The sequence below is a fragment of the Talpa occidentalis genome, unplaced genomic scaffold, assembly GCF_014898055.3.
Source record: "Talpa occidentalis isolate TD23 unplaced genomic scaffold, MPIMG_talOcc4v2.1 talOcc4.2, whole genome shotgun sequence".
In the NCBI taxonomy this organism is placed as follows: domain Eukaryota; kingdom Metazoa; phylum Chordata; class Mammalia; order Eulipotyphla; family Talpidae; genus Talpa; species Talpa occidentalis.
Genome location: NW_023602073.1, coordinates 91,993,069 through 92,126,107, shown reverse-complemented (window position 1 = coordinate 92,126,107; position 133,039 = coordinate 91,993,069). Strand labels below are relative to the sequence as shown.

Here is a 133,039-nt window from a genome sequence, read left to right as displayed (position 1 = left end):
AAGGCTGGGCTCCTTCCTAATGAGCTATTTAAATTGCCATCTCGATTTTAGTTCCTCCTCCGGGCGCCAGGAGAGGTGCTGATGGACACATGTCCCCCCAACCGGGCCCCAGAAGGAAATGACTAGGAGCCATTTCAAGTTAGCAGACAAGGTCATTCCTCCCAATAAACACTTTTTTTTTTTTATTTGTTTGTTTGTTTGTTTGTTTATACAAGCACTGGGTACAGTCAGAAGCACGGGAGGGTGAGAGAATTCACCAGAGCCAGAGCGGGGAGCAGAGCAGGCAGACTGACGAAGTACACTGCTGAGGGGAGCAGCGGGCGGCAGGAGAGGTCTGCGCGCCATGTGGGACCCTCCTCCAGTGGCCGGGGAGCAGCCGGGGATCGAACCGGCGCCTCAGAGGCCGCTGGCAGCTTCGCAACCCAGCGCTCAACCGCTGCGCCACCGGGGAGGCCCAGTAAACACTTTTTGAGACCATACTCCATGAGCATCCCTAATCTGAGTGCTGGGCACGAGTATATATTCTAGCACAACACAGCAGATAAGTAAAATACGTTATTATATGTCACAGCGTTGAAGTGCTATGGAGAAAATGTAACTCAGGAAGGGCATGGAGAATATTGGCGGTGGGGTGGTTTTAAATCAGGTGGTTGGAGTTGATTTTACAAGCCCTGAAGATGAGCGAGCCAGTCATTCGTGCTGGTATTTGGGGAGAAAGCCCTTGCTGTTTCGCACTGAGATGTTCTTTATTGTATGGTACATTTGTTTTACTACTCACAGGTACCACAGTTCCATTTTTCAGAGAAGTAAACGTTAGCTTAAAGAAGCTAAGCGAATTGCCAAGGCCATATATTAGTAAATGGAGGAGCTGCCTTCCAGCTCAGGAAGCCTGACTCAGAAGTCTAGCTTACCCAGGGTTACACTGCAGTGGGGGGAATACAGCAATGGCAGCGCACATTGCTGCGCTGGTGATGGTATGATTAATTCAACCCCTTGGTGTTAGAATAGAATTCCTGGAAATGATGTCTCATTCATTGTTTTTTTTTTTTTTTTTTTTTTTTTCAAAAGCAAGTTTCATTATTATGTGTCAAATGAATTACTTTGCAAATCATCTTTTCAGCTGTGTGTGTATATTCCTCAGCCACACTCACAGGCAGTTTAATTCTAAGTGACATAATTTGACCATATGTGATGAGACTCTAGTCCCTGCTTAACTTTCTACATTGATTTTAGTTGTATTTTCCTGGTCCTGGGGATGCAATGCATCACTCGTGCAGTAGAACCTGTACCAAATGTCATAGGGCGTGGAGACATTGCTAGTCACAGCACAGCAGTGAAACTGCTGCTAAGAGGCAACAGCCCAAGCCTGCCAGCCTCTGCCTCAGCTGTCAGAATCAGATGGCCTCTTCTGGGCAAAATGCCAAGGGCTTGTGAGGCAGAGAACAAGGGCATGTTGTACTATGTGGAAAACCATCAGTTCCACTGCAGTAATGCAGTGGAAGCAACGTCATCAATAGGAGGGCAGAGCACCATTTCTCTCCTGCGTCTCTCTGCCTTCCCACAGCTGTGTCCACCCCCTTCTTCCCTTTCCCATCACCAGCATCTGCTTCCTACTTTCCCTTCAAGGTCCTTCTCAAATGCTGCTTCTTCCAAGAAGCCTTCCTCACTGCCATAGCTACAAATGAATTTTCATTCTAAAATCTGCCGCCTCTTTTATAGCACTTGTTATTTTCAAGTTTCACTCAAAGATATGCCCTTCCTATTCCTCCATGGGATACCTTGTACCCAGTGGATATATAATGAGTATTTTGTGGTTGTTAATAACTAAATCTATAAGAACATAGCTTCCTTGTCCTTTACTTTTGTCTTTTCATTTCAAAATACCTTTCAAGTTCACGGATTTTAGTGATAGGACTGTTACATGCAGCTATAGCAACAAAGAAAACAGGTTTGCTTTGAAGTAAATTCTATTCACCCCATTCCAAAATTGGACAACTGAGCCTTAAGAGTAATTCCCCAAGCTCACAATACTAGGTACTGGTAGAACCAAGATATAAATGCAGTACTATCTGACTCCAAAGGACAGGCTCTTTGCCACAGCCTCATGCTGCCCCCTGTTCAGTCACTCGTTCATGTATGTATTCATCTGAGCTGTCAGCAACTATTTACATTTACCGGATCAGGTCTGCATCCAGCATTGTGAAAAAGCAATTACTCATTTGGTTATTTTTTAACTGATTTTTAATTCTTTTGTTTTATCTTTTTTGTTTACTTTTATGAAGAAGCAATTATTAAAACACAGTTCTTGCCCTCAAAACTGCTCACAAACTAAAAGGTACATACAGGTAAGGAAATAATCATATGTTACTGTTACAAATCCTATAAAAGAGCTGCATGGAGGCTCTATAGCAACACTTGGTTTTACCTTAGGTGATGGGGAAGTAGGAAACAATATTTGAGAAGATAGAACGTAATTTTAATTTCAAAGGCAATATATAGTTTGCTGTAATAATGAAGAAAAGCATATGGCAAGCAGAGGAAGGAGCATATGCAAAAATAAGGAAGAATGGAAGAAAAAAATGCCTTCCGCAATGGATGAGGCAATTCAGGAGGCTGCAGCATGGGGAGAGCAACATTGAGATCAGGATGAAAAGAGTAGCAGGGCCCAACCACGACAGGTCTATGGATAAGCTTTGTGTGGTCCATGACCCCCTGCAAATGTGTAAGGTAAAGTCATGCCTGTCTATTTATGCAGACTTTTCACGGGAGAATGGATAGCTTTAGTCAAATTCTCAAAAGGGCTAACTGACCAGGACCAGGGGGAGGGGAAGTCAGTTGCCCTCACCAAGGTCTGTGGCCCAGTCCACAAACCACAGGTGCCCTCCAAGGAGCTATAACTTCAGCCAGAATGCAGTGAACACCTGGGAGTGGGCACAAAGCTGACCCTGCCAGATCTCAAAACACACAGTGCTGCTAGTCCTACGCAAGGATGCTGGACCACAACACTCCCAGCAACTGGACCCAGGAACCCCCTTAAGGGCACAATAAGACTGTGCTGGCAGAGGGCAGAGTAATGGCAGCCAGGAGCTCCTACCAAGAAGGCAGCAGAAAGCAGAATCACAAAGAGTTAAAACTCTATACCTCTGTGCAGGCTCCACTGCCCCTCCAGATTTACTTATTGCTATGGGGTAATTGTGCCCCCCTCCCAGATCCTATGTTGAAATCCTAACCCTTAGTACTTCAGAATGTGACTAATTTTTGGAGATAGGAACTTTAAAGAGGTGATTAAAATTAAATGAGGCTATATCATAAAGAAAATAAATAAGATGTGTTGGTGAGGATATGGAGAAAAGGAATCCCTGGTGCATTGTTGGTTGGAATATAAATTGATGCTGTAACTATGGAGATTCCTAAAAAATTCACTAGTGAACTACGATATGATCCAGTAGTTCCATTCTGGGTATTTATGTGAAGAAAACAAAAATACTAACTCAAAAAGATATAGATACCCCCATGTTCATTGCAGCATTATTTACAATGGGCAAGACAAGGAAACAACCCAAGTATCCATCAATGGATGTGGAGTGAGTGAGTGTGTGTGGGTGTGTGTGTGTGTGTGTGTGTGTGTGTGTTATGGCTAAATATTCAGCCATAAAAATGAATGAAATCCTGCCATTTTCAATAACATGGATGGACCTTGAGGGCATTATGCTAGAAAATAAATCAGATAGAAAAAAGAAATATGACTTCACTTATGTGTGGAATCTGAAAAAAAAAAAAAAAACAAACAAAAAAACAAACTCATAGATACAGCAAACAGATTGGTCCCTCCAGAGGCAGAGAGTTGGGGGGAGGATGGGAAAAATGGGTCAAGTGGGTCAGAAGATCTAAATGTAGTTGTAAAATAATTTAAGTCATGGTGATGTAATATATAATATGGTGACTATAGCTAATAATACTACATTGCAGTTTTGAAAGTTACTAAGAGAGTAGATCTTAAAAGTTCTCATCACAAGAAAAAAATTTGAAACTGTGTGGTCATTGTCTTAACAGACTATTCTGATCATATTATGAATTTCAGTATGCAGACATTGAGTTGTTACGCTGTAGACCTAAAGTTAATGTTATAATGTCAATTATACCTCAATTTAAAAAAAAATTCTCAAAAAATATTATGAAAAAGGAACCCTTTTATAATGCTAATGGGAATGAAAACTGGCCCAGCTGCTATGGAAAGCTGTGTGGAGATTCCTCAAAATGGATCTACCATAGACTCCAGTGTTTCTACTCCTAAGAACATACGCAAAGGACACAATAATTTGAAAGGAAACCTGCACTCTTATGTTTATTGCAGCACTATTTACAATAGCCAAGATATGGAAATAACCCAAATGTCCCAAAACAGAGGAGTGGATCAAGATGATGTAGTATATATACACAATGGAATACCACTCAGTGATCAAAAAAAGTCAAACTCATGCCATGTGCAGCAACATGGATGGAGCTGGAAGGGATTATGCTAAATGAAATAAGTCAGGAGAAAAAAGATAAATATCAGATGGCTTCACTAATATGTGGACTACAGAGAAACTGAACAAAGGGTCAGGAAAAAGACAAAACTCACAGATCTGTAGCATCCATTAGGCAGAGGGCACAAGGGACTGTGGTGATGAGTCATTGATGCTGAGGAGGTGAGAGAACTCCGGGTACTACACCTGAGGAGAGAAACCAAATACTGTACAAAAATGAGCAATGATATAAGAAAATAAATTGATTAAAAACTCCTCAAAGGAAACAAAGTTTATTTTTTAAAAAGATGTATTTATTTATGCATACAAGGATTGGGGTATAGGCCAGAGGTGTGGGGAATGTGGGAGGTGAGAAGATTCACCAGAGACAGAGTGGGGAACACAACAGACAGACTGACTGAAATACACTGCTGAGTGGAGCAGCAGGCGAGTCAGGAGAGGTCTGCTGCGCCATGTGGGTAGCTCCCTGGCTGGGGATCAAACTCGTGCTGCAGTGGCTGTAGACAACTTCACAGGTTGCATCTTAACCCCTTGCACCACCAGGGAGGCCCAAAGGAAATGAGGTTTAAATGTGTCATATGGGTGTGCCCTCATCCACCCTAACCTGCGCCTTTACAGGAAAGGGAGCTGAGAACACCGAGGACAGTGAGCACAGAGGGACGGCCACGAAGACACCATCTGTGCGCCAAGGAGAGAGGTGTGGAGCAGACCCTTTCCTTATGGCCTGCAAGGAAACCAGTCTTGCTGACACCTTGATCTCTAGAACCTTAAAAAAATAAATTTCTGTTCTTCAAGTCATCTAGTCTGGGGTATTTTGTTATGGCAGCCCTAGAAAACTACCAGATTTAAAAATGTGGCGCAGCGGTTGATCACTGGGTTGCGAGGCTGCCCGCAGCCTCTACGGCACTGGTTCGATCCCCGGCTGCTCCCCGGCCACCAAAGGAGGGTCTCACATGGTGCGCAGACCTCTTCTGCCGCCCGCTGCTCCCCTCAGCAGTGTGCTTCGGTCCTTCTGCCTGTTCTGCTCCCTGCTCTGGGGAATTCTCTCACCCTTCCGCACTTCTGACTGTACCCAGTGGTTATATCAATTAATCAAAAAATAAATCTTTAAAAAAAAATTTCCCAGGTAATTAAAAAAAAAACACAACTGCAAAATTAAAAGATACAATTTTTTTTCATTTTCCATGTGGTGACCACAGAGCATTAAATCTCAGATGGGCACCCTCCTAAGCATGGAGTCATGTACGCATGTCTCAGGCCCATGCATGACCCAGGACTTGAGGATGTAGGAATGGTGATCTGAAGACAACGTGAGACCACTCAATGGAGAGATGTGGTTGAAATAGTGGTAAGGGTGAGATTGCTCCTGGGAAGCAAAATCTCAGAACACAACCTCCAAGGGCAACTGGGAAGGAGCAACTAAAAAAAGAAGATGGAACCTAATGGAGAATGAATGGACAATAATGTTTAACACCAGAGGTTGTGTGATTAAGAACCAAAAGCATGGAGGGCACGTGATGGGGACTGAGGTCAGTTTTCTGCTGGTAAAGAACAGCAGTTACAGACAACTCATCTAAAGAGGTAGGGATTGGGGCTATAAGGTGGGGCTCTAAGGACCTTTGTGCAGGTTTATGAAGACCTAGGGAAGACTGAATATCCAGACCACATACTGTTGCCAAGGCTGCATAGGCCTGCAGGAAGGTCTTCTAACAAAGGCATCAAATGGCCTCGCTTTGCATAGCAGAGCAGCAGCTGGATATTCGTGTAGGTGCTGAGTCTCCTCACCACCTCCATAAGAGCTGCAACTGCTGTCTCCACCCAGCATCAGCAGCAGTATCTGGTGCATTAGAGATGCAGAGACATGTTTGAATAAATTAATGGGGTACAGAGACAAAGGAAGGTTTGTGGTTGTTTTATCTGTCTCAACTGAAAAAGAGTCAAAAATGTACATAGATTGTTAACCAGAACCCAGGAAAAAGAGAGCAGTTGAAAGTTTGATGAAATAAGATACTAGAGAAAAGAGTAAGAAAATAAATCAAGCTAACTTGATTTATTTAGCCAGGGGCAAAAAAAAGAAAAGCTATCTGAACCATCCTCTGGTAATCTGATCATTTGTCCATTCAATGGTAAGTGCTGTATTTTATGCTGGATCTTACCAGGGATGGGGAACTTGGAGCAAGGGAAGGGTTACTTAAACAAACAAACTCAAGAAATATTCCCTTCCAGCTGCTCAAGATGATACCATGTAGTTAAGAAATTTCTCCTGGTGGGCCTCCCTGGTGGCATAGGCAGTTGAGCGCCTCACTATGAAGCTGTCCGCAGCCTCTGCAGTGCAGGTTTGATTCCGGCCGGCCAGAGAGAATCCCACATGGCAAAGCAGACCTCTCCTGTCTCACCCGCTGCTCCCCTCAGCAGTGTATTTCAGTAAATCCACCTGTTCTGTACCCCACTCTGTCTCCAGTGAATCCTCTCACCCTCCCACGCATCTGGCCTGTACCCCAGTTCTTGTACAAAAGAAAAAAAAAAAAAAAAGAAAGAAATTGCTTCTGGAAAAAGACAAACAACAATGCAACGCAGCAAGGATGCTCCCAAGTGTCTCCATAACAAAGACAGAATTGGAAACAGAATGAACTGGGGACATACCTGGAAGCATTAGGAAAACCTACTATAGAAGGGGAAAGAAGGTAGGGGAAATGAATGGAGAGATAGTTGGGGACTGTGGGGTCTTGGGGTGGCCTGCTGGAAGTAGGCTGACTGGTAATTTTCAAGAGCTGGAAAGCAGGGGCTCAGTATTGGCTCTAGACCAGGGGAAGCTCCATTTATAGCTAGTTGATCAGGACCTAGGTCTTTGGGTCCAGTAGGAAGCAGTAAAATCCAGACTTATCTCAAAGAAGGACATTTCCTAATAGCTATAATGTATCTGCATGAGGAAAACTTGGCAGTATTGCAGAGAGTCCAACAGCAAAGCAAGGGCCAGCTGAAGAAAATGATAAGAAAGAAAACTTGTTTTCAAAAGTTAAAATATATTATAAGCCACAGTTACGCCATTAACTTGACTGTTTTTTCTGCTGAGAACCAAATAATCTCTCAGTCATCCAGACTGAAGGCAAAAATCGCGTGCCCAGACACAGCTGCTCCTCTATCCAAGGAGCAGCAAGGGCAACTCTAAGGAGACATTTTCCTTCTGCTCAATTAGGTATCAGAAAATGAAGATGAGGGGGGGCCTCCCTGGTGGTGCAAGGCATTAAGACACAGCACCATGAGGCTATCCACAGCCACTGCTGCATGAGTTCAATCCCCGGCCAGGGATGTGACCCACATGGTGCAGCAGACCTTTCCTGTCTTGCCCGTTGCTCCCCTCAGCAGTCTATTCAGTAGATCTGCCTGTTCTGCTCCCCATTCTGTCTCTGGTGAATCCCTGCCTCTGTCCCCCAGCTCTTGTATGCATAAAAAATAAATCTTTTAAAAAAAAAAGGGAAAAAGAAAATGAAGATGAGGGTGAATGTTCAGAAATCCTGAGGTTTCTGAGAGGGGCACAGGATGGTCATGAGCGAATAAATGCCTTCTAAGACTTTGATGTATTAGCTCTCTACCTGTTTGCCAAGGTGATTTGAGCATTGTCACCTTTTTTCTTTCTTACTCTGCATAAATTGGATTTTATTGCTTGGCCTTGGTTGTATACTGTTGCTCTTTTCAAATTAGCACAATTACCCCTGAGCATTATAAACTGCTTTCCCTGGCCAACTGTTCCCTTTGATTCTCTGGAGCAAGTACACCCCAAGGGAGGGGTGAGGGGGAGCCAGGTGCATGCGCTGGCACACACAGGACCCCTCCTCATGATATCCCTGCCATTCTTTCCCTTTCAACGCTTGAGCATTTGCTTGGAGTTTTCCTCTTGCTCTTAATCCTGTTGTTCTTTTGGCAGAACTGCACAGACTTCCACCCACAGAACATGGCACCAGGCAGACAAAACATCTAATGTATTTTAGTTCATGTTTGACATTCAATCAGGAAGATGGAGCTGTGAACCACTCTGAAATGTCAACTAGAATGCATTTCACCCTACCACAGGGAGACACAGCGCACCAGGGAGAAACTACAGCCTCAGTGTGATAACTGGTAGCCTAGGGCTCTAGCACTGGAATATTTCTCTTCCACCAAATCAAATCTGTGCTTTTTGGAGTGAATGTCTGGTAGCTTTTTATTTGTTTACTATCACACACTAATGAGGAAGCTTCATTTTATTGGCTGTGGGTTCATCGACTATCTGGCAGCAAATGGGTAAGAGATTTATCCTGGCTCCTTGCTTCTTTTTATTCCATAAATTATATCACAGCCTATATAAGGCATGCAGAAATTGTTCCAAAATGGGAATATAAATTGTCTCCAGCTCTAATATTGAAAGTTACAGCCATGTGAGTGACCCACACATATTTGTGTCTCTGCCTCTTGCCTATGACCTGCATGGTAACCTCTACCGTGAGGACAAGACGAAGTCTTGCAGCCCTGTATGACTTCATCTTCCCATGGAGTCCAGCTTTCTTCTACTTTTCTCTTCCTGGTTCTTTTGCCTTCAGGGGAATTTTGTACTTGCTGTCTTTAAGTGAAAGATTTCATTTTTTGGTTTCAGTTCCTGATTAAGTCAGTGTATCCTCTTATGAGAGAAAACAAACTAACCCAGAAGCAGATCCCCAAATGCACCCTGCCTTTACTGAATTTCTGCAAACTTCTTAGCACCACTGGTCCAGAAGCTGCCCAGATATTCCCCACCCTTCTCATTTCCCTCATCTCCCAGGAGCATAAGACTGTAAGGTCTCTGATGAAATTGCCAGGGGGAGGTTCCCCTACCTCCCAATCACAGTCCTGTCACCCTAGACCACTTTCCCCTCTGGCCTTCCTTGACATCTCACATTTACACACACACACACTTTCAGTTCAGTGCTCTGTTACAATCATCTTATAGTAGAAGCCAATAATTTGTTCCACGCCATGCTTAGTGCCTGCAGATATCACATTTCATCCACAACAATCCTATGAAAGAGCTGCTGTTATTATTACTACTCCCCCTTTTACAGATGAGGAGAAACTAGATTAGCAAGGATAGGAATATGTCTGTGTGTCCTGAAAGCGTTCAATATGCTCCTATGTCACCTCAAATTACTGGGAATACTATTCTCAATATTTTTAGCTCCACCAGAAAGCATGTCACTATTTTGTAGAAACTGACTCAATGTGAAGAATCGTAGAGTAATGAAGTGATAGTAAGACATTAGTAAGGGAATAGTAATGAGAAGTAAGAGGAGTAGGATATTTGTGTTTTCATGTACGTGCATATTTGTATTTGTGTGTAAAATTTCAGGTAAAAGTGTTGAAGTAAATGTAAAAACATTTATATTTTATTATTCTAGAGGCATTGGCACTTTATTGAAAACTGAAAAGAAGAAAATCATTAAAACTTCACTACCATAAAACTACCAGTGATAGCATTCTGCGTCTACTTTCAAACTTGTAAAATATGGTTATCAACATTGGCATCATGTGGTATGATAAATTTGTATACTGATTTTTTTCCACTTAACCCCATTATATTACAGGTACTTTCTATTTTATCATATAATCTTTAAGTATCAATTTTTAAGAGCTGTAGTATTCCATTAAGTAACACAATTTAAATATCTCATTACTAGGCCTCCCTGGTAGCACAAGGGGTTGGGACACAACCACAACCTATGAAGATGTCCATAGCCACTGCAGCACAAGTTCAATCTCTGGCCAGGTAGCTATCCACATGGCGCAGCAGACCTCTCCTGGCTTGCCCGCTGCTCCCCTCAGCAGTGTGTTTCAGTCAATCTGTCTGTTCTGTTCCCCACTCTGTCTCTGGTGAATCCTCTCAACCCCCCACACCTCTGGCCTGTACCCCAGTTCTTATATGCATAAATCAGTAAATATTAAAAAAAATAAATATCTTACTATTTATAGACACTTAGGTAGATTCCAGGCTTTTCTTAATCTAAATTCTACTGCAATGCTATTTGTATTTATCTTATATAATTGTCAATAGCATCAGATTCACACCATTATTCTTTCTCTACCATAATATTCATTTTAGGCAGCAATCCCTCTGCCCACCTGTGACTATGCAGGTGCTTCCTTTCACCAACTCTCTTTCTTCAGGACAGCAGCCTCCTGCCTGCCCATGACCTGTACTTGCCAGGACTTCTCTTTGCTGATCTCCCTCAGTGGAGGCAGCTCTCCTCAAGGCCACCCGCCTAAAACCATGCAGGACTCTTAGCAAACCTATCCCTTTGGGGCAGCTTTTCCTACCCGCTTGTGACTATACAAGTGTCCTTTACTCTTCCGTCCCGAATAAACTTGCTCTTTAAATATAAAAAAAAAAAAATCCATTTTATATTTACATTTTTCAGATGTCTACAATAGCTGGGACCAACAATGTCTACCTTTGTAGGACAGATGTCTGCTGAGTATATATTAGAAGTTTTTGCTTTGTTTTTATTCAAAAATCCTAAATTTCTACTTATTAACAAAAAAAGTTATTGAGCACCTTAAGTTTATAAATAAGAAATCATTCTATTTAGCCTGAAATGAAAAATCTGAGGGTAAAGAGAGGTAATAACTGTCTTGAATACCTGAAGTTCAAGGAGCTGGGGGAAAATTGACCTATGCCATAGGTGGAGGCAGGTTATAGCTGAGTGAGGAAAACTTCCAGCAGGTGGCCTCCAGAAAGCCCCGCCCTTGCTGTGATCTGAAACAGCTGGACAAGCACTTGGCCAGTACCAGGTGAAATTCTAGTCACCCTGCAAGATGGGCCTGGGTGCTTGATCAGACTTCTTCCAGTCCTGAAATTCCATAATTCTAGAAGTTACACAAAATGAGATTTTCCTTTTGTAAAATAGAAAAGAATCAATTACCATAATTTTAAATGATTTAAAATGAAAAGGCAAATTATTTTATAATGGTGTATTTTCATTCAGTAAATGTACATTAGTCATGCATCATCATTGAGGCATCATTCTAGATGCTAAGGATGCAAGAGTGAGCAGAACAAACAAAAATTCATATAATCACCAAGTTCACAAATATCTGATGCAGTTTTCATGCATATTTTTTTTATTGGACCTCATGATTGTGTGAGGTCAGCAGAGTAGGGATTCTTTCCGCTACACATAAGGAAGCTACACACCAGGCAAGTCCCTGGAAGGTTCAATGACTTGCCCAGGAGCATACACTGTGTGGTGGGGGGAGAATCAAAATCAACCGTGTGTGCTCTGGGCCAGGCCCTCCGGGAACCGCAGCTGGCTGCCCTGTGCCCATGCAAGTGGGGAGGAGCCTGCGTTCCCATGGTCCCACCTCAGACTTTGTGATGGACAACATGTCCCGAGGTCCCTAAAAATGACTGCATGTTTAATGTAGCAAAGAGATTCAACCTCAGAAGTAGTGTTCATTAAAAGCCTAATGTATTTTAATTTCTGAGTTATGAGGTTCTCAAAGGCTGACATTGTATCTTATTCATTTTTTAAAACTTCATGCCTGGCACTTCTGGACTTCATCAGTGTTTGTTAATGGGTAACCACAACTCATAAATATTGAAAGCTATTCTAATAGTGTGATTCTGAAGTATGCTGTTCTTGTGAAATTATAGTATCTCAGAAGTGGAAAGTTAAGACATTTCAAAGGATTTCCAAGAAGCTGGAAGGGCAAGATAGGATGTTACAGAAATGCTTGGTAAAGCTTGTGTAGGACTGTTGCCTGGAATCTGACTTAATCTTTATGTTAAAGCATTGGTGCATTTCAGTATGTTCCATTTAATTAAATTCTGGTCTTTAATTTTGCAGTATTTTTTACTAAGTTCTTAATAATAATGACTGGATTGCATTTACTTATAAGTAGAGTCATATCATGAATCAAGCATTCTTTGCAACAGAAAATAAGATCAGTAAATACATCTCTCTGTGGCAGGTTTCTAGCTAGTCTCTGGGTAGGGGGAGATGTTAGTGAAAAGAGAGCACAGGCTCCCTCCTCAAGTCCCCATTAACTGAAGAAGGCCAATTTAGAACTAAAGTAGAAAACACACATGTAAACACATACGCACCAACATGCAAGCACATATATAACAAATATATTTCAAATATTTATAAATATATTATCATTTATATATTACACGTAATATTTGAGAGAGAGCAACTCTTCAGTGGGAATGAAAGAACATTAGGGGACTATAATTTAAAACTCACATCTGGGAGCCTCCCTGGTGGCACAGGTGTTAAAGACACAGTGCTATCAAGCTATGGACAGTCACTGCAGCACGAGTTCAAACCCCAGCCAGAGAGCCCACCCACATGGCACAGCAGACCTCTCCCATCACACCCACTGCTCCCCTAAGCAGTGGATTTCAGTACATCTGCCTATTCTGCTCCACTCTGTCTCTGGTGAATCCTCTTACCCCCAGCACCTGCACCTATGGCCTACACTCCAGTTCTTGGATGCATAAATAAATAAACCTTAAAAAAAAAACCTCATATCTACCAAGGTAGATGAACTCATATTCATTTGTGAAAAAAAACAAAAAATCAATTAATGGAACAAAGTTGTTTGGTGGATCTGTTAAAATTAAATCAAAGTGTACATTCCCTGAGAGGACAAAACCTTAGTTATACAAAGCTTAAGTTAGCTAAGTTGGTCAAGACTAACCTGAGTCAGCTCATTTCATTTTTATGCCTCTGGAAATCATAAGCAAAACTTACAGTTTCCCAGTGATGCTATGAGATAACCACTGATCAATTCCCTATCACTTAAAAATATTCTAATACTTGACTAATTACTGTGAAGATTAAACAGTCACTTCCCTCTTACATTTAAGTTGTTTTATGAGAATATATGTGGCACCTCTTTCCCTGCCTTGGTCTGAGTCCTCTCCGTTTGCAAATTGTCTTTTTAGTACACACGATAAACTTTAACCTTATACTACTTTGGTGATTCATGGGTTTTACTTTGCCTATTTCTGAACTTTTGACAGACACAAGCAATTAAGGAGAGGCACTGTAAGAGTGGTGAGAAAACAGGGTCAGAGTCAAAGAAACCATGTTTGAATCTCTCCTGTCACTAACTTGGTGCCTCACTTCTCAAATCTGCAAAATAGGGATAAGTACTCTTTCCAGGGTGACCGTGAAACATCCAAGATGAAAGAAATTCGAGCTGTTAAGATGTAAACTGCTCAGCATCCAGTTTAGACAACTTAGTTGGATGTTAGGCTGAGTTGCCCCAGTATCATTTTAAACAGGTGGACTAAATGGTATACTAGCTATTCTGCCTTTCATTCTGTTCAAATAATTTGGCCATCAGACTGACCAAAAAGGTATCATGCTAAAAAGAAAAGCATTAATCCTGATTAATTTTTCCCTCACAGTTTGCTGGAGGGGGAAGGATAGAACACGTGTAGTTGGCATGTAATCAATCTGTCTGCGCATGCCTGGTCCTAGCTTACCCCAGAGCAAACAATGCTGCTGTTCTCTTCTGCCCTCCTACCTGGATCTGCCCCTCCAGAATTCTCCTTCCTACATCTCCTCGGGGAGCCAGGCTAAAATTTTCCGTGTCTGACACTGTTCTGCTGTGCACAAGTTCTCATACCCTTGCCCGATTCAGCAGAAATTTGCTGGTAAATTCTTCCTCCTCCACGATCTCTGGACCCACCATTTTGGGAGGTCTGTAATAGGATAAGATCTGCAATTAGAATATGATCAATTAGGGGGCCTCCCTCGTGGCGCAAGGGGTTAAGATGCAACCTATAAAGCTATCGGCAGCTACTGCAGCACAAGTTCAATCCCCAGCCAGGGAGCAACGCACATGGCACAACAGACCTCTCCTGACTTGCCCGCAGCTCCCTTCAGCAGTGTATTTCAGCCAATCTGCCTGGTCTGTTCCCCACTCTGTCTCTGGTGAATCCTCTCACCCCCGACAACTCTGGCCTGTACCCCTGTTCTTGAATGTATAAATAAATCTTAAAAACAAAAAAGAATATGATCAATTAGTTAAATGGCTCTTCATAGGACAGCAGCTGTGGTTCCTGGTTCTGCAAGATCTTACAACTACCATGTGACCACAGTCACTGCCTTGTGGAGAACAGACAAGAATGAGTCTGGACTTTTGAGTTTGGGTCTAGAAGTAAGTAATTATGTTCTCTGGGCATGTCAATGCATTTGCTTATGCTCCTCTTGGGCTAAAGCACCAGTCATCCAATTCTCACAAGTAACAACTGATTTTGTTCCAATTGCAGAGTCACATAAAAAGCGGGATCAGGATGGTTTAATTTAAAGGAGCATCAATGCAAGACGCGAATGAGTTTGCCTCAAACAGGCTTTCCATGAAGCTAGCACACCTGCAAGGGAGACAACACAGCTACTCTCTGTTAGGCCAGGGTGTTTTTTTCTCTGTGCTGAAATCATTTTCTATAACTGGGCTGGTTCCTTCTCACAAGAAATGATGACATCTTGAGGGACTCAAATACTGGGACACAAGCAAGACATAAGTAGAGAAGAAAGTCTCCAGGCAGAAGTATTGCCAATCGAAATAGATAAGAAGTTTTCACTTTTGTTACTTTGGGATGTCTAATAACCTGACTCTTTCCTTTGATGAATGAATAGACTCAGTGACTTGCATTCCCTAGAGCAGTGCTCCCCAAGGTTTCCATGTGAGCAGTCCCTCTCTGCAATCAACTCTTCTTAAATTTTTTTTTTTAATTTTATTTATACAAGAACAAGGGTACAGGCCAGATGAGCAGGAGGGTGAGAGGATTCACCAGAGACAGAGCAGGGAATAGAACAGGCAGACTGACGAAATACACTGCTGAGGGGAGCAGCGGGCGAGACAGGAGAGGTCTGCTGCACCATGTGGGATTCTCACAGGCGGGCCGGGATCAAACCCTTGCTGCAGAGGCTGTGGACAGCTTCACAGTGCGGTGCTCAACTGCTTGCACCACCAGGGAGGCCCTGCAATCTAGTTTTCTGGTGAAGGGGGAGGTGTGCCCCCAGGAAAAAAAGAAGGTGACTTTTTCTAATCTCCTTGTAAAGATGCTAATGACAGATGTCCTGCCAAGCAAAGTAATAAAATTGCTAGTGGGAGGGCCCTTCTCTAAGGAAAGATTTAGCAGGTTGCCTAGAATGTTTCTGGTAAACAAACCTGGGATCTGTGAAATTTTTTTTTGGCAATTCTCCCTGGAATAATCATAAGTTATAGCACACAGAATAAAATGAAGAGATTTCAAGACTACAACAGCCTTTTCTGTATGAGTTACTAATCTTGTGCACATTACTCAGAAACCTCATGCTTTTACCTGAGCCAGAGTAGATCCCTGACTTCAAGAAATGGCCTTTAGCCCTATGTTGACAGGTCTAGACCTGTCCCTGTTTATCCGATGCTTTTGGATTATTTGTCTCCTTGAAATTATTAGTAAACTTGAGCTAGCTTTCTGACTTATGAGTCAGATTTGGCAGTTCCATCTTTGTGATCAATGAGGAGTCTGATAAAGGAAGAAGGAGGGATGTGTTCAGGTTTCAAGTAGAGGCATCAGACAGTGGGGCAAACTTCATACCTTCTTGGTGGGGCTCTGAACTGAAGACAGGTGCCAATTTGGAAATGCCTCTGAGGTCTGCCAAATATGAAGACCTGAGACTTGGTCCTCAAAGAAGAGATAGTCAAGGTATTCGAGGAGTACTAAGAGGGTAAAGGGAAGGAACAAGAAATTAAGTGGAGAGAAATGTCATTTCCATTCTGCAGATTTTTCTCAAATTCAAAGTAAAATGCTTTCATTATTATCATATGTATTGATATTGTAATGATCCTGATTGACTGAGAGGTGGGGGCAATTAGATCAATGAAAAAGCAGCACTTGGAAAAAGAAAAATACTGGATGGTCTCACTCATAGCAGGAATTTATAAGATCCAAATAAGGGATCAGGAAGAAGACTAATTATAATAAAGTAAAAATCAAAATCAGCAGGCAACTATAAACCAGAAACATACTATTGTGGGGGTAGGAGAAGGGAGTAGGATCAAAACAAGGGGGGGGGTGGGAATTTTACGGGGACTATAACCAAGATGAAAATGCATACATTGTACAAAAATGAAAAATGATGTAAAAATATATAAAATAAAAAAGTGGGGAAAAAAGCAGCCCTTGTTTATAAAGACCCTAATAAACAAGGTCACTCATCCTTTGTGACTCAAGTCTAGTCTGTTCCAGAATCTATATGCTTATCTACCCTGCTATACTGACTTTTAAAATATTTTAATCATAAAATTTAAAAGCATTTTGTTCTCTGTCATAAAATGTTTCTTCTCTATCTAAAAAGATACTTGCATGGAAACCTCTGCATGTGGGTTAGAGAGCCTACAAAAGAAAGTGGGCAGAGATCACGCAAAAGATGGTGAACAAAGCAGGCAATGGCAACTTTGATTCAGTCATCTTGCCAAAGACTGAAGAGTTTCTTCTTGTCCCAGTTCTGCCTTCACTGGTTGGGTCTAAGGAGAGCATTCTACTTGTTTCTCTATTCTGTACACAGGCTCTCAAATTATAATTGCCTACTGGATGTCAAACAACCCTCCCAAGATCTTTTTTTATTCATTTCATGAATTCCTTCCACGTATCAAGCCTATACATAGCAAGAAGAAAAACAGAGCATCTCACTCACTCCTAGGTGAGTGAGAATTTAAGAATATGAAACTATAGTAAAAGTGGGACTTTTAGTGGGAAAAGGGGGGACATCCTGACATGAATGCATATATCATACACAGGCTTGTACTTTCACCCACTTTTACTGAGCACCAGTGCTAGACTCTACAATATAAATTAAAACATTCATTATTAACTGACTTTATATTCATGGCTCTGTGCTAGGTACTGGGGATATATAAGTGAAAAAAATAAACTCAACCTCTGCTTCAAAAAACATACAGGCATTTGAGAAGGATGACAATAAGATGTTACTACAAGTGCAAGTATAGATCATAAAAAAATCTAAATTTTATTTCTAGGTTTGACTTTGTCAAATGCTAAGATTCCCTGATTCAGCTCTAATTTTCTCAGGGGATCATTATTAGATCTGACAATTCCTCATTTTTAGAAGCTGGGGAATACACATGTTATGGGGCTTTCAGTAGTTGACTTGTAATTGATTGGCAGGAATTAGTATTGGTGGAGACATTCAATTGTTGCATAGTCAGTGTCATGGTGGGTGGATTGGGGGAATAGTGGAGAGGGATTTTTTCATCAAAGTCCATCTTATGTATTATGTATTATTTTTTCCATCAAAGTCAGGCTTACTGGAGGGGAATAAACCATGCTTTAGAAGTCAAGGGCAAAGATTATGTAATTCAAAGATTACATAAACTGTAAATTGGGCATTTAATAAAAAATGAAAAATGAATTTTTAATTAATTAATTAAAATTAAAATGCCTTTTTCATTAAAGGAAAAAGGCAGAGACTTGTTAATAAGGGCTGTGAAAAAAAAGTAGACATTAATTTAGTATAGATGGTGAGGATGAAAACAACAGGGGCACACACTGAATCTAGACTGTTCCACCACCAAAAAACTTCCTTCATAACATTAGTAACCCACCTTCTCTTAGAGAAGAAGTGATGACTGGTACAAGGGCTGATCTTGTAGCCTTTGAAGATTGTGTTATTTAAATATTATGAAGCTATATCTTCTTAGAGAGAATGAACTATCATTTCTGTGTAAACTTCATCAATTTCTATATTCAGCTTAGAAGTCAAAATGAGTCAAATTAAGTAAGTGCACCCCCTGAGAGATATTTAAATGTTCTTTACCAGAACTGCATTCTCTATTTTTAGTTTTATACAGCTGCAAGTGTCAAGTGGTTTGGAGAGGGAACATCTTATCAAACTAACATCCTTCTGTTTACTCCAAACTCCATTAAATCTTCCCAGAAGAGCACCTTGACTCCAAGCAAAGTGGTCAGTGTTGTAACCCTCAGTATTGCTTATGGTTAGCATGCCGTTTTCATACTTACTGGGTAAAGCCCCATTATCTTTGGGAAGACTTCATGTACTTAATGGATCTTTACTGAAATGTGTCTAAAACTAAGTATGTACCATAATGACACATGTTCTACCCAGTGTGGTTGGGCATATTTTTTTTTTTTTTTTATAGGTTGATCTATTTTTTTTTTAGAGGCATGTATTTTTATTTATTTATTTATTTGTTTGTTTGTACATGTTCTACCCAGTGTGGTTGGGCATATTTAATGAAAGGATCTCTCTCTATGAAATATCCCAATGCCCCAAATCATGTGGAAAGAAAGAAGCTCTTGGCAGAAATTCAGACAAATGACTACATAAGTCTGTTTAAGGAAAAGCTTTAGGAGCTCTGTGTTCAGCAGCCCTGACAGGCTTTCAAAGCTTAGTTAAACTAGTCTAGAGAAGTGCAAGCCATCAGATGTGTTTCTGCAGGAAACAGCAGAGTTTGGAAAGGGCTATCAAAGCAGTGCCCTGTGAGAACAGAGCCACTCAGAGCTGTGTGCCAAGAACACATTCTGAGATGCCTTCTCTGGCAAATGAAGTAAGACTCCTCAAACCCAGCTCGAAAGGGTAATGAATTTTTAAAAATTGCCCAGGCTTCATGCTTATGGAATCAGCTGATTTACTTCCTAAAAGGGTCAACTTTCCTCTATCTCTCACAAAAGTAACTGGTCCATAATATCTGGTTAAGTTATTGTATTCTGTGACCAGCCTGGAAATTCAGAGTCATATATAGGTTGGTATATGTTGGTAAATGGGATGTGTTAACAGACCATAAGACCTTGAAATAAAAGGCAACATGGGCTCACAAATTGTTTTTATGTCATTTTTTTTTTGAGAAGAAAGAGCTGAAGAAATATGTATGCATATGTGTGTATACACAGATTAGAAATTCTTTTCTAATGGACCTTTGAGAAATTTACACCTTCTTACACCTTAATTTGTAGGGTGTAAGAAAAAAAATATGGGTAAGGCAAAGATGCTCAATTAATACTTCCTTTCCAGCTGTTGGACATACAGATAAGGTTTTGGGAAGGCAAAACCTAAAACCATGTAGTTGATCACACTGTCTTTGACTATTTAGGGCTGGAATTTAGTGGGCACTTGGTTTACATGCTTTCCTCTTCCCCGCCATTGAAGTGTATCTACAGTTCTGCCAGTGTTACCCAATGTAATATTCTGTCAAACTCTCCTGGCTGTAACACTGGCACTTTTATATCTTAGCAGAAAAGTACATTTATGAATTCACATTTGTTTTTACTAGGTGGACTATTCACAGCTAGTGTATTATTTTCCTATGGTTCCATGTATCTCTTGAGAACTGAATCTGATGCCTCTAGATCAAAAAGAAAGGGGAAAAATTCAGTCATGGTTTTTGATGTTATAATTCAATGTTCTAGTACCTCTTTTGAGAGAGTTACAAAGATAGCAGGAAGTAGAAATTCACAAGACTGTATCAGGTTACAATAGAGGAATACCATTTAATAGCAATGATTATAAAAGCTGGAAAAGACATTTAAAGCTCTCTATTATGGATGTCTGGCTCTTATCATTGTTCATGATTACCTTGCTTAATCTAAGCCATATTCCTTGAAATACTCAGATAATACAAATTAATGTCTTCTAGCCAATTAGCAATTTTGTGTAACCCAATTAATAGCAAGTGACTCTAAAATCTAAAATTCAAAAGTCCATTGCCTTGTTTCCTGATGCTCAGAAAACAGATTTCCATGAATGAAAGAATGAAAATTGCAAAATAAATTTCACTCTTTTACTTTCATTCTGCTGCCAAGTTTTAAAGACTACCATCAAAATCACAACAAATGAAGGAAATTTGGCACACACTTCTTAATTATTTTTTAAAAATCTCATATTTGTTTACAAAGAGAAAAATGATATCAAATCCTGATGTGTATTTGTATTCTTTTCCTAAGTCTACAACTGTTTATTTATAGAAAACAAGTTTAGTGAGAAACTTCAGGTCAAATGCAAGTGTGGGAAGAGAGAAACATGAACTGGTGGAAACCAACAGAGAATTAGAAGGGAAAAAAGCATAGAAATAAGGAAAACTAGGATGTTGGGCAAATCAAATCAAATAGACATTGTAATCAAAACAAAAACAGAAATTTACTTCCTCAGAAGTTGAAATGAATTACAGAAAATGATAAACAAACAGGGAAAAGAAATACAACATAGTTGTATTAAAGTCTTAAGCAATAAAAGGATCAGAGAGACAGAAGCAAAATGTAAACAGTGTATGACCCCAGCAACAGAGAAATCACTAGCGTTATATACCAGCAGTATAAAGGTCACTTAACTATAACTTGACATGGGAAGATAGAGAATAGATGGAAAGAAAAGTAAGTACAATGATTTACAATATATCTGAGTCAAAGGTTATTAATTAAAGCTGTAAAATAGAGCAATATAAATATGAACATATATATTATGATACAAAAATAAATAAAAAATATGTTGTTGACCAAAATTAAGAAGTGTGGGGATGTGTGTTAGAGAAAGCAGGTGAAAATAACCTTGTTTTAACATTTGCTCATATTAGAGGCAAATAGATATTGTCTCTAAGGAAATAAAGGGGGTAGGGGTCTTACATCTCTACAATTATACAAGGTAACCATGAAACAAACACACTAAGCTTCTTAAATAGCAGGTGAACTGTTCACAATGTAAAATAAAGTGAGGAAAACAAGTCACAGAAATATTTTTTAAAGCTATAAAGACAGCAAATACAAATATTAGAATTAAGGCTATATATCTTTCAGATCAATAAATATAAAGACTTATCTATTAAAAGAAAAAGAGAGCCTCCCTGGTGGTACAAGGGGTTGAGCACAGTGCTGTGAAGCTGTTTGCAGCCTCTGCAGCATGAGTTCAATCCCTGGCCAGGGAGCTACCCACAGGGCACAGCAGACCTCTCCTGACTCACCTGCTGCTCCCCTCAGCAGTGTACTTCAGTCTATCTGCCTGTTCTGTTCCCCACTCTGTCTCTGGTGAATCCTCTCACTTCCCACACCCCTGGCCTGTACTCCAGTTCTTGTAATCATAAATAAATAAATCTTTCTTTTTTTTTTTTAAAGATTTATTTATTTATTTATACAAGCACTGGGTACAGTCAGAAGCGCGGGAGGGTGAGAGAATTCACCAGAGCCAGAGCGGGGAGCAGAGCAGGCAGAAGGACCGAAGTACACTGCTGAGGGGAGCAGCGGGTGGCAGGAGAGGTCTGCGCGCCACGTGGGACCCTCCTCTGGTGGCCGGGGAGCAGCCGGGGATCGAACTGGCGCTGCAGAGGCTGCGGGCAGCCTCGCAACCCAGCGCTCAACCGCTGCGCCACCGGGGAGGCCCTAAATAAATCTTTAAAAAAAACATTAAAAAAGAAAAAAAAGAAAAAGAATTGTAGATAAGATCAAAAAGTAAAACACAACTCCAAGCTGTGTGTAAAACTTACCTAAAACAAAGCAATTTGGAAAGATTAAAAATAAACACGTCGGCACTTATACCATATAAATGTAAGCCAAAAGAAAGCAGTGGTCCCATTTTAATATCAGAAGAGATTGTTAAATGAAACAATAAAAGGATATTTCATAATCCTAAAACTTGCAATTAATGATGACTATGATGGTTATAAATATTTACTTCAGTATAAAATATACCACAAGTCTTCATAATTCAGAAATTACAGCAGATACTAGAAATGTTGACAAAACTATGTTTCTGGCAGGAGACTAATTCATTTCTCAGTCCATAAGAGATCAGTTGAGAAAAAAGTTAGAATATAGAAGACCTAAATGACAAAATTAGTGAGGGAGATAAATTAGTAAATAATAAAATAGTAAACAGAGAATACCTAACATATAGTCTTCCTAGTATAGTGACCAAAACTGACCAAGCCAGGTCACAAAGAAAATCTCAATAAATTCTTTATGATAATGAATTTTCCCATTTAAGACAACAAATACCTTTGCATTTGTCTAAGTCTTGCTTTTCCTTCAGGAGTGTTTTATCATTTTACTTCATATTAGTGTTTGCTTATTGCTTAAGTATTGCTACATTTATTTCATGATATTTCCTGATTAACTTATTTGTCACTATTGTCAATAGTCTCTTTCATTTCATTATATTGTCATACTGAATATATATACACATGTGTGGTAATATACATATCCATGTGTGTATATGTTTGTGTATATATATATATATATATACATGCATAAATAGAGAGAAATTTTTATATATGAACTGGTTTTCTACTCTGTTTCTTTTCTAAACTGTAGAAGACTTTTCAAATGATTTTTGTTGGTGGTGTTGAATACCAGGAAACTGGAGTCAACTACACTTACCCCTACAGTCCTAAGGAAAATGGCTGCAGGAGATCCTAGAAGTCCTTGCAAAGGCTTATAGCAGCTGAAGCTCATTTCTCTTCTTTCCAGGAAGATACATGGTTTCTGCTTTCTTTCCACCTTCCAAAATCTTACAGGCATGCATTTTATTCATGCAAAGTAAATGGCATTTTCCAACCCCTGTGTTACAGGGGGTGGGAGTGGAAACTGGTTGCTCTCCTCCCTCCCACCCTAGGAATACCCGTCATGCATATAAAGTATATAAAATCTTCAGAAGATAGCAATAAGATATAGAAAATAAAAAATAAACAGTTCATAGAAAAAGAATTTTCTTAATTATATGAAAGATGCTCATATTCATTTATAGTAAAGGAAATGTAAATTAAAAGTCCCTATAGAGATCGGTTTTTATGATAGACCAGAAACATCATAACATCGATAAGCAGAATGTGTGAGGAAACAGGAACTCTCTGTATATTACAGTGGAAGACAGCAATTTGATATTATCAATCAAAATTGCAATTGCATATATATATTTTTTTCTTCATTTGACATAGAAATTCAACTTCCAAGGATTTATCCTCCATATGTATTTACATGTGTGAAATTGTAATAGCAAACATATATATATATATACAACCTGAATGGCATGTAGGAGTCTGGTTAAACAAATGATGTTATGGTTATACAATGAGAACAAAAGTGTCTTTAAAGTGAATAAAGAAAAGCTTTGTGAACTGGTTTGGAAATATTTTCTAGATACTACATGAAAAAAAAACCAAGGTGTAGAACTTTATGAAGAGAAATTTAACAAAACCAAAAACATTTGTTTTTAAAAAGAGGAAAAATCACATATATTGCATCAACTTTTACCATCCCCAAATTCTGGTAAATAGGAAACTAACAACATGTTATCTTTGGGAGGGGGAAGCAGGAAATAGGCAGGTGAAGAACAGGGTGGAAAAGAACTATTGGGTTTTATGGTTAAATTATAAAATTGCCTTTATTTAAATGAAGAAGATTGGAGGAGGAAAAGAATTGGGCAGAAGTTCAAGGCACACTATAAAGGCAATATCAAAGGAGTTGAAAACAAGCCCCATAAGGAGAGAGGAGTGAGTGTGTTATTCAGCTGTGAAAAGAGAAAGCAGTCTAATAGGATAGAACTCCTACATACATGATGACGGCTAGTCATTTGCCATCTTCTCTGAAAACAAGAGGCAATTTAGCTGTTGAATGTATGAATATGCACACAAAACATTAATAGACTTGCCCTCTTGGAAACCAAACATGCATTTAAATAGTCTCAGTTCAATTGTTTAAAAACCCTATGCTGGCTGTGGGTCCAGATTTTTTAGAACCAAGTACAAAACCCCTCACAATCTACACCAGCCTACCTTTTAATTAAGGCTTTCTGCTTTCTTCTTTTCACACAGTATACTCTCACCTCTGACCTGATGATAACTTCCTTTTTAAAAAACCTACTCTCTGTTTTCATGCCTCTATGTCTCTGCTGATTCTGGTCTCACTTCCTGGAATATCCTTCTACTTATCTTTCTAGAGAGCTTCTCCTCATTCTTGAAATCCAGCAGGTATGACATTTGTGTAAAAATTTTGGAACTTTTTTAATTTGTTATGAGAGTTAATGAATTATGGCATGATTTGTTGTGCCTCTTATGCCTTCCTATGTCAATGTCCATATCTCTGTATTATTGTTCATGACACTATATGATAATTGGTAGAATAGAAGTCTAATGCCCCACTAAAATTGTCAGATGTCAGATAGTATGTTTGTATCCTTAGAAATCAATACAGTGACTCAGTGCCTGGCCTGAAATTATGATCACTGCATGGAAGGTGGGATAGAAAACACTCCATTAGAAATGAGAAAATCCAAGCACTTTTCTGTACTTATATATGAGGTAATGGAATGTCTACTAGTCTCTGCTGCTATATTGACATCAGGGACAGAATCAAAGGTATCCTTAGGATTTACAGACTAGATCCTGATATATCAGAAAGTGTTCCTTTGCAAAAGATGTACAGTGGGTTTGCCATCGATGCAGCTGCACAAGGGGGGGACTGTGAATGTCCCAAAGGATGCTTTGAAAGTGAAATCCCACCAGTTATGCATCATATTTAAAGCAGATGGTGAATTGGGGGATTGTGTTTTTTGACAACATGTGTATTTAAAACTTGCAAACAGTGTGCTACCAATTTTTACCTTGACCTTACCTGCTTACATATCTCCAATAATAAAATAAACAGAAATAAGACCTTATTTTGAAGACTTGGTTTTGACAGCAAAGAAGAAGAATGGCTTTATCATCCTCCCAGATTCTAAACTATACTATAGGGCTATTGTAATGAAGATAACTTGATGTTGGAATAAAAAAAATTGATGCATTCCATATTGGAAAACAATATGGAAATAGATTTACAATGGATTTCACTTCTTTGAAACAAAGTATCACAACTTCTTATCTAAACAATGTAAAAACATTGATTAGAAGGGATCTACAATATACATACAATATACATACCTATGTTCATTGCAGCACTCTTTACAATAGCCACATTATGGTAAGAAAGTAAGTGCCCATGGACAGATGAGTAGATAAAGATGTGGCATATATACAACGGAATACTACCTACCTGTAAAGAGATATAATCTTGACATTTTTGAAAATATGGATGAAAGTGGAGATTATGTTAAGTGAAATGAGGCAGAATGAAAAAGGCAAATACTGGCTGATTTTGCTCATTAGTGAAATCTATAGAAACAAAACAAAGAAACAAAAAAAACCCCAACAAAACTAAAACAAACCCTACAAATATGACTGCAGAACTGACACTAATAGAAAGGGAGGGGCGGGGAGGAAAAAGCGGGGAGCAGGACAACAGATTACAGCAAAGGTGTATGTGTGCTTTGGTGGCGTGTGTAGTGTGGTGAGGTACAGCTGAGGAGGTGTAAACATTCCTCCAAATCATACACAGTGTAGTAAACCAATGTTACCTCAAAAAAAAAATTTGTGTTGTTACTTGAAGTCACTAATAATTAAACCCTTAGAAAATGAAATTGAGTGTAATGGGCCATGCTGTCACAATCTGAACTGGCACAGCTATACCAAAGGAGCTGTAAATATTTCCCTTTGAAATCACAACAACAGTCCATTAAAGGGTGTTTCTGTAGTAAAGTTCTCCCTTCTGGCTGATGAAATCAGTTGCCATGGTAACAGAGTTAAAGCAGCAAGTGACAGAAAATCGTTTTTTCATCCCCAGCATGATGCCTTCCCCTTTCACAAAATAACACCAATACGCAGACAGGCAAAATAACCAAAAAAAAAAAAAAAAAAAGAAAAGAAGTCCTTATAGTGAACACTATAGAATTCACAGACACAATCTCTTACTCCACAACTTCCCCAGACCACCTTCATCACCTGATCCCACTAAAAACATTTTCTTTAGTTCATTGCACACCTTACTACAAATATCCATTCTCTCTGAACTGATCTGATAGTGACAATAACATTCCATAGTTCTTCACAAATGTGCAAAGGTGGCTGGCCCCAAACACTGCCAAGCAGCCCATTTATTTACTGAGTCCATTTCCAAACAAGTCCAGCTGGACCCTCACCTGGGGAGATAAATAACCTTCTCCAGACTGATCCTTCTTCCCACGTTCCTCATTTCATCTCAAGGTGCACTTGCTTTCCCTAGCCTTCATTCAGTAGTTCTGGCCCCATGAGTTTTCCTTCTCTTTCTCTTCTGTTCTGCATGTCCTTCCAGCCACTGCACTCTTCAGATCCTTCTGTCATATTGTGTGACTTCAACGCTTCCTGTGCGCTCCTCAGCAAACTTTCGACTCCACAACCCTCATGGCATACACATCAGGTACAACCCTCTCTCCAGCATCATATTCTTGCTACTCCCACCTTCCCTCTGACCTTCATCCTCATTACCTCATTCTAATGTAAAGATAAAAAGATATTTTTCCATTTTTCTTTTAAATTTATTTACGTAAGCATACAAGAACTGGGGTACAGGCCAGAGGTGTGAGGGGTGAGAGGATTCACCAGAGACAGAGTGGGGAACAGAACAGGCAGATTGACTGAAATATACTGCTGAGGGGAGCAGCGGGTAAGACAGGAGAGGTCTGCTGTGCCATGTGGGTAGCTCCCTGGCCAGGATTGAACTCTTGCTGCAGAGGCTGCAGATAGCTTCATAGTGTTACATCTTAACGCCTTGCACCACCAGGGAGGCCCCTAAAAAGATGCTTCTCTTTTCTCAGCTTTAAAACACAGACAAATCCTTGTAGGGAAAGACCTGCCCTTGTTGAGGAAACTATCTGAATAAGCTGCTTTTGGGTAAAAGCTCAGCCCGAAAGGCCTGAAAGTAGATGGAACTATTGTATGTGAGATAAGGGAAAGAATTTTTTTTTAAAGATTTATTTATTTATGCATACAAGAACTGGGGTACAGGTTAGAGGTGTGTGGGGGGGTGAGAGGACCTACCAGAGACAGAGTGGGGAACAGAAGAGGCAGATTGACTGAAATACACTGCTGAGGGGAGTAGCGGGCAAGCCAGGAGAAGTCTGCTGCACCATATGCGTAGCTCCCTGGCTGGGGATTGAACTCGTGCTGCAGTGGCTGTGGATAGCTTTATAGGTTGTGTTTTAACCCCTTGCACCACCAGGATGGCCCAAGGGAAGAATTTGTTGCTTCCTGAGAAAATTTTGCATCCTGGAGTCCCGCCCACACTATAATGAAGTCAGCAAAGTCTTTAGTCACTGATGAAAGTGTGTTTGGTTCTGGTTTTCTCTGCTCTGTGGGTGTTTGTGGCAACTGGTGAAAGTGCTGTTCTTATTATACAGATGGACATGGGAGGGCTGGTCTCCTGTAGGCAGACAGGGAACTGGGCAAACAGAAACAAGTGAGCAGGAAGAAATTCCCCAAATCTTCCATTTTGCCCGGGAGAATCTGTAGGTGTTTGGCTCCAGTCCCCCTTCAAGGAAGGACCCGGGCCTGGGCCTCTGGGAGGAACAGCAGCAGAGCCTTCAACTGGGGGCCCTGTAGTAGAGACCCCTTCTCCCAAGGCCAGCCGTCCCTGGAGGGGCCCACATCCAAGGACTTGTGATGGTGCTTTCTGCAGGGCAGGGACCCGGAGGAGGAGCGGGGGAGAGCTGTAAAGCTCTAGATTCTCATTTGTCATGTGCTCTAGTTTTCAATACATGTTTATGTAATAGCTGAAGAACAGGAGGCCCTAACTGATATCTAGTTTACATCTAATTAAATTCATATAGTTTTATAAACAGTCTTTAATCTTTTTTAGCTCAGGGAGGAAGGGAGATTGGGAAGGAAGGAAGGAAGGAAGGAAGGAAGGAAGGAAGAAGGAAAACTAATGGATTCTACTTACACATTGTGACTATAGCCTTATAAAACTATTCCTGGGAAAAATAAAATAAACTATACCTAAATAACAATCAACTGCTTGGTAGTAGAATTATGGGTAACTCTTCCCTCTCTCTTTCAAATGTTGTGCAATATAGTTATATGACTTTACTTTTAAATTTAAATTAGGTTATTAGGAAGGCTGTGTAATAATGTGAAGGAATGTTTGTGATTAAATGTTAAGTTGAAACATTAAAATAAAAGTAGTACTTTGGTATGTCTGCAAAATACGTGTGGACAAGAGGTATAAAGGGTTGTAGTCACAGCTTGATTTTTCGTGGAAGAAGACTCGGAGACAGAATTGGGTCCAAGAGCCTTTTCAGAGATCCTTAGGACCAACACCTGTGAACAGGCAGCGAGGGACGGCCAGGCCCATGGGTCCTTTACAGCTCTCCCCCGCTCCTCTAGGTCCCTGCCCTGCAGAAAGCACCACCACAAGTCCTTGGATGTGGGCCACTCCAGGGAGGGCTGGGCTTGGGAGAGGGGTTCTCTACTGGGGCCCCCCAGCTGAAGGCTCTGCTGCTGTTCCTCCCAGGGGCCCAGGCCCGGGGTCCTTCCTTAAAGGGGGATTTTAGCCAAACACCTACAGATTCTCCTGGGAAAAATGGAAACATTTTGTATGGAACACTAGGTAAAAACATCATCCAAAACATTTTTTTCAATCATTTAATCTTGCTCTATCAAATTTTCTTCCTAGAAAATGGGGGTTTTAAGAGTACTGACCTCATAGCATTATTGCAAGGATTTCAAGAGATAACAGCTGTAAAGCGCAATGCCCAACACAAAGTGCTCAATATTATTGTTCTTTAACTTTTCCTACCTTCTACCATGCTAAGGAGCTAGTCCTCTTCATTCCTTTATTCCTGCAGCCCTTGGAGGATATTATCGAGACCTCAGGGTCCCAAACTCCTCTGCTGCTAAATGCCTCGCTAAGTTAATAAACAAAACACATTCTCATGACTTAGGCTACTCTCAGTTGGGCTTTGTGATTTGAAGCAAAATATATTTCAAAATTTAGGGAAATCATCATAGTTGGGAGGCAAGTCATAATTTTCTAAGTTGGGAGAACTGGGTGAAGAAGGGAACTTAATAAATGTAACCTGATAAGATCACTCCTGACTGTGTCTGCTTCAAATTCATCTATGCTTTAATTTTCTGAATTCCTCCCTGCTCATGATACAGAAAAAATTAATCCCTCCTTTGCCTCTAAGCCATGTGGAGCAGATGTGTGAGAAAGGAAAGATACTAATGAGATTTTCTGGTTTATGGGTGTACGTCAGTGTGACCATTAAAAAACAAGAACAAACACCCTTCACTGAGTACACTGAGACTCCTAGAGCTGTAGGAAGGAGAGCTGCATCCTGACAATTGCTAACAATGCCTGTCATTCTAAAGTAAGCTATTTATCTTCTTTATTGTCCAGCAGGTATGAATGACCCTGGAGAGTGTGGAAGGTTACTTAACCTTCATTCTTTTTTTTTTTTAATTTTATTTTTATATTCCCCATACAATTGCAACCCCCTTATTTTGATGCCAATCCCTCCTTTTCCCGCTGCCCCCCACCCGCATAGTGCGTCTCTGGTTCATAGTTGTTTGTTGATTTTGATTTTTTCTTTCTTATAGTTATTCTTTTTCCTGGTCCCTTATTTAGTTAACCTTCTTCCTTAAGAGAGAGCTGTGTGAATATGACTCACCCAGTAACTGTTGACCTTGGGGGAAGAGATTCAGGAACTAGGGATTAAAATTACTTGCCAGAATTTTCCTTCTAGTAGATGAGTGGAAATGGGAATAGGTGTTAGTGTTTCCCAAATTTTTATTCTTCACCCTAATTAGCCACATGCTGCTGCTTATCAGAGGTAAAATTCAAGCTTTTATATTGTGATATATATATAAAAAGAGACAGCTACAAAAATAAAAATTCCCTGAATTATTATTACAGATGAGTTTTGAGAAGGGTTAAGTTTTGAACTGGAACATTATACAAAATGAGACTGAGTTCTGGGCTGACTTTTAAGAGCAGATTTAATCCATTTCCAAAGGACATGGATGAAATGGTCCAACTCCTGCTGGGGGAAAAGGATGCTATGAACAAACTCCACAAACAGGTTTTATGGACCACACCCCCACTCCAGACCAAACAGATCCAAGACACCAAGAACTACAAATCCCATAATGTCACCATCACAAAAGGGAGGGCTGCTGGGACCTGAGGATGGAGTTAAGCAACCAGGTTTGGTATAAAACCAGACATGTGGGCCTTGGGGTCTCTTGGCTTTTCGCTGGTTCTCAGTGTGCTACTGGAGTTCCAGCTCAGTGGAATTGGTAGGACACATTCACCAATTTATCTCCCTTTCTTTCTCCCTGAGTTATTCCTTTCTTCATTTCCTCTTTTTTTTTTTTTTTTTTTTTGGTAAATAAACCTTTTATTAACCTTTTAGTGCGTGCATGCAGTTGAGTCTTATTATAAGTCCATTGTCCATTTTAAGCGCAAGGGTGAGGACCCCAGTCAGGCAACACATTTCATTCTGGGTTACCCTGTAACAGTCCCAGGTCTTCTGATCAGCCGACACTAACACAAACTTGGAAATGTGAAAAATTTAGCAAGATGATCCCCCAAGCTGGCCAAACATTTTGGTTCCACTTTTACCATAAATTCTTTTTTCGTACAGCTCTTAGCTTTGTGGATGACTGCCTGCGACCCAGTGAAATGACTTTTCAGTGCCATGACTGCCATGGGAGTAGCAAGAGAGCTTCCAGCTCTCTTCTGTTGGAGTTGTGCTTCTTTTCCACTTCTCAGCACTCTTCAGCTCAGATGGCCTGGCTCACTTTCCAGAACAATTTTTTGGCTGCCTACATGATTGTGTGTTCATCTTTGATACATCAACTCTCCAGCAACAAAATTCACATGTGTTCTGTCCATGTAGCTGACTCTGCTCTAAGGATCTGTCTGCTGCTTGATCTCAGCACAGTACATGATCCCAGAGTAACAGGGTAGATCTCAGGGAAGGGGGAAATTCCAGTTTCCCTGCCCCACCCTAAGGAATGGTGTTGCTGATCAACAGGAGAAGCTGGAGAAAAGACTGGAGAAGGAAGGAGGGAAAGCCAGGAAACCTGGAGGAGGCACGTGGAGAAAAGAGACATGTGAAGAAGCTGCAGTTGCTGCTCATTCTTGGACTTGTACCAAGGATTTAGGGGCCTCTATGGTAGTGCAGGGGTTAAAGACACAGCACTATCACCAGCCACTGCAGCACAAGTTCGATCCCTGGCAGGCCAGGGAGCCGCCCACATGGCACAGCAGACCTCTCCTGACTCACCCACTGCTCCCTTCAGCAGTGTATTTCAGTATATCTGCCTGTTCTGCTCCCTACTTTCTCTGGTGAATCTTCTCACCACCGCCTTCTGCCCCCGCACCTCTGGTCTACACCCCAGTTCTTGTATGCATAAATAAATCTTTACAAAAAAAGGAAGGACTTGGGGTACATGGCATCCATGTCAAACACCTGAAATGGGTGAGAGACCCTAGGAGAGGATAACAATGGCAGCTTTTTAACTTGATTTTGTTCTTTTCCTTCCAGACTTGTCTGGTGCCTTTTATCCCTTTCCTGTGGCTCCCCATCAGACAGTGCCTTCAACTGTGGCAAGTTTTTAGGCCTCATCAGTCCTACTTTGGCCCAACCCTATTTGGCTAGGCATTTGCCCATGACAGGATGGGTAACTTTGGGTGCTTGATTTGGAAACCATATTCTTTCTCTTCTCTTTATTTCACACTAATTGTATTTAAGTTCTTTTCTATTGAAGGTCTTATGCACTAGAGTATGTATTGTCTTGATGATGCGGATAGCAGAACTTGCTTAGAGCAGGGCAGATTTGAGGGTCCCGGGTGCCCTTCACTCTCCCCTGTAACACCAGATCAGGGGGAGGAGCATGGAGGTAGACTGTCAGCCTGATGCTATAAACTCTACTGAGCACTACTGTGAGCCAACTATTACCTCTTCTGCTCCTGTCTCCCCCAAGCCTTCTGCACACTAGAAATGCAGTCACAAGTTAAGCAAGACACCCTTATCCTCAGCATGCCTAAAAGAGCAGAGCTGATAAATAGCCCTATACAAACACCTCCACGCAAATCCTGAACTGATGACTCAGATGCATAAAAGAAGCCAGAGAACCTGGTGTAGAACGGACCAGTTTTATTCTGGTATGAGAAAAATTAGTAGTTAGCAGGGAGAAAAAGTGATTACTCCTATTTCATATATTCTGTAAATTAGTGGCAGAAGCAAAACTATAGAACAGTTTCCCTGAGATTACGAACTATTCTTAGACTTCTCCCTTTAGTCTAAATGGGGAGGACAATGTTGGAGAGGGTTTTCCAAAATGCAGGCTGAGCGCCACTTTCGCCAGTCACCAGAAGGGCTCATTAAAAACACAATTTCTTCAACACCATCCCAGAGTGAAATGGGTGGAGGCAGGTGAATGCTGAAGTGTGTATTTTAACCAGATCCCCACATTTGAGACCCACAAATGTAGGAATATGGGCTTTCACCAACATTATCTTTATTTCTCTACTGTGCCTGGAGCCCTGAAACTTGTGTTTAACAGTCTCCCAGGCCCCTCCCATGGAGATGCAGCTTGGGAAGGTCTGAGCAGGGCCTGGGAATCTCTCACAATGTCCCAAATGATGTGATAGGCAAGGTTTGGGGATTCTGATAGGCGATAATTGCTACAAGCACAAAGAAATTAGATACTGTAATAATCAAGCTGACATTTATTGAGTGTTTACCACCAAACACTCTGCTAAATGTTTTCCTATGTTAGCTCACCTCAAAACAATCTTATGAGATAGGTGCTATTGTGATCCCTGGTTTATGGGGGAGGAAAATGAGACCTAGCAAAAGTAACTGGCCTTCCTGGTATCTAAAAAGAGCACACACTAGATAGAAAAGATTTATTGATACTTTCAGGGAGGGAGTTTTTCCCAAGTACAGACAATTTGTAATATAATCCAGAGATGTTTATTCCCATTCTGGTTTTATTTTCTTCTGTTTTGTTCTGAGTGCTTTCAGTTCTGAGAACACTCTTCCTCAGCCCCTTCACATCACCTTTGATATTGATATGCGGGTGGGAGGAAACCTCTAGAAAGTTGCTTTTGACTGGGAGCTGTTTTATATGTCCTAGACATGGAAAATTTGGCTCTCTAGGTAGGACGATCCATTTCAAGAGGCAGCCTGATCTGAATCAAGGAGGGGAGGAGATGAGCTATGTGCAAAGGGCCAGAAGAACCTGGGAACAGAGAGCTGCTCTCTGGGCAGACAGGGGCTGGGGGAAGAGCTGCAAGTTTGTACCTCTTTACCAATGTCTCCCTGTCTCCTCCATGCCCCAGCCTATGGAAACCACTTCTCTTATACTCTATTGTATGAGTTTGACTTTTAATTTAGATCCCACGCAGTATTACTCTTGCTCTGTCTGACCACAAGATCTACCCGTGTTGTTGCAAATGGCAGGATTCCTTCTTTCTCATAACTAATTTTTCATTGTGTGTGTATATACACATATATGTATTTGTACATATATATACACACCCACAGTATGAATGTGTCATGTCTTCTTTACACATTCATTTGTTGACAGACACTAAAGTTGTTTCCATATCTTGGCTATTATGAATAACACTGCAATGAACATGGAGTGCAGATATCTCTTTCATATTGTTTTCACTTCCTTTGAATATATATTCTGAAGTGGAATTGATGCATCATACATCTACTTCACAATGTTGAGGAAACTACTTGCTGTTTTCCACCAGGGCTGCAACAATTTTCCTTCCCACCAATACACTAGGGTTCCCTTTTCTCCATGTGAGAGGAGAATTTAAAGAGTCTTCAAATAACTGTGATTAGCTTTCTTTGATGCAATATTAACTCAAAAGTGGTAGTTTCTTAAAGGTAAGCTAGCTGCATTGTAGAATCTGAAATGCTATCAATGAAATTTTTGTGCTCTCTAACATTAAAATCTACTATTCCATCTTGCACTTTGAATGGATCTTTTACTTATGCGTATTTTTACAAGATCACATATTGGTAAATTCAAGCAATAAGTTGAACAGATCTTCCAAAATGTTGATATCAACACATGATACATTATTTTTAAAGTCCCTCTTAGCTATATCTCCAACAATCTCATTGAAAATATCTTTAAGTATTGGGATGTTCTCAAAAGCATAATGGAAGATGCACGTTTTCTAAAATTCTAATCTCTTGAAAGTTGAAACTTTCTCATAAGCAAAAATCACAAAATTAGTGAATTAGCAAAAACATCAGTACTAGCAGTGACAGGTGCTTTGCTAATTTTCCAGACAATGTCTGCCAAATACACCAGTCTGACTAACTATAATTTGTATGTCCAAATAAAAATCATCCTCTATGAATAACACAGCTCAGTTAGCAAGTCAAAGTGCTTTGCTTGCCACAACGGTCTACCTTCAGACCACCACAGTAGTGCTTTATGTGTTCATCTCACCTTGCAACAAACAATATTTTACTGCTTTGGGCCTTCAGTAAAATGCTAACATATTTGTCCCAAGCTGAAAATGTAAGATTCAAAAATGTTATTCAACACATTGGGTATTTCAGAGCCACTGTGATTTATTGTGGGGCATTCTCATGAAAGCACCTCTTCTTTGTGCTTGATTAGTGCTGACAGCAGGTGAATGGAAGCTAAAGAGCAAGTAAGACACATCTGTAGAGTTATATGCCTGTCAGGCTAAAGTTCAATTCCGCAGAGGAGATGCTGACTAGGTCTTCATGTTTGCAGCTAAATTTTTAGTTCAGAGTTGCTATAACATCAGAAAGTGGTACCATTGTGACTCCTGTTACTTCCTTTTTATCCAACAGACCTTTGGCAATGTCTGACCATAAAATTGTTAAAAGCTTTGCCTCTGAGTTGTTTGTTCTCCTCCTGTCACATAACTTATCCTATGACATGCTTCTCGGAGCTTTCATTTCTAGTTCAAAAGATGTAACGCACCCTACGCACCACCAAGATACCAACAACACATTTATCAGGGGGAGTTGCCATGTTTCTAAAACACAAATAATGTTAGAAACTGATGTTATTGTAGTAAAATTAAAAAATATAACCAAAAAAAAAACCATAACAAATCACTGTTGGCATTAAAAGAGCTCATCAAGTCCACATTTAAACAATCAATTCTTTCTTATTTAAATTCTGAGCTACTGGGCCTCCCCAGTGGCGCAGCAGGTTGACCGCAGCAGGTTGAGCGCAGCAGGTTGAGTGCAGCGCTGTGAAGCTGTCCGCAGCCTCTGCTGTGCCGGTTCGATTTCCGGCCAGCCAGGGAGATTCCCACATGGCGCAGCAGACCTCTCCTGTCTCACCCGCTGCTCCCCTCAGCAGTGTATTTCGGTTCTTCTGCATGTTCTGCTCCCTGCTCTGTCTTTGGTGAGTTCTCTCACCCTCCCACACCTCTGCCTTGTACCCTGGTGCTTGTATAAATAAATAAATCTTTAAAAAAAAATGCTCAGCTACTGGTCTCAAGAGCAGCAACTCTAAATTGACAATTTTGAGTGATAACTAATTTAATCTATAGTCTCTGAAAACTTTCTGTTGCCTAAGACCCAATCTGGGAAATTATTAACATTTTTAAAGTGAGGGGAATTTAATTTTGGTCATTTGTTTCATTACTGTTTTGCACAGTCTCTTTGGACAGTCAGAGGATTCCCTGTTATGTCAGTTTGCATGTTTTCTTTTCTTAAAGCAATTTTAAACATAGATGGTACAACTATGGTACAACATAGATGGTACAACTATGTGGGTTGAGAAAGCGAGTATGCTAAACTCTCCATTTAAAGCCAATAATCCTTTTTAAATATAAGAAAATAGAAATTACTTTTTTACAATAAGCATGCTCTAAAATGGTAAGCTTTAGATAAAAAGCTTAACTATAAAGTTTGCAATAAAATTAAACATTTTTTGTAAAATAATATCTATAAATCTCATTTGTACAAAACAATGTATGTGTACATCTAAAAATAGAAAAAAAAATGTTAGAATGGTGACAGCCACATTAATGGTGAGCTTCTCTGATAGTAGGATTTTAGCCATTTTTGCTTTTTTCTTGATATTTCAGGCTATTGTACAATTTTTTACCATGTATCATTTAGAACATTTTAAAAGCTATATTCATTGTTTGTTGCAGGGAGTGAGTCCTGTTCTCAAAACTCAGCATATCACTGTGCAAACACCTTGGATGCTGCTTGTGCTGTGTTGTGGAAATGATGAGTGGGACTTGCTGGGTGATCAGTCAGTCTTTTGGGAGAGGGAAATTATTCATGCTAATCAGAGCCCGCAAGGTATATATACTTCAATACCAAAACATGAATTTGACTTTGTAAGAGGATAATAGCTGTCAAAGTCCACCAGCATATCAACTCATCCTCTTCCAAATCAGAGTCAATTTGAGAAAAGAAATGACACAGATATAGAAGGCCAGGACTGAAAAGAAACTTGAGATCTTCTGGCCCCACCCTGTCATGTGACAGAAGAGAAAACTGAGCTTCCAGAGGAGGAAGTACAGGAAGTCCTCACTGAACATCTGAGACAGGTTCTTGGAAACTGCCTCTTGAAGCAAAATGACATGTAATAAAACCAGTTACCGGAATCACGTCATTTCTTTCAGTGTCAACTGAAATTTCTTTTTTCTCATCAATATTATAAGAAAATGGTGCTGTTTGAGGACTTTTTTTTGTGTGTGTGTGTGTTTCAGATTTGAGAAATTTCAGTAGGTGTGGAGAGAACAAGTGCATTTTGTAAACCTGACACTAGTTCTCTCTAGAGACCTGATTTATCAACTTTGGTGACATCATCAAACTTCCTGCAAGCTCTGTCACAGCTTTCAAATGTGTGGTTATCCTGGGCTATACATTTTACCCTGAAAACTTCCTGCTTCCTCTAGAGATGACACCATGTCCTCACAGACATATGATTCCTAAGTCTTAAAAGCAGAGTGAGCAGCAGGGGAGCTGTTAATGCTTATTAGTATCAATTACAGACTGAATCTTCGAGGTTCCAGAGCTCAGTCTCTGCTAAACCCATCATTTCTATTCTTTTAATGTATTTGCTGTAGGATCATCAGACATAGGGATGGTGACCTGGGTCAGTAAGGAATGGATTGGGGGGAAATAAGGGAGACATTAAAAAGCATATCCATTATCCTAAAAAATATGACTTTGACTTACAAGATGTAAAACCAGATTGTACTGAATATGGCTGCTTAGCCAATTCAAAATACTTTTGAAAATAGTTGGGGTATGGGATATATATTAGGGTTTTTCAGAGACACAGAACCAGTAGGAACTATATGGATAGGTAGGGATATCTCTTATATTTAAAAAAAAATTTAGAAAGATTTATTTTTTATTTATTTATGCATACAAGAGCTGGGGTATAAGCCAGAGATGCAGGGGTGAGAGGATTCATCAGAGACAGAGTGGGGAGCAGAACAGAAAAATTAACTGAAATATACCGCTGAGGGGAGCAGTGGGCAAAACAAGAGAGGTCTGTTGTGCCATGTGGGTTTTCTCCCTGGCGGGGATCAAACTCGTGCTTCAGTAGCTTCTGATAGCTTCATAGTGCTGTGTCTTAACCCCTTGCACCACCAGGGAGGCCCTATATATCTTATCTTATCCTATCTGCTCTATCTAGCTATAGATGTCCATCTGTGGAGAAAGAGGGAGAGATTTATTGTCAAGCACACTACTGTGTATCCGTTACCAATACCAGGGAAAGGATTCCAAACCCTTCTGTCCATTGCATCTTAATATTGGTGTCACCGAGGAAAACAATGCAGTCAAGCCCTGGACAGAAGAAAGCTTTACTCACACAGACAGCAATCAAGATCAGCTCCAATAGTGTGGCTTGGTCCCTATGACCAGCAGTTTCTCCTCCATACCCCATTCCACCCCAAACACAGGCTGGGCAGTTGGCCTATGAGTTCCCTTCTCCAGCTGCAGAAGAGCCCAACTCTTTCCCCAGGGAGAGTGAAATATGTGTTTAAGCAGAAGGAAGGTGCACTCGTTAAGTCTGAAACAGGAAAGGCATTCCCAACAAGGCATAGCTAGGCACAGAGTGTGGGGGCCCTTTTATCTCTGATAAAGAAACAAGGGCCCCAGGCTGATTCTTATTTGGCCAAATTGGAGTCAAGAGACTATGCACATGTTACTGCCTTTGTCAATATTTATTTCAAGCAACTGAATCATGGTTATGGAAGATGGAAAGTTCACAATCAATGCGGCACCCCACAGACTGGAAACTCAGGCTGGGGTCTGTGGTGCGTGCTGAGGCAGAATCCCTTCTTCAGGAAGCCTCAGTTTTTATTCTCAGGGCCTTCAGCTGATTGGATGTGTCCCTCCCCCCATATTATGGTGATTATTTTAACTAATTTGCATTATTTAAAGTCTACTGTTTAATCACATTTTAAAAATACCTTCATGGAAACATCTAGATTAATCTCAAACAACTGGGCACACAGCAAGCAGAGTAGACATATAAGATTAATCACAACTAGGTAGAAAGATTTTTTTTTTTAAAAATGCATTGATTACCTGTCCTATATCCTAAATCATTTGTTCCTTGGAAGTGTATCACTGATCATAAACTATCCTTTCATTACACCATTCCCTACTAGAAAATGTCCAAAGGGTCTCCACTGCCCCTTGTTAGATGTAAACTCTTTCCCCGACACACGAAACACCCCCATGACCAGGCCACAGCCTCACTAGCCCTCCCTCAGGCTCACTAAGGCAGTCAAACTGCACACTGAGACTTTCCAGGCTTTGGTGTTTGCTCCCAACCTGCTCCTGTCTCTAATCACCAACATCCTACCTACTGCCTGACATAGAGCAGCTCAGATTCCAAATCTACTTGAAAACCTTGACTGCTATTCAGAATCTAAGGTATCTTCCTGTACTTCTCAAATTCTTTTATTTTTACCTTTTCACAGAGATGTAAACACCTCAGGAGCAAGGACTTTCTCCACATTTGCACTGGATTGGGCATGCATATAGTCAATTTCAGAGCTAGAGAAATGGGGAAGTAGAACAATCATTCTCAAGGTCACCAAGTAGCATAAGATGTGAAAAAGCAAAGTCCTACTCTAATTATCTTCCCCGTCCCTCCTGCACTTTATCATCAGCACACCCCCCACCACCACCACCACCACAACCCCTGCGCCCTGACTGGCCTTGGATGATGAGTTTTAGTGGTGCAAGATCAACTTATCATTCCTGGCTTGGGACTCTGTAGGGTAAAGAAAATGTCAGGCTTTTCTGCCCTTCCGCCATCAGGATAGATGATGGATCCTTGTCCTGAATGCATGCCTGATGGCGGGCACCTGGAATAGGGTGTGGGCATAGGTAGATGGGATTCAGCTGAGCTAAGACTGTGCTTTTAAGGGCGGCGTCACGGGGGGACGCCAGCAGCCCCAGCCAGCAGCAGCAGAACCTGAAGGAGAAGCCGAAGCAGAAGCAGAGAACGCCAGAGAGCCCAGATAGAGTGAAGACTTGCTGGGGGCTGGGAGGCCTGCCAGCCTCCCAGCCCCCCAGCCAGCACCCCTGCCTGCCATATGCCTGGTGAACCCCAAATAAAAGACCTGCAAAACCACTGAGGACTCTGACTCCTCCTTTACCTGGTCTGCATGGGATCAGAAAAACTGCACTGTGCCCGTTCCTGCCCCTTACAATTGGCGTATGTCGGCAAGATCCATGCAGACGGGTATTGGAGCCCTCCGAAGACCTGGAGGGACTAAGGAGAACAGACTTTGCCTGTGACGACGCTGGAGGCACCATGGCGGTATAGAAGATGGATACGTCCACGAGCTACAGGATGAGACCTGGCGTGAAGGAGACGCCCGAAAGGACCAGCCAACGACACCGGAAAGGACCAGCCAACGACACCGGATAGGACCAGCCAACGACACCGGAAAGGACCAGCCAATGACCCCTGAGGCAGCAGGCCATTGCTGAAGCAGGGAGAGGCCAATGGACTGATAGACTGATTAACTGATGATTTTGGACTGACAATCCCGCCAGAAGGCGGAGGACCTTAGCAGGTTATGTTTATTTTTTGAGAATCTGGGGGTGGCCAGTGGGCCTAGATGGCCAAAAGCAGCCTGTGTATGCCCAGTGGCCAGGTGGAGGAGAAAAGCCAACTAAGGTGGCAAAAGCTGGTGCTGATGCTAAGTTGAGAAGCCCTAAAGCGGCTGTTAAGCAGCCTGGGTATGCTGAAGCCCTGTGAGTCTCGTAAAATCACCTATGGGTGATGCCCTGCTCATTCTTGAGTGAGGGTGAGGAGCTGAGGAGCCCGTCCTTGGGGGACGGGTGGGGAATGTGGCTTGGGGTGGAGCCCAAGCCAAATGCAAAGTTTGGATCCCCAACCCATGTGCTTGTGCAGTGGGTTGGCTTGAGAGCAGGGGTCTGTGAGTCGCATGGGTGGCCATGAAGGCCGAGTGTTGGAGCGACTGCAGACAGAAACCCTGAGGGTTGGCGATTACCCCCAACAGAATAAAATTGCCAGTCCCAGAGCTAGTGCATCCTGGGGGTGGATGCTGTGTGTGCCTTGTAGCAGAGACTACAGCCAGAGAAGGCCAGGAAGCCTGACGGCTCCTGGTGTGTTATAGCAGATGCCGTGTGTGATTTCCCCTCCCTCGTATGAGCAGTGCCTTCGGCAGCAGATTTGGTGGCTCATCTGCTGGAACCAATAATTGTCTTTTGCACTAGGTTGGTGCCCTGCCTGGACTTATTTGTGTTCTGTTGTATTTTGTTATATTGTATTTTGTTATATTTGATGTATTTGCTTTTGTGGGCCATGGCTGCATTGTTTGTTTGCTTAGAAAATTGTATATATATGTATAGACTGTATGGCAGAAAACCCTGAGGGGGTGGACTGTAGGGTAAAGAAAATGTCAGGCTTTTCTGCCCTTCCGCCATCAGGATAGATGATGGATCCTTGTCCTGAATGCATGCCTGATGGCGGGCACCTGGAATAGGGTGTGGGCATAGGTAGATGGGATTCAGCTGAGCTAAGACTGTGCTTTTAAGGGCGGCGTCACGGGGGGACGCCAGCAGCCCCAGCCAGCAGCAGCAGAACCTGAAGGAGAAGCCGAAGCAGAGAACGCCAGAGAGCCCAGATAGAGTGAAGACTTGCTGGGGGCTGGGAGGCCTGCCAGCCTCCCAGCCCCCCAGCCAGCACCCCTGCCTGCCATATGCCTGGTGAACCCCAAATAAAAGACCTGCAAAACCACTGAGGACTCTGACTCCTCCTTTACCTGGTCTGCATGGGATCAGAAAAACTGCACTGTGCCCGTTCCTGCCCCTTACAGACTCACACAGTGCTTCTCCCCAGAGGCCCTGCTGGCATGCCAGACCTAGGAGGACTGGACTTCCTCTCCTCCTCCCACCCTCTCACAGCTGAGGTGAAGAGAGGACTGTGGACTCACTTGAGGCTACAGGCTGGGATGGGGAATGGAACAGGGCTGAAGAGCTCAAAGGTGCAGGTCTGAGTCCTGAATGTCATACAGGCCGAGGGCCTTGGTGGCTCAGGTGCCTCCCCTGGCTTCTATCTCTCCATGTGCAAATGATTACCACAATCAGTTCATGGGTTTTCATGAGGCATAAATGAGATGCAGCTTGTGAAAATACTTTGCCACATTTAATTAAGATCTTCATATAAACAGCTGTTAAGTGTAAGAAATTCCAACACAGTGTTCTGATATTTCTTATGGCAATAGCTCTGAAGCTATTTTTGAAATAAAACATTCTCTGAACAGAATGGTTAGGTTTCCTATTTGCTTCCCCTGATTGAGAGCCTACATGACCTTCATTCCAGTTTTCAAATCCTACATCTGACTTTTGGATCAGCCTAGATCAACTCCTGCTCTGGCTCAGCTGTCACTCTCTTTTAGAAATGACAAGGTAGGAGAAAATGTCAGCAAATGGCATGGAGATAAGGCGAGAGAGCTTGTTTCCAAATCAGTCACTGAGAGCACTTGTAGGTAGCAAATGAGTCAGGTGACATGAGAGCAGATGGCCCTTTCTTGGAGTGGCTCTCGCTGAGAGGTGGCACTGTGCTCCCTGTAGGTGAGAGCTGAGAGCTGGCCTGCATCCCGTGCTGGACGCTACCACCAGCTAGTCCGATTAAGAGGGACATGCCTCACCACTCACCCCCCTTTCCCGTCCTGCCTCCTTTCTCATTACTTGTGTTTCAGCAGATGGGACACGGCGCCTCCGTGGGCTGGCCTAGCTGCCTTTCCACAGCCATACCAGTCTCTTCGCCCTCTAGAGCCTTAATGCTCTTTACGGTCCATGCATGTTCGGGAGAAGACCACATCAGTTTGCTAAGCTGGTTTTTATCCAAACATCCTGTTATGATTCCTTAAGGCTGCTGAGGGATCTGCCTTTATCTCTTAACACCCTTTATGTATTTTTAATGTGACACTTACTGTAGTGCACCATAATTATTGGTCTACTTATTTGCATACTTCTTTAAACTAAGAATATCCTGATTTTTAAAAAAAATCCTTATAGTGAGAGGTAGAAGTATCAGCCCAAAGCAAGCTCAGGATCAGAAATTCTGAGTTACCAAAGGATGCAAGTTGGTGGGTGACAGTAAAGAGGTATATGACCAACTCTTCCCAATACTTTCATGGTACTTGGGTACTTGTAGATATTGAAGGTAGGAAAACCTTGCTATTTGTTTCCGTCTTGGCTACATGTGGGTAAAGACTCTTAAACTAGGCAAAATGCCAGGCATGAAAACAGCTGACTAACCCATGGTCTGTGAATTAGAAATAATTGATATTTTCCTCTCTGATTTTGTCTCCCTACTTTGCTATACTATTGTGTAGAAAGCATGGGCTCTGCCATAACACACAGAACATAAAGAAAATAGAATATCTACTTCCCTTTGCCTTTAAGATTGCATAGGATTTTCTTATGCAATAAAAAAAATTAACTTTCCCTGAAAATGTTTCTCTAGAATGTGCCTTCTTCTAGGTCTTCCCAAATAGCTCAGAAGAAGAATTTCAAAACTTTTCTTTTAAAGAACAACTCGAGTCTAGCACCTCTCAGGAAATGCCAGACTCAATTTTTCTTGGCTTAATTTCATTTCAAGAACAGTACATTTTCTTCCTCCTCTCAAGCTCTGCTCCTTAGTCCTAGGAATAAAAGCAGTTATTATAAATCAGGCCGTTATTAAATAATAAAGGTAAGAACCAAAGAAATGAAATTGAAAACAAAAATGCATTACAGAGGATGGACAAAAACAGACATTTATTCTTTATTATTTTTTTAACTTTAAGATTTATTTATTTATGCATACAAGAGCTGGGGTACAGGGTAGAGATGCGGGGGATGAGAGGGCCCACCAGAGACAGAGTGGGAAACAGAACAGGCAGACTGACAAAATACACTGCTGAGGGGAGCAGCGGGCAAGAGAGGAGAGGTCTGCTGAGCCATGTGGGTCCCTCTCTGGACAGCCAGGGATCGAACTCTTGCTGCAGAGGCTGTGGATTGCTTCATAGTGCGGTGCTTAACCCCTTGCACCACCAGGGAGGCCCAGACATATATTCTTCAAAAACATGAATATAATAATTAGAATTTTGAAAAGATTGATGAGAGAGGGAATAACTAGTAAATAGGAATGAAAATGAAAAAATAGGGGCTCACCAGTGGCACAGCAGGTTGAGGGCAGTGCTGTGAAGCTATCCACAGCCTCTGCAATGTGGGCTCCATCCCGGCCGGCCAGGAAGATTCCCACATGGTGAGCAGACCTCTCCTGCCATGCCCGCGCCTCCCCTCAGCAGTGTATTTCAGTCAGTCTGCCTGTTCTGTTTCCCACTCTGTCTCTGGTGGACCCTCTCACCCCTGACATCTCTAACCTGTACCCCAGCTCTTGTATGAATAAATAAATCTTTAATAAAAAAGGAAAATGAAAAAATATAAATATTGAAACAAAGCCAAAAATGAAAAAATACTTTGAACAATTTTCCAGTAAGTTAGAAGTAAAATGAAACAAACCATTTTCTATATAAATAGATTAGCAGAACTGTTTCGAAGGGAAAGAAAAATCAGAGATCCCTGCCTATGATCTCAATGTTTGTGTCCCTCTAAAATTTATACATTGAAATCCTACACCTTAATCTGTGTTTTCTGTTTTCTTCCATTTTTTTTTAGTAGGTGGGGCCTTTCGGAATGCTTCAGCCATGAAATTGGTATCCTCATGAGTGGGATTTGTACACCTGCGAAAGAGGTACCAGTGATTTCTATGGCCCCTTCACTATGTGAGGACATAGAAGACACAGGCTATGAACCAGGAAGAGGAATTTCATAAGAATGCAACCATACTGTTGCCTTGAACTTAAACTTTCCATTGTCCTGAATGGGGTGCAATACATCTCTGTTGTTTATAAGCTACCTAATATTTGGAACTTTGTTATAGGAACCCAAATGTCTACGACCTCCCCAGACTTGAAAATATTAAAGATAAATATTCAGAATACAAAAATGTGCCCATGGGATCAGGGGAAAGGTGATAAAATAGTTTTACAAATGGGATCTACCAACTGGTGATGGAACAGATTTCTGTCATGTAGGAATTATAACTAATTAGGGTAATTTAACCTTCACATGTTTTCTCTATATTCCACATGTGACACCATCTGGTATTTGTCTTTCTCCTTCTCACTTATTTTGCTTAGCATAATCCCCTCCAGCACCATCCTTGTTACCACAAATGGCAAAAGTTTATTGTTTATGATAACTGAGTACTATTCCATTGTGAGTATATACATATTATCTACTCATCTCTGTTTACTTAGGTTGTTTCCTTCGTTTGGCTATTGTAAATAGTTATGCAATGAACATGGGAGTGCATGTTTCCCTTTGAATTAGTGTTTTTACATTCTTTGGATAGATACCTAGGAGTGGAATTGCTGGGGCTGTCTGTATGGCAGATCCGTTTTTGATCTTTTGAGAAACCTCCATATTGCTTACCATAGGGGCTGCACAGTCTACATTCCCAACAGTATGTAAAAGGGTTCCTTTTTCTCCATTCCCTCCCAAACACTTGTGTCTAGTCTTTTCAAAATGGCCCATTCTTACATGTGTGGGTGGCATTTCATTGTGGTTTGACTTGCATTTCCCTGATGATAAGTGATGATGAACATTTTTTCATGTGTGTGTTGGCAATCTGTGTGTCTTCTTTGGAGAAGTGTCTTATTTCGGTCTTCTGTCCATTTTTTTTTATTGGGCTATTTGCTTTCGTTTTGTCAAATTGTACAAGTGTCTTTGAAATCAGTCCAGAGGTACACCATAAAAAGTGTTTCAATTTTTTTCTTTGTATCTCTTTCTTCTTCCACCTGGATACTTTTTGTATCATCATCTTCAAGTGGTCATGGATTTAATGTAACGTTTGGTTTATTCTACTTCATAGCTTTCTCCAGATTTTTTTTTTTTTAAACCTTTATTATCTTTTTATATCCTGCATCTCTTTTTATATCCTGCATCCTGCATTTATATCCATTATTTTCTTAGGGCTTCAATTCTGACCTTCATTTGTTAGTTTTATTTTTCAGGACATTCATTTGTTTTTCTTGGGTTTTCTAGTATATCTTTGATTAGTTTTTCTGTGTTTTCTGTTTTCTTCCATTTTTGAATTTATTATACAATTTTAAAATTTTTACATGTACAGATATTCCATGTCTTTGTGATTGGGGTCTGGAGAATAGTTCTCTGTGGTCTAGTATCCCCCAAGGGCTCAAGTTGGTGTTTGTTGTGATTTTTGTGTCCCCATAATTTGCTTTCTAAAAATTAAGTATGCTGAGCTTCTGCCTTCCCAGCCAATGGCGCTGTATGGCAGGGACAGCTAATCTATAGCTGGATCTTCAATGAATGGGGGGATGTCCTCCTGTCTGTTGGGGATCTGGCATTGTGGGTTCACTCTCAGGTCCTTTTCCAGAATTTTTCAAGGCCCCATTGAGGTCTGCTGGATATTTCTTGGGGAGGGTCTGCCCCTGAGCTCATTCAGGGAGTTTACTGGGGCCAGCACTGATGTTGACAGCTTCAGGGTTTCCACTTATAAAACCTCTGTTCAATATAGTATGAAGCTCATCAGTGACCGATCTATTGAAATCTGTACTGCTATCAATAGGCCTGTCTCTCAGACCTGTGTCCCTCTGGTTTGCTGTTCCAAGAGCTGAAACAAGTGGGAGACAGTCTCTGTGTTTGTTCACTGGCTGCCATAGCTAGAGGATGGAGGCTAGAAGTGGTGGGGTACTCCCAGCTGGAGGTGAGGCTTTTGCAGCTGGTAGCTGGAGGTTAGGAGGAGCCAAGTTTAGCTCCTGAAGCTGATGGCTGGTGGCTGGCAGTTGGGCTCTCACAGCTGGCAACAGGGAGTGGGGGGGAAGAAGCATGACTCTTGTTCACAAAGCTGAGCTGAGGCTGAGCTCCTGTTGCTGGTAACTAGAGGCTGGGAGCTGCCCAGTTCTTGCTCACACAGCTGGTGGCTGCAGGCCGGGCTCCTGTGCAGACAATAGACACCAGAGGGCAAGGTGGTTTGGCTCTCACAGCCAGAGGCTGGACTCCTGGGCCACTATTGCATGTAAGGGGTGGTCAGGCTCTTGCTGCCAGGGACTAGGGGTTAAGCGTTCTCGGTTGGCTACACAGCTGTCAGCTGACTACAGTCTCCCAAGGCTGGTAGTTGGCAGCTGGGAGTGGCCAGGCTCCCTGGATGGCTGGCACCTGGGCTAGGGCTCCCCCCTCCTATGGATATTTGCTCCCAGTGCACACTGCAATCATCTGTCTTAACTTTAGGAGTAAATATTGGCTTTGTTTTGCTGCACTGAAGCTGAGAGTACAAGGAGGAGGCGACCCTGCATCCTTTGCTGCCATCTTGCCCCACGTGACTTTTGAACCCGTGTCATGTTTCCCTTGAAAGCCTGCTTAGTTCAGGAAACCCTGCCTTTGGTTTCCTTTGTCACTTCCTAACTGGTTGAAGGAGAGTGCCCCTTCTCACATTGTAGTATGCAGAATTTCCTCCTCATCAAAGGTTTAGAATAATAAATGGAAGATTTTAAAATATGATCAGCATATGTTAAAAACCACACTTAACATATGGAAGGTAAGAAAGAAAACCTAGATGTGATGTAATGATTTCTGTGATTTTTTTTTTTCTACACAGCACAAGAATGTTGCTATCCTGACATGCCCTATGATGTTTCTCATATCACTGAAATACTACTTGCTCAGAAAGTGGGAAATAGCATAACAAATACCTGAATGATTTTTACTAAAAATTTCAGCAGACTTTCCTTGAGACATGTTTGAAGAGCAACTGCAGAGCACAAAAAACTCTTTTCTCAGCATGTTCCAAATGAGAGGAAATTGAATTGTAATGAATCTACACAGGCTGCCGTGGCAAACATTACAATGAAAACACTGCCTTCCCTGCTCTAATCACCTGGGGCTGAGATGGCTAATTAGAAAATCCAAAATCAGAACATAAACCCTTCGAATGGGAGAAAGCACATTGCCAGCTCATTTTCAGATTTGCGTACCAGTGCCCAGTTGCTACAAATGGACAAAATGTGCAGCAGCATGAAAATGATTTGTTCCTCCTAACATAGCCAAGCTTGCACAAAGTATATATGGGTTTTACTGCCTTCCTAGGTACTAAGTTATCGCTTTCATTATTTAATGTTTTCCAATCAGAAGTAAAGGTATTGTCCCCTCTAGAATGTGCTCCCCACTCTGCCGCTACTGTACTCTCCCTAGAATTTCAATCATTCGCATAATTAACAGTTGACTCCTGTGCCATTATTTTCTTTTCTATTCTGCTCAAATCTAAGTAGATTCTATTTCTAAGTGTATTCCTATCCCAGGCACTAAGAGTTAGGAAGCACACACATGATCTGAAGTCACAATGGGAAAAAAAAATATTTACAAAACATACAACAAGGACTTGTATATAGAATATATTAAGAATGCTTACAACTCAATAACAAGAAAGCACTCTGCTTTATAAAAGGGCCAAAGATTTAAACAGACACACTATTAAGGTCAATTCACCACTGGTGAGTAAGCGCAAGAAAATATGTTCAACATTATTAGGCACCAGACAAATGCAAATTAAAGTCACAATAACATATCAATATACACTAAAATTGTAAGGATTAATGAAGTTGGTAAAGATATGGAGTACTTTTGAAAGTCTCATACAACATTGGTAGTATTATAAAATGGTATAACTGAAATTTGAGAAAAAAACTTTGGCACTTTCTTAAAAGTTTGAGACAGCACATTCAAAAGCATGATCATCTAACAAATCTATATCTCTACATTAGACTGAGACATACAGGATTTTAAAAATGCAAATATATAGTCATATGACCCAGCAGTTACACTTCTAGTTATTTGAGAGAAATGAAAAACGACGCCCACAAAAAGACACATGAGAGTTCTGGGGAAGGGGACAACAGCAAGCTTCTGAGCGGCTCGCCTTTCTAAGAGCTGAATGCTTGGCGAGGGAGGAGGGCAGCAACCTCAGGTCTGCTCAGCTTGCCTCTCTGGGAGTGCAATCACTGCCTCTCTACCAGGGCCCCAATCTTACTGTGTTGCACCCAAGGTGGAACCTCCCTTCTTTGAGGGGGGACCTGGCAAAGAGGGGCCTTTAGCCAGAAAGTAAACACATTTTGCATATCCAATCACTCAGTCATCTGTCTTGAGATCTGCTGAACTGACAACCCTAGGTGAAGAAAATTCACAACAAAACCAAAGTAGGAGGAGACCAAGAATCTGCGACTGGTTGGGATTTTTTCCCTTTTTAATCTATTAGCCACAATATTGCAGACCAAACTGTTCATGTGCCCAAAGGAGGTGAAAGCGGGAGAAAGAGGTGTCTGCAGCTATCAAATGAAGCAGCCCCAGCTAGTTCAGACGTTCTATGGCAAAGAAGGTAGACCATAGTGGAAGTGATATAGGGCAGCAAGTGGCACTAAAACTGGCCAAGGACACTGCCTGAACAGTTTACCGGTCACTGTCCATGTTCTTCACCCACATGCACAATTGCAAGACTACTCAGGTTCAGGGAACGACAATGGGATTTATTTAACAAACCAGGGAAAAGAGTTACGGAGGCCAAAAATGGTCTTTACCTCACCCAAAGCAGTGTCCAGTGTTTTCCAGTCCTAAACAAAAGCTGGATGATGGCATCTTCCCGCCACTGAGGATGCAGAGCTCCTCTTCAGAATAGGCCATGTGCCCCAGATGGCATCTTCCTGTCTCTGCCAACCTGGAGTACGCAGTAGCCAGACTCTAGGCCAGGTTCCAACTAAAAAAGACAACAGAAGACGCAAGAGGAGATGCTCTTGGAGCTGCCAGGATGCTCCAGCACAGCACCAGACAAGTGATACTCAAGACAGCAGCTGCAGTGGCCTAAGTACCTGACAAACAGCCCCACTCACACAGTTCAGCAAGGCGCCCGCCTCTGGGTCTTCGCCTTCTCTGCCAGGCTGTCACTACAGCAAAACAGAACAGTTTCAGTTGCTTGTCTAACTATGAAGCCTCCAAAATTTTCCTCTCTGAGGTTAGCTGCTGAAAGCCTCCACTTTCAGAGGCCTGCAACAGCCTTCTGAGAGATGAGAGCGGTTGGGACCAAAATCTGACCCCTCCTGCTTAATCCACCCCCAAATGCTGAACCCACGCCCTCTTCTGAATTTATATTTTTTTATCAGTTGCTCCACACCACTTTTTAGCATTTCCCTGGGGCTATCTATTCTCATGAGCAACCCTCCCCCCCAGGGGGCACCACCCATAACAGTCTTTTGGCTTTAGCTACCAGTTACAGAAGTAGTGGCAACGCCTTTGCATATTGAAGTAGAGTATTCTGGAGTGAAAACTCCTCTCTCACCTCTCTCATACTCTGTAAAATTCAGGTAAAACTTAAGAGCCCATAAGTGATAATCAAAACCTAATTATCTTACCTTGGATAATTCTGTTCTCTTTATAGACTGGATGTAGGGTAAGGTAAAAAGCATCAGGCTTTTCTGCCCTCCCGCCATCAGGATAGATGACGGAACTCTGCGGTCCTGAGTGCATGCCTGATGGCGGGCACCTGGAGTAGGGTGTGGGCATAGGTAGATGGGATTCACCTGGGCTGAGACTGGGCTTTTAGAGGCGGGGTCGCAGGGAGGCCAGCAGAAACCAGGAGAGAGAGAGCAGAGAAGCAGAGACCATCAAAGAACGCTTGAGAGCCCAGAAAGAGTGAAGACTTGCTGGCGGCTGGGAGGCCTGCCAGCTTCCCGGCACCCCCAGCACCCCTGCCTGCCGTGTACCCAGTAAATCCCAATAAAAGCCTGCAAAAGCCACTGAGGGCTCCAGGACTCCTTCTTTTACCCGGTCTGCTGGATCAGAAAACCTGCACTGTGTCCTTCCTGTCCCTACACTGGAGTACGCAGAATGTTCCCCCGAAGATGTCGACACCCTAAAAATGCCTGCCACCATTGAACATGTTTTATTAAGTGGCAAAGGATCTTTGCATACTGTAAGGTTACTGACTTTCAAATTGGGAGATTTTTTCTAGATTATCTGAATGGGCACAATTATGTGAGCCCTAAAAAGGAGTGAGTTTTCTTCAGCTGGGACAAGAAAGTTGCAGCACAAAGGCAATTCAGAGATCTGAAGCATGAGAGGGGTGGATCCACCAGTGCTCTAGGGACCACATCCATCCCAGGCGGAGGAATGTGAGCAGCTTCTACAAGCAAGGATGCCCAGGCTACCCACTGGCAAGGAAATGGGTAATTGTCTTACAATTACAAGGAACAATTCTGTCAACAACCTAAATGAGCCTGGAAGCACAATCTTCCCCCAGAATCTCCAGATAAGAGCCCAGCCCAGCTGATCGCCTGATTTCAGCCTTGCAAGGCCTTCAGTTAAAGACCCAGTGGCCCCTGCTGTACCCAGCTTTCTGAATTATGGAACTGTGAGATATACCTTGGTGTTGTTTTGAGCCACTATGTTTGTGGCAATTTGTTCTAGATGCAGTAGAAAACTAATTAATAAACACCTTTTTAAAAAAGCAAGCAAACAGAATTTTCAAACAAAAATGACTTTGAGTGTAACTCCTTTAACTCCCTTTCCTCGTTGCAAATATGTGATGTAAGAGTCTTGATTTCTTTTCTCAAGAACAACAGTGTAGGGTAAGGTAAAAAGTATCAGGTTTTTCTGCCCTCCCACCGTTAGGATAGATGATTATCTATGGTCCTGAATGCATGCCTGATGGCGGGCACCTGGAATAGGGTGTGGGCATATGTAGATGGGATTCACCTGGGCTAAGATTGGGCTTTTAGGGTGGCGTCACGGGGTCGCCAGCAGAAGCCGAGGAAGAAGCAGAAGCAGAACCATGAGAGAAGCAGAACGCGAGAGAAGGCTGGAGAGCCCAGATAGAGTGAAGACTTGCTGGGGGCTGGAAGGCCTGCCAGCCTCCTGGTCCCCCAGCACCCCTGCCTGCCATGTACCCGGTAAATCCCCATAAAAGCCTGAAAACCCACCAAGGGTTCCAGGACTCCTCCTTTACCTGGTCTGCTGAATCAGAAAACCTGCTTCATGTCCGTTCCTGTCCTCTACAAACAGAATCTATACTACCATTTGTGCCCTACAGGGTATCGGTGTACTTAATGGGGGACTGAAGCTCTACCTAGGGAATGTTCTCTTTAAGCCTTTCTCAAACACACTGGAGTGGAGAATAGATTTCTGTGAGATCATTACTGCAACAGGAATGTCAGCTGTCAGACTACTGTACTTATCCATTGGAGGGTTGATAGGACAGGGTTTGCGAGTATGAAGCAGTCCAGGAGAAATATTGCTATTTGATGATTCTACAAAGGCTGGCTTGGTGGAAGTTAGTAGCATGAATCAGAGAATCAAAGGAGGAATAGGCTTGGGGAGAAATTGATGATGGTGAAATCTTAATTTAGAACAAGTTGAGTTTGAGGAGTTTGTGGAACATTTGGGGATCTCCAGGAGGTAGATGGACATTGAAAGCTGAAGATTAGCTGATTCTCAATTAGGAACTCCAATATATATAGAGAGAGAATAACAGCCATTTTGTTTGTTTGAGGTAATTAGAACAGGATTGCAGGAAAGGAAAGAGGATAGAAAAGATGAGAAAACTGTTGGCTGAGATAGAGTTGATAAATTACTAATAAACTAACAAAAAAGGAAAATAAAAGCTGTGTCCTTTCTTAGAGGAGACAGTAGGAGGTAGTAGGGAGACAGAAACTGGAGAAAGTTCCCATCAGTCACCAGGGCTCATGGCTGGCCCAGGACAGTAGACACCTATGTGTGTTAACAATGATGCTGGTGGAAATGGCTGTGGAAGAATAAGGCACAGGAAAGATGGCTGTCCAACTGACTGCTTCCAGAGTGGAAAGGAGCTTCCTAAGTGGACGGAAGCTTCTTAAACTGTTCATTCACAGGGAAAGTGGAGGTTCCTTTCACCCCATTTTTGTGAGAACACTGTTGCTATCCTCAAAAAGAGGGACAAATCCAAGTGAGCCACCATGCATTCAATACTGTTTCCTCATGAGGAACTGACAATGACTTGATAGCGCTGTTGAATCCTCATCTGTGAAAATATCAGAAGGTTGCACACAGCAACAGGGAGAGGATTAGCTGCCTGCACACCAGCACTTAGGGGGGACTCCTGACTGAACTGCCAGCTATGGGGAAAGCAGCCAGCAAGAGCAAGTATCATTTGGGGCATGGTGTTCCTCATCTTCCCAAGTGGCTAAATGGGCACAATAAAATAAAATTTAATCCAGTGCAAAGCACCCAATAATAAATTTTAGACCATCAGAAACGCTACACTTCATTCTCTTTCCTGATGCCTCTGCTTTTGGCTAAGAATCAAATAGTTAACAACCTAGTTCTCTTCAACTCTCTAACACACCTAATCCAAAGCTGCATGCGTGAAGCGTCTCCAATATCTTTTATTGTTGTTGCCTTTCAAATTTTCCCTTAGAGTGATGCAACATTGACGCATTCAAACTCATTACTACTACAAGGATTAAAAAGTTCTTAAATATATTTTTATTGTATGTAACAATGCCATGTACACACACAAAAAAACTTTTGATCACTTAATAAGTTACAACATTCCATGTTTTAAAAGTATTAACAAGGACTAAATGATCACTTCCTGAGGTAACAGTGCAATGTAAAATTTATTCTGTATTGCTAGTAAGACATTTTACAGCATAGAAACATGATCAAAATGATCATTTACTTTATCATGTCACAAAACACAAGAGCTTATAGTAGAACAGTGATCAAGTTTAAAGGGTAAGGAACTTTGTGACTCATAGTAAAGAATCCTGTATGTATTTGTTGCATGATTGACTTTCCAGGTTAAGTATCAGTAGTAAAATAAGTTGTGGTACAAAATAAAGCTGACAAGGTATCTATTTAATGATGGACTATTTGATATCATTTAAGAAATTGAGGCCTGGAATCTAGTTATTAATCTTTTAGTATATACAAAAATGTTCTCTTAAAAAACCCTAAGCAGTCACAAGTTTAGATAAAACAGTTGAATGAAGGACAATCTTTATTATCCTGTAAAACTGTGGATTTCATCTTTGGAAAAGTTAAGATCATGCAGCAACCTGAAAAACAAACACAAAGCATGTCTCTTAGGGACAATGTGAAAAACAAAACAAAACAAAACAAATCAAAGTTTATCATCATTACTAGCAAGGTACTGTTCCATTTTCCTAAATTACTATGTTCTCAAAAATCCCATCATTATAATTTCTAAAAATGTAATAACTCTTTAATGTCACCAAATATGAAATGTCTAAATTTTTAATGCTTTCCTAAACGCCGTAATTTTTAAAAGTTTGTTTGAATCAAGAGCCAGTTAAAGTGCTCTCATCATGATTGGCTGTTGTCTTCTAAGAATCTTTTGATCTGAAAGATCCCCACACCCCCAACCCCTGTCCTGCAATTTATTTGCTGACAAAACCAGATTTTTATGTGCTCTGTCTCCCAGAGACATCAATTTGCTGTGTCCTGTGGTATGCTATAACAATATGTGTTTATAGCCTATTATTTCCCATAATTTAGTAATAATCAAAAGGCTTTACCAGATACAGATCAATTCTTTTTGACAAGACTACTTCATAGGTATATCCTCCCATCAAGAGGCACATAATACCTGGTTGCATCTTTTTTAATATATACTAGCAACCACTGATCATATATAGATCCATTAGTTCATAAGAAACTGAAATTGGTGATATTCTACCTCCATCATTCTCCATGTATCAGCTAAGAGCTCTATAAAGACAAATTTCTGCTTATTTATTATGTGGTTACCCTATAATATAGTTCATATAGAAAAGGCAGAAAAAAATGCTTGATTTCCCCCCTTTTTAATCACCAGTTTTCAAAGTACAGAGTTGATCCTCTGGCATCCTGTTTTCATTTTTTTGGCAGAACAGGAAATGTAGAAATACTGCTTATGGGTAATTCAACTTGGAAAACACTTTACATAGAGACTGAAATCTTAGAAGTGGCTCTGTTTAAAATCCTGCTGAAACTAATGAGCACTTATTTAGTACTTACTATATGGAGTCACTGTGCTAAGCACTTCCAGTGCATATTACTACTGCTTCCCTTTCACAGGTGAATGCACTAAAGCTCAGGAAGGTAAATAACTAGGGTATCTTAGTTACGTAGGACACTTAAGTGATGATTATAAGATATAAGTAGATAGTTTGGATTCAAACCCTAACTGGATGCTTACAGAGCACACACAAATATTCAGACTACGGGATTGTAGCACAGGAGTTAAGAAGGTCAGCACAGTGCAACAATCCTGCTTTTGCTATTTGAAACCATCCGACTCTTCCAGCCATCCCTCCTGCTTCTCCCTGGTAAGTGCCTTCATTCTAGCCATACAGTGTAGTCTTTTGGAAACCTTTACCTGTAACACATCTGTTCAGTCTCTCTCTGCCTATATCACTCTTTCCCACCCCTCCTCTGACTGCCATAGTCTTAGTTATCATTCAAAGTATCCTTTCTGACCACACAGCTCCTCTCCAATACAAATACCTCTTAAGTGAAAGTAACTTATCTCTCTCTTCCTGAATTTCCGAAATGCCTTGTTTTTCTGTCTCTAGTAAGATATTTATGACATACTGAGATAAATTTTACTTACCAGCATGTGCAATTGTTTCCCACTAGAAAGTGTGGGTCTTAGAGTACAGACTTAGTCTATAATAACTAAAGTGAGCATTTAAGTGGGAATTTAGTGCATAGAAAGATATTTATTGGTCAAATAATTATAAGCTCTTTATTTATATTTTAAAAGATATGTTTATGAGCTATCATGCCATACAGATTTGATAAATTTCATCAAATATGAAGAGTACATTCTGGAATAGTTATGTTATAATCTAGGTAAGCAGACATGAGGTTAACTTTAGAGGTCACTGGAAGTGGGCATCCCAGAAAGAGTCATTTTTCAGGGGAGCAAAAACTATGAAATAATAAGAGTCTTGTGGTAACTACTAAACAAGAGAGAGATACCACATTCGTTAAGATGTTGAGGACAAAAAAATAAAATAAAATAAGAATTCTAAGTCAAAAGTAACAAAGCACAGATTGTATGAATTTCAAGTGCCAATCTGAATTAAGTCACAGCTCACAAAGCTCTACAGAGTGTATTCAAGGGTGAACAACAGCAGGGGCCCCCTGACATGAGCGCTGCTTCTTAATTACCATATAGTAAAAAGCTTTGGTGGAAGAAAGTTGGATTTAATGCTCCAAATAAAATTGCGGCACCAATGTTGTGAACCTCTGTGTCCATCAGCCATTAGCACAGATCAGAGAGCTGGCTGTATCTTCTGTATTCCTATCTAATCACATGCATAGTGTTGGTTTCTAACCCCCCGCCTACAGGATGATTAAATACTTCACTAAATTTCTTAGGCTCTAATAGATTATTAAAAGGCAGATTCATGTGAAGAGCAGGAACTACAAAGCTAAATCGACTGCTTGTAATGGAAGCTCTTCATTTCACAGCATTGGGTATCCTTTTTCCTACCACATTACTGCTCACCTTACTCCTTGTTCTGTAAATGGTGGTGGTCCACAGATGCAGATGAGAACTTTGGATTTCTCTAAACTTCTTTTCAAAAATTCAGAAAGAAGAGCTGGTGAGATGTGTCCCTGTTTGCCATTCCATTCTGAACTAGGTGCTGAGAGCACAAATTCGACTTCAAATCTAGAGAAATGAAAACATTAAAAAAACATTAAAAACATTATTTTAGATATATTAACAAGTTTCAAATTCATGAAAACACCTTTTATTCACTTTGAGAATAATTTAATATATAAAGATTGATGTACTGGTTAGAAAGCACTGGCAGATATTATAAGCAAAAATTACATAAAAACAGACAGGTAAATCCATTTTGTTCTAAAGACTGCCTTTTGCTACAGATTAATTTGACATTTCTTATTGAACTCATTACAAAGCAAGTTACAAAAGATCCTATTCAGAAAATCCCACAATTTCTATTAATAATCTGCTTATACAAAATCACAGTGAGGAGCAATTATCAGTGACAAGTGTTCTAATCACTGACCCACACCTCTTTAATGAGTTCTAGATCCTTAAAACCAACAGCCTATTTGACTTCCTACTATTGCTGTATCAATGGCCTCAATATCAACTACAGAACTCCCTCTCACATTATTTTTCTGAATGGCACCACAGTCCACTTAGTTACACAGCCCAGAACTGTGAGATTTATCCTGGGGACTTCTCTTTTGCCTCACTCTCCATATCCAAATTCTCACCAAGTCTTATCTCCTAATTGTGTCTACTTTTCTCAGTCTTCACTGGCACAATGTCATCTCCTCTCTTTTCTTTCTGTAATGCTTCTATCATACTCTGCCCTTCTGTTTTGGGTCAAGCTCATTTCCTCAGGGAAGGATGTGGCCCCACCATTCTGGGGTTCTTTGTTATATGTGTAATAGAAATGTTTTACTTTTCTTCATTGCCCTTAGTGCAGGCTGTTAAAATGATTGTTTTATTAATGTTTTATTAATGTCTTCCTCATGAGACCTTTAACTCCATGAGCATGAGAACCATGTTTGCTGTGACTGTCACTGCAACCCTAGGAGCCATTACTCAGGATGCACTAAACACTATGGAATGAAACATATTAAGGAAAAAAGGTTCAGAATTAAAATGAGAAAGAAGAACATCAACTGAGAAAGCAGAACTACAGATCATTTCTTCCTACAGCTTTGTTACCTGGTAAGAGAACTAATGGCGAAGAGCCTTTGTAAATTCAATGTTTTACGTTGTACCTGCTCTCTTTGCTCCATTTTAGCAAGCACAATTAATTCTCACTATTTTCAACATCATAGAGTAAATGCATTCCTACATTTCCTAGCAAATACTTTAGTTTCTAAAAAATAAAAAGAATTAATTGAACATTAATTTCAATCTTAAGAAAAAAGTTGAGAAGAACAGTTTCTCTTGTGAGGTGTCACAGAGAGCCAAAGAGCAGAACAGAAACAATATGTGGCTGGTGCAATGGTTCCCACATCCCTGTGCTGCAGCTGGGTTCATGCTCCCACAGCTGAGCAGCCCAGCACAAGTGCACAGACCAACTCAGAGTGCCAGCAGGGGGCTCCAGGGCCGTTGCAGCCCTCACCCAGGGCTCAGCTGCTAGGTTTTGTTTTTGTTTTTTGTTTTATTTTGAGGAAGAAGGTGGAAAAACTACATAATCTCTTGCAATTCTAATGATCTGATTTTATATCTTAAAAAATCTTACAGAATTGTGTTTTATTTCTTACCTTCTAGGTTCCTGTTTAGTTTCAGCATAGCCTCCCAAAATACTTTCACTAACTTCCTAACACTTAAAATTAAGATAGTTTAGACAATTCCAGAAAGTGATATTTGATTTTTGCTTCTTGAGGGCAGGGTCATTGTATGTCAATACTGTATCCAGGACTGGCTCAAAGGTAAGTGTGCAAAAACAAAAAAAATTGTTGAATAAAGGAATTTATTTACAAAGAAGCCATAATGGTTCTTCTCTGTACATAGAAGAACAGAGTCATATGTAGACATCTGGAAATTACATATAACATGTATATGAGTTCACAAGTGTACTTTTTTTGGGAAGATTGGTACATAAACTTTTACTACATTACCAAAGGGGACCCACCAACAACTGCAGGACTGCTTTCTTAAGAAATTTCCAATTAAACACAGACAACTGAATAAAAGATAATAATTACCTATTAAATTAAAAAATAGGACTCCTCCAACTCTATTTTAAACAAATCTACCACTGAAATAAAACTGCTAAGATATATAAACCAATACTGATGTTCCTGTCATTTGCAGTTTAGTATTTTCTTTTACTGAGATGCCTTTTAAAAAAGCCTAATCAGTGGCATACTTTCTGCAGACATTTATTAAAAGGTGAAAAATAACTGAGATCCTTATACAAATTACATAAATTTCTCATGCATTTCACATTTGTCCACATAAACTGCCCTTTGTGTGTAAATTTTGGGATCAATGGAAAAAGTGAACAGGTGACAAGGATGCTATGTTTAAGGGTATTTAAAGAGGCTGCTGTACTGCTTACTTCCTTCTTCACAGGACTACAAAAGAGCTTAAACTGGAACAGGGGCAATCCCAAGTTAACAGTCACAAATACCTCAATGAAGGATTTTTTACAGAGAGATGCAGAGGGTTATTGTGGATCTTCTCTTCTGAATTTTTCTGAATAGATTTGCTGAAACAATTGCAGCCTTGAGGCATGAGGGGCAACATTCATAAATGTACTCAAATTCCTATTGCCTTAGGACTTCCAATGTGTCAGAAAGGACCAAGACTTTCGTTGTGAAAATAAATTTGGATATTCCATAAAGGGGAGAGAGGAAGTAAAGGAGGGAGAGAAAGACAGGGAGAATGGAAAGATAATAAATATAGACCGGAATACTAAAGACAGTTATTTGGATGGTAGGATTATGGGTAATTTTTCTCCCCTTACATTTCTTCTACATATGTATTAATTTTATAAGCAGATGGAAAAATCTGCATATCAACAAATGCTACCATTTACACAAGATAATATGCCTCTAATTTACTAAAATAAGCTTATTATCCCTCAAAATGATTCTTGAAAAGGAAAGGAAAATACTTTTTATTTATTAAACAATGTTGTCAGGAAATAAACTTCACAGTTAAACAATGAGGTCTGCAACTCATAACTAGTTCTGCAAAGGCAGAGAACTCACACAGTGAGCTCTTTCTGCTCACAGGATGGAACAATGTAAAAGACAGAGTCACCTTGGCCTCACAGCACTGCTCAGTACTTGAGAGCAATAAGTGAAATTTAATTTGGAACTCAATTTACATGGTAATTTAGTTACAACTGCTATTGTACACATTTGTCTTCTGCATTCTCTCACTTTGAAGAAAAACAATTGTGAGATTTTACTAGATTTTTTAAAATTAGATTTTACTAATCTTGTGAGCATGCAAGACATACATACTTCAGTTCAAATTTTATATTTAATGACATGAAAAAATGAAATAGAAATGCCCAAAAGATTACTTATGGTGTACCCATGTTTTGCAGTTCTATTAAATTTAGCAATTTGGAAATATGAAGAAATAAGTCCCTGAATTTCTCATAAGAAAATAAGCCAACACAGTATTTTGTTCACTGCTGTACCCCTGTGTATGGGAACATGTCTGATGGCTTTCAAGTATTTCATGAATGAAGGAATTTTACAAGTATGCTAATTTGGGGGCAGGCACCTACATATGCTTACTTATGCTATTTCACTGACCGCAGTTCTATGACATAGGTATCACTATGTCCCTGTTCTAGAAATGGAAAAACTGGAGATCAGTCAGACCAAGTGACTTGCCCAACATCAAAAGGTTTGTAAGATTCTATTACACAGTGATGTTTCTAAAATTTTCATTTGCTAATAATATTATTCAGGTAAACCCTGGGGATAAGCATAGCATTCCTGCTATGCTTTAATTTTCATGTTGAAACTTAAATTAAAATTACATACCAGCCTTGGAATCCTTTCTTTATATCGCTTCTTGTTCAATACAAGATTGAGTGGCATGTTGAGGCATAGCTACAGAAAATAGGCTATTTTTCTTGTTTTAATTATAAAATGTGATGGATTTTTAAAAATTTACAATTCAACAAAAATTCAACTGAGAACATGTTTTCAGGTGTCCACATTCTGTCATCAGAAATGTTACCACTAAAATATTATTAATAAAACTAGAAGTTATAAAGGAGAGTCAAAATGTAGGAGAGGGTGATTTAATATAGAATATATATTAAAATAATAGCTTTAAATGGTTAACTAAATACAGATGTAACTAATTAAAACTATCTTTTATCAAATTTGAAATTTTAACTTTCCTTTCATATATGGGACTCAACAATTATGTTTCAATGAACAATACAGACAAAACCTGTCAATAAGCTTTTAAGGTTAAATTTCTCCTGTACATGCCAAGCTCCAGAATATGATAAAGTATTTAACAAATGTTCCAAAGCCATCCACATAGCATGGCTTTTTTGTTGACCAGGGAGGGCTGGGCCATGAGTGTCGGGGGAGCATAAAGTACTACGTAAGAAGTCAGTGCCAGTAAAGTCCTCAAGCAAGGAAAGCCATGTCCCTATGAAGTGGACAGAGTTTAGGGAACACAGACCAAACACACAGGAGGAAGTGGGTAAGAGCAAGAAGAAAAGGACAAGGAGCAGAAGAGAGTGGATAAAGGCAGGCCCAAAGTCAGACATTGTCACTTCTCTCAGCAAGCTGGAGGTTACCACTCACCTGGTGAGTGCTATTAGACCCAGTCATGCAGAAGTTTGATCATTACTAAATTATGGGAAATAATAGGCTATCAACACATATTGTTATAGCATACCACAGGGCACAGAAAACTGATGTCTCTAGGAGACAGAGCACATAAAAATCTGATTTTGTCAGCAAATAAATTGCAGGACAGGGGTTGGGGGTGTGGGGATCTTTCAGATCAAAAGATTCTTAGAAGACAACAGCCAATCATGATGAGGGCACTTTAATTGGCTCTTGATTCAAACAAACATAAAAATTATGGCATTTAGGAAAGCATTAAAAATTTAGACATTTCATATTTGATGACATTAAAGAGTTATTACATTTTTAGAAATTATAATGATGGGATTTTTGAGAACATAGTAATTTAGGAAAATGAAACAGTACCTTACTAGTAATGATGGTAAACTTTGATTTGTTTTATTTTGTTTTTCACATTGTCCCTAAGAGACATGCTTTGTGTTTGTTTTTCAGGTTGCTGCATGATCTTAACTTTTCCAAAGATGAAATGCCACCAACCCAAATTATGCAGACCAAAACAAAAAACAAAACACAACACACAGTGACTCTGTTAAGATACTTTAGGCTCAGTCACTGTCACATATTCCTTCTTACCAATTATTTCTTAAATCAGCTTTAACTTCTATTAATAAAATAAAAGAAAATGCTCATTAAAATAATAGTTAATGGATTTTTCTCATGTAAGGGCACTACCTTAAAGAAATTAACATTGTCCAAAAAATGATCAAAAATACCTTTAAAAAACTCTCATTAAAAGCCTAGATATTTCTGTTTAAATTCTTTTAAAAGTTTATTTAAGAAGACAGTAGTCCAAACCATAATACAGTAAAGAAACACATGTATATGGTTCCTACAACCACAATTCAAATATATAAGTAGGGTTTCTCAGTCTCCAAAGCACTTACACTATCTTTTCTAATCTTCACAACAACCATATTGTAAGTAAGTAGAAAAGATTCCATTATTTTATTTTGAAGGTAAAGAGACACACAGAGCTAAGTAATTTTTGAATAAAATTCTAGACCAGTGAAGGATAGGGAACAAACTAGAGGCTTTTTGATAAATGCTTTCAATTTTCCATTTTGAAAATTAGTGAAAAAGGCTCTTGAAAATCTAGGAATTTGTATTTCTTTTTTAATGCTCTAAATTGGCATACTACTATCTAAAACATAGTAAGTCTTCTTGGATTTATGTCTTAGTATGTAGGAAGAGTAAATAAGGATAATTAAGTTCAAATCATCCTGTATTTGTGAAAATTAGTTAATAAAACAGAAAGAGGAGGGTGGGAGAGAGCAGCAGGTTAAAAAACTAGAAGATGACATCATTACTCTAGTAAGGTATTTTAAAATAGTCAGAAGAACCAGAAGCCCCTACAATAGCTGAGTTTTGAAGATCTTTAACTTTTAAAAGGCCTAGAACTTTATTTGTGCTGTGCTATCATAAACATAAATGTTTACTTCACATACCTTGTAAGACTTAGGAAATTCTAAATTCTTAGAAATATTTTTTGATGATTATGGAAATGGTTTAGAAAAATAGTTAGCTTGTCCAATGAACTCTTCTAAAAAATTTTGTTTGCAATATCCTACTGCTTTCAAATCTTTTTAGGAGGAATGGACAAAAATCCTTTTATTTTATTTATTTATTTTTAAAGATTTATTAATTTATGCATACAAGAACCAGGGTACAGGCCAGAGGTGTGGGGGGGTGTGGTGAGAGGATTCACCAGGAACAGAGTGGGGAGCAGGTCAGACGATGCAAAACACTGCTGAGGGGAGCAGCGGGCAAGACAGGAGAGGTCTGCTGCACCATGTGGGTATGGGGAATTGAACCCGCCCTGCAGAGGCTGCGGACACCTTCGCAGTGCTGAGCTCAACCCACTGCGCCACCGCCACCAGGGAGGCCCGCAGATGCCCTTTTAAATTGTCAGATTTCAGTTGACTATGCTAGGGATCTTTCTTCAATGAAATAAATTTTTACTTTACTATTCTTGCTGCCTTGTTCTACCACTGAGCTCAGTCTGCCTCAAGCTTTTTTTTTTTTTGATTGCCAATAATGGCATTTTCCAAAGTGTGTACTGGGGACCACTAGTTAATAAGTGTTAGTATAAACAACAAAAGTCAAAGAATCTTGCTAAATTATGGATAAGTAACCTCTCTCTTGGAAAGTCACAATGGACATTAGCATGTTAAAGACTAAGAAATCCTCCAGTTAAGAAACATGTTTATTTTTGCTTAATTCATCTCATCCAATTTATTTATTCTGTTCCCATTATAACAAGAATATACTAAATTACCAAACTGGGATTATTTTCAATAAAACCCAATTCAGTATAAATAACAGCATAAACATGAGCCTAATATATGCTTACTGGTACATATATGATGTGAAATTGATCTTTTCAAACACTATTGGGATTTCTTAGGGTGAATATAAACATTATTTACATTTAAGAGAGTTATTGATAATTTTTTCTTTGAAGGAGCTTCCTGCTCAATTAAAAATCCAACCCAAGGAGATAAGGTATACACTGACTACACATTTATAAGTATTTAAACACAGAGCTAATACCATTTTAATACCTTTCATCTTCTCGTGATAATTTCTCCAATTGGCTTCTCCAAATTATATCATCCTCTGTTTTATTGAAGAACATCAGCTTCACTTTCCTTTAAATAAAAAAATAACAACTCAAAAGGAGCTATTTTCAAATACATTTAACATATGCATGAATGGAAAGTCTAGAAGTGAACTAGCATACCTTTTATTGTCACTTAAGAAAACAAAAGCATCAAATTTAAAAGAATCAAGTTAATAAAATAGCTAGGAGTTGAGAGAAAGAAATGATGAGTAAGGGAATGAAAACATGTCTATTAAGGTTCAGAGTATTTAATTAATTGAATGCCTTATACTAATCTAACAGCCTCACAAAGGATAGTAATTAAAGATAAAATTACATACCTGAGACTGGGTATATTAGTCAAAGCATAATTCAGTATTTTAACCATTGGTGTGAAGCCTGTTCCAGCTGCCAATAAAAAGAGATCTTCTAATTCTTGGAGCTGGGATATTTTAAAATTGCCCTCAGGATTGCTTACAGAAACAAAATCTCCTAAACAATGAAATATACACTAAATCAGAAAAAAAAAATCAGGGAAACTGAAAAGGCTAAAACTACCTGAATTTAGAATACTGATGAGAAATAAGACCAATGCTTAACTTGCAGACAACATCTCAGTCTTCATGGTATGTAAGCAGTTTTAGGAATAATCATTAGGGCCTCAAGAATGTCTGGATTATATAATTATAATCAGATTATAATGAGATTTTATTATACTCACTCCCCAATATTATTTTCTCAAACCATGTGGACTCTTATCTATAAATAACTACAAAGTAATTAAGTACAAAATATCAAAAAAGGATTAAATGATAAATTATAAGTACCTTAAAAACATGGTCCATGTATACCTGCCTTGCATGGGTACAGACAGGGTAGAGAAGAGATACTCACTATTTGCATATTGATTCTTAACCTCAGTAGTAAGAATAGTAGGAGAAAACCAAAATAGAAATTCATTCTAGAATCTCATGTGAGTAAATGTGCTGACTTTTTCTCCATCAAATCTTTGAAAAGATTGATCAATTCAAACAAGAACCGCTATTCTGAATTTACTTCCTATAAAAACAAAGCAAGACCAGAAACTGTACTTGGAGCATGCTTCTTCCCGATGTAGAATCATAATAGCCAAGAACACCACTCTCTGTAATACAGTTGATGTAATCACTATGTACTACTCATGAGAGAAGTGCCTTTAGACATTTCAGAAATTTTCAATATAATTCTAAAAATAAAATAGTTGTCTAAAAAAAAATCTATTTATTTAAACACAAATTGCAAATACTGTGGTTTATTTTAAATGCTGGCTATTCATAATTTTTCTTTTTCATAGCAGGATAGTAAATATTGAGGAAATTGATGAATTAGGCATATTAGAAAGTATCAGAATCTTCTATATACTATAGTTTGAAGTGGACCATAAGATTAGAGTATCCTGGGGAAAAAAGTCAGATGGTTGTTCACAAGATCACAGTTACCTTCACTAGATTTGTAGGTATTTCAAAAATTCTTTAGTTTCCCATTTAACATTCAATATTTTGGTATATATTACCCAAAGAGGACTGACTATATCCACTGTATCTTAATTTCTAAGCTTGGCTTATAGATACCAAGATAATTTTCTTCATTTCCATGTTAGTGCATGGAAATATAATCTTGTTATTATCTTGATGTACTATTATCTTGATGTTACTGTTACATTGTCTTGGAAAGGGGAAGAGCACTTTTACTGTTAGGCAAAGGGCAGAAAAAAGTTGAAGACTAAGACAAAAGGATTAGAAACATGAGGGTGTTTTCTAAATCTTAACAAATTTCAATATAGTCACTTCATTAATATTTTCTATACTAATAACAATCCTTTTATTAGTTTATCAAGGACCTATTATGTCAACTGAAATGTGGGAGATACAAAGACAAGAATTCTACCCTGGAACTCAAAGTTTAGTCAAGAAGAAACATTACTGTTAACAAAGAGCTAAAAGAGCAAGCTCCTTATTGGGGGGTTCAGAGGAGAGAGGCTATATATAGGAAGTGGTATTTTATTTGGGTCTTTGACAAGTAGAGAAAAAGGAACTTGACAAGTAGAGAAAGGGTTGATGGACATTCTTTATGTAAGGCAGATGCATATGCTTATGAGTGAGAATGATAAACTGAACAGCATGAATATTTTTGTACAGCAGGAGACAAAGTTGGAGAGATCCCAAAAGTCTTTGCAGGTCATGCAGAAAACTGAATCAGTTAGGTAATGGAGACCCATCAGAGCAACATGCTGCAGAACAACATGTTCAAGTCTATTCTCTAGGTATTTTGAAAAAAGAAATGGAAAATGTGGATCAATAGAAAAAGAGAAAAATCAGTTAGTGGCAACTGGCAGGAATCAGTTAAGAGACCAAGACAGAAATAACGAAGGCCTGATCCAAGAGACTGGCAAAGAGATACAAAAGAAAGACTAAAAAGTCACTGGGAGGTGGACTCACTGAAACTCAGTGGCTGACTGGAGTGTGAGGGAGAAAACTGGAAGACTCTAGGATGACTTAAATTTGCAGATTGGGTCAAGGATGAACAATGATGCTGCAAATAATAAAGACAAGGAATATGGGAGTTAAGGATAGGTTGGGTGGGACAAAGAGAACATGACTTTGGTTGTAGACATGTTAAGTTTAAGATATCTGATAGACCCCCTCATGGAGGGGACTAGAGGCAAAAATAACATATGCTCTAATCTAAAACACAAATAAGGTAAAAAATATGTATATGCAAAAATACTAACCAAACTGAAGATGATCAAGTTCTGGTGTTAAGAGTCCAGTGGGATAGATTTTGATCAAAAAGTAGATGTATTTATTGTTGTCAGGAACTGATTCCTTGCACTCTGAGAATAAGGATTCAGATACAGGTGTATATGGCTTCACTATTTCTGCACCTAGAAAAAGTCATGACAAAGAAATTCAATTCTAAAAATTCTGAAGATGAAACATACAAATTTTGTGATGCTATCAATATATATTCTGGAATATTTTCCTAATGAGTATATAATTCTAACTGTATGTTCTCAATCTATATAGTACATGTATATATATTCTATTTCTCTGTGCTGAAATAATTTTAACAAATCAATATATACTGTAAACAATTTTCAATGTGGGATGAGTTGATAGGGGATTTATGTCAATAAACTTAGATGACCATCAATTTCATGAACATATAAACTTTGTAATGGGTGAAAATAAAATGACGTCAAAGTCTACCATAGAGCTGTTAGATGGTACTTATATAAGTAATTTTAATTATAGACCTAAGTTTTTAAATAGTGGTTAATAATGGCCAATGAGAAGGAGAACAATTTTACTTTTTATTTCATTTATTTTGAACTCCTTTAATGTTTTAATATATTATAGCTTATTTTGTTAACTGAAAGAAAAGAATGCTAACCCAACTACTTCTAAGAATGCAATATTAAAAAATAGGGTAAAATTAATAAGAATTCATATGATATTATTGGTTAACCAAATTCCAAAAAGAAAGAAGCCAGAACATTCAAAAGACCAAAATTTTATACATGGCTCAAAAAGCATAAACAAAATTAATCTACTTATACATTATAATACATTGACAATAACTGCACTGGGGAAGATACCAGCTATTGAATGATAACCTGGCATTAGTAATAAGTGCCATTGTAATGAAACATATCCATCAAATTCTGGCTAACAGCTTATTAGAGTGATTATTGGAAAACACTATGCCATAAAATTGTTACTTTTACAGCCTCAAAAGGCCAAGAAAATAGTGAACATAATAAGAAGGGTATTTGAAAATGAAGGAAGAATAATTCACACAGCAAGGAACACATTTATAGAGCTGCTTAAAATGGTGGCACATAAAAGGAAAACATAATTATCCACCCATTATGAAATTTATAAATTCAACTTCATAAATGGCACAACCATTAAGTGGTTACTAAGAGATGCTAGTAGTATATATTTGCAGTAGATGTCTTCATGAAGGACTCTGTGCATTTTCTCAATCCTTTCCTTTTTAGGGCTTTGCTAGTAAATACTATATTGGTGGAACCATCTCTCTGATTAGTGGCAATTTCTTTGTTCCATACAGTAAGATGGCATGGCCATTGTTCCAACACACAGAAACACTATCCCCAAAACCTGTATCTTCTTATCACCTAGTGTAGTTACCCAGAAATGTTTATTAATAACCTAAACAGTTCTTCCTAAAGAGATCAGTACTGATTTTGAAATGCATATGAAAGAAGAGTTTCCCCAAAGACTCTATTTACCTTACCTGTAATAGTTAGTTTGAGGTAAACATGTCGCCCAATTGGCACCTGAAGGTGAGTGCTTGGTGGCAGCATCCAGCAGAAAAGCTTTGTATCATGAGTAACATCTTCCTTGGAAATTAACTGGCATTTTCTGTAGTACAAACCTAGAAAGCGATTCATTTTATTATTGATGAATAATTTCAGTAAGAAGTAACAGTAGAGTCCCTAAGTAAAAGTGCAATCCCAGCATTTGTTCTCTCTCTTTTTTTTTTTAAGATTTATTTATTTATGCATACAAGAGCTGGGGTACAGGCCAGAGGTGCAGGGGGGTGAGAGGATTCACAGAACAGGCAGACTGATGAAATACACTGCTGAAAGGGAGCAGTGGGTGAGACAGGAAGAGGTCTGCTGCGCCATGTGGGTTGCTCCCTGGCCGGCCAGGAATCGAACTCATGCTGCAGAGGCTGCTGACTGCTTCACAGTGCAGTGCTTAACCCCTTGCACCACTAGGAAGGCCCCCAAATCTCTTTTGTGTATTTAAATAAAACATTCATAGCATATCTTCAAGCACTAGCAATAACTGTCTACAGGTACATTTCTATTTATATATTGTGGTAAAGATAACGAAGAAGGATGCTCAAAGACTGAGAATTCTGACACCTTTCCCTCCTTTCCCCACTTTTTCCCCAAATGTATTTTAAATTAGTATTATTAAGTTGAGAGTACAGATTCCTTTTGAACTATTACTGTTCAAAATATTCCCAAAGGGTATTAGGATGTTTTACTGTCTTAACTAGACCAGTGCAAACTGAATCTTTCTTTCAAAGTGAGGATTTTGTAGGGCTAAACAATAGCATTAAACTGGGAGGACAGCTTTCTCTTAGATTCAATGGGGACCTTGGGCAACACAGTATTAGGAAGATTATCACCAAGTTTGGAAATTTCTATACCAATTTTCTTCTCAGTTCCACAACTAATTCACCCAACATTTATATACTGAAGTGCCTGATTCACCTGAATCCTAAGTCTTCAAGTATCTTCTGTTCTATCTTTTACTATAGTAAATAATTTCGTACTTAATTAGTCTGCCACATTTACTCTGTTTCTTCAGATTTCATCTTCAGACCATTCTGATAGAAATTATAAGACACAAGATGCCAATCTTATAGTTATTACGCAGGCAATTACTTAATTCCTATTGAGTAGGGGAGATAATTTAAGAGAACAAAGAACAGTGAAGTTTTTATTTGCTATTTCAATATTTCTTAATTTCTAGTAATTCTGAATGTTTATTTTAGGCAACAAAGAAACACAGATATATGGGCAAGGGCTGGTGAGAGGTGAGGGTGGTTCTTTCTGCAAGAAGAGCTATTCCCTGTGACAACTGTTTGCTTGCAGAATTACGGGCACTACAGATAATCTCAATTAAATGCTTACAGTGCACTGACAAGCACGTTTACAACACAGACAATACTTCAATGTGTGTGTATAACATAAGCAGTTAAGAAGTCCTGAAGAGAGTGTAGGTAGGTCAGTCAACCCATGTAAAAATGCCATTTTTCTAACTAATATCAGCCATTTCATAGTTTAATTGAATTAAAAAGACAGCTATGGATTATGTATATATACATATATATTTATCACGAAGATTTATAAATGACTACTAGCAAATCAAAATTATGACAAAATTTTAAAAATAATTTTAGTATCACAAGATCTGTGAGTTATTTGTTGGCAAATATTTAAAACTACCATTGTCAAGTTACCAAAGTCCCCATATTACAAATAATCTTAATGAAAATAAATTTTAGGTTGGATTCAGAAACAGCAACCCAATGACCTATTCGTTTCTGACATTTAATAGACACATAATTTTTCTGGCCATCATACACACACACACATACACACACACACACACCCTATTCACTTAAAATTTTCTTTTTTTTAAAAATATATGTTTTTTTTAATAGAGGCATGTTTTTATTTATTTATTTATTTATTTATTTATTTGTTTGTTTTGTTTATACATGCACTGGGTACAGTCAGAAGCGTGGGAGGGTGAGAGAATTCACCAGAGCCAGAGCGGGGAGCAGAGCAGGCAGAAGGACCGAAGTACACTGCTGAGGGGAGCAACGGGTGGCAGGTGAGGTGGGACCCTCCTCCGGTGGCCTGGGAGCAGTCGGGGATCGAACTGGCGCCGCACAGGCTGCGGGCAGCTTCGCAACCCAGCGCTCAACCGCTGCGCCACCTGGGAGGCCCCTATAATTTTTCTTTTTAGGGAGAAAAAATTAATTGGAAACATCCAACTTATAAAAGGTAGTCTAGTTCCAATCATACAATATAAACTGTCACCTACTCTATTCAGATTAAAATTATTTTTCTTTAAGTTCTATGCTATATTTGCATATTTCATATCAGTACAGATTTGATACAAGAAGGTACTGCATTAAAAATCTTCAACATACATGTTTATTTTCAACCTAAATTTTTTTTAGCTAAGAAATGTCAATAAGAGGAAGCTAGCAAGTTAATATGATAAAAACCAAAAATTTTAGTAAATCATACTTAAAACCTAAGAATCATGTTATGCACTGTAATGTAAACATTTGGAGTTACTATCAGCAAGGCAATCATAATATAATAATCTGATGATGTGAGTATTCAATTTTGTTAGTGCATAAAATAAGCTTCAATTTCCATCACAATTTAAGGAGCAGAAAGAATAAAGAAAAAATTATCCATGTTAATTCAATCAAACAAAGTAAAATTTCCCTAAACTCCAAGTTATTTTCCAAAGTGGAAAATCTAATTCACTGAAAAATACATGCCTGGCTTCAATTTCAGACAAGAAAGTTAAAGTTAAATATGGTGGTTCATGACGCAGGTAGAAATTTATGGCAGGGATAAAAGAGTTCACAGAAAGCCCCAGAAAATTATAAAGAAGAATTCTTGAGTGATATTCATCGTAACCATTTCCAAATGGAGGTCATCTGTGGTTCTCAGTATCATTTACTTCTGGAATTGGCTTTTATCTGATCTGCTAAGATTTTTCAATCACTAGTCAGATAAATTTCAGGGCAAGAGACTTCCTGTTAATAATATCTCTTTTCATTTTCATTATCCTTTACCTATTTTCTTCTGATCTGCTAGATCACACCATTATTTCTCTGTGTTCTCTCTCCTTACCTAATACCACAAAATTCAGACCTGGTCTGGTAAAATTAATCTATTTGACCTTTCCCACACACAGCTAACATTTTTCATTCTCTACAATCTTCAAATGCCTGGCACAGTAAGTACTCAATAATGATTTGAAGCTTTACTTGCACAAACCCCTTCATAGGATTGTTTTGAAAACCACCGTCAAAACATCACTTGAAATTCACCTCCTTCAGAGATTCATTCAAGGGCAAATTCATTTGCAGCTGTTCACTTGGGGTTACCACAGAAAATGTTCAGTTTATACTATGTAACTTGCTTTTTGGCCTGTTTATTTAGAAACATATTTTTCAATCTTATGTTTCTGTATGTTTGTTCTTCCAACTGGAAAAATAATATCTGATACCTAAAAAGGCTGTCTATACACAGTGCCTAAAATAGTTGTTTACAATAATGTATACTCAAAATAAGGCTACTTGATACTTTTTTGAAAATTAAGATATTCACAAATATAATTTTATAATTTTAAATACTTAAAGATGGTAAATTGAATACAGTTAGTTCCTATTAATGCAGTTAGTTCCTATTAACCCACACTAAATAACACAGATTTGTATATATTTAGTTGTTTTTTATGCATAAGCACGAAAACAGAAAGAATGGAAATAAGAAAAAGTAATAAAGCTTTGGGTGTTGATAGGGCAAAGAGATGATGAGTAACCAATTCAGAGGACTCACTGAAGTTGAATCCTAAGTTACAAGAATAGAAAGTCACAAATCAAGTCATTTGAAAATGAGATCCCTCCCTTCAAGCCTTAGAAATCAGAGAAAGCAAGTACCTCTGAAAAAAATTTAGATGCCCCACTCACCTACCCTCCCCTACTTAGCAGTCACACTACTGATGCTCTCCTCTTCTGGCAAGCAATAATTAGTTTCCTCACTAGGGAGGGTAAAACAAATGGTCTTTAGATTAGATAAATATCAGACTGAATTATATTGCCCTCAATTTTCATACATTGAACTCATAACCTCCCCCTAGACCAAGAATGTGACTATATTTGGATATAGGGTCTTTTAATAGTCAACTAAGTTAAAATGTGGACATCAGGGTGGTCCCTGATTCAATATGACTAATGTCATTGTAAGAAGGGACAAAAAGGACACATAGACACATACAGAGTGAATATCATGTGAAGACAGCTGTCTACAAGCTTAGAAGAGACCTTAGAAGAATCCAACCTTGCCAACACCTTGGTCTTGGACTTCTAGCCTCTAGACTGTGAGAAAAATACATTTTTGTTGGTAGGCTATCCAGTCTGTAGTACATTGTCAGGAATTCTTGCAAACTAATACAGTATACAAGAAAATAACAACAAAAAAGGGAAATTACGGTTTATAGGTATCCCAACCTTCTTTTCCTCTGATTTCTAAAATGTTGAGGATAGGGTAGGAATTATTAACTCTAGGTTCTAACAAAATGCTGGCATTAAACTTTTCCCAAAGAAAAAAATCTAGCCACAAATAAATATTACTGTCAATGCACATTCACATGTACAAAGCTTCCAGTTAACTTTTAGAGTTTCACCCTGAAATATGAGCAGAGAGTCGAGGATCAGCAAACATTCAAAGAAAGCATGTAATATGAAAGAGAGAACTAATCAAATAAACTGGGCACACGAGGCTATCAAAGAAGAAAACTCAAATACTATGAGTAATTCTTTAAAGTAAAAGAGAAACTAGTAAGATGAATAGGATGTTAAAACAAAGGAAAAGAAATCAAGAGTTCTTAGAAGTCAAAGGATAAGAGTAGAAATGGCATCAACAGAAAAACTGGATGACACAGCTCAAGAGATCTTCCAAAAAAGTAGAACAAAGGAATAAAATTAAATAAAAGCAGAGATACTAAGAGGATGTGTTAAAGAAGTTTAAAATAAGAACAATTTTAGAAAGCAAAAACAGACTACAGAGGGAAGAGAAATCAGTATTTTCCAGACTAGACGGTTCTAAGTTCCCATAATGAAAGAATACAGAGGATAAACATGCAGCACAAAGGATGAAAACAGACCCACAGTGAGGCATATAAAACTGTGAAGTTTCAAACGACTTGGAACAAAGAACAAATGCTATTGATTTCCAAAGAAAAAATAGATTGTATTCATTTTGTGAAAAGTCATCAATTAGAACACTTATAATATGCACCCTTTCCTATAAATATATTATACTTAGTTTAAAAAAACTTAGAAAAATAAAGGAAGGAATGAAATGAAGAAAGGCAATGAATTATATTTTAGGAATAAATAGAAACTAGCTTAAGTAACTAGCAAAAAAACAAGAAGCGTGTTTTCTTCAAAAGAAAAAGATGTGCACACAAAGCATAAACTTAAACTTGTCACTGTACTTTTTATAAAAAGGAACCCGAAGGAGTGAGTGTTTGGACAACAGTCTACATAGGAGGGCTTCTCCAGTCATTTATCATCACCTAGTAACTTTGTTATACTTCAACATTAGATAATAGAACCTGAAATTTACTTTTTATTTTATTTTATTTTTTAATTCTTATTTATTTATTTTTTTTGTGGGACCCTCACTGGTGGCCAGGGAATGAACCGACGCTGCAGAGGCTGCAGGCAGCCTTGTAGCCCAGCGCTCAACTGCTGCGCCACCAGGGGAGGTCCTGCTTTTTGTTTTAAAGATTTATTTATTTATACATACAAGAACTGGGGTACAGGCCAGAAGCATGGGAGGGTGAGAGAATTCACCAGAGACAGAGTGGAGAGAAGAACAGGGCAGAGAGACCTAAGACACTGCTGAGGGGAACAGCAGGCGAGGAAGGAGAGGTCTGCCATGCCATGTGGGTAACTCCCTGGTTGGTGGGGAATTGAACCAGCACTGCAGAGGCTGCGAACAGCTTTGCAGAGTGACACTCAACCCGCTGTGCTAACAGGGAGGCCCTACTTTTTTTTTTTTTTAAAGATTTATTTATTTATACAAGCACTGGGTACAGTCAGAAGTGCAGGAGGGTGAGAGAATTCACCAGAGCCAGAGGGGAGAGCAGAACAGGCAGACTGACAAAGGACACTGCTGAGGGGAGCAGCAGGCGGCAGGAGAGGTCTGTATGCCATGTGGGACTCTCGCCTGGGGATCGAACCAGCGCTGCAGAGGCTGTGGGTAGCCTCACAACCCAGTGCTCAACCACTGCGCCACGGGGGAGGCCCCTACTTTTTTTTTTTTTTTAAAAAAAAAAAACCTTTTTCAACTTTAGAGCAAGAGATACAAAGATCTTGTGTCTCATCTCAAAGTGGCCAGGTACATACCAGATTCTGGTACGATTGTGTCATAACCATTTCATGAACATAGGGATCAAAATAGCAGCACAGCATACCTGTATCTTTCCTTGGAATAAATGAATTATGATTCTCCAGGGGATGGCCAAGACATTTCCAAGGAGTATTCTCTTTTTTCTTTAGGACAATCTCTATTTTTCCCACATTCTCAACAACTCGCACTGAAAGAGAATAAATTCTATTTGGATTCACTGAAATTAAATGTAAGATTTTATTATAAAAAACAATCTTTCCCAAACAACCAACATGTCCCAATTAAGTATGAACAACAGTGATGACTTGTGACATAAATAAAACTTTGTGTTTATATTTATCAAAATTGTTTATGTCTCATATGATATTAAATTCAGTTTATTTTATTTTAGATTCAGACAGCTTCTTTCAAACTAATTTATCAAAGGCCCAACTAATACATATGGCTAGTTTACATATGGGCTCAAATATAGTCAGCCATGACAATTAAATAACACAAAAATGGTGAAAGGAAGGTGATAACAGGCAAATTAGCCATTGCGAGTACTCAAAAAAAATCAAATTTAATTTATATATTTTAACATTTCTTAGTTGGCATCAGAGGAATTCTTATGAGTAAATTTAGCAGACCAATACTGAGCCTAGTAAGTAAAGAAAAAGCCTTAGGAAAATACATCCATGTAAAAGTGCATATAAATCTTTGATAATTAAAAAGCCTTTAGATTATCTTTTATAAAATTATTTAAATATATGGGTATAACGTTAAAATACAGACTTTTACAAAGTTAATTAAATTTGAATTAAAAGTGCTTTTTAACCTAAGCTATATTTCATTTTGCCTTTAGAAGTACTCTGTTCCTCCTCATTAATATATAATTCAGTAGTAATTTAAAAACTTAGGATAGATTAGTCAAATGAATTCAAATCAATGAGCACTGACTTGAAGTTTAACAAACATAAATCATGGCCCTTCACTTTAAGAAGCTTAACTCAAAAAATTTACAACGCTTACTATAGCAAATAGAGAAAGGCAAGAACAGATACAGTGGAAGGTAGTCTGAAGTACTTTAAAGCAAGAAACTACATAGAAAATTACATATATATATATGCGCTAAATACACGCATTTATATATATAACAGAATATTACACAACCTTTAAAAGAAAAAGGAAATCTTGCGATTTGCAACAATATAGATAAACCTGGAAGGCATTATGTTAAGTGAAATATGCCAGACAGAGACAATAAGTCTGCATAGTATCACTTACATATGCAGTCTTTTTTTTTTTTCTTTAAGAAAAGGCAAACTCATGGAAACAGAGAGTAGAATGGTGGTCACCAGGAACTGAGGGGTTAGGGAAATACAAACTTTCAGTTAAAAGATGAACATCTATTGTACAACATGGCAAATATAGCTGATGATACTGTATTGTATAAAAACTTTCTAAGACAGAAGAACTTTTAAGTGCTCTCACAAAACAAAAGGTTATGGCTATATTAATTAATAAAGGAGAATTCTTTCACAAAATATACCTATATATATCATCATGTTGTACATTTATAAATGTAATGTTAATTATAATTCAATAAAAGACAAAAAATTCAAGAAACCACCATCCTATGATAGTCTTCTGTTGTTAAAATGCTGTATAAAATCCACATTATGCATTTATATGCAATAATACTCATTCATTTTATGCCAATATTAAATATTTAAATATATATATATGCCCCTAAGAAAAATTGGTACTAGTATATTTCTACAAGCTGCATATGAGGAGAAGGGCAGAAATGATGAAGGAAGAAATGGACAGAAGAAAGAGATTTTTTCTAAGGAGAGAAAAAGGAAAGTAGCAAGGGAAAAGATTACGTATGTGTGCACAAAAGATTATGTGTGCACAAAAATAATTATTTTTTAATAACTTACCAGAAACATCCTCCTTAACCTCATGACTTAGACCTGGAAGAGAAAAATACTTTTAAACTCTAATTTACACAGTCTATTAACACCATGGAAGATCATACAAGTGGGTCTTTTCTGCACTATTTTACATCTCTTAAATAAAACATTCTGAAAGATCAAAAGAAATAAAACTGTACACAACCAAAATGTATTCATATATGATATATATATATATATATATATATATGGGTGTTTCTATTAATAAGGAGTAAGATACTTACCAATATGTACAATATATGAAAAGTCCTTGATAATTGTTTCTGCTCTAAAGGAATTGTCCTGGTGATCAACTATTATTGAATCTAAATTGAGATCCTTGAATAGAAAACAAAAAAAGGAGATCAAAAGTAAATTTTTTCCCAAGCTTCTACAACTATACTTTACAGAACCAAAAATCTAAATAAACATTATTCCCGTTTTTCCCTTTCATTCAGTCTAGTTCTTCAAAGTACACTGTGTCTTGCTGCTATCACCAATGTGAGAAGACCTCAACCTCCCTAGGCCCTGCCCGATTGGTTTTGGGCTGCATGATGAAGAGATAATAATGAGAGGGAGCTGAAGGTGGGTCAAGCAGTGTCTCTGGCCCTCCTGGCTGTATCAGCTGGTTACTTCTGAGGAATGGTCAAGTCATGCTTCAAGAGTCAGAGGAACACACTGGTTCAGATGAGGTTTTGATACTACAGAAGCATCATGAATGCTCAGAAATTCCTGGCTGCCCAAATTTGGTTTCAATCTACATGGTTCCTCAAGTGTGGGAACTTCTCAGCTGCTGGAGGACGTGTTTAGAGATGTGTTAAATTATCTGCTTATTAACTGATTTCCCATCTGGACTGTAAGTCTCATGAATGCCAAGCCTCTGTCTATCAGGCCCCATCATTACATCTTGAATTCCATCAACACTGTGATGCAAATAAGATAGGTATTTGATAAGTACTCAGTGAGTAAACTATCTCCTTAATTTTTATTTCAAGAGGGCATGTGAACCCCATTAGTGGTTTAAGTATACTAAGCCACAGTAATGCAGTCTCTCCTGACTCTCAAATTCCATTTATATACTAAAAATTTGTTTAATAGTGAAGTTAACTGGGACTCTTACATTCGTTATCTATGATTTTTTTTTTTTTTAAATCACAGAACAGCACAAAAAATACTTCTTAATCTAGTGTTTTCTAAGAGGCTATACGTAAGCATATATCCATGGAGCTGGCTTGCCTGAGTTCAAAATACCAGATTTGCCACTTACTGTGTGACTTTGGGTAAATTACTTAATCTCTCTGTTTTCTTTCTGTAAAATAGAGGTAACAAAAGGATCTACTGCATAGAACTGCTGTCGGCTAATACATTAATATGAAAAGAGTGCTTAGAAAAGTACCTAGCACATAGCTAATACTTTTTTTTTTCTGATTTTAAAAATGTGTTTACCTTCTGTTTAGTATATATGACAACGGTGACTAAAGAGTCTGTTTGGAACCAGTCATAGCTGTAAAATATTTAAAAAATGAAGAATTATATTGATAATCCTGTGCATTATCTTACATTAAATCATTACATGATTTTAAATTATATGTGGTTTAAAATATACTGACAAAATAAACATATGATTTAAACGGTATGGTTTAAAATCTACAGTGAGAAACATATTTCTCAAGGTAAACTTTTTTCCTAAATAATCAGTGGTTGTATTATATAATCAGCAATTATTTTCAAATTTAAAAATTTATATACTTCCATGTGTCCTAATATGAACAAAAACAAACAGTATCTTTACAAATCACTTTAAAAGCTATAAATATTACTAAAATCTTCTTTTTTAGACCAGTAACAGAGCAGAAATGGTTTCTTAAGCAGCTTACTTACTACCTACACACAGGCACCCATAGGTGAATCCTGGAGGAGTTATTTTTTAGATTCTTAAAATTGTAATAAAATAGATTTAACAAGTATAACAAGATACTATTGTATAAAGATTACAGGTGGGGAGAAAGATAGTAAGAGAAAGAACAATAACCCTAAGGGAATTAGAAATACCATTAAAAACACTACACGGATTGCTTCATTTACTACAACAGTGGATAATATATTGTGAAGGATTTTCATAAAAACTGATTTAAGAAACTACATAAGCAAAAATAAAGTTGTTATGGTATAGTCATAAGGGATGCAGACAAAACTGCTCTTGCAGAATATTTAATGTCAGAGAAAATTGTTCATAGAATTATAATATTCATATTATCAAAATAGAATAATATATGGGAACAGGTACATGAGTCCAACTGGATAAAACAAACCAAATATTAAGAGATGCATGCAGGGTTGGTGGGATTACCATAAATTTTTCACTTTATTGGGTCATTTGTCTGTATTTTCCACGTTTTATGTCATGAACATACATTTTATAATCAGAACAAGTATTTTTGAATGTTTTTTTTTAAAGCTTTGGTGCTTAAAATGGATAAGGCTTAAGTTACATTTAAAAATCCATGTTTACAAAATAGCTCATCCTCCAAAATTTCTGATGAGACACTACATAGTTCTTGTGTCAAAGAAGCATGTAATAAGCCATAAATCAAACCCAGAGATGTTTTCTTATTTGAATGTATGTTAGTGAAGAACTTATTCAGCTTTTGAAAGTACAAGACTGCATACCTTGGAGAATGCAGCTCTTCTTTGGCAAGGTGATCTGTCACTTGGCTCTTGGGAAGGATACCTAGATAAAGAAAAAGAAATAAAATACATCATAGTTCATCTACAGAGCAATTTTTTCCCTTCTCAGTCAACTTCTTCAAATATTATAAAAATCACAATATATTATAAATAATAATATAAATGTACAACTTGATGAATTTCCATAAAGTAAAACATGCCCTAGTGCCCCCTTTCAATCACCTCCCCTTCCAATCACCTCCCCTCACACTTTTCTGACAACTTCATGACAACCTGTACTTGGCCTTTATACAAATGTAGTCATGAGATAGGTTCTCTTATTCTGGCTTATTCCTCCAGCATTATATATATTACAACTTTTATGTCAAACAAGCATAATTGACAATAATCAATAAATCAAGCCTAAAGATTTCTGAGATTTTATCCATGCTACTGAATATATCAGTAGTTTGTTCCTTTTAATTACCGCATAGTATTACTTTGCATGCACACTGCAGAATTTACTCATTCACCTGTTAACAGACGAGTTTTTTCCAGTTTGGGGCTACTATGAACATTCTTATACATGTTTATGTACATTCTTATAAAATCAATGTTTCTGGTAGCTACACAGGGTGTATGCATGTTTAGTAGATACTACTCAACAGCTTTTCAAAGTAGTTATACCAATTTACACTTATTTACCAGAAGTGTTTGAGAGTTTTAGTTTCTCCATAACTTCACTGATGTGCTAGTCTGTCATTTTCCACTTTAGTCATTCTTGTGGGCATACATCAAAATAGCATTTTACAAGTCCATTAAAGCTGTCGTTTTCAAATTGCTTTAGAAAACTCAGACATGGAAAATTTCAGGAGATTCTGAAAAAATCAAGTTATTTCCCCCCACCCCCCATAATAAGAGTACATTGTGTCTACCTACGATTTAGTTTGGAAAAAAAGATTGCTGCTGCTAAAAGACTCCTGAAAACAGCACATCAATTATATTACTATTTCTCCAACTCTGCAGGAAAAATAAAATGTAACATTTAGTTTCTAGCGAGTCCTAGAATTTTCAAATTAGAAGTCACAGTAATTATATAGAGTTGGGAGGCACCTTTGAGACAAGCTAGTTTAGAGATCTTCAAGTTTCTTTTCAGTTACAGAATTTTTCTACTTAAACACAAATTTAAGTATAAGCTGTCAAACAGACACATATTTTTTTAGATGAGGCTGACAGCCCTAAGCACAGGTCCTACTCAGCCTTCACCCCTTCCCAAGTCACTTTGCAGAACATTTAATTTTCAGATAGATAAACCAGGAAGTCTCCAAGAGTGACATAACAAAGCTAAAGTTATGAAATTATTAGCAGTGAACTGAAAAAAGAATGCTCTACCACAAAACTATAGGTATAACAAAAGACAAGACTATAATATTAAAATGTGTTCTTTTCTAAATAACAAAAATCAATTAATAATAAGTTATTAATTTGAAGCCCTGAAAGATTTTGTTACAAAATTAACAGCATTCATTTTTTTTTTGAATCCACCTAGATATATAAGTGAAAAACAAACATACCACAATATAAAACTACATCAGAAATCTAAGAATATCTATTAGAAAAAGTCATCAATATAAATCATTACTCATTAGTCAATTTTGAGCTTACATATGACCTGATTAGGACCAGGAAATCTGGATCTGAGTTCAGTGTCTGCACTGTGATCTTATAAAAAAAAAAAAAAAAAAAAAAAAAAAACCCACTATTTCAAATTCAAAGCAGTAAAGAAATATGGCCTGCAATCTCATGAAACAGCAAATAAGACTACTGTCAAACACTAAGAAAATATAGAGTACCAAACAAGTATAACTTAATTAGAAGAAAATGTCAGAGACCAAACAAAATACAACATCTGACATATAATATCTTTCAGGATAAACTGAAGGAAATCTGGTGTGACTTAGCGGTGGAACAAAATAATTAAGATGTACTGAATCTTAAGAATGAACATTCTTTCCCCAAAATGCTGATTGATTGATGAATGTCAATTTGAAGGGATCCAGCAGAATACTGTAGTAGTCTATATTATTCAGTATTTTAAACAGCCATAGGTATATCATACCTGCAAATATCTAGATTTACCACATAGACTTAAATAAGTGAAAATGAGCTTATTTTGAGCTTAATTGTCACAGAAGAGACAATTATCAGATGAAATCTAAGATCAGTCTCTCATTTAATAAAGTGTTATATTCTCAGATAAACCACTTTAGGTGTTATATCACAAACTACATAATGAGTATGCAATACAGACTATTTTCTCTAGTTAAAAGATAACTCATCTGGGAATCTACTTGGAGGCTGAATTTCTATAACTTTCTTTAGCAAACAGAAAGAAAAATTATTTCTAAACATACATTAATATACTGAGTACTAGTAGCCCCATGCATGAGTCATCACGACCACCACCCCACACTTTTTTTTTAGAGAATGGTGTTATGTCAGTCACAATTCCAAGTCATACTGAAAGGCTGATGAAGCCAGAGCTGCTGTGTCCTGAGAAGGAAAGATTAACAGGCTAATCAGCAACTATATGCAAACATGGAGGTGAGAGCTCATTTGCCTGAGGGAGGTGACTTGTTCAGCTCTCTTCTGAGGATGGATCTCCTAATCATAAGTAAAGCCATGTGTCACTTAAAGACTTTTTGGTCAACAATGGACTGCATATATGATGGTGAACCAATAGACTATATATTTTAACCCAGGAGTGTAGTAGGATATACCATCAATGTTTGTATAATTATACTCTATGAATTTGCATGATGAAATCACCTAATTATGCCTCTTCTCAGGAAATTATCTCTGTTTAGTGACTCTTGATTAGTTGAGCCAGGGCACATGAACACATGTTCAAAGATGTCATAGAAGCAACTACTATGAGGCAGGAATAGGGGATCTCTAAAGTTTGTCAAAATCTCTAAATTTGAGCAAGACAACTTTCATAGCAAAAATATCTAAATACCCCCAGATTATTCTGAGAAGCAGTATCATACATGATCATTTGAATGATTCATTTTTTATTACAAACTTTTATGACTTACCATTTAAGACTTTCTTTTCCTCACAACAGTCTATATTTAGGGAAAAAAACAGAAAAAGTCAGAGAAGAATGCTATAACTAATTAGAGACTAGCAGTTAATATTATTGATTTAAAGATAGCCATCTTCCATTTTTGAACCAATTTCTTCTAAGGTCTGAGGAGAGGAATAAGGCTAATAAACAGATGGCTATGTTTTAAATAAGTTTCATTTCTGGGGCCTCCCCGGTGGCGCAGCGGTTGAGCGTTGGGTTGCGATGCTGCCCGCAGCCTCTGCGGCGCTGGTTCGATCCCCAGCTGCTCCCCGGCCACCGGAGGAGGGTCCCACATGGCGCGCAGACCTCTCCTGCAGCCTGCTGCTCCCCTCAGCAGTGTACTTCGGTCTTTCTGCCTGCTCTGCTCCCTCCTCTGGCTCTGGTGAATTCTCTCACCCTCCCGCGCTTCTGACTGTACCCAGTGCATGTATAAACCAACCAACCAACCAAACAAACAAACAAACAAACAAATAAATAAATAAAAAACATGCCTCTAAAAAAAGAAAAAAAAAAAAGTTTCATTTCTGAAGACTGCCATACTGTTCCTCCAGATGTTTATCTCCCATTTCACTGGGCTTTTTCTGCTCCTTTGGTCATTTTCTCCTAATAGTCTCCTTAGTAAGCATGTAAAGACCCAAGTTTTGGCCAGGCTATCCTATTCTGAATCATTTAATATTAATAGATTACATTTAATAATGAAATATACATCTTATCAACCCAACAAAAGACACCTATTACCTTATTATCTTTACCTTTAATTGAGGTCAATATTTACAATGAGTGTCATTGTTATACCAATTTTTTTATACTTTATTTTTTTAAACATCCTTGTTTATTTTTTCACAATATAGGATTTCTCTCCTCAGGTGTGGTCACTATATTTTTCCCTTTACCAACGTGTGCACAGTCCTTCACCACACTCTGCCCCCCACTCTCCCCATTCTCTTCTCTCCCTCCTCTTCTGAGTGTCTCAGATCTATGGTTTGCTTTCAAGGGTTAGTCTTACAGTTTGTCTTTGTCTGATCCTTTGTTTAGTTTCTCTAGATTCCACATATAAGTGAAACCACCTAGTATTAATCTTTCTCACTATGTTTAGAATAATCCCTTCTATTTCTATCCATATTGCCACAAATGGCCTTAGAAAACCACCCCACTTACAATCTCACCAAGAAAAAAATCAAGTACCTGGGAATAAACCTAAACCCAACAACAACGGAGGCAAAGGACCTATACAAGGAGACCTATTAAACATTGTTAAAAGAAGTAGAAGACACAAAGAAATGAAAAGATATTTCTTGCTCATGGATTGGAAGAAGCAACAGTGTCAAAAAGGACATCCTCCTCAAAGCAATGTATAGACTCAATGCAATCCCAATAAAAATCCCAATGACATTCTTCACAGAAATGGAACACAGACTACTGAAGTTTATACAGAACCACAAAAAATCCCAAATAGGGCCTCCCTGGTGGCGCAAGGGGTTAAGCACCACACTATGAAGCAATCTGCAGCCTCTGCAGCACAAGTTTGATTTTGGCTGGCCAGGGAGAAACCCACATGGTGCAGCAGACCTCTCCTGCCTTGCCCTCTGCTCCCCTCAGCAGTGTATTTCAGTCAGTCTGCCTGTTCTGTTCCCCAATCCATCTCTGGTGAATCCTCTCACCCCCCACATCTCTGGCCTGTACCCCAGCTGTTGTATGCATAAATAAATAAATCTTAAAAAAAAAAATCCCAAATAACCAAAGCTCTCCTGACTAAACAGAGGAAAGCAGAGGTATCACACGTCCAGCCTTTATATACTATAAAGCCATAATAACTAAAACAGCAGGCTAATGTTATTGTAAATTTAAATGGCTCAAATGCTGAAAATATTCTAAGATTTTCAGGTGCACATACAATGCAAGTGTCAATGTTTCAGTTAAAAACAGAAAAATAACAAGTTAACACAAAATATCCAAACAGTAAGTTGTTAAGGTGATATCACCATCTTATAGAAAAAAGAAAATAGAAAAAAGAAACTAAAGTACTTATATCAAAGTTTTCAGATTTTTATGTTCTGATTTTCAATCAACCAGAGACCCCCATAATTACCTTTATTTTGCCCAACTGTTGTTAAATAGTCATGATTAAGGAAGACAGATAAACATCCTTTTCATCTGTTTCTCTTATTTGCCAAAATAATTTCATAGCTGAGAGGGAGCCTGACAATATACAGCAAATTACCATTTTATCCCTCCATTTAAGACTTCAATGAAATCCATGTCTCTTCAGCAACAAAACCAAGGTCAAATTTTGATTCCCCTAAGACTTAATGCCTCACTTCTTAATATGCCATTGTTAGAGTTAATACTTCCTAAAAGGATACAAGACCTAAAATCTATTTAAATTTACCTTCAAGTGAACTTTGCTGATCAACCATCAGACAAAAATCTAATCATGACAGGGATCACTGACAAATTAACATATGTCCATTACTTTCATGCAGTATTTCATCTATTTTTGTGAATGCAGTTGTGATTATTTGTTTTATCTTAGAACAAACAGTAAATTCACAGTAATAAAAATAAATGAAATCTATTTTCAGCATAGTACATGTCTGGCAGTTTGATGAATCTCATTTAAATGTTTTATCTAAAAGGCTCACAGATTATGAAAAATTATCTCAGGTAATTTGTCTCTAGAGAAATATATTTTATATATTATTATAAATTATATTATAAAATAAGATATGTATGTATCATCTCATTTGATTACTTCTCCCCTGAGGTATATTTATTTGAATCTGTGTGAGAACTCTCTGGATTCTGTTAAATTAGTATTTTTTTCCTGAGTTTTCTTTTAATACAAGAAGTACCAATAGAAACTTCTACCTCAATGGTCTAAATTACCTTTAAAAACTCTATGAGTCTACTTTTGCAACTCTTTTCAAAAATTGACTCACAGAAATAAGAGACTATTTTTTACTATCGAGTATACTTACATCTGAAATCATTTTAGTCACAAGAGATACTCTCCTCTCTGATGTGAAATGCAATATTCTGTCTTGATAACTAATTCTATTATTTGGCTGGCTGGCTCCATGGTCAAAAGAATTCATGTCTTCTCATAATGTTTGTCAAACTGCATTACTCTGAGAGGAGCCTCTGCTCTTTGGAGAGGTCAGAGGAGTCATTTCGAAGGTTAGCAACAGGATCTATTAGCACTTTACTCTTATTTAGTAAGAGGGCTTCATGAGGATTTATTTTTTAAATTCAGGTAACATTGGTTTACAACACTATGTATGTTTCAGAGGCACAGGATCATATCATCCAAATGCATATCATCATACCACATACACCACCAAGGCACCCTCTACTCTCATTCTCAAATAGAGCTGAATGTGTTACTGACTTAAAAAATTAAATAAACTCAATTAAAAATAAAAGGTCAATGTGTTCTTTTTAATATGAAGCATGAAATGCTGTTAAAGAGGTATGGAGAAGGTAGAACGGAAGTCCAGAGGATTGGCATCTACACTTACAAGAAATCTGTAAGGACTCCTCTGAGAACTTCTCAATAGGTTAACTATGTTTTAAAAACCTGTATGCAACTATGTTTTGAAAACCTATAGGCATTTGTTAGATAGGACCTAAAGAAAAAACATTTTAGAAAGATAGATGCTGAACATTTATCTTTGAAAGTTTTATATTTATTGTATAGCTATATACCTCACTTGTCTTCTTACTCCAAAAGATTGCTATCATGTAGTTACCAGATAAGAGCTCAATCTTGCCAATAGGGAACTTAATCACAAAGTGCAAAACGTACCATTCTGTGTTCTCTTTACTATTGAGCCTTGGTAGAAGACTTCTTGACTCTCTAAATGTATTTAATAAATATTTTTCTTTAGAAATTCTTCTACATTCTACATAGAATTCCTCATAACGCAACTGAGGCTCAATTCTTGTTTTTGTTTCCGAAGTTATATACTCATTTCTCAAATCTTGATTAATTTAATGAATTCTATATTTCTAAACTATATTTTCCTTTATTCATAATATAATCACCTTTTGAATCATCTATAATTTTTATACATCTCTCAAACTTAAAGGATTAGAATTATTCTTTACCCTAGAGGCAATTTACTAGCAGAATTAGAATTGAGATTTAATAATTCAAACACATACTCTGAAAAATTCAGAGTTAAAAAGCTTTAAAAGTATTAGAGAACAGACACTTATGTCTGGTCAGTTTTTTCCCCCAGTTTTTATTTACTCAGAGCATACACTGCATTTTTACCTTTTTATATTTTCTCCCTATGTAGGCACCACTTGTCAATCTTAATTCTCCAATTTATCAGTTATTTTCCATTCTTGCCCCACACCTTTCTGACTTGGAATTATCTGCATAAAATACAGGTATGTTCAAAAATCACCTTTCTCTGAAAATAACACAAATACTGCCCAAACATTCAAGCCAGTGACACCCAAAAAGCATGATATACTTTCTGTTTAGGTTAGAACTGCTCCCTGACCAGGGATCTTTCACCCCTATTTTTAATTATGTCTCCTTTGTCCCTGTTTGTGAGAAATCACAGCAGCACAAGCAAGTTAAGGCAAGCAGAATGACACAAGGGATTTGTTCATGTAGTAAAGTCCAATTCTCCAACGCACACTGCCCTATTTTCTCCACCTTTAGCTATCTTGCTTCTCCCCAGTTAGCCTCTGAACTTGTGTTTTGCTTACCCTGTTACCAATGTACCTCCTAGAAGAGTGGACTTTGACTTTACAGAAGCTGAACTTCCAGCTGACAGTCAGTTTTGCAATAGCTGTCTTGCTATTCTCACAAAGCCATGACAATAACTGAACACTCTGAAATGAATGCCTCAAGATCCTTTGGGTGCTGGTAGACATTGCTGATCCTACCAGATACCAGAGTTTGCCAGGGATAGCCCTGACGCTATGCATTGATTACATACCAGCCTCACGTAATTTGTTACTAATACCATCAGTTTAGGGCTGCAAATTCACTGTTGTGGGAGTCCATTCTGCACACTGCAGGGCACTTTGCAGCATCTCCGACCTTTCCTCTACTCACCGGGATCTTCCCCCCAAGGTAAAACACCCTCCACAAATAAACAGTTTTCACCACTGCAGATCCCTTGTGCTCACGCTCCTCTTGGTTCATCTTTGCCACAGAAGTAAATGTCCCACACAAATAATCAGTAACTGAAACCTGCTTTTTCAAGAAAAAGTTTCTCTTTTTATTCATTACTGATATCATCCTAAAGCACAATACAAACCACAATACTTTTTTAAACAAAAGATTATAAAACACAATGATTCTTTTCTTGATAAGGATCTACTAGTATTATGGTTTACGTTCTGACTTTTAACTTTTCTGTTTTATTCCTACATAGTTAAGCATTTCATCACTGTCATAACATAAACCACCAAGTTAGTTGAAAACTGTCCTTCCAGACTTGCCCAACTGGGGTGATGTCAATTATGGATTCTACCCCCATCCCCAGGATGGGGACCTGGCAAGTCATCCCACCCAAATACAGCATCAGGGATATGATACTGAAAAAAGTCCAAGTATAAAATTCCTCTTTAGTATATCCACTCACTGCCCTCCCTCTCACGCCCTCATGCAAAACACATCAGGAACCTACAGCCCCTACTTCATCTCAGTTCTCATTTCACCTAGAAGTTCTAACTTTAGGGTGAACACATGCCTTGATTTGCAGAAAGAATCAAAGTTTACCCCCTCTGGCCCTAGTATAATTACTAACAGAGTCCCTGTTCATTCTAAAAAGTGCTCACTTTGTACAGTTACACCCACCTAATAATTTCTAGTAGTAAGTCTCAGACTAGCAGAGTTTAATAATCAATTCATGTTTAACAGATGAAAGGCAAAAGTGGGACTGTTAAAACAGCACTTCATCTTAATTATCATGGATATCCTTTATTTTTGACACATTAAATCTTTGTCTTCAGTTACTTTGTCCTTCCTATATAGTCTCCTGGTACTGGACAGCCTGACTTCTGAATATCTTGCTAGAAATTAAGCCTCTACTGTTATAAAAACCTTATCCATTAACTTGCCATCAACACTTTTCTAAGTTGCCAAATTTTTCTGAGTTGTTATATTCTTATCTTTGCTTCCTAATGCCTTACAAGTTGTCTCATATCACTTATTTGCTACTGATCTCATTCTAGCAAAACATTTATAATCCCAAAAGGCTTTAGAGTAAAACAAATCCACAAACCCAATCTCAGATGCTCTGACAGTAATAAAATATTTCTCACAGTAACAGCATCTTTCTGCATCTTTCATCAATACATGCTGGTTTATACTTGCTAACTTGTAGGGATACAAAAAGGAATACAAATATAAGTAGTGTCAGTACCACAGGAACAGAGAAGTGAAGGCAGCCACAACTGCAACAATCACTTTACTGCCTTTACCACAATCTGTTACCCACATAAGGTGGTTAGCAATGAATACTTTATTTAATCCTCACAGTGGTTTAATCTTAAGTCCTATTTTCTGCTCTGATCTGTTAACTGACCCTACAAACATAAAAATGTGCGGGTAGCAGAGTTGAGATTTAAACCCAGGTAATTCTTTTAAGAAACTTGTGCTCTGTCCACAGTTTATGCAACCTCAGTAATCAATATCCCAAAGGAAACTTTAAACTTATGAAAAAATAGTATTTCAAGAGTCCGTATTTCATTCTGGGTAAGGTATGTGTTTTGCACTACCCTGAATCAAGTGGTAAAGAGAAGGAATACTCATTATAGTTTATCTCTTTATAATTAGGGTCAGTCTGAAATCCTTAGTTTCCCCAACCCTCCTGATTTTGGTTTCATAGGGGTTTTTTTCCCCTCCAGTCTTAATATCTTTACTTCATCTTTGCGATGAAATGATTTGAAGTTGTTGGTTATTTTCTCTTAGCACTTTTAAGAAAATATTCTATTGTTTTCTGACTCCTAATGTTGTTCTAGTAAATCAGTGTAACAGTGAGTAAATTAAACTAGTGAATTAGCCATCTATTTGCTATTCAGGTTTGTTAGGAAATCTGTTTCTCTTTGGCTTCTTTCTCTTTTCTTTTCCTTCTCACTGTCATTGATGAACTATTTTATTTCAAAGTGCTATGTATGGATTTCTTTTTATATATTCTGTTTGGAATTTGCTGAACTTGCTGAATTTGAGATTTTTGATTTATGGTTCTAGAAAATTCTCAGTCATTATTCCTTCAGATGTTGCCTCTTCTTCATTCTTACTACTACATACTTGTGGAAATGACCACAAGAGTTAGTGAGATCTTATTATTTCATACTTCATACCCACTGAATATTTTTCTATCCTTGTTTCTCTGTTCTGTGTTGTTTCCAGAGCTCAGTCTTGCCTTCACTGAATTCTTTTAAACTTGTCTGACTGTTTATACTGTGTACTTTTAATTCCACCAGCTTTCTAGATATTTGGCTTTTTTTTTAATTCTACATGATTATTTTTAGCAGTTTCTCATTTTTTACTTATTAATTCATTCTTATTCTCCTAAACATTGCGAACATAATTTTTATTCTGTATATGAATAAATGAAGTCCTAGAAGTGAGATTCTGTTATTTCTGCTGACTTGTTTCTTCATATGTTAATTTTTTTGTGCATTAATAACTGTCTGATCTGCACCTGTGGGACTTTGAGGGTTTTAAGTCGAAAGCGTTCTTCATCATTAAAAATTTGTATATACATCTACCAAGCAACCTGGGAAACCAATAATGAGAGGCCATTTATTTCTTGATATGGTGTCTGAGACCATATAGGTGGTATATTTGAATTCCTAACTCATATCTGGATTGTGGTTACAAATTCTCAAAGAAAATTGCTCTCTTCTCCCCAACTACCTCATAAACAAAGTCAAGCAGACAATATACCCCTGACCTCTCTTCTTGTTGTTGGACAGATTTTCTTTTAAACTTTTCAATTTCCCTGGTCATATACACCTTCAGGAGTCCAAGCCACAGGCAATGATCTCGAATTCCTTGGCTTTACAGGTTCAAGATGCGGTCATCCATTAAAATTCTTGTGCGACTATAAGGTGCTAGTATCTAAATAAATGGAAGATTAGAGTTAACATCACTATGGATTGCTGCTTCTAATTGGGTTTTTTTTCCCTTATTTTTTTGACATATGGGGATCTCTTTGTAAACTAATCTGCTCATTCTAAATAGTGTTTATTGTATTTGGTCAAGCATTTTGCAGATTAGTTGTCCTTTGCAGCCAAGAAAGAAGGAAGAAAATCAGGAATACTCCTTTACTAAATTCATGTTTCCCATGAACAGAAGCATAAGGAGCCTTGAATGCTTTCTGATTTCCCTGCATGGTATTACAGAAGAACACATTAACTTTGGTATCAGATTGTATAAATAAGATACATAATATTCAAGATGAAGTAAAGTTATCTCTGGCTGGCGGTGAATCAGTGAAGGTAGGAAGTCAATTAAGAGGAAAAAGAGATTGGTGTGAAAAACTAAGTTAGTTTGGAAGAATTTCCAGATATTAAAGTTCAAACTGCCTTTTGTTTTTGCTATATATACATACTGCATACTAGTTTTTGTAGTAGGGAAGGAAAAGAAATAAAGCTTTTTGATCATCTGTTATACTAATTGTGCAAGGAACTTTGCTTGCTAACTCTTATCTTTCTGAATCACTATACAGATTAAAAATTGAGACTCAGAGATGAGAAGCTGGACCACAGTAGCACAGTTAATAAACCATAAAGGTAGGGTTCAAGACTGTCTGTACTGTTTCCATTCTGCTGATGGAGGCCTCCGGCAATAAGGCCCTGAATAACAAAACTCTCTGAACTCAATAAATAATGTAAGACTTAGGTTGAACAAGTCAATTTATTCCTAATTTGGGTGTCAACATCAGGAATGACTCAAAAGGAACAAGTACTCTATCCATAATAAAGGATTAAGCAAAGCATTTCTGTTACTCCTATTGCATGTCTATTACTTTCAAAGGGGGCTCTTATGAAAGAGGCTTTGGAGGTAAAGAGGTTCTCTCCAATACTACACAGATAACAGAATCATTGATCAGAAGGTAAGGTGAAGAAATGGGGGGGGGTTGTATTTTAAAAATCCTTATAATTAGATGTTGGTTTTTCTATGGCCAAGAGGCAAAGAAGGGAAATTTCACTATATAACTTTTCACATTTCTGATTTTTTAGTTATGTGAATTCATATTTAAAAAGTTAAATTCTAAAAACTAGTCTAAAAGCTAATGCTAACCAAGTTTCCACCTAATCTGTCAACAGAATGAAAAAAAATGAAGACTAAAATAAAGAGAAACTAAAGTTCTTTCACTTCCATAACATTTAATCCTCACACTATAAATGTTCTCTTAAAACATGCCAAAATTTTAAGGTAAAGCCATTGTTTCATTCTAAAGAATGAGAGTAAAACCTATAGAGTCACTTAGCTGAGAGGCTAGTGAAAATGAAAACAATGTAGTGATTTAATCTGTTTGTTGAAATCCTGGTAAAATAAAGTACATATGTGTCACATAGAATTCTGTTTTAGGACAGTGCTACTTACCTTTAGGAACAGCAGGTTTGACTGCCATTCTGCCAACCAGGCATTCTTTCAGCATGGATTCATAATTGACCCAACGATGAACCTGGTAATGGCGATAAATAACAGAAAACATGACTCTGACTCCATGAGATGCTCTAATTTTACTCAGGGCAAAACTAAACATTCTTACGCTGTTCTGAAAATCAGACTCAATTAGTCGACAAGAGAGGGACTGAAAGACATAGATAGGAACTGTTTAGACAAAGTTCTCAAAATGTTGCGGACCTCTGGAGGGAGATTTCTGACATCCTTTTTGATAGCCATGAAGTCCCACTTAGCTTCAAAATATTGTATTGAATATTGTTATCTGCCTTTTTCACTGTGTTGACATTTTCACTGATGTTACAAAGGCAATGGTGGGCAAAACTTCTGACTTTTTTTTTTAAAGATTTATTTTTATTTATACAAGAGCTACAGTACAGGCCAGATGCGCAGGAGGGTGAGAGGATTCACCAGAGACAGAGTGGGGAGCAGAACAGGCAGACTGACGAAATACTGCTGAGGGATGCAGTGGATGAGGCAGGAAAGGTCTCCTGCTCCATGTGGGATTCTCGCTGGCCAGCCGGAATAGAACCCGCGTTGCAGAGGCTGTGGACAGCTTCACAGCGTGACGCTCAACCACCTTCGCCACCAGGGAGGCCCAATTTCCGGAATTTTAGCACAAATAAATGCAGTGGTTTCCAACTGTACTAATAGTCATTATATTCTTTACCACCAGAAGCTCACAGGAGTAGGAGAAAGCTGGTTTCACCTAAGAATATCTTTCAGGATATAGTAAAATTGATTAATTTTCTCAAATCTTAATCATTGAGTATAAGTCCTTATATTCTTTCTGTATGACAAAATAAGAAGTCCATAAAAATATTTCTGCTATAAAGTAGATGAGGAAAAAAACTTAGGCAGCTGTTTGACTGGCAAGTTTAACTGGGTTTTTTCTTGAAAGGCTATTTAAAGGTAAAAGAATGACGGATAAATGAATTGGTTATTCAGATGTGGGTCTCTGAAAGATATTTTCTGAAAATGAACAAAATGAGACTATTACTTCAAGGCTTATCTGTGTCTGGATTTATTGCTGGGGATTAACTTCAAGCAACTTTCTGTTGGGTCCCTTCACGCAATGCATTAGAAGCCTTAACATATGCAGCTCCTCATTCAGTAATTTAGGAATTTGCCTGAGAAAATATTTTCATACACACAAAGATGTACAGGAAACTCTCAGAGCTCTATTCATCTTATAAAATATTAGAAACAACATAAATATCCATTTAGAAAAGACTAATAAAGGAACATCATACTATATTACTCAATAAAATACTGTACACAATCAGTAAAATAAATGAAGTTAAATAATACTGCACATAGTACATTCCTGCATGAATATATACTAACATAGCAAATATGCCAAAAATAAATATGTAATTAAAACTAGGTGTTCATTTATTAATGTATATTGAAACTTCATTTTCCTAATATTTATGGAACATCTAATAATGGGTGAAGCACTGTTTTGGGGGTTGTAGAGTTGTATAAAATTTTAACAGACAAAGAGGAAAGATACTCAAAGAGGTAAGAAAAGATATGGGGCCTGGCAATCATGGAACTGTTAATAAACTGCAGGTACTTTTAAAAAAATTTGTTATTGAGGTAATGCTGGTTGACATTGTTTATATTTTAGAAGTATAGGTACTTCAGTTTGCTCAAAGCAAGATGAATATTGAAAATATTTACTTTGATATACTGTTTCTTTGGGCCTCAAATCCCTCTAAGTGTTGCCAAAGAAGGTACTAGGACATTGTCTTTAAGATAGCTAATCTAGCTGTTATGTCTTTAAATTGGGAATGAAGGTAAAGCTATCAGGAAAGTATTAAGAGTTGGGGTAGAGGCGATGTTGACAACTTGATCTAAGACAGTAGGAAGAGAGAAAAGGTTTAAATAAACATTATAAGATTTCACCAGTGATTGATATTGGGATACAGGAGAGAAGACAAAGATTACTCAATAACTTCAAATCTCCATTACCAGAAACAGGAAAGTGAGGGAAAGAGAGGAAAGTGAGATGATTATTACTGAGAACATACTGAGTTGAAGTGCCAAAAGGTAATCAAACTGCTCATCAGGCATTTGAAAATATAAGACAAGAAGTCATGAGTGGGATCAAAAGTGGAGACAGAAATCAGATGATAAAGAGATAATATTCTCTGTATAACTCAAATACTACGCAAAAATAAATTCTTACGTATTTACAAATGCAAGAAGTTTTACTACAGTTTCAAGAATACAAAGCTGTTTACTTCTGTTAGTAAAGTTCATAAATAATTTAAACATCACTGGCTTTATTAAAGTGAAAGGGGTTGCAGTAATCTACCAACTAACTGTTTTAATTGCTGAAGATCTTCACAGTATAACAGCTGTGATGTCCCTAAAATAAGCAATCTTAAATGAAGTCTATATAATCTCACAACACTGGGAAAAAATAAACAGGACTATAGTTTACTGAAAATTCTTCTTGTGGAAGAGCACATTCAACATCAAGAGGTTACAGGGCAGATATAAAAGTATGGTTTTCAGGCAAATGTTCCCAAATCTTTCTACTTGGCTCACATTGCTAGAAATTAACAAACACCAAATCACAAGGGGGATTTGCCTTTACTCTGCAATAGAAATTTGGAACCTACTATGGATATGTGACTATGGATAATGGGAAAACATGACTTCTCTACTCTAAGATATACATTAACAGTAAACAGGAGTTTGCTACATAATGGGAGTCTGCTATCTAAGCAGATGCATCTAAGTACATTTAAGTATAAAACAAATTATATTTCTGGCAACCTGGTCAAAAAATAAATCCTAAAATGGATGAGAAGGTAGAAAGTGCAGAAATCAAATTACATTTGATGATAAAAGAACATTTTTATAAATGACCAATCTGATTCAGGTATCTGGAATGATAACAACCAGGTACTACATCATATCTAATTATCACTAAAGAAAATAAATAAAGTATATGTGAGAAAAAAGCAAATTTCTATTCTCAAGATTGTTTCAAATAACAGCTTAGAAAATTGATAATAATTAACATGTTCTACGGAACTTTTAAATAGCAGAAAAAATGCTTATTTTTGAAGTCTCTTATGAGATATACAATAGAATCTCTACTATCACTATAGGAAAAAGTAAGTTTTCTATTCATTAATTAGCCTCATACAACCGCCAATTTGATATGCAGACTCACTACAGCAAGACAGGCAGATTATGTAACATCCCCCAAACGAGAAAAGAGTAAGAGCAAAGAAGCCAAGAGACTCATTATTTACTCTCTAATTGTCACTTCCCTCCATAAATCAGTCATTATCATTATCAAGATCAAGCTCAACTGAATAATCACTTGTCAGCAGAGGGGACTGTAAGTACTTAAGAGCAGAGTCCTAGACACAGATTTGAAACCACTTCTAAAATTTTAATAAAATAATTCAAAGGTCAATTAAATGAATAGCTGTTATCTGAGAGCATCTTTCCACACTTCAAAATTCAAACCAATGCATCTGAATTTTTTTGTAATTATTTCCTTTTTGTCTACAAATATCTCACTGTTAAATCTACGACTGCTCTTCTATTATAATAGATTGCTTTCAGCATCTTACCTGATCAAAAAGGTCAGTACCATCTGATCCTGCTGCTCTCATAAGTTCATCTTCTCCACCAGGATGATACTCCATATATGGACTGACATTATAAACAAACCCTATATGAAAGCAAGGAGAAATAATGTCCTAAACAAACTTCTTTAAAAAATATTAGCTATAAATGTAAGTTCTAATAAATATTTCAGACATCCCACTTAATAACTCTTTACTACTTCCAAGTATTAAGACTGTTATAAAGGATCTGAGCTTTTACCATACTTGCAAGATAACAAGTAACTTGAGATTAATAGATGAGAGGCAAAGGACAATTTAGTACTCATATCAACAGCAGTTGCTAGAACATCATAATGTGCTGCAATTTTCTGAACCCCATGTGCAGAGCTATGTGAAGAGGACCAGATAACACCTACACAATGTGCTGCATGACAGGAGGAGACCCCAAATCTTTTACAATGGGCATTATCTTTATCACTACTAGCAGTAAGCAAACCTGTCCTTTATTCCCTCTAAGGTGGTACTCTCTCTCATCATCCAAGGTTGCATGTTATACAAACATCCATGAAAAGAGAGTACAGAACAAGACAGTCAGTGCTTCTGCTCACAAGATGTGCAGAAATGTGAAAGACCTATAAAGAATTGACTCTCCACACAAAGAAATGATGAAAAACTATGTATCTAATTTCTAAAGTACACATACAATACAGCAAAATCTCCACTACTGCCTGGGTAAAGAATTTGATGAAAAGAACCGAGCTCTCATCCATGTGTCTTCTCATCTTGGCAAAGGCTGAGCAATGAGAACAAATGGTTTCTTTATACATAGTACTAAGCCCTCTTTTTTATGATGGCTATTCTTTTGTCTTTAGAAAATATTAATGTCAATACATTTCATCAATTCATATATTTAACTATAATTTATTTTTACCTTTTAAGAACGAATAGACATCAACACATAAAAAATAGTTCAATAAATAGCCTTCTCAAGGAAATGAGGTGTTTTTTAATCCTTTACTCAAAAACTATGGAGTGGTAACAAGTTCAGTCCTGAAGATATCTAAAGTGAGCAATGAGAACAACTGGTTTCTTTATACACAGTACCAATCCCTCTTTTTTATGATAACTTCCAAGAAATTTAAATAATCCCAGTTAACTTATAATGTTCATCATTATATAATAATCTTGGGAGGAAGGAAAAGATTGGATGTCAGACCCAAGAATGGCTCATTTTTTTCTACTACTTTAGTATTAGAAAATAACCAATCAGGGCCTCCCCTGGTGGCGCAGCAGTTGAGCCCTGGGCTGTGAAGCTGCCCACAGCCTCTGCAGCGCCAGTTCAATCCCCGGCCACTGGCGAGGGTCCCACATGGCGCGACAGACCTCTCCTGCCTCACCCGCTGCTCCCCTCAGCAGTGTATTTCATCAGTCTGCCTGTTCTGTTCCCTGCTCTGGCTCTGGTGAATTCTTTCACCCTCCCGCGCTTCTGACTGTACCCAGTGCTTGTATAAATAAATAAATAAATCTTAAAAAAAAAAAGAAAATAACCAATAAGTCCAAATTTCTTTATAAAAGTGCATAAATCCAGACGGAGAAGGATACAAATTTACAGAATCTCTTTTTTCATCAGTCCTCCAAATAAATTTGAAAAAAAAAAAAAAAAAAAAAAAAAAGACGAAGTACCCTCCTTTCTCCTTTCCCATACAGCTCTCCCTACCAAATACAGAAGGCATTTTCCTATTGTTTAATGCTATAAAATAAACAGACCACAAATACTAGTGGCAATAATTAAGATCCAAATTATTCCCAATAGAATTTTAAAGACAGTGAATGACATGATTATTTAATTTGTGATGAAATTTCACATATTGCAACAACCAGCACAAAGAGACAGCTATAACAGCTCTCCACCATTAGCATATAGACTGAAACTCCCCACAAGTAATCTCTGCTGCCTCACAGTGCTTTAGATTGGCCCTTATTCCCTCACAATCTGACCATTCTTTCTGACATACTAGGGTCACTCTGGACCTGAAGAACTTCCCACCCATTTCAAATGGACCGAACAAGGAATGCCTATAAAATACCTCACTAGGGGTCTCCCTGGTTGCACACAGTGTTAAGCACCACACTATGAAGCAATCCGCAGTCTCTGCAGCACGAGTTCAATCCCCGGCCGGCCAGGGAGAAACCCACATGGCGCAGCAGACCTCTCCTGACTCGCCCGCTGCTCCCCTCAGCAGTGTATTTCAGTTAGCCTGCCTGTTCTGTACCCCACTCTGTCTCTGGTCCTCTCACCCCCCGCATCTCTGGCCTGTACCCTAGCTCTTCTTTGCATAAAATAAATCTTTAAAAATAAATAAATAAAATACCTCACTAGAAGGCATTAATAAGGATATCAGATAGTGTCTCTGAACAACAAATGTTAGAAACAACTATATTTGGCAATGCCAGTAATTTGGTAATTATTAAACCCAGCCCCCAAATGATGTTTCCTCTGGTTTAAAAGCTCTTGCTTCCCCTTTTCTCTTGCTTCCTTTCATCTCTGTCCTTTCTTCCTTTGCAAAAGCATCCCCAGCAACTAAAATTTGAACACCTGACTTTATGCTTTTCCTTCATGCTTTTAATTTTGTTTATTCTATTTGTACTATACATGGCTTTAGAGAGAAATCTCCTGTGCAAGATCTGAAAAACTAACCCTGCAACTATCTGAATTTTGCAAGCACACAATCAACTTCCTCCTCAAGTTCTCACTGCTCAAGTATAGCATATTTGTATGATTGATTGCCCTTTAAATATAAATAGTATTTATGGACCCACAGACACAATCTCAACTTGATACTAAGCTATTTATCAATTCTACAAAATCTAATTCTAATAATAACATTAAGAACAAAAATGGTCAATTCAGTCCTGAATGAATTGATCAGAATCAAGATCAGAGGATCTTGATCATGGCCCAACTAGTGCTTTTAGATTATTTACATGGGTTAATTTCAGTGGCAGAGGAGAATTTAGGAATGATTATCTGTCTATCTGTCTATCTATCCATCCATCCATCCATTCCTTCCTTTATGCTGATACTTTTTTCATTTTTCCAATCTAGTAGATTAAAAAAAAAGAATTGGTTAAGGAGAGCTCAGAACAACTTCACAATACATACACATACATACCATGTAATACACCTTAAACTTACATAAAGCCTTATGTTAACTTATCTCAATAAAACTGGAAATAGTGTAAAAACAAAAAAAAAAAAAGGAAAGAGGAACTTAATGAAACTAAAATACAACAACTGTATTTGGGAAAATATACTTTAATGTTTAACTATGTCATTTTTTTAAATTCCCTACAAACGTTCAGGAGTACATTTTACTGCTAATCACCTTAGCAGATCTACAGCACAATTGAAAGCACACATTCAGAACAGCTACTCTCAGTTCTTTAGGAAATGTACAGACAGGATCAGTTTGACTAGTTTTTACACTAAATTATCTTTTGTGTTATATGTATGCATCTCTGAACAATCAAATGAGTTCTTAGGGAAAGAAAAATTTCCCCCCTTTAAAATTACCACTCAGAGACTCTCTGATGGCACAAGGGGTTAAGTCTCAGCACTAAGAATCTATCGGCAGCCATTGGAGCAAGATGTTAACCCACATGGTCCAGCAGACCTCTCCTGTCTCACTCGCTGCTCCCCTCAGCAGCGTATTTGAGTAGATCCACCTGTTCTGCTCCCCACTCTGTCTCTGGTGACTCCTCTCACCCTCCCACCCCTGCACCTCGGGCCTACCCCCCAGCACTTGTATGCATAAATACATAAAATAAATCTTGAAAAAAAATAAATAAAATTACCACTCAGTGCTTTACATTGTCAGAAACTTACACTGTCAATTCAATCACAAAATAAGAGTTTTAATGCTGAAAGAAATCTAAAGGCAATTTTCAGTCTGCTCTCCCACTCAGTACAGGATTCATTTCTGCACTGTCTATAGACAGACTATCAAGTAGCATCTGCTGGAACAGTTCCAGGTCTAGGAGGCCACTGCTATTTGAAAAGCTTAGTTCAAGGAAAAAAAAAATATTTATACCTGAAAAATAATGTTGCCATTTTATGGGAAAAGAACTTTTTCATCTTCGCAAACACTGCCTATAATTTTTTATGTACTTTTTACATACATTACACAACGAACAGTGGACTCCATTAACTGACCTTAAAAAGTATTACAACGAAACAACAAAGAAAAATTGAGACTCCTTAGATCTCTAAAAGAAAAATCTCCCTTTGAGTTTTTTATACTGATATTGTGAAGAATTATGAGTCCATACTGGTGCCTTTGGCCATATAATAGCTATTACAACTTAACAATATGCAGAAACACTCCTCTGGGAGCATTCTTCTCATCTTCCCCAGCCCTAGGGAACTACTAATCTACATTTTGTCTCTGAAGATTTGCATATTTTAAGCATTTTGTGCAAACAGAATCATACATTATATAGTCTTTTGTGTCTGCCTTTTTTCGATTGGTATAATGTTCTCAAGGTTCATATATGTTAAAGTGCTTCATTCCTTTTTATAGCTGAACAATATTCCATGCACTTATACCACATTGTTTATCCATTCATTAGTTCATGGGGATATGGGTTATGCCCAATTTTTGGCTATTATAAATAATGCTGCTATGAACAACTGTGTAACATTTTTTAGAAATTTTTTTATTGGAAGTGCACTGGGTTATAACATCATCTAGGTTTCATATATATATCATTACAAAGCAACAGGTTTACTTCTTAAAGCATAGTCTATTATGTTCCCCTTAAAAACTCTAATTCCACCCTTCACCACAAAACTGATCCCTTTTACTCAATTTACCCACTCCACTCCCACATTATTTTCTGGGAATCACATATTTGGTCCTATAGCCTAAAAGTCAACTATTATTAATACTTGGTGCATTCATTTTGTTTCTTTAACTACCACATCAATGAAATCATGTTGTTTGTCTTTCCTTGTTACTTATTTCACTATTTCACTAAGCATAATCCCTGGTGGGTCCATGCGTGTTGCTGCAAATTGTAGGATTTTGTCTTTCTTATATTGCTGAGTAGTATTTTTGTATGAGTGTGTGTGTGTGTGTGTGTGTGTGTGTGTATGTATGTACATGTGTATGTACACATACATACCTCACATCTTATTTATCTAGTCATCTGCCAATGGGCACTAAAATTATTTCTATAACCTGGCTATTATAAGTTATCCTGCAATGAACATGGGATTGCATAAACCTCTTTAGCGTTTTTGCATTCTTCAAGTAAATATTGTAAGTGAGGTAACTGGGTAGTATGGAATTACTACCTTTAATTTTTTGAGGAATCTCCATACTGTTTTCCATAATGGCTAATCCAATTTGCATTTATACCAACATTGTCCTGAACACTTTTTTTTTAAAGATTTGTTTATTTATTTATGCATACAAGAAGTGGGGGTGAGGATTCACCAGAGACAGAGTGGGGAATAGAACAAGCAGGCTGACTGAAATACACTGCTGAGGGGAGCAGTGGGTGTGTCAGGAAAGGTCTGCTGCACCATGTGCATTTCTCCCTGGCTGGCAGGGGGATTGAACTCGTTCTGCAGTGGCTGCGGACTGCTTCACAGGTTGTGTCTTAACCCGCTGCGCCACCAGGGAGGCCCCTGAACACATTTTTTTGACTAAACCTATATTAAGTATGTGCCTAGGGGTGAACCTCTAACTCACATAGCAAGTCTATGTTTAATCTTTGAGGAACTGCCAGGCTGTTTCCATTCTCAACAGCAGTATATGAAGCTTCCAACCCAAAGAGCTCTTTTAAATCATTACTCCAACTTCCCACAAAGGGGAAAGCCTTTCACAACTATAAAATTTGAATCATACCACATATCTCAGATAAATGAAATCAGGACTGGAGAGCAGCATGCTCCAATTTATTCTCAACACCCTAGGAGTAGCAAAGTGTAAGACTTGAGTGACATTTTATACCTACCTACCATCTCCAGATGAGGCTCCCACAATGTTTCAGGTAAGGTAATCATACATATGAACTACAACTAGCTCAGGTCACACATCCACTAACTGAAATTTTTCATTTTTTCTTTGTTGTATTTTGTTAAGTCTGGGACTCCAGAGGGATCTCAAGACACTCTTTGTGGTCCAAAGGCAGAACATTTTTTTCAATAATACTAAATTATTATTTGCCCTTTTTTTTTATTCATTCTTTCACAAGTATAAAAACTGAATGCAGGTGACATTACACTACTATTGTCATCTATTAAAAATATTTGCCAAAATGTAAAGCAATGTCACTTTCCTCATTTGTTTTGTAAAATATTTTTCAAAAAATATATTACATATATTACATTTCAAAAAATATATTACATTAAGTTTATGGCTTTTATTTTTTAACTGATTTAAAAGTATTCTTCAAATTTCTGAATTCTAATTCTGAAAGGTAAACATCAATAGATGTAACTATTAGACAATGGTGGAGGACTATGGGTGTCTTGGTGGTGAGTGTAGTGTGGTAATACACAACTGAAGGGTATGATCTTATATCTCTGAATCACATACTGTGTTGTAAACCAATGTTACTGCAATAAAAAATATTAAAAGCATTATATAAAAAAGTGATATTTTTTAATCATATTGAAAAATAATTTTTGTTCTAAAATTCAAATAGATTTAACTCCACAGTCCCACATTATATTAACTCAACAAGAATTTATTTAGTGCTTACCATGTGTGTGTCAAATATTATGCCCCTAGATTGCAGCATTACTATTTATTCCATTATTCACCACTGCTCATTTTCTTGGCTCTAAAACAGATGAAGGAAAACAGGTACGTTCACATAGTAATAAGATGGCATGTTTTACCATATACAAATACAAGATCCATTTTTGCAAGTATTGTGACTACTTTGCCATCTTGTGTTCAGAAGAGAAATTGCACATTATTTTCATTATTTTATGCCTATTGATTTTTATCCAATTTTAACAACTGCTGAGATGGTGTTAAAATATGCAACAGTAACTGTGGATTTTAACTTCATCTTTCAAAACTATTAATATTTACTTCATGTATTTTGAAGCTTTGGTATCAGACATAAAGTCTTCCTAATGAACTGACTCTTTTAACATTGTCCTAATCGTTAGTAAGAAACCTTGATAATATTTTTTACCGGATATTAATATAGTGTAACTTTATTATACTTACTGTTTAGAGAGCATAATTTTTTTCTACACATTTAACTTAATTGTGTCTTCCTATTTAAAGTATATCTTACAGATATCATGTGATTAGGTCTTAGAGTGATTGGTTTCATTTACACTAATTATTAATGTGGCTTAATCTAGTAAGAGCTACCAAGTTATTAGCCCAAAGGTTTTTCTCCCCATGTTTGTATTTCTGTTCCCCTTCCCCTAACTTCTTTTGAGTTAACCAAATATTTTTAGAATTTCATTTTATATATAGTTTGTTTTTTTTTTTTTTTTTAAGCAATACGTTTTTGCATTTTTTTAAGAGACTGTTCTAGGGATTACTAAACATTATCTTATATATATATATATATATATATATATACACACACACACACACACACACACACACAAACATACAAACACTTTAACAAGTTTTAGTTTACTTAATATTGTGCTCCTTAACATTTACCACTCTCTAGCCCCTATACTTTATGTAACTCCTCAACATGGAATAACTTATGCTTTGAAAAGTTAAGCAGTTTTTAAAAGTTAAGAAGGAAAAAAAAAGTGATTTTTTTTCTTTTTACACACATTTATCATTTCTTGAAGATTTTCCAACTGGTATTATTACCCTTCAACCTGATGAACTTTAGAATTTTTGTGGTGTAAATCTGCTGAAACTAAATTCTCAGTTTTTGTTTTTACAAAAAAAATCTTAGATATTTCATTATATTTAAGAATACAGGATACAGATTTGAAGGTGTTATTTTATTTCTCTTCAGCAGTCATTTTTATTGTTTCCAGGTGTGGATTTGGCATTCAAGATTTTCTTTTATATTTGTCTTTTAGCAGTTTGAATATGATGTGCCTCTATTAGTTTTTTTACGTATTTATCATATTTGGCTCTCCTAAGCTTCTGATGTAACAATTTTGCTTTTCACCACATTTAGAAAATTTGGTGTTAATATTTCTTGAAATAAACCTTTGTTCATTTTATTTCCATTCATTTCCCTCTGTTTTCTGGGTTGGTTAATTTCTGTTAATCTAGCGTCAATTTCACTAGACTTCCTTCTGTTACTTCTAATCGGCTATTATGCCCATTCAGTAATTTTTAAAATTTCGTATACTGTGTTTTTCAGTTCTTGATTTCCATTTTTTATAATTTCTATTTCTCTGCTGTGATTTCCTATTTGCTTATTCATTATATATATTTCTTTACTTTGTTGAGTATAATTTTAACAGGCACTTTAAAATCCTTGTGAACTAAATTCAATCCCTGGATTGTCTCAAAGTCAGTCTCTAATAACTACTTCAAGTAGTTCGGGAAGTTAGGATATATATTCAATATAAGAAGCATTATAACCTGAAAATCTTCTCTGCCATCCTATACAACCAAGCAACAACTCCCTTTCCAACCCTTTGAAAAGTACAGATTTACTCTCTGGAGAGAATGAACCAGAAAGATATTATACTGAGGGAAATAGATACAGAGTTGGGGAGAAGTGTGAACTAAAAAGTAGAAGCAAATATCTACGTATCAAAACATTAAGATCCCCCACTTTATCACCACCATCTGAGCCGTTCCCTTTCTCCATAGCCCCTAGAACAGTGATTTGCAGATGACTGAAGGATACCAGTCTAAAAGCAAAGACATATATAGCAGCTTGGGGGAGCCCTGCCAGTGCAGTCAGCCAGTTTATTAAAAAGTTCTTCCCACATCATGGTGCTTTTATTCAGTTTTCTTGTCCATCATTGTCAAAAGGATGGCTATTTAAGGAAACCTATAAAACCTATTAAATTATCAAGCTGTAACATAGTTTTTAATAAGAAAAAAAAAATAACAATAATCGGGCCTCCCCGGTGGCGCAGTGGTTGAGCACTGGGTTGTGAAGCTGCCCGCAGCCTCTGCAGTGCCGGTTCGATCCCCGGCTGCTCTCCTGCATGGCGCGCAGACCTCTCCTGCCGCCCGCTGCTCCCCTCAGCAGTGTACTTCGGTCCTTCTGCCTGCTCTGCTCCCTGCTCTGGCTCTGGTGAATTCTCTCACCCTCCCGCGCTTCTGACTGTACCCAGTGCTTGTATAAATAAATAAATAATCTTAAAAAATTAAAAAAATAATAACAATAAGACAGATTTACTTCACAGATAACAGAGAAGAGCCAGGTAGTAACTGTAATGAATACAACCTAGAACTTCTAACTCCACCAAACAACTTCAGTGATAACCATTCAATTTACAAAAGAGATGAAAGAATCTAGTGAGTTTGCAAAGGAAAATTTAAATAGACTGTGATGAAGGTCTCTAAGTACATTATCGGGTCCACTAGACATAATTTCCAAAGATTATCTTATGTCACATTACTACTATTAGGAAAAAGATTCCTGACATTTCACTAAAAGGAAACTGACCAGCAAAAGCACTACAAATTAACTAACAATCTGAGCAACCAGTTACACTCTAAATACCTTTCTCTCTTTTTTTTTTTGAAATTGAATTAAACACTGCTTTATAACATTATATAGGTTTTAGGTGAAAAGACTCATATATCAGCGTCTATATATGCTATATTATACTTGTTGTCAAAGTTGAATTTCCACCCGTCATCATATCATTGAACCCTTTTACTCAATTTTGTTCTTGGAGTCTAAAAGCTTGATTTTGTTCACCCATTTGCTTTAAACTTTATGTACCACATATGAGTGAAGCCATATGGTATTTCTCTTTCTCCATCTGATTTACTTCACTCTGAATTTGAAAAAAATTCCTAAACTTCTCCTAGGGAGAAAATGACCAAACATCATTAGCAACAGCCATATTTTCTATACTTAAACTAGATTTACAACTTACATCAATTTTAAACAAGGCACCCTCTCCCTTAAAGATCAGTTTTCCTGTCTGTCTCTCCAGACTGTTCCTATCTCACAGAGCGATTTCCCTCTGTCTGCTATGCCTGATCTTTAGTTGACAGTTACCAGTACTTAACTGCCTTAATTGGGAGTTTTGGGGGGTTGTAAAGGTGTCATTTTGCTTTGGTATATTTCCTATTTCCCCAAAGAAGCCAGTTGCAAAGATTAAGATATAACAATCAACTTATGTACAAAATCACAAGAAAAATGCTCCCATCCTTAAAAGAAGAAGCAAGAACATAAAATCATAAGTTTTTTAGCCCATTAGTGAACTGAGGTCAAAAGGCAACCAATAATCTAAATTGCAAAGTGCCAACCCCATCTAAAGGGATAGGACACATGAATTGCTTTACTTTTTACAGACCACAAGAAAAAAGAGATGTCATTATAAAAACAACTGAAATAATTAAGGGTCAAGTGTGCACTAGTACCACTTTAGAACTTTGGGAACCTCCAACACAAGGGGATTCTATATCCACTCACCATCTCATGTAATGAGTGTTTCTTATCTTTTTTTCAGTTTCCCACCTCATGAGATACTTGTGAGAAATACTATAAATAGGGAAGACCTGAGAAAGACCCATTGGTGGTAGAAGTGTGTGGTAGCTGCTCCAAGACTTAAAAGCAGAACTGGATACCAAGGAAAATCCATCTACATTTATGGCCTGCATGAATACAAGATGGTCATCAGCCTCTACTAAGGTCGGAAGGAGATATTCACCCATTATAGGTTGAACTCTGACATGAGGCTACGGCCAGTTATGCTGGAAAGGGACACTAAAGCCTTCCACAACTTCAGGCCCTGCACTGACATCAGAGAGAGGTTAACTGCTACCAGAAAGGGTAGGAAAAACATATCCTCCTTTACCCTGCACTGATACTTGAGCAAAAACAACTGGAGGAAGGACTCATGCCCAGATTCTGCATTGACACAAATCAGAGATTTTCTAGCACTGGAATTGCTCATACCCTACATACTACTCAGGCTGTCTTCCCCCTCCTCTTCTGCTGATATGAGTCAATGCTAGGCTGTGACAGAGGAAGAGGAAAAACATCTGTCTCCCTATTCTGGATCCTGCATTGAGTAGGAGGCAGAGATTTCCACTGGGGAAGGGACAGAGCACTGAGAAAGATCATTCCCTGGAGCTCAGGGGCATATAGAAGGACTAAGCCTGAAAAAAGGAAAACTACAAAAACTCCTGCCCTCCCCACAAGTCTAGCATCAAGAAACAGGGCAGTCTGCAACTGCGAGAGGGACAAGAGCATGAGAGAGGGACAAGAGCATAGCGACACTACTCAGGTATATAGTGTAAACATTCAGCTAAGAGTAGAACAGGAACAATGAGATAATCCTCCATGGATGCTCTCACTTTAAAAACACAGTAGCGGTCTCACTCATAGCAGGAATCTAGAAAACTTAAATAAGGGACCAGGAAAATGAATATAAGAAAGTGAAAATCAAAATCAACAAAAAAACTATGAACCAGAGACACTTTTTGGGGGGTGGGGGGCGGGAGGGGAAGGATTGGGGTCAGAATGGGGCGTTTGCAATTGTATGGGGGAATATAAAAATAAAATTTAATATTTAAAAAAAAAAAAAAAAAAAAAAAAAATAAAAACACAGTAGCAATGACCCACTGTTGGAATAATTTAAAGTCTGTGGGACATTGATGGTAACAATACAAACTTAAACACCAAAACCCAGCACAAGTATTAACTACACTAACTCAACTTAATTGTCTGCCAGAAAAAGTACACCCATTTATAAATATAAATGCCTCAGATTCTACCATTCATCTATATGCAAGGGTATGGCAGTCAATAAAAATTCTGATATATTTAAAAAGATAAAACAACCCATTGTCGAGAGAAAAACAGACTTAGAGATGATGCATACACTGGAACTATCAGACAAGAACATTAAATAATTATAATTAATGTCTTCAAAGATCTAGTAGAAAATGTGAGTGACACTTGACAAACAGGAAATTTTAGCACAGAGATGGCAACTCTAAAAAGGAACCTAATGGAAATAGTATGAGTGAAACACAGGGCATCAGAATGAAGAATTTCCTTTGATGTGCTTATCAGCAGACAGGGTAGAGGGAACAATCAACAAACTTGCAGAAAGGTCAACAGAAATTATCAAAATGCAGTACAAAAAGAAAAAAATGTGTGAAAAACAGAATGGTGCATTTAAGGTGTGGGACCATAGATCTAATGTATATGCTATTGAAATCCCCGGAAAAGAAATAGAAGAAATACTCATATAGATAATGACCAAAATCTTTCCAAAATTAATTTAGAAAACCCCAAGCAGGAAAAATACAAGGAAAAACACATCATAGCCAAACTGCTAAAAAGAAAAATCTCACAGGCAGTCAGCAAAAAAGCCTTATAAACCAAGAAAAATTTAATAATATCAGCAGAATCCTCATCTATGCAAACTAGATGAGTGATATTTTTAAAGTACTGAGGGGAAAAACACCATCAACATATAAGTTTATACCCAACAATACATATAATGAAGGCAATATAAAAACTTTTCTGAAGAACAAATACTGAGATAATTCATTGCCAACACACTTACACTAAAGGGAATGTTAAATTGTTCTTCAGGGAAATATAGATCAACACAAAGGAATCACAAGCACTGAAGATGGTAAATAAATGGAGGTAAATATAAAAGATAATTTTTTTCACTTTCTTAATCTCTTTAAAGGTGACTGTTGAAAGCACAAATACTAACACACTGTAGAGTTCATAACATATGTAGAAGTAAAATGAGTAACAATAATAGTCAAGGCACAGGAAAAGGGAATAGAAATACAGTCTGCCTTACTGTAAAATGGTATAATACTATTTAAAGGCAGACTGTGGTAAATTAAAAATGTACATCATAAACCCTAGAACAACTATTAAAACTAGAATATGTTGACAGTGGAGATAATATGGGTTCATTAAAATATAATGACCATGTCGGGTGGGGGGCAGGGAGGGGAGGGATTGGGGTCAAAATAAGGGGGTTGGAAATTAGGCTACAGATACAATTCAACTGGAGAAAAACAATTCCTAAATCATTAGATTTTCACTGAGAATCAAGATAAGCCGACTATATTTAATATCAAACCAGAAAATTACTCTGAGATTGAATATATGCATATAAAGCACTCTGGAATAAAGTACAGTAGTATCAGCAAAAAAAAAAAATACATATACATATAAATATATATATATATATAAAATGACCATGTCAACCATGGGTGAATCTAGGTAGGTAGAGTGTTTCTGGAGTTTACTGCTTCATTGTTGTAACTTTGTTGAAAGTCTGAAGCTCTCAAAAAAAGTTTCATTGAAAATATTAAATAACCATTAAGAAATCCTTAATATTTACCTAATCTTCAGAGTGTACAAGGTCTACAAAAGGAAATCAGAAGCTGTACAAAGGAAAGAGAACTCATGATTCCTCTCAGGCTACAGCCTCTTTTAACATGGCTCAAAAATACTGACTTCATGTATCCTATGTATCTACAGATATATTGGAAAATTGTCCAGAAGTAACAAAGTTTCTGATAAAGCTGTGGTGTACTCCCTAAGTCCAGGAACCAATTTGGAAAAGGTAAATATGAAAGTCTATCAACTAGCTACTATTTTGTGAAATCAGTATTTTTTTTTAAGATTTATTTATACAAGCACTGGGTACAGTCAGAAGCACCAGAGGGTGAGAAAATTCACCAGAGCCAGAGCAGGGAACAGAACAGGCAGACGAAATACACTGTTGAGGGGAGCAGCGGGTGTGGTAGGAGAGGCCTGCGCGCCATGTGGGCCCCTCGCCAGGCGGCCAGGGATCGAATAGGCGCTGCAGAGGCTGCGGGCAGCTTCACAGCCCAGCGCTCAACCACTGCGCCACCAGGGAAGGCCCGAAATCAGTATTTAAGCAACCAGGTTTGTTGTATTTTGTTTGGACATTTCTAACACTCAGTAAAGTGTCTATTTATATCCTTGTGTTTACCTATCACCAGTCCATTGTAACAACAATATACTTTTTTAAGTAACCAAGTTCCTTTAAAACCGTAAGTTTTGCATTCATTCAATACGGACTGATGACCTATATATGGCAGGCACTGACATGGTCCCTGCCCTCATACAGGTTACAGTGTAATCAGGATAACTGATGACAAACCCAAATCACATTATGGTGAGAACAATTAATGACACACTTCCAACAAAGGACAGTGGACATATTTAACCATGTCGGATGACTCAAGGAAGTCACTATGGAGGCACAACGTACATTTTTGTGCCCTTTATTGCTCCTGCTCCCCTCATAGATGCCAGGTTGCTGGATACCATGAGGTATGCTTTCATCAGTTACCTTCCTGTGTCTCTACTTACTTTCTCCAATGCACCACTTCTAATTTGGAGCTTATAGTTTGCCGTGGGCTAGAAAAATCAGTTAATTAATATTGCTAAGAAACATACATTAAATAAAAATTGCTGCAAGTGATAACTGAAGGTTTGGCTTTAATGCAGGCTTTCTGATTTCCAATTAGCAGAGACATTTTGTCCTACAGAATTCTGTTATAAGACAAGAATGTGGAAATAATTCTATATAAACTAATATTACTGAATTATATTATAATACTTGGGTATTAAATTGCCTGGCAAACAAATGCTTTCTTTCAAAGGGAATATATAGTACAGGGATGTTAAGTAAACAACCACCTAAGGAAGAAATATAGTCCAGGGCCACCCTGGTGGCACAAGGGGTTAAGCACAGTACTGTGAAGCTATCTGCAGCTTCTAGAGCACAAATTCAATCCCTGGCCAGCCAGGGAGCTACCCACATGGTGCAGCAGACCTCTCCTGTCTTACCCGCTGCTCCCCTGAGCAGTGTATTTCAGTCAGTCTGCCTGTTCCATTCCCCACTCTGTCTCTGGTGAATCTTCTCACACCCTGCACATCTGGCCTATATCCCAGTTCTTGTATGCATAAATAAATAAATCTTTTTTCAAAAAAAGAAATATAGTCCACATTCAGAACTGTTTAATATTGTCCAATATAAGACCTAATTTATTGTCTGAGTCATATCACCAAAGAGCAGTATCATTGGGTTATACAGAATTATAACTGGAAAGCCCAGCCAACATGTTTTACAATACATAAGAAAATACCACCTACCTCTTATGCATATCCAACAATCATCTTTTTTGTTGTGTTTTTTAAGTTCTTCTTCAGTTACTTCAATTAACCTGCCTTGTAATCCTGTGAGGTCCTTTCCACTTTTGGTCAATCGAATCCAATCCATAAGACTTCTGCCCTGTTTTAGAGGAACCTACATAAGAAAAGGAAAGAATTCAGTGTGGATTCTTCAGGTTATTTGCTTTTCTGTCTCCCTGCTGTTTGTCTTCAGGCTGCTCATTAAACTCAAATCTAACAATTCAGCATATCTTTTTATAGCATTTGGAAGTTGTCAAAAGCATTTTGCTGCAATTTATAATTCCATAATTTAAAGTTTTCAATAGGTCCTCCCCTGGTGGCGCAGCCATTGAGCGCTGGGCTGCGAAGCTGCCCGCAGCCTCTGCAGCACTGATTCGATCCCCTGCCACAGGGCGAGGGTCCCACATGGGCGCAGACCTCTCCTGCCGCCTGCTGCTCCCCTCAGCAGTGTACTTCAGTCCTTCTGCCTGTTCTTCTCCCCACTCTGGCTCTGGTGAATTCTCTCACCCTCCCGTGCTTCTGACTGTACCCAGTGCTTGTATAAAAAAATAAATAAATCTTTAAAATAAAAAATAAATAAATAAATAAAAATAAAGTTTTCAATAAATAAAACATTATACTAGATATCTGGGCATGAAGCAGAACTTAGAAATTGTCACACAAATGTTCATCATAGTATAATTAATATCATAGTATAACAAGATTAGCATTAAACCTAGGGTCAGAAAACATGTTATGGTCCTGGTTCTATGAGGTGTGAACAGACATTTAAAAAACTGTAATATTCTAGGGAAGTGATTGGAAAACTGGTGTGCCTGTTACTGTATTACACTTGAGGTAATAATAGTTTTTACCTGTGGTGGTAGTGGAGGTGAAGAGACTTAATCCCTTATGTGGACCTCAAAGCCTAAAATATTTATTATCTGGCCTCTTGCAAAAAAAAAAAAAAAAATTGCTTATCTGGTCTCCCTGGTGGTTCAAGGGATTAAGACACAACCAATGAAGCTATCTGCAGCCACTGTGGCATGAGTTCGATCCCCAGCCAGGGAGCTACCTTTATGGAGCAGCAGACCTCTCCTGACTCGCCCGCTGCTCCCCTCAGGAGTGCATTTCAGTCGATCTGCCTGTTCTGTTCCCTGCTCTGTCTCTGGTGAATCCTCTCACCCCCCACGCCTCTGGCCTGTACCCCACTTCTTGTATGCATAAATAAATAAATCTTTAAAAAAAAATGTTTATCCCTGCCTAGAAGATTTAATAAAAGGGTATTTGGGCACTTGGTGTTTTGTTCTATTTTTATAAAATAAGTTGTTAGATAAGAGTCATTATTAGTATTTTAATCAGTTAAGATAACCAAGTAGAAATTTTGCAAGACCTCTATATAGGATAGGGCTACTGTCTAACTTGTATAACCAGTTAACAAATTACTACCAGGGGAATGTTTACTGTAAAAGCAGACACATTCAAGGAAGTTTATTGTTATACGCTAAATGTTTGTGTATCCTCCCACTCCAACTCATATACTGAAATCCTAATGTCCAGTGTCCCAATGTCCATTAGCAAGTAGGGTCTCTGTCAGATGGCTAGGTCCTTGAAATCAGTGTCCTTATAAAAGAATGCTTAGAGCATTCCATCACTGGTTCCACCAAGTAAGGACAATGAAGCGATAGCTCTGGACAGGGAATCAGGCCCTCCCCAGATATAAAACTGATCTTCAACTTCCCAGCCCCCAAAAGCTGTAAGAAATAAATTTGTTGTTTATAAGCCAGTTAATCTATGGAACTCTGTTATAGGAGTCTGAAAGAATGAAGACATTTACACACTTCATTTTTATGAATGATACCTGTTTTAGGCATTCATTTATCCCCAAAATAACTAAGTTTATAGGCTTGTGGTGTCTCTCCAATTTTACATTCTCTCTTACTAATCCACACTGTCCCATCTTTACCATCACTGGAACTCTCTGGGTCTGAAGTGCAAGAAAATTATTTTTCCCACCCCAAACCAAATCATTTGACTCTCTCTTTCCATAATCTGCAGCATAAAGTAATTGAAAATGTAAATTTAATCATGGACCCTCCCTACTTCAGTAGCTCTCCATATTATAATAAATCCCTAAATTCCCTAGAATGGCCTACAAGGCATTTCATAATTTGGGCTTTTTCTTTTTAAATTCACTATAATCTTATTTTGTCCTCTTTTTGGACCCAAAGAGTCACTTTTGCCAAAACCACTTGTGGAACTTTTTTGTCTTTACCTCTAAATGGAATCTGGGAAATGGTTGGTTGTTTTAATGGAGAAGGGCAGCAATTCTATTCTAACTCCTATCCTCTGGAAAGAATACTATTCATTTAGCTTATAAAAAGAAACAGGTCAAGTAGGAAGAGGAGACACATGAGAGGATGACTGAATGAAAAGTCACAATCAGTCATAGCCTATCAATCCTCTAGGTAGGTCTAAAGGCACATTTCTTAACCAATTTCCTCTTCTGTGAATTGGAGGTTAACAAAGCGCCCACAAACAGGATCGCTGTAAAGATTTAATAAGTTAACAGACATAAAACACCCAAACTACTTAAAATATACAGTATGGCCACCCGTAAGCAATGGATAAACCTTAGCTATATTATTATTACAGTCACGTTTACTTATTTCTGAAAAGCTAATGAAAATTACAGATCCCTGAACATATAACTCTGATCTAAACTTCAGGTGTAAGTAGAGAAAAAAAGAAAGCTGCTGAAGGTCCTAAATAAAATTAAGATCCAACAGTCCAGAAATGAAAAAGATGTGGCCCAATTAGGTAGAAAGTTCAAAAACAAAAACATGAGGATGTGGTTACAGAATGAGGAACAAATAACAGGAAAAGCAACATTCATAAGACAATGAACACAGGGGACAATTTTATTAAATTTTGCAAATTCAATATATATTTGTAGTTCACCTGTTGCTAACAGTAACTTTGATTAACAAAAACTTAAAGAGTTCTATTAACTTCAAAGTCAGTACGGATTTCAATAGACTTGCAGTGATAAAACAAACGTCAGGTACTAGAGGGTGAAAGGCAGTATGTGTCTGTTAACCTAACCAGGGCTGACTTCTCCAATTTCTCCGAGCTCCTGGAGTCCCCAACTATAAAGGGACGGTTGACTGTCTGATCTCTGTGGCCACTGGCCCATCTTTCCCTTCTGCTAGGAAAGCCCTATCATTCACAACGTCTTTGGAACGTGAAAAACAAGACTGGAAAGGAAGATAGATTATTGAGGAAAGCAAAAGAATTCTAAGTTCCTACAGAACAAGGCAAGTGCAGTGCCTGCCTCTGTGTTATATACTAAATTGGCCGGGGTGGTGGATGGGGTTGGGGGTGGGAGGATGGGGAAGTTCAAGAAAAGGAATTAACAGCATGGGATAAAGAGAAGGGAAAGAAAAGAGGTTACTAGGTGAGAGGGAGGGAGGTTAGGAGAATTCGAGGACTGGAGACGACGTGGGTGCCGGCAAGGGCAGGAAGGAATAAGGCTGCAGAGAGGGCAGGAGGTTGGAGACGGGTCAGAAGGAGAGAAAGGACCTTGTGAGAACCCGAAACGTTGGCGGGGGGTGAATGCAGAACGAGACCCAGGGCGTCCCCTGCTTACCTTGCTACGCCCCCCAGAGGCGACGCGCTGCTGCGAGCTGGGGGCCGGGAAAGACTGAGAAGGGACGTTCAGCATCTTGGACCCCTGGCCCGGGCCCTGCCGGGATCGCTGGCGGTCTGGATAACAGAGTTCGGGTAACACCTCCTGCTCCGGCTCTGAGGCCGGGCAGAGGCCAAGCCCCCGACCCACTTCCGGGGTCGCCCGGGGTGAGGCGCGCCATGACGCAATACGTAGAGGCCATAAAGGGTGGAGCCAATGGGAAGGACGGAGAGGCGGCAGGGGTGGAACTAGCAGAAAGTACGCATGCTCCGTTAGTCCTGCACCCTGAACTTCAGCACCGACAGGAGGTGACAGCTATTGGGTGAAAAGTATTAGAGTGAAGCTGTTCCTTAGCCTTGGTGCTGACCGAATCTGAGAATAAATTCTGTAAAGCACTGTAAATACAGAACACAAGTGTCTGTCCATTAAACGCTATCATCACGTTGCCTGAAATATTAATATTAAATCATATTGACGTCTCTGAAACTCTGCTCTAAGGCACAAGGCTGTGCCAAAAAGAGAACCTTTAAGAACTAAGTTGTCAAAAGCAAACATGTTACTCCTGTGGCGTGAAGAGAAAACTTAGCTTTCAAGAACCCACGCTAAATACCAACGAGTGAGTCGAAGACGCTCGTAAAGTCTTCTTTTTCTCCACTCATCCACTCACACGTTCCTCCTCATCTAATTTTCTGTCTTCCCTGATACTAGGAACTATGTATTGACACAGTTCACTACCAAATGAAATGCTAAACAGCTACCTGTATGACTCATCTCTGAACTTAAAGGCTAAGTCGTATGCAAGTTACTTGAATATCGTAAAGCTTCACTTTCCCCATATGCATAATTTTAGGTTTTATTTAGTAAGGATGAAATTAGATGCCATGTGTAACTATGTAGTACAATGTCTGATTAATAGTAAACACTCAATAAAGGGCAGTGACTTTTTACATTATTCCATTATAATAACGAAAGCACCAGCACTGTATAGGTAAATACCAGTCCCTAATGCTTGAATCCCCACCAGTCCCTAATGCTTGGTGAACTGGTGAATTCTTTGCAAGTCCTTTTAGGAACAGACACATCCGAGAGTAGAATCCAGTCAAGCAAGGAAGGCTTTAAGAAAAGGAAATAACTCTCAAAATCCTCCTTCCATTACTAACTTTTCCCAACTCTGAAACATGGTTTGAACTTGCTCTATTTCAATTACCAATGAAATTGAATGTAAATGTCTCTAAAATGCCGGTAAATCAATGTTTATAGTATCTTTTCAACTAGAAGGGAAAATATGTGAATGTATGCAGCCAATCAAGGGTAATTTCTTAGTTAGGTAACTATCACTGACCTTCACTCCTGTCCATTAGCATTCTGGAATAATACAGAAACATTTTTACTGACAATTGAAATGCTTATTGTGAAAAGAGTGTATTTGAGCTAAAAGGACTTCATGGTTATGATTTACTATGTCACATTTACTTTGCAAAGTACTCCTATTTCTAATTTCTTAATTGATGGCACATTCCTTTATAAGTCTATGTCAGAAAGGCAAATCACTGAAAATTTCTTATTTCATTTCCCATAAGAAAATTTGTACATGGGAACATCAGAAGCAGAGAACCAGCACAAAGGAGGGCAATGTATTAGAAAATGTTTCCTATCTCTTAAGTGTCTTAGCTTCCCCTTAGAGAGAAATGGAAAATACTATCAAATTCTGGTCTTCTGACTCTGCATTTTTGAACTCCATGTAAGTGTAACCCATATAAACATTTTGTTTTAGTTCTCATTGCGTTAGTTCCATAAGTATTAAACACAAATTTTTTTTAACCAGATTTAAGGACATTACATAAGTGTTAAGTGAAATTACCTGATTCATCACTAATTAGATATTCCTAAAATTTAGCTCCCCTGAGGTTGATTCCCACTCTCAATTAGAAAATTATTTAAAGTGTTTTTCACCATCTGCTGGTAAATACGTAATAATAATATGTGATTGGTAAGACAATTTTGTTCATTATCTGATATTATTCACTGGTAATTACAACATCCAATGTGCATGTTACCAAACTCAGACTTGAAAAGTAAGTGTTGACATTCTTTGCAAAGTTATAACTAAATATTTGTAAAATTATAGCTAAATATAAATTTTTATTTACTGAAGAGGCCAAAATTATCTTTTGTAAACCCAAACATATAAATAGAACCTATTTTTAAATTCTAACAATGAATTATATTGTAGGGATAAAAAAGGCCAAAATACCATAGTAATTACAAAATATTTCATTTTATTAACAATTTATATACAAATAAGTTATTCTGAGAGGATTATGATACATTTATACACTAAGTTTATATCCTACAAGGCTTGAATATCATCAAAAGTAAATAGTCAGATTAATTTTCACAGATCAGCTCCTCAATTTCATCTTCACTATCAGAATCTTCATAAAAAGAAATTGTGGCTTGAACTGGAAAATTTTTCAGAAGAGCTTCTGCTTCTTGATATAAGTAATCATAACACTTTGATTTGGGCCAAAATAGTCTGAAAGAAGCAGACAACAAAATGTGCTTTATTTTTTTCAAACTTGAAATCTTTATACTTAAGAAATGTTCAAATTTCAAGAGCTTCATATATTTAATAATTGATTTATTGTGTATTTAAATACAGCCTTAAGATAGAGCACTTAAAAATGCTACTATCAGGCCTCCTTGGTGGTGCAAGGGGTTAAGTCTCAGCACTCTGAAGCTATCAGAAGCCACTGCAGCACAAGTTCAATCCCTGGCCAGGGAGCTAATCCACATGGTGCAGTAGACCGCTTCTGTTTTGCCCACTGCTCCCCTCACAGTATGTTTCAATCAATCCACCTGTTCTGTTCCCCACTCTGTCTCTAGTGAATCCTCTCGCCTTCCCCACACACACACCTCTGGCCTGTACCCCAATTCTTGTATACATAAATAAATCTTTAAAAAATGCTACCATCATAGCTTTCCACTTGCCTTCCCCCCACACACACCTCTGGCCTGTACCCCAGTTCTTATATACATAAATAAATCTTTAAAAAATGCTACCATCACAGCTACCATCACTGCTTAGCAAAGAATCAATAATTGGTTGATTACTTTTAAATGTCTACCCAAATCATAAGTTGAATCAAACAAATTCACACTAAACCTTGCATGGCATAAGACTAATATTTAGCTCACTTCAGGTATAATGCGTATAGTTAATCTTACGAAGCACAAAAGGTTTATCTTCCAATTTCCAAATTCCTTCAGGGTAATAACAAATACTACCACTGAATTAAAATTCTGATGATAGCCAACTTTTAATGATGACAAAATATTATGCATTACCCAAAGGCAGAAATCAGAGATCTTGTTTGAAACTCATAGATTGAACTCAGTTACAGATATAATAACCAATGCAAGTTTAGGAAAGTACAAAAAGCAGTTTTAAAAAAGTTTGTATATGCACTCCCAATTTGAGATGTTGAAGGGCTACCTCTAACCCCAATGTTGATTACATATCCTTCCCCATCCAACTTAATTTGGGAACACCATTTTGAGATTTTTGAGAATGACACCAGTTTTACACAATTAATAGTGTGTAAACATGATTACCTCAAAATTTCAAATGTCTGGCAAATAGTAATCTTGCCATCAATTTTTCTATATTTTTCATCAGAAGGGAAAAAAGAGGAGGGATGTAGCTGAATAATAAACTACAGAGCAGTCATTTTAATGTGGAATAAATAGCCCCATGTATGTAAACCCCTCTTTGGTTCTAACAAAGAGAAGGTTACATTATGTCTAATGTGCTCTATTTTAGAAAAATAGCAATGTAGTTTATAAATGTTTCTAACAAAATGACAGGAAAATTTTTATAATTTTATGCCTAAGTAAGTAACCATCAATAATTTAATCATTCCATAAACATTTTAGTAATCTGTTGTGCCAGACATAATGATTCAAAGATGAATAAATCATCGTCCGTACTCTCAAGAATTTAACAGTGAAAAGAATCAGAAACATATAATACTACTCCAGCTAGAAATAAATATGAATATAGTAAGTAAGAATACTAAAGTAGTTTAGTAAGGTTAAAAACTAAGCCCCTACTCCTGACCCAGCAGGCAGGTTGAGAGGCTGGAATAGATAAGGGAGTAGACAGGCTTCGTTGGGGAAAAGGCCATAAAACTGACCAAAATGACCAGGAAAGCCAGCCCAGCTCCAGGAATGCAGAAGCAGAGTCCAGAACATGCTTCTGCGTCAAAGGCCAGCACTGGAGACCAGACATCCCAGCAGATAACTGGTGCAAAATGGCACCCCAAGTTACAAAGGCCGCGTAAACAGAGTATAAAAGAGAGCCTCAAATCCTCCTTAGGGCACAGATTTGTCGCATCTCACCTGCTGCTTCCCTCCCAGTGTAGTATTTCAACAAATCTCCAATCTGTCTCTGGCGAATTCTTTCACCCCAGCACCTCGGGCCCAATCTTCTCCCCACAACAGTTCAGAAGAGGAAGGAATTGCTTATATAGGAAATAATGTGTCACTGGAACTGCATATGCCAAAGAATCTTGTTTGTTATCACACAGTCTCAACAGAATTTTTCACTGATCATTTTTCTCCCAAGGGACACCACAGTTTCCTGTACTTCCCCCTATTCCGAGTGATTTTTCTCAGTCACCTTCACGGGCCACTGTTTCTCTCTATATAGGTTAGATGTTGGCCTTCCCCTAGGGGTTTTACACTAGTAATCATCTCTCTTCTCTCATTTCCTACAATAGATAACATGACTTAATGCCATAATTTCCCCAACTATTCCTTTACCAAAGGTTTCCACATCTGTATTTCCATTAAGATCTTAATGCTGGGTGGCTGATCAATCTCTCTAAAGGATGTCGCTATCTGGATGGCCCTAAGCAAAGTGAATACCATAAATGGGAAACTACTTATTATCTTGCTTCCCAAATCTCACTTAAGCTTCAATATCCTTTCTGTTAGGATACTAATCAGTCCCAAACTTGGGAGCTAATCTGTCTTTTTATCTCTTCTTCACCTACCTTATACAAAGTATTATTAAACCTAATCTATTTCTTCACCTAAATACTCCCCAAATTCACTCAGTCCCATCCCCACTCCCAGTGCCTTAGAATTGGTATTTATCATTCTAGCCTGAACAACTGCAATAAATTCCAATTTCACTTTTGGTGTTCTAACTAAGCTTATATATTATTTCCTTAGTAATTCTTCTGAATCACAAACCTAATCACACTACTCTTCTCATTAAAATCTTTTGAGTAATCTCCCAATACCATTTACAGAATAACAACCATGGGTTCAGAACAACACATACAGGATCAGGACAAAACTGAACCAAAGTGTACAAGATCTGGCCTTTGGCTTCCTGCTGGAATAATCACAGCTTCCGGCACCCAAATTCCAGCTCCTCAATGCTCCCAGATTGAGCTGTGATATCTCCTTGTATCTCTCTTCTTGGGCTATTTCTTCTGTCCCTGCCTTACTTGCTAACTTCAATATTTGCTAAGCAACCACAACCTATAATATATACACATTCTTGAGCCCCACTGCCTCCAGCAGAGTTAACACTTCACCACCTCTACCTGCTTGTACAACTGACCAACCTGAACTCTATTGCCACTTGCCACTAGACCATTATTATTGTTTTCTGTATCCTTCAGTAGTGCTAGCACATGATAGGAAATGAATTAACATGTATTGACAATTACAGGCTATTTATAAACCTATATATGTTTTACAAACATCATAGGGCTTTTCATTTATCAGCTCCCTGAAGCAAAGGTCAGAATTAAACTTTCACTTGAATAAAAGCTACAGATTCTAATAGAAAGGCTGACTTTCTGTAAGCTAGCTCCTCACTATTATATCAATTAATTTTTGGTCACTTTTATGATCCTAAGTAATCTTTACGGCTTTCACTACATTTCTATTTTCTCGTACAAGCCTAGCTTGATTCGCTGTAAAACTGCAAGAGAATAATATTGAAAGAGATTGCTGTACTCACACTGGCTAACGCGAGGTCAATTTCACTCAGCCTCTTTAGCATTCAAAATAAAATATTTTGCAGGCACAACATGTCTACACCATTCCCTTTCCCTCTTTATAATGCATTTTTTAAGCGTTTACTGAGTGTGCGCTGATTAACAATTCTCCGTGAGAGTATGAGCACCTACATTTTTCCATTCGATGAGTGGAGAAACTGTAGGGCTGGAAAGATAAAGCAAAACCTTGAAGATAGATTTTCCAACAGAAAAACTGCAGCACTAGCTGCTGAGCTGAGCTCTGCGTTGCCCCAGGTCCTCCCCTGAGTATGGAAGTTCAGGAGATCTTGGGTGAGGCCTGCCACTCACCTAACCGGGTGTCTGTAATTGGAAAGCTTTCCTAAAGCTGCAGTCGTTCCGGAGCCATCAGACACCTGGGAATGAAAGGAGATGAAGCGCGGCTATCACTCACCTTCTTGCAGAAACAGGAAACGCGCGCAACCAAATGTTCCTCGCGCCCCCAGGGAATGTGACCCCCGGGCTCCGAGCACCCTGGCCCTCGACCCAGTCCGTGTGTCTCAGTTGCTCTGAAGGACACCCTCGCCGCACCAGCACCAGCAGGGGCACCGGCAGGCGCGATCTTAAGCGGGCCGGCCGTGTGTACCCCGCGCCATACCTAACGGACCGTCTACGTCCCTCGGAGGCGCGGCCAGGCGTGCGCTGCTCACTTACCGCCTCCGCGGCGAGGTGCGGCTCCTCCTCCTCCCTCTCGCCCGGGGCGTGAACCCAAGGTCTCCAGAAGCCTGCGGATCTGCGGGGTGGGAAGCACAAGACGCGCAGAGGAGACGTGAGCCCAGAGGCGGGAGACCCTATCGCAGCCGCAGCAGAGCGCGGGCCGGGCGGGTGTGCAGGGCGCAGGGCGCAGGGGAGAGGAAGGGGGAGGCTGTGGCGTGAGTAATGGGGAGGCGTCGGGTGGTGCCCACGCGGTATACCCGGAGTCCGCGCCCCGGCGCCGCGTCGGGCTGTCAGGGGCAGGAGGCTGCAGGCGGCGGCAGCGCGCGCATTCGCCAGCTTCACTCTCTACACGATCGGAGATCTCCATGGCGCGCCCGGCTCCGCGGAGGCCGGCTGCCAGCTCGCGGTCAAGCCTGACCCCTTCCGCCCGCTGGGCCTCAGACCCTAGCCTTATATAACCCTGCGGCCTGCTGCATATTTAGGGTTCGCTTCCTCTCCGCCCCTCTCTCCCTGGCTAGCCACATAAACAAAAAGGCTGCGCGTGAAGGAGCAACGGGCTGAACCCTGGGTGTGAACGCGTGCAACCCCCAAATGGCCCGAGAAGAGGTTTTGCCGAGCAAGTGTTAATCGCTCTTAGACACTTGGCTGCGGGAAGCGGGGTGGGGTGGGGGGAAAGGTGGATGCACAACATTCGCTGGAGAAGGCAATTTCCTAGTGAAGAAGCTAGGAGGGGATAAAATTAAGCCACCCGACACGTTTTGTGTATTTCTGCAAAAAGGCCAAGTGGCTGATAATTGACCTGAATCTCACGGCTTATTTTTTGAGGGGGGTTGGGGTGGGAGAGGGGGGGTGTCTAGGGCAAATGCAACTGCTTATGTATCCTTTATTCTAAAAAATGAGATGCCAACCAAATTTAAAATAATGGCCTTAATTCTTTGGCCTGGCAGAGTGAAGGATGGATGGATGAATAAATGGACGCTTTACAAATGGAATACTGTCCTTTTTCTAATGTGTTGACAGAGTAGGTTCATATAGCTCTCTATTATTATTTGAAGATAATAAAAAATTCACAAGAAGTAAATTGTAAAAGACTGAATGTTTCAGCCAAGAGCCACGGACTGGACTCAAGGGATTTGAGCATATATCTGTATATTAACTTCTCAGATCTTTGTGATTTTTCACATCTTATCCGTGTTCTCCAAGATCGTGAGTTTCATCTATATAGTTCTCTCATTACTTCGTACATACAGTTCCATCACTACCCAATAATAATTAGAAAATTCTTTTGTTGGGACAGAATGTGTGTCAGATGGTAATGAAATATTGAAAAGTAGTGATATGGGACAAGTCGGTCAACCTTTTCTGTATCTGCGTCTCTTAAGTTACCCATCATTTTCTGCAGAGGTCTATTAAACTTGTAAAATTTGTTATACTTTAAAGGAAAGATGATATGTGAATGTCATAATTTCTTTCAAAATGTTTTAAATAATAAAACTGAACTTCCTCTTAAAAGTTGTAATTAAAGATCTTAAATGTAAGCTTCAGTGTATCTGCTATTCATTCAGTTTCCGCTAGGGAAATCATCTAATTGTGTACCTAAAGACTTACAATGACCCACCTGTCAAGAGGATGAGATAGAATTGCTTCAGATAATGATATCAGTAAGGGTGGGTACCTAATGCATGTCTCAGTACCTTAGAATTATTGTTGGTCTAAATAAAATTAAAATTTGGAATTTTTGCTAGGGTGCCTGACATATAGTAAACTCTCAAGAAATTTTAAGCTTTGTAAACGTAAACCCTAAACAGATGTTAAGCTATCTGATGAAATGGGAAGCCTTAATTCAGTAATGAAAGCACATTTTAAGCAGAGAAATGATAAAAGGGAGAGAATTGATAAGTCTATTTGGGCAAAAAGGAAAGTCATTTTAGAGTACATGAAACCCAATTTGGATTTCCAGAAGGCTCAATCAAGAATTACTGTGGAGGGGCCTCCCTGGTGGCGCAGCGGTTGAGCGTTGGGTTGCGAAGCTGCCCGCAGCCTCTGCGGTGCCGGTTCGATCCCCGGCTGCTCCCTGGCCACAGGAGGAGGATCCCACATGGCGCGCAGACCTCTCCTGCCGCCCGCTGCTCCCCTCAGCAGTGTACTTAGGTCCTTCTGCCTGCTCTGCTCCCCGCTCTGGCTCTGGTGAGTTCTCTCACTCTCCCGCGCTTCTGACTGTACCCAGTGCATGTATAAACAAAACAAACAAATAAATAAATAAATAAAACATGACTCTATAAAAAAAAAAAAAAAAGGAATTACTGTGGAGGCCTCCCCGGTGGTGCAAGGGGTTAAAACACAGCACTATGAAGCTATCCACAGCCACTGCAGCATGAGTTCGATCCCCAGCCAGAGAGCTACCCACATGGCGCAGCAGACCTCTCCTGTCTCACCCACTGCTCCTCTCAGCAGTGTGTTTCAGTGGATTTGCCAGTTCTGCTCCCCACTCTGTCTCTGGTGAATCCTCTCATACACACACACACACACACACACACACACACACACCCCACTTGCATCTCTGGCCTGTACCCCAGATCTTGTATACATAAATAAATAAATCTTAAAAAAAAAGAATTACTGTGTGTGCAGTATAGAAGTGGAAAGAGAAGTGACAGGGCTTCTAAGGGTAGGATATTCCTAGAGCAGAGAGGTAGCTGAGGAAATAGAAAGGGCTTGGACCCTTAGGAGCCTCTCTAGTCCTGATAAGATATGTTAGTTTTAGTCTGTAAGCACTGGTGAAAGATTTTTAAGAAGCAGAGTGGAATGGTCAAGCTTTGCATTTTATAAAACAGCCATATGGGAGATGGATTTAGGGAATGCTGAGACTGGAAAGAAGGATATAACTTTCAAAGTCTCTGTAATAGTTCAGGCAAGAGATAATGAGATGCATACTAAGGATAGAAATGAAAGAATATATTTGAGGAGAACTTAGGGAATAGAATCTTCAGAACTACCTGAATCATAAAATGTGGACAGGCATGAAAGTGATGTCCATATATGCTCCCAGGTTTCTTACCTAGTTATAACGGTGGGTAGATTGTGGGCTCAAACAAGGACAAAGAAAGCAGGAGATATAGGGGGAAGAACAGGTGAGATGTTGCTATGTTGTTTTATTTTGTTAATATTGCACATGGAAGGGGCATAATGAAATAATTTGGTTTTGGACCTTGAATCAGTCAAATTGAATGAGCTATATGACAATCACATATAACGCCAAAGTCTCATAGGCTTAAAACAACAAAGGTTCACTTCTCATGTAGCTATCTGTCCATTTCTGTTTGATGGGAGACCTGCTGCATATCATCTTCACTTACAAATTAAGCTGATGGAATTTCTTTCCTCTGAAGATTGCCAATTATAACAGGGAGAAGGGAATAAAACCAATAAATTTTAGAAGGCTTAGTAACACATAGGTAGAGAAGATGTCCAGAGGACTACCAGAGATGTGAGATCTGGGTAACAGCAGTTCATGGCTAAAGATTTAAATGTGGGAATCATAAGAAAAGGGATGTAAAGGAGTTGATTAGTTTTCCCAGAGAAATTTTGTTGCTTGAGAACAGGACCCAGGAAGCAAGAAAAAAGCTGTGGAATGAAACACTCACTAAAAAGGAATCATGAAATAGCAGGAGATCTGGTACTCAGCACCTGTATGTAGATCAGGTGTGTTGGAAATATGGAATGAAAGAATTCCAACAAGAATACAAGACATTTTAGGGCCTCCCTGGTGGCACAAGGGGTTAAGACGCAACCTATGTAGCTATCCGTAGCCACTACAGCTTAAGCAACCCACATGGCACAGCAGACCTTTCCTGATTCACCTGCTGCTCCCCTCAGCAGTGTACTTCAGTCAATCTTTCTGTTCTGTTCCCCACTCTGTCTCTGGTGAGTCCTCTCACCCCTCATACCTCTGGCCTGTACCACAGCTCTTGTATACATAGATAAATAAATCTTAAAAAAAAAAAAAAGAATCCAAGGCATTTAGTTCCACCAAAGCAAAGGGTCAAGTAAGAGCATATATTAATTGAATTTGGCAGTTATGGAGTAAAAGTGATTTTAAAATAAGATCCTCAGGATAGGATGATGGAGACTTTTTCACAGTATGTTGAGATATAAAGATGAACAAATGAAAACATTGAGTTGTGGTTATCAATTTGGGAGGAAAGAGAGATGGAGAATGCTGGGTCAGTAGAGAGTTTTTAGAGTGCAAGAGATGGGAGAATGTCTGTAAGATGGAGAGAAGAGGCCTCCAGAGAGAGGGCACTGGATCATGGTTGGTGGTCTCAAAGAGGAAGGAAGAAATGGGAACCATAGAAATGGGGAGGATTCTCATGAGGTCGGAGAATGTGCATCAGTGATGACAGTAGTCCAGGCCTGGGAAAACAACAGAAAAAAAGTTTAATCTAGGTGACCAGACCTAGTGTGGCGAAGGTGGTGTGTAGTATAATGATGATGACAAGACACAAATCCAAAAAACATCAATTGTCCTAAAAATGTGAAAAGAGTAATGTAATACTCTAATGAAAAATAGAGATCTAATTAATAAAATTGCAGCAGACTTATATGTAATCAAATTTAGGTAAAATGAGAAATAAAATATGAAATATTAGAGCTAGAAGATCCAAAATCTTCCATTTATACATTTATTCCATTTGTGCAATATATTTATACAGATGTTGAAGCTGACTACCAGTGTGACCAAGGCCAATATAACTTATTCATGTTACAGTTTAAATTTATTTTAGAATTCTCTGTGAGTCTTACCAGTACATTTAAAACATGTGCTTTTTAAAAACTGAGATATTGGGTCTCCCTGGTGGTGCAAGGGGTTAAGCAATGCACTGTGAAGCAATCCGCAGCCACTGCAGCACAAGCTCAATCCTGAGCTGGCCAGGGAGAAACCCACATTGCACAGCAGACCTCTCCTGTCTGGCCCACTGCTCCCCTCAGCAGTGTATTTCAATCAGTCTGCCTGTTCTGTTCCCCACTCTGTCTCTGGTGAATCCTCTCACCCCCAGCACCTCTGGCCTGTACCCCAGCTCTTGTATGCATAAATAAATAAATAAATCTTTTTAAAATAACCCTGAGATATCGACATTTAACATCAGTTTCAGATGTATCATGACTCAGTATATGTATATATTGCAAAATGATCATCACAATACAATAAGTCTAACAGACCCTTATCACAATTAAATTTTTTTTCTTGTGATGAAAACTTTTAAGACCTACTCTCTTTGAACTTTTAAATGTAAAATATAGTATTATTGACTCTAGTCACCAGGCTATACATTATATCCTCAGGACTTATTTATTTTAATTGCATTATTTTTTATTGAGGTAACATTGGATTACAACATTGTATATGATCTAGGGGTATAGGTTCATACCTCTGCAGACATATGTTAAGACATCACTTCCAATATCAAGGCACCCATAATCCTCTACCACTATTGATTGGACCCTCTCCCTTATGCTCTGCCCCTGACCCCCCTCTGGTAACCTCAATTCTCAGATTTCTAGGGTTTGTATTAGTTAGATTTTGTCTGCTCCTTTGTTCTATTTCTTTATATTCCATGTATGAGTAAAACCATAGTGTTTGTTGTCTCCTGATTCATTTTGCTTAACATAATCCTCTCCAGATCCAGATATGTTGTTGCAAATGTCAGGATTTCATCTATTTTATGGCTAAATAGTATTTCATCTTCTTAATCCATTCATCTGTTATTGGGTATTTAGGTTGTTTCCATAAATTGGCTATTGTAAATAGTGTTGCAATGTTGTGAAAAATGCCACTGCAATTTTAATAGAGATTGCATTGAATCTGTAGATAGCTTTGGATGGTAGGGCCATTTTTACAATATTAACTCTTCCAATCTACATAAGCAGAGGCTATCTTTCCATTTATTTGTTTTCTTCAATTTCTTTCACCATTGTCTTTCAGTTTACAGGTCTTTTATCTCTTTGGGTAAGTACATTTCTAGGCATTTTGTTCCCTTTTTAATGAAATTGTTAAGTGAGATTTTTTTAAATTTTCCTTCTTATTGTGTGCTTTATACAGTATATCACACTTTTATAGCACATCAATGAGTCAGACAAATCAATTGGGATTAAAAATATAAAAAGCTTCATTCATTGCTTCTTGGCCTTTTGACTAAGATCAAGTGTAAAAAGCTTAATTCATTCAATAAGTAGTGTGTCAGACAATGCTTTAAGAGCTTTAGGATATGTCAGTGAAAAACACAGACAAAACTCCTTACTTTCATGGAGCTTACATTCTAATAGACATCTAGCCACTAACTTTTATATTTCACTAAGAGAAAGTATTACCAATTTACCCTACATTTGGTACATCTATACCTAACATGATTTTTTTAATCTTTAAATTTTTATGACTGAGAAAGGGAAGAGTAGAAAAGAGGAAGAACACATAAGCAACAATGCATGTGTTCTATTTTATCCTGAAAACAATAACCAATAAAAATAAATGTTAGAGCTTGAACTAGCTTCCCATTTTGAATGTGACCTGATGTTGCCCTCTTCTTTTCAACGGACAGGATGACCTCAAATAGGGCATGACTTACCATCCCCTTAGAGACTGAGGTGAGAAGCAGAAGTGTGAAGGAGTGAGGGGAATATAATGAGTCACAGCTGCTACTGTCACCATGTGCCTCCTGAATAATGTGGTTTTGCATGTACAAAAGCATTGCCAATTTCAGTTCATACACATTCCCTTTTATCCATGATTTTTTTGGTTAAGGAAAACTATAATATCAATCTAATTAGCCAGATTCCTTTTTAAAGGATTGTATATACAAAATGTGCTTCTTTCTAGGAAAATCATTCATATGTGTCTGAATTCCAAAGATTAAAATTTATTACTGATTTTTGATATTTTATTTCAATTATGTAGTTATGTTTTCACACAGAAAAATTATTAAAAAATTAACACAGAAAAATACCCTACATAGGATATTTGTTAGGAATTTTTTTGAGTGGTGGAATAGTTTTAAAATTGGACTGTAGTGATAATTTCACAACTCTATAATTTACTAAGTGACACTAGCTCGTACAGTTAAATGGCTGAATTTTATGGTGTATAAAGTATGGATTAAAAAAAAAACTTTAAATATGACTTTAAAGGTTTGACCCTAACCATACTCAGTCTGAAAAATTATACTGCAATCAGACTTACGGCTATTTTAAGTGTTTCTGATTTGCGGATTTTTAAATAGATGTATTTCTGGTAGAGGAAGCAATTTTTGTAATATCAATTATAACTTTAGAATTTGTATTTATGTTTAAATACACTAGTCTCTGGGAAGTTCTTGGTAGTTTTACAGCAGTGCAGTCTCTTCAACACTCCTCATGGATGCTCTAATTGGTGGCCATCGGAACAAGTTCTCTAGAAAAGAATATATTGGGTCTGCATGTAAGTACTTAGGCCTCCATTCTATCAAGTTAAATGAAAAACTGTCTGCCAGTGATTCTACACTCCTGCTGACTAGTCAGAACGAGGATCTCACAATGAGGCCATTAAAAAAGGAGCACTTGCCTCATTAACTGGTGATTGAACTAAAGAACAAGCAAATTTACTCAACTGACTTAGAATTTTATTTTGTATTATTCGAAAGTTAAGTACATGAATGTGTTCTGACTTAGTAGTAATCTAAAATATGTTTATCCTTTCTTACTATTGGATTGGACCTTCCGTGGTCAACATTTTATTCCAAAATCTCATTTGAGATAGTTGATCTAGTAGAGTTGGGGTTTTTTTTTCAGTTTGAGCATTGGATTCTTAGTGAAAGGTAGTGTTTCTAGCTTCAGACATTTGAGAATCTTCCCAGATTTCAGATAAAGATAACAGTTGTGGTTAAAAAAAAAAAAAAGACTGACTGAGAATGGAGCAGAGCTAGCACATGTTGTTTTAAACCAAGAAGGTGCTCACAGATGGCTCAGAGAGAGATTTAGCAAGTCTGTGCTAATCACACTCATACATGGGAATATCTCCATTGAAAACAGTCGGATTTCATTGTACCTCTCAGGTAACTTTCTTAGCTGGTAATAACATTGACATATAATATTTAGTGACTTAAAATATTCTGTGCTTTATTTTTTTTTAAGATTTATTTATTTTATTTATACAAGGACCGGGGTACAGGCCAGAGGTGTGGGAGGGTGAGAGAATTCACCAGAGACAGAGTGTTGACCAGAACAGCAGACTGACTGAAATATACTGCTGAGGGGAGCAGCGGGCAAGACAGGAGAGGTCTCCTGTACCATGTGGGTGGCTCCCTGCCCAGTAGTGATAGAACTGGCACTGCAGAGGCTGCGGACAGCTTCACAGTGCCGCACTCAACCACTTGCACCACCGGGGAGGCCTCTACTCTGTGCTTTAAACTATCGCTAAAATTAGATATTATTAAAATCACAGTGAGAACTCATAAAAAGTGGTAATTCAATTCACATTGAAGGTTCAAAATATTTGTAGGTGTTCAGTTTGAACAGACTCCTGTGAGTTCTTGAGGATTTCAGTTTTATATTTTTCTAAACTTCTATGTTACCCTTTAGTAGGTTAATCTGTTATGCCTAATATATAAAATAAACATACAATATATGAAAAAAAATTCACCTGATATAAAAACACATTTATCTGTCCCATTATAAAACTATATTTTACCATATCTGACATCTTGTTAAACATCCATTAACTGTAGAATTTTAAAATCCTACGTTATTACATATCAATGACCAAAATATGGTAAACAGCAAGATTTCACTATACATTTGGAATACAACAACATAGAAAGAATATAACAACATAGAATATAACAACATAGAAAGATAATTCAGAAATAAAACTAGATTAAATTAATAAATATTAATAACAATATTTCAGCCACAATGTGCCAGGCAATGCCAGAGCAGCATAGAATAAGTGCTTATTCTATCACGTTAACCACATTATCAAGCTGCTTATATTTCAACGGGGAGTAAGAAAATAGGCAAACACAGGAAGGAAATAATTACAGATTTGCAAGAACGCTATAGACAAAATTAGAGGAGTGATTTAATAGAAAGTAATTGAAGGAGGCCTCTTTTTAACAAGGTGTCAGGGACCGTCTAGTGGTGATGGTGCACGGGTGCATTGGTGAAGGAAATTCTATAGGGCCTACACCTGAGGGAGGTGGGGAGAACAAATATTGTTTAAAAATGAACATTGATGTAAAAATAAATTAAAAAGTAAAAAAATATATAAACTGAGAGTTAAAGGAAAACTGGCCGAAGACCAATGATTTCTAAGTCACACTTGTAATAGCCAGACAGTATAAAATCATAACAGAAAATATCGATCTGCCCTGGTTGGCTCATACTATTAATGGGAGACCAGACAGCTGGTATGTGGGTTGCTCCAGAGAAGGAAAGACATATTGAATAGTATTTGCCTGTATGTATTTCTGACTTTTATTAATTACTTTGCTTAGAAACTTAGAAAGTTTCTCTTTCTTTAGTTTCTTCTGTAGAATGAAATTTATAAATTTTAAATAAATAAATGATTCCTAGTTTAATAGGAAACTGAACTTTACAATGGAAAGTATTGTTTAAAAGGGATGGTAACTATTACATGTTAGCAACAATACAGACATGATAATTTAAGTAAGGAAACAAAAAGTTAGTAGTATGAAATTGAGTAGAATTTCAACTTTATGTTACTAGTGAATTAAGCATATTTGGAGATTTATAGAAGACTGCAATCTAAGAATGAACCATCAGTGAAGATTTAAGAAAATGTTACTTTGTACATCTTTAATGCTGGTAGGTGTTCACTAGACTCTCAATGACTAATGAGTAATTGAAAGAAAAATAGGAAAATGTCATCTTTATAAAACTTCTCTAAATTGTGTTGATTATACATTGATAGTTTTAGTTACTTCAGTTGTCATGATTGTGCAAGAACCAACTTGCTGCCTATTATTCCATTGCTAGTCTCACTTCCCTATTTTTACTAAAGGAACTCTGTATTTGTGCAGATATCAAGAAGTTAAGTGCTTTTGGAAATTTTGGGTCTTCTGTCAACCACAAAGAGAATCATATTAGTCTGAGTCATGATAACTTCATTCCTCTTGTCAGTGATTGGGTTGAGCCATCATGTGATCCAATTCTGATTAATGATACTTGAAAAGGAAACAGGTGACAGCATGCTTCTTGAAAAAGATTTTCTTGCTGTCTGTAAGAAAAGCATGAGGGGAAAAAGGTACTTTTCCATATTTTATTGCTGGATCTTGTATTTACTTTTGATATAGGGTTTGGAGCTTATGAGATGTAAGAACCAAGATCCTGAGACCAGCAAGTTAAAAGGATGTAAAAATCCTGGTTACATGTTGATACTATGGAGCATATCATCCAATTTCTGGAATTCTCATATGGGAACATGAATTTTATTTTAATTTTAGTGGCTTGCAGGTGAGTTTTAGTTGTCTATAGCTCTAAGTATCTTCATTCAGTAACTAGTTCTCTTTCTTTAAGTCACGTTCAGTAGATTAATTAAGCAACCTCTTATAATCTAAATATTTTAATTTAATGTTTCAGAATAGATAGGTCAAACTTCTCTAACAATGGGATGATTTTCATAATACCATGCTCCTTGTGTAGGTAAATGCAAATTGTTATCTTTATTTCAGTGATCGTTAAAAATCTTCATTGTATAGCTAAGCTTTGGAAACAGCCCAAATGCCCAAAAATAGATGACTGGATCAAGAAGATGTGGTACATATATACCATGGAATATTACTCAGCATTCAAAAAAGATAAACACATGCAATTTGCAGCAACATGGATGGCACTGGAAGGGATCATGCTCAGCGAAATAAGCCAAAAAGAAAAAGAAAAATACCGGATGGTCTCACTCATAGCAGGAATCTAGAAAACTTAAATAAGGGACCAGGAAAATGAATATAAGAAAGTGAAAATCAAAATCAACAAAAAACTATGAACCAGAGACACTTTTTGGGGGCTGGGGGCGGGAGGGAAAGGATTGGGGTCAGAATGGGGCGTTTGCAATTGTATGGGGGAATATAAAAATAAAATTCAATATTTAAAAAAAAAAAAAAAAAAAAAAAAATCTTCATTGTAGAGAAAATGCTATTTCATAGTTCTGCTTTGAAAGATTAAATAAAAAATAATTTAAGCAATTTTCCAAAATATCTTAGTGTATTCCCCAAGATGGAGGATGTCAAATCTTGTAGTCTCAAGGCCTTTTTAAACTTTTAAAAATTATTGAAGTTATGTCAAAACAAAAATTATTGAGATCCAAAAACTTTTCTTTATGTGTATACTATCAATAAATGATATATGTATAAATCAAATAATCACTAAATATAATTATTAAAATTAAAACAGAAAATTTAATTATATTCATTTATTATTTTAAAACAACAGTTTTTACATATTAATGTAAAGT

At 38.2% G+C, this 133,039-nt stretch overlaps 2 protein-coding genes and 1 long non-coding RNA gene across 4 annotated transcripts; all 3 read right to left on the bottom strand.

The window, feature by feature from the left end:
• Window positions 1-48,799: 48,799 nt before the first annotated feature.
• LOC129146338 (uncharacterized) lies at window positions 48,800-50,494 on the bottom strand. Its single transcript, XR_008552906.1, has 3 exons — window positions 50,428-50,494; window positions 49,888-49,962; window positions 48,800-49,775 (listed from the first exon to the last, which is right to left on the bottom strand). It is a non-coding gene; the product is annotated as an uncharacterized LOC129146338 (long non-coding RNA).
• Window positions 50,495-53,510: 3,016 nt separating this feature from the next.
• On the bottom strand, window positions 53,511-114,939 carry LOC119252662 (cytochrome b5 reductase 4). Of its 2 annotated transcripts, none has more exons than XM_037520043.1 (16): window positions 114,749-114,939; window positions 111,082-111,235; window positions 95,767-95,867; window positions 92,084-92,165; window positions 82,469-82,498; window positions 79,374-79,434; window positions 78,150-78,207; window positions 76,949-77,042; window positions 76,692-76,724; window positions 74,831-74,953; window positions 68,313-68,453; window positions 66,784-66,936; window positions 64,355-64,505; window positions 63,976-64,062; window positions 56,568-56,732; window positions 53,511-54,108 (listed from the first exon to the last, which is right to left on the bottom strand). In XM_037520043.1, the coding sequence occupies exons 1-16, from the start codon at window positions 114,821-114,823 to the stop codon at window positions 54,054-54,056; spliced, it is 1,563 nt and encodes a 520-aa protein (XP_037375940.1). In that variant the 5' UTR covers window positions 114,824-114,939; the 3' UTR covers window positions 53,511-54,053. The 2 variants fall into 2 exon arrangements, with proteins under 2 accessions (XP_037375940.1, XP_037375941.1); XM_037520044.1 differs by lacking the exon at window positions 114,749-114,939 and adding an exon at window positions 102,535-102,615 and having other exon boundaries at window positions 111,082-111,120.
• Window positions 114,940-117,149: 2,210 nt separating this feature from the next.
• Window positions 117,150-121,906, bottom strand: RIPPLY2 (ripply transcriptional repressor 2). Its single transcript, XM_037518748.2, has 4 exons — window positions 121,797-121,906; window positions 121,537-121,615; window positions 121,174-121,238; window positions 117,150-117,323 (listed from the first exon to the last, which is right to left on the bottom strand). The coding sequence occupies exons 1-4, from the start codon at window positions 121,904-121,906 to the stop codon at window positions 117,176-117,178; spliced, it is 402 nt and encodes a 133-aa protein (XP_037374645.1). The 3' UTR covers window positions 117,150-117,175.
• Between the last annotated feature and the right edge of the window lie 11,133 nt (window positions 121,907-133,039).

What these genes read in the sequence shown, in the direction of transcription:
- LOC119252662 (XM_037520043.1), bottom strand. Translation starts at nt 114,823, where the DNA reads ATGCTGAACGTCCCTTCTCAGTCTTTCCCGGCCCCCAGCTCGCAGCAG. An exon ending in CCTCTGGGGGGCGTAGCAAG is followed by an intron (nt 111,236 to 114,748) that starts GTAAGCAGGGGA and finishes TTTCTTATGTAG; the next exon opens with GTTCCTCTAAAACAGGGCAG. An exon ending in TCATATATACTAAACAGAAG is followed by an intron (nt 77,043 to 78,149) that starts GTAAACACATTT and finishes TTTCTATTCAAG; the next exon opens with GATCTCAATTTAGATTCAAT.
- RIPPLY2 (XM_037518748.2), bottom strand. Translation starts at nt 121,906, where the DNA reads ATGGAGATCTCCGATCGTGTAGAGAGTGAAGCTGGCGAATGCGCGCGC. An exon ending in CGCCGGGGCGCGGACTCCGG is followed by an intron (nt 121,616 to 121,796) that starts GTATACCGCGTG and finishes CCCACCCCGCAG; the next exon opens with ATCCGCAGGCTTCTGGAGAC. An exon ending in AATTACAGACACCCGGTTAG is followed by an intron (nt 117,324 to 121,173) that starts GTGAGTGGCAGG and finishes TGCTTCTTTCAG; the next exon opens with ACTATTTTGGCCCAAATCAA.